This window comes from Bubalus kerabau, chromosome 4 (assembly GCF_029407905.1).
Source record: "Bubalus kerabau isolate K-KA32 ecotype Philippines breed swamp buffalo chromosome 4, PCC_UOA_SB_1v2, whole genome shotgun sequence".
Taxonomy (NCBI): Eukaryota; Metazoa; Chordata; class Mammalia; order Artiodactyla; family Bovidae; genus Bubalus; species Bubalus kerabau.
Window position 1 is genome coordinate 38,598,218 of NC_073627.1, and position 143,130 is coordinate 38,741,347.

Genomic DNA, 143,130 nt, shown 5'->3' on the forward strand with positions numbered 1-143,130 from the left:
CCAGACTCCACTAATCCTTTCGCACAGAGTCAGCTGAACAAAAACTATACCTCCTTCATTGTAGGAGGAATGATAAATAACCAACCAACCAACCAAACAAACAAACAAAAACCCCAGCCTCTGTGCAAAGGAACTTTGGGAATAAAAAAAGCAAGGATGATAATAATCAAGAGATGGATGAAGAACTTCAGAAAGATAATGCTTTGAAGCAGGTAAAAATGATGAGTCAGGTGTTCTCCACATGAAAAAATCAAGGAAAAGAGGTAGAGGATAAAAGTGAGTTGAACAAATATAAATGATAGGGGAAAAAACTCAAGTCAGTAGGGAGGAATGGGAAAAGAGAATAAGTAGAAGAGAATATAAAGGCATGTGCCTGAGCTCATGCCCTGTCTTTGCTACTCACTAGTTGTGTGACCTTTATCAAGTGACTTGCTCTATCTGTACCTCAGTTCAGTTCAGTTCGACTCTTTGTGACCCCATGGACTGCAGCACGCCAGGCCTCCCTGTCCATCACCAACTCCTGGAGTTCCCTCAAACTCATGTCCATTGAGTCAGTGATGCCATCCAACCATCTCATCCTCTGTTGTCCCCTTTTCCCCCCACCTTCAATCTTTCCTAGCATCAGGGTCTTTTCAAATGAGTCAGCTCTTCACATCAGGTGGCCAAAGTATTGGAGTTTCAGTTTCAACATCAGTCCTTCCAATGAATATTCAGGACTGATTTCCTTTAGGATGGACCGGTTGGATCTCCTTGCAGTCCAAGGGACTCTCAAGAGTCTTCTCCAACACCACAGTTCAAAAGCATCGATTCTTCTGCACTCAGCTTTCTTTATAGTCCAACTCTCACGTCCATACATGACCACTGGAAAAACCATAGCCTTAACTAGATGGACCTTTGTTGGCAAAGTAATGTCTCTGCTTTTTAATATGCTGTCTAGGTTGGTCATAACTTTCCTTCCAAGGAAAATTTTTTAATTTCATGGCTGCAATCACCATGGGCAGTCTTACTGTTTCCATTGCTTCCCCATCTATTTGCCATGAAGTCATGGGACCAGATGCCATGATCTTAGTTTCCTGAAAGTTGAGTTTTAAGCCAGCTTTTTCACTGTCCTCTTTCACTTTCATCAAGAGGCTCTTTAGTTCCTCTTTGCTTTCTGCAATAAAGGTGGTGTCATCTGCATATCTGAGGTTACTGATATTTCTCCCAGCAATTTTGATTACAGTTTGTGCTTCATCCAGCCCAGCATTTCTCATAATGTACTCTGAATATAAGTTATATGCAGGGTGACAATATACAGCCTTGACGTACTCCTTTCCTGATTTGGACCCAGTCTTTTGTTCCATGTCCAGTTCTATCTGTTGCTTCCTGACCTGCATACAGATTTCTCAGGAGGCAGGTCAGGTGGTCTGGTATTCCCATCTCTTTCAGAATTTTCCACAGTTCATTGTGATCCACACAGTCAAAGGCTTTGGCGTAGTCAATAAAGCAGAAGTAGATGCTTTTCTGGAACTCTCTTGCTTTTTCAATGATTCAGTGGATGTTGGCGATTTGATCTCTGGCTTCTCTGCCTTTTCTAAATCCAGCTTGAACATCTGGAAGTTCACGGTTCATGTACTGTTGAAGCCTGGGTTGGTGAATTTTGAGCATTACTTTGCTAGAGTGTGAGATGAGTGTAATTGTGTGGTAGTTTGAGCATTGCCTTTCTTTGGGATTGGAATGAAAACTGACCTTTTCAGTCCTGTGGCCACTGATGAGTTTTCCAAATTTGCTGGCATATTGAGGGCAGCACTTTCACAGCATCATCTTTTAGGATTTGAAATAGCTCAGCTGGAACCTCTGTACCTCAGATAAGGATAATAATAGCACCATGTCATAAAATAGATGCCAGGATAAATGTAATAAATAAATATTTGTAGAAGCATTTAGAATAGTTCCTGGTAAACAGTGAAAGTTGCTCAGTTGTTTCAACTCTTTTCGACCCTATGGACTGTAGCCTGCTAGTCTCCTCTGTCCATGGAATTCTTCGGGCAAGAATACTGGAGTGGGTACACAGTGAGTGTTATATAATTGTTGCTATCATTATAATTATCTTCATTATAACAAGAAACAAGTCAAATTAGAATCAGCAATAAGAAGGAGAAAAATTGCGGAAAACATAGACTTAAAGTTTTTTGGAGAAAATCAAATGCAATTAAATGAAAGAAAAGTATTTAAAAGGATTAGAGACAAGCATTAACTATAGAAGACCAAAGAGCGCAAAAAAAATTGAATAGGGACCTTTGCAGGTATATATAAAAGGATTTGAGGATATATACCTTTTATCATCACTACACTTATTTTTCATTTCAATTTGTTCTTTTTTCCTGCTTCAGTGACATCAATAATGGAAATATCATCCATATCTATGGAAAAAAACTTGCTTAAAATAAAAACTTGAATAGACAAATTGAAAGGACATATTCTGCCCTGAAACAAATAAAGATTAAAATACTGAGTTGGCCAAAAAATTCACTCGGGGTTTTCTGGAAGACTTTATAGAAAAACCCAAACAAACATTTTGCGTTTTGGCCAACCTAGTACCTAAAATGAAGATGCATCATAGTGACGTTTCTGGACTTCAAAGATAAAAAAAATTATGATGGATATTCAAGCCAAAAATACAAAACACCCAATAAAGAAGAAAATCAGACTGCCCTTAGAGTTTGCACAGCATATTCAGGGCTTGAAAGCAATGGACAATGAAACTACAAAGCCCTTAGGAAAAGAAATCAGGGAGATGGGGTGGGGGTGGTGGGGGTGAAACTTCCCACCTACTGTGAGGCATTGCCTGCCACCTGGCAGGGGGCAAGGATGTGTAGCCCTCTTATAGAGAGAGCCACTGATATTTAGCAACCGATGCTGATAAAATTTCCCCAGTGTCACCTATGAAGAATTTTATTCCCTGCTAAGCTGTCACTCCGGAAAAGAGTTAAGACATGATTATCATTAAACGTGTAATAATTACCATAAGGTCTTCTTGGAAGGGAGTACCTTTTGGTACTTGGTACTTTGGTGCTTGGAAGAGAGTAAATAGATGACATTTTACTACCAGTAAATCATGATAAAAGGACAAATACTCAGCGATGTTGTTAGCTCAAGTATGTGTGCCCAACACACAGTGAGGCCAGACTAACTGAAACATCGGAGTTTGGAGCAGAGAAAGGTTTACTGCAGGGCCATGCCAGGAGAAGAGGTATTTCTTGCCCTGAAAAGTCTCAGCTAGCTCAAGGTTTTGACAAAGCACTTTTAAAAGCCAGGTGAGGGATGAGGGTAGCAGGGTAAGTAATCAGCTCATGCACAGTTCTCTGACTGGCTGACGGCGAGGTAGCGGGGTGCTGTCACAGGTGGGAACATGATCAATCCTTAGGCTCCAGGAGAATAGTCATCAAGTAGTTTTTCCATTTGGTGAGGATTTTCAAACAACAACTCAGGAAATGTGTATCAAATATTATTAGCTAGGTACTTCAGAGAGGAACTAAAGCACAGGATAAGGGGAAGGGTCTGTCTTAGGGAGGCCCCATGAGTTCCTGCTCGATTACAGTGTTTCTATTAAAATGTGGAGCTGATAATAAGAGAGAATTAAGGTGAACAATGTGCAATGTGTTATAAGCTAATGCAATAATAATGTAATAATTTTGACACATGTTGGAAAGCAAAGTGAGAGGGAAAGCAGCAGATTTCCTTGTTTTTCAAAGAAGCTGGGGCTAAATGATGTGGCTCAGAGAAAGGAAGCAATTGATGGGTATATAAATATGCTTTGAAAGGTATAAAGATGAGTATGGAAAGTATTCAACAAGAATATGGTCATCAAAACTGGGAAATGAGATTAGACGGGAGAAAGCGGGGACATGAACCAGATTTAAGCTCCCATCACTCACACAGAGTCAAGATGATAACTCCAGTTTTAAATACTGTCTTGATCCAGCCTCCCAGGAAGCACAACCTTTGGCAAAGTCTTGGAGAATATAATGTATCAGGGACGTCAATCGTAGGAAGTAGAGGTGAAGGACAAAAAGGATGACACAGGAAGAAGGAAAGCCTGTAAGATTTTTTTAAATGAGATACCATTTTTAAAATTTATTTATTATTTATTTTTGCTGTGTCTGGGTCTTAGTTGCGGCTCATGGGATCTATTGCTGTGGTGTGAAGGCTCTCTAATTGTGGAGCATGGGCTCAGTTGACCCTTGGCATGTGTGGGATCTTAGTTCCTTGTCTAGGGATCAACATTGAGTCCTCTGCTTTGAAAGGTGGATTCTTCACTAATCGACCACTGAGGAAGCTCCAAATCCATAGCATTAAAATCCAGCTGGCTGCCACTGGGTGCAAATGATTCTTTTGTCTCCTGGAACAAGGCTCAGGGAAGTCATAGAAAACTGTATGTTATGCACTGAACTGTCTCCCAACCCCTCTGAATTCATATGTTGACATCCTGACCCCTGGTACCTCAGAATATGACTGTATTTGGAGATAGGACCTTTACAGGCAATTAATTTATTTTTTTCTTTCTATTTATTTATTTATTTTTGTGGGCTAATTACTCTACAATATTGTATTGGTTTTGCCATACATTGACATGAATCTGCCATGGGTGTACATGCGTTCCCCATCCCGAACCCCCCTCCCACCTCCCTCCCCATACCATCCCTCTGGGTCATCCCAGTGCACCAGTCCCGAGCACCCTGTATCATACATCGAACCTGGACTGGTGATCCATTTCACATAGGATAATATGCTTGTTTCAATGCCATTCTCCCAAACCATCCCACCCTCACCGTCTCCCACAGAATCCAAAAGACTGTTCTATACATCTGTGTCTCTTTTGCTGTCTCGCATACAGGGTTATTATTACCATCTTTCTAAATTCCATATATATGCATTAGTATACTGTATTGGTGTTTTTCTTTCTGGCTTACTTCACTCTGTATAATAGGCTCCAATTTCATCCACCTCATTAGAACTGATTCAAATGTATTCTTTTTAATGGCTGAGTAATATTCCATTGTGTATATGTACCACAGCTTTCTTATACATTTGTCTGCTGATGGACATCTAGGTTGCTTCCATGTCCTGGTTATTATAAACAGTGCTGCAATGAACACTGGGGTACACGTGTCTCTTTCAATTCTGTACAGATAATTAAGTTATATGGGTGGTCCCTGATCCATTATAGGGGCTTCCAAGGAGGTGCAATGGTAAAGAATCTGCCTGCAATAAGGGAGACTTGGGTTGGATCTCTGGGTCAGGAAGATGCCCTGGAGAAGGAAATGGCAACCCACTCCAGTATTCTTGCCTGGATGGAGCCTAGCAGGCTATAGCCCATGGTGTTGCAAAGTGTCGGACATGACTGAGCACAATATTCCATGATCCACTATGAATGGCATTCTTACAGGAAGAGAGCGTTAGGACACAGACAGACAGAGGAATGACCAGGTGAGAGCATAGCAAGAACACAGTTCTATGCAAGCCAAGGAGAGAGCCTCTGAAGGAACCTTGAACTTGGACTTCCAGCCTCCGGAACTGGGGAAAGAGATATTTCTGTTGTTTAAGTCCCCTAGTCTGAGATATTTGTTATGGCAGCTTGAGTAAACTCATGAACTGTGTTTTAGGATGGTCTGTCCAGCGAGAGAAAGTGGGAAGAATTTACAAGCTCTCATTTCCTACTGGTTAATGGCTTATTCCATGAGGTATAAACAGGGCTTCCCTGATGGCTCAGATGGTAAAGAATCCGCCTGCAATGCAGGAGACCTGGGTTAGATCCCTGGGTCAGGAAGATCCCCTGGAGAAGGGAATGGCTACCCACTCCAGTATTCTTGTCTGGAGAATTTCATGGACAGAGGAGCCTGTTGGCTCACAGTCAGTGGGGTCGCAAACAGTTGGACAGGACTGAACGACTAACACTTTCACTTTCCCCGTGAGGTGTAAATACCTCTGCACTTGTGTGTGGCACGTGTGTGATCTCCTGACGTCCCTTGGCTCCATCAGGTTGTGCCTGCTTGAAGCTGGTAGATGCAGTGATGTGCAGAACAAGAGACGGGTGAGTCCAAGAGGACCCAAGTGGTGCGTTGGAGATGACTGACAAAATTACAGCTTACAAAGTGAAATACCGGCATCATTAAGAGAAACACTCACACAAGAACTAAACCTTTCCAATTTACCAGCAGGAAAACCTTTGAGAGAAAAAAAGAAAGAAAACAGCCCTGTCATCTTTTTTATTTTTAATGCTTCTTTCTGTTTATTTTTAAAATGTTTGTTATACAGCCTGAGAACAAACAAGCATGTCTTATTTGTAATTGCAAATGAGATAAACTCTCCTGTTAAAGAAAAAGCTCTCAGATGTCTTGTAAAAACAAAGGCAAATTATATGCTGTAGACAAACGCGTCTAAAACCAAGGCCCAAAGACAGATGAAAAAATAAAGGATGGTTTAGCCCCCTACCTGGCAAATGCAGCAGAGGAAAACAGGAATCTAAGTCTCAGTATAAGATAAGGTTGAATTTAAAGGCAGGAGATAAGTCACGATCTTAAATACGTTTTCATTTAAGAAAGGAAAATAAATTAGGGGCTCAGTTCCAAAAGTTAGGAAGAACAAGAACAAAACAAGCTTTAAGAAAAGCAATAGAAGGACCTGCCAAAGATAAAGACAGAGATTAATGAATTAAAAACAGTAGCACTAATAAATATAAGAGCTGGAACTTCATGGAGAAAAATGCAATAAAGGAAATAAACCACTAGCTAACCTAATTAAGAAAATTTTTAAAAAATAGAAAAAGAAAATGAGACTATGTTAAATTAGAAACAAAAGTAGGAGAAATCTCCAAAGATAGAGTGAGGATACGGGAATAGCCATGAATATAGAGAAAATTAAAATGACTAATTTCCTTGACTGATTCTCTTACAACTACAGTTCCTCCCCCCACCCCCAACTCCGCCTCAATCGCATTCAAACTCCCACATTCATGGATCGCTATTGTCATCTCTGACCCTGAAAGCTGTTTCAAGTGCTTCGGTTCTGAGCTGCATGGGTATCTCCAATTGGAGATGATCCACTTGTTGACTATTAGTATACACCCCTCTCCTCTCCTGACTCTACTTCCTTCCCCTCCCCGCTTAGACACAGTCAGAACAACATCTCCTCCTGGCCTTGCTTCCTTGTCCTCTTGTCTATGGAAGCCTGAATCCCCCTTGACCCAGCACCCATCTCTGAGATGCCTCCTCTGGAGTGGGTAGCCGTTCCATTCTCTAGGGGCTCTTCCGGACTTAGGGGTCAAACCTGGGTCTCCTGCATTGCAGGCAGATTCTCTGCCATCTGAGCCACCAAGGAAGCCTGAGGTGCCTCCATCCAGGCAGCTAATCAGCAAATGTTTCTCAAAAGCATCATTCAAGAATGGCTGAGGAAGGCACCATCATTATCTCTTTAAGGAGTGTGTGTATGTGTGTGTGTGTAAGCAGGCCTGTGCACATGCACACCTTTGGAACTCCTGTGGCTTCTCAAATGTGCCCGAACAGATGGCAGAAGTCACACATGATTTAGGGAAAAACATGTTGTTTGGGGATGTGATAGCCAACTCCAAGAAGGCGCCCATGGTCCCTGCCTCGTGGTATTCATGCCATCGTGTTCACGCCCCTTCCTATGTAGCACAAGAATTAGACTGTATGGCCAAGAGACTATTTCGGAGGTAATGATGGTCTGTCACTTCTAAATTCAGATTATAAAAGGATCCATAAGACAACTATGGCTTCCCTCCTGAGCCCCCTCTCTCTCCTGGGTTACTCGTGCTGGGAGGAACCAGTTGCCCAGTTGTCAGTGTCCTGATACAGGAGTCTGCGTGAAGAGGAACCGAAGCTTCCTTCCTACAGTCACAAGAGTAAGTTGGAAGTGAATCCTCCAGCCTCAGGGGAGCTCCAGACAACTTCAGCACCAGCTGATACAGTTGCTACAGCCTGTGAGACACTGAGTCAGGAACAGCTAAGCAGCCGCCAGATTCCTGACTCACAGAAACTGTGAAGAGACAAATATCTGTTGTTTTAAGCTACCGAGTTCTGGCGTAAGCGGTTTTGTCACAGTAAAGAACTAATAAAGAGGAATATCATACAGGGTTGAGGGATCATTGGCATTCCCTGCGCTACAATATAGCTCTGAATCTGACGCTCACTTGGGAACATGCAGAAGGTTGAGTCCAGAAACAAAACACAGTAGCCATTGGCCGTGACACTGCATGTCCACATCTGGGCAGGTGTGGGGAGAGGAGGAGTCCCCTGTACGTGCTCTGAGGCTGACACCTGCGCCTCAGGTGTTAATGGGTATCACCTGTCTTGCTCTGTCAAGCCCATCCTTGGGGCTAAGCCATGCTGTACCTATGCGATGTGGAAGATAAAGTCTGGACTCAGAAATCCCACAGATCTGAGACCACGAATCTGTCATCATCATTTATCAGTTGGCAAGTCTTTATTGAAGCTCTCTGAGCCTGTCACCTCATTTGTAAGTTGGGAGTGTTCCTACTGATCTCATGGGATTGATGGGGAAGATTAAATGGGAAAACCTGGACCACAGGAGGTATTTGATGCTAGTTCCAGCCTTGCGTGAAGAGGAATACTCGTCCTTCAGAAGATGCACATATACCATCCCCAGTGGGATTGATGACTTCTGCAGGTGGTACTGTTTGGAGTGATGCAGAATAGATGGTCCAAGCTGGACATCGAAGAACATGGTAGTGGAGGGGGCAGTTAGAGGCATGGAGGGTAGTGAATCAGGAATATAGACAATGTGGATGATGGCACATTGTGAGGGCAACCAGGGGGAGGAGGGGACTAGAAAGCTAATTCCAGGTGAAACAGCAGAAGCTGAAGGCTTGCCAGGAGCAGAGCTGTGTGCGGGCAGCAGGGTCACAGTCTCTGTCTACCCATTTCTGATGAGTTCTCCTGGGGAGAAAGGATTCAGTTATATCCTGAAACTGCCAAAGGCAATGCTGACACTGGATAGTAGAAGCTTCAGGAAGATTTCTGCTTCTTAGATAGTACTGACCACACGGGAAAGAGGCTATCTTGGAAAGTAGTGAGCAGCCCATCAGTAGGAATATGCAAGAAGGAACTTGCCTCTGTTTGGTTTTGGCAGGGGGGGAACTATTACAGAGACAATACTAGTATGACATGGGTATTATTAGGATTTAATGATTTGTAAACTCCAACCCTTGGGCTTCCCAGGTGGAGCAGTGGTAAAGAATCTGCCTGCCAATGCAGGAGATGCAAGAGATGCAGATTCTATCCCTGGGTCAGGAAGATCCCCTGGAGGAGGAAACAGCAACCCACTCCAGTATACTTGCCTGAAAAATTCTATGGACAGAGGAACCTGGCAGGCTACAGTCCATGGGGTTGCAAACAGTTGGACATGACTGAGCACGCACATAACAGCCTTTGCCACTGCGGAAGTACATTTTCTTTTTGTAATTAATAAGTAACTGTGGAAGGATACCCAGACACTGCATGAATATCCTATTCCCCAATATCATTTCACCCAATGGTTTTGGCATCCATTAAAGATTCTTGCCTGTTATCAATTGTTACATGGTTGGTTGCAAAGTAGTGATTTCGGCATGCAAATTTTGAGAGATGTGAGATGAACGAGGAGGCTAAGGTTCAGAGGGCTTAAGCTAAGACCCAAGCTTGGGTTTTATGATTCAAGGCCCAGATTCCTGTCCCTTCTCTCAGCTGCATGCAAGTCTGCTCCTAAAGCCGTTTACCTGTGAGTGAAGAGGCATGGCAGGGACCTTGCAGGTCCAGATGCCAAGGACACCTGTATCTTCAGTATCTTCCCCATCTGGGACAGGGATGTGAAGATACCCTGAGAGATAAGACTCTCAGAGACTTAGCCGCCTGCAAAGAGACAGGAGAGTGGGTGGAGAAGTGACGGGGGGCAGACAGCCGGTGAGTGATGTTCATGACTCACTAGTGCTGATGGCCATGGACCCTACAGTCTGGAGACTACAGACATGAAGTCTCCATCTGGGTTGGTGAGTCAGAACTCCTGGCCATGGCCAGTACCTTTGGTGTCTTCTAACATCTCTGCTGCCACCAGTCCCCACACGGGTGTTCTTTCACCCCAGAGGATTTGTTTCAGACCTGATAGTCCTCAAGGAAATAGCTCAATACACTAGCATGCACATGTGTTTTGTTGCTGGTAGTTTGTAACTAATAATAAATGACTGACATTTGCAAATGATTTCTTCTTTAAAAAAATTGGAGAGAATTCTAGGCTATCCTCGTCATAGTATTACTCGCTTGCAAGAAAGATGTGCTTTCTTGCATGGAAAGTGGTGGAACTGGGGCTATGAAATGGAAATTACACACGAGAATATATTTGTCTCAAGTGTCAAGGGGGAAACATGACAGGGGCGGGCATCTTATGGTATGGTACCTGGATGCTGAAGATCATGGTCAAAAAACCCAAGGTACTGACTGCTCAGAGATTCCAAGAGAACTCTGGTAACAAAGAACCCCCAGTCTGCCCAATATCAGGACAGACTGATCAAGAAGCAGGCAACTTGGCTGGTAGAGTTTCAGCCTTATAGGGTGGAAAGATCAAGGAGTATGGCCTCAGTGTGAAAGCTGGGGAATATTCACGAGCGCGTGCTAAGTCACTTCAGTCTTGTGTCCAACTCTTTTCGACCCTATGGACTATAGCCTGCCAGGCTCCTCTGTTCATGGGATTTTTCCAGATGTGAATACTAGAGTGGATTGCCATGTCATCCTCCAGGGGATCTTCCTGGCTCAGGGATAAAACCCATGTCTCCCATGGCTCCTGCATTGCAGGTGGATTCTTTACTGCTGAGCCATCGGGAAAGTCCAGAACACCCATGATTCTCAAAATAGATCTTTACTCCTCACCTGTCTGGGATCAGGCATTACTCCCATGATGGACTCTTTGGATCTCTTTGGTCCACCAGGCTGCTCAGCTTCGTGGAAGCCAAGTTAGAAGTTAGGGTGACCAACCGTCTCAATTTGCCTGGGAGTGTCCTTGCTTTAGCACTGAAAGTCCCTCATCCAGGGAAAACCTTTGGTTCTAGGGCAAACCAGATGGTTGATCAATCTAGCTGGCACACAATCCTGTCCATATCTGATAAATCTACTTTTCCCTACCTGGAAAATATATTTCATTTAGTCAACCTGTGCCAACCTCTGACTTCGTTAAGGGGCAGTCTGGCAGTCATAGTGAGACAGAGGGAGAGGTTCAGAACCTCTGAAATCCAGCCCACACTTCACCTACATGATATCTGGAACATCTCTGTGCCTGTGTGTTCACAAGCATGCATACCCCTGTAGTGCACAACAGTGCCCTGCAGTCTAAGTTTGGACTCTTTTTCTCAAAAAAAAAAAAAAAAAAAATAGCTTTTTACTGGGTTTACAGATGTTACATTGATTTCCAAATCTATGACCTCTTCTCTGTCACCCTCTCATATCATTCATCAGTCACATAGGAAACCCAAAGGGATGAATCTGTGGATCAATGATTATAATTCATAAGTGAATTTTGCAAGGTTGCTGGATTCAAGACCAACTGAAATCAATTGTATTTCTACGTGTGTGTGTGTGTGTATGTGTGTGTGTGTGTTAGTTGCTCAGCCATGTCCACCTCTTTGTGAAACCATGGACTGTAGCTTACCAGGCTCCTCTGTCCATGGAATTCTCCAGGCAAGAATATTGGAGTGAGTTGCCATTCCCTTCTCCAGGGGAATCTTCCCAAACCAGGGATCAAACCTGGATCTCCCGCATTGCAGGAGCAATTCTTTAGTGCCTGGGCCACCAGAGAAGCTCCGGTATTTCCATATACCAGCAACAAGTAACCAGAAAAATAAATTTAAAAATAACATTTATCATAGCATCAAAACCTACCAAATGCCAGGAAAATACCTAGAAATAAATCTAATTAAAGACATGTAAGAAGATGACCTCTAACACCAGAGATTCTTAAACTTTAACAGGCATCAAAATTACCTGGAGAGTTTATTAAAACACTGATTGGGCCTCAAGGCCAGAGTTTCTGATTCAGTAGTTCTGGGGTGGGGCTGGGAAATTTGCGTATCTAAGGTGATGCTGAGACTGTTGGCCTATGGACCACATTTTCATTATCCCTGTCTTGCTGGTTTCCTTATTCTCTATCTGTCACTAAGATTTGGAGCCCCTGAGAGCTCTGTGGCCAAATACTGAACTCATTTTCATCTTCCTGAACCTGCTCCTCCCCTTAGCATCTGTTTTTTCCCCCAAAGATCAACTTCTTCATCCATCTGGTCATCCAGACAAGAAACTGGGCCACCAGTCCTGACACCTCCTCTTCCCCAGTTCCTACCTCACTTCTAGAGGAATCGAGTGGGTGGCTATATGTTGGCACTGCCACTTGCCCCCAGGTTGATACTGAGGGTGACAATTAACAACAACTCTGAAAACAGACCCAAGAAGCCATATAAGGATCGATATATAATATCAACTGTATAATCAACAGAGGAGGAATGATGAACTCATCTTGGTCCAAGCTCAACATATGACACATGAGTTTTTATTTTCTCCTGAATTTCATTTACCCACCTAGTGAGGGCAGGAATACCTAGAGAATCTGAGCCTCCCCTGGGTGACTGACTCTTTAGTGGAGTGGGAGCGGGGGAAGAAGCCCTGCCCTGGAGCCTAATATGTGGAGGAAGCAGCTGGAGGCAAAAACAGTCTATGAGAAAGACTGGGCAATGCTTGGCCTGTGGTCTTTCATCTCATCTCTCCAATATGATAAGGCTTTCCTCTTTCTGGAGAAAGAGTGGCATGTGTGTGTGTGTGTGTCCATGCACGCTCAGTCATGTCCAGCTCTTTGCAACCTTATGAACTGTAGCCTGACAGGCTCCTCTGTTCATGAAGTTTTCCAAGCCAGGATACTGGAGTGATGAGAAATATTCCTCCAATCCTGCCCCATCCTGACCAGTGTAATGGAAGCTTCCTTTCACTATGGAAACTTGAGGAAAGGATGATAAGCATCTCATTCCACAAAAGCCTCATGGATCCTTGAAGGAGCTACTGTCCTGCTCTGAGCCTCAGTTTCCCCATTTGCAAATAGAGGCCTTTGGAACAAAGGCTATGAAGTTCTTCCAAGCGTTCAGATTTGATTAAATCCTATGAATATGGAAAGGCCGTGCTCCTATAGGTTTTCCAGCTGAAAGCCTGCAGGTAATTTGTCATTTAATTACTTCATGAGCAGTTGGCAGCCCAGCCCTCTCTGGGGGCCCAGAGGATGCTCCTGCAAAGATCAGTGTGGCTTGCATCCTACACAGATGAAAAATAAAAGGGGTCAGAGCACAATACCATGCAGTGGCTGACAAAGAGGAAGACTCGAGTCTCACTTATTTCCCATGTATATATCGGACATCTACGAAGGATCCGTTATTAGCAGATGAGGTGGCTGGAATCCACACAACTCTGGCTGCTAGCAAGGTCTTAATAGAGCAAGGGAATTAAAGCATGGATACAACAGCTGTTAGTAAAACTACAAAGAGTGTTCAAAACCAGAAGAAAGATAGGAGGAAAAGCCTCCAAACTACAGGGTCAATGCTGGAAGGACAGTGTAACTGCCACTAGGTAGGGGGAGAGCAGGGAATACTTCCTGGAGGAGGGGGATCTTTTTAAAAAATAAAAAAACTTTTTTTAATTAAAAAAAATGGGTCTTCACTGTGGCGCATGGGCTTTCTTTAGTTGAGGTGTGCAAGAACTTCTTTAGTTGTGATATGTGGGCTCAGGAGTTGCACCTCATGGGCTTAGTCATCCCTTGGCATGAGTTCAATCTAGTCACTCATTCCTATACAACTCTTTGCCATCCAAGATGCCATGTGATCTGTGATGCCATCCAACCATCTCATCTTCTGTCGTCCCCTTCTCCTCCTGCCTTCAGCCTTTCCCAGCATCAGGATCTTTTCCAATGAGTCAGTTCTTTGCATCAGGTAGCCAAAGTATTGGAGCTTCAGCTTCAGCATCAATCCTTCCAGTGAATATTCAGGACTGATTTCCATTAAGATTGACTGGTTTGATTTCCTTGCAGTCCAAGGGACTCTCAAGAGTCTTCTTCAACTCCACAGTTCAAAAGCATCAGTTCTTTGGTGCTCAGCTTTCTTTATGGCCCAAATATCACATCCATACATGACTATTGGAAAAACCATAACTTTGACTAGACAGACCTTTGTCGGTAAAGTAATGTCTCTGCTTTTCAATATGCTGTCTAGTTTGGTCATAGCTTTTCTTCCAAGGAGCAAGTGTCTTAATTTCAAGGCTACAACCACCATCTGCAGTGATTTTGGAGCCCAAGAAAATAAAATCTTTCACTGTTTCCATTGTTTCCCTGTCTATTTGCCATGAAGTGATGGGACCAGATGCCATGAGCTTCGTTTTTTGATGAGTTTTAAGCCAGCTTTTTCATTCTCTTCTTTCATTTTCATCAAGATGCTTTTTAGTTCCTCTTCGCTTTCTGCCATAAGGATGGTGTCATCTGCATATCTGAAGTTATTGATATTTCTCCCAGCAATCTTGATTCCAGGCTGTGATTCATCCAGCCTGCCATTTAGCATGATGTATTCTACATGTAAGTTAAATAAGCAGGATGACAATATACAGCCTTGACATGCTCCTTTCCCAATTTGGAACCAGTCTATTGTTCCATATCCAGTTCTAACTGGAGCTTCTTGCCCTGCATACAGATTTCTCAGGAGGCAGGTCAGGTGGTCTGGTATTCCCATCTCTTTCAGAATTTTCCACAGTTTGTGGTGATCCACACAGTCAAAGGCTTTAGTGTAGTCAATGAAGCAGAAGTTTTTCTAGAATTGTCTTGCTTTTTCTATGATCTAACGGGTGTTGGCAATTTCATCTCTGGTTCCTCTGCCTTTTCTAAATCCAGTTTGTACATCTGGAAGTTCTCTGTTCATGTACTGTTGAAGCCTAGTTTGGAGAATATTCAGCATTACTTTGCTAGCATGTGAGCTGAGTGAAATTGTGCAGTAGTTTGAACATTCTTTGGCATTGTCTTTCTTTGGGATTGGAATGAAAACTGCATATGGGATCTTACTTCCCTGACTGAAGATTGAACTCATGCCCACTGCATTGGGAAGTAGATTCTTAACCACTGGACCACCAAAGAAATCCTGAGAAGGGGAGATTTTAACTAGGTCCTGGAGGATAGAAAGTATCTGTACCTGCACACAATGGCTGAGGACAGGATTTCCAGGAAGAGGGAATATGGCATGAGCCCAAAACACAAGACTGAATGCATGGAGACAGGAAACCAATCTGTTTGACTTCAATATGAGGCATGGAGGGGAAGAGATGTGATGGGCCCAGGACAGGACATTTTCATCACTATGGAAACTTCCCTGTGTCCACTCCCTGTCAATTCCCCCACTAGAGAGCAACATCTGGTCTGATTTTTTTTTTTTTTTTTTGCCACACTGTGCAGCTTACAGGATCTCATTTCCCTGACCGGGGATTGAACTCGAGTCTTGGCAGTAAAAGCACCGAGTCCTAACTGCTAGACCACCTGGTAAAACCCTGATCTGATTTTGATCACCATAGGAGAGTTTGCCTGGGGCTTCCCAGGTGGCGCTAGTGGTGAAGAACCCACCTGCCAATGCAGGACATGCGAGAGACGCGTGTTCTATTCCTAGGTCGGGAAGATCCTCTGGAGGAGGGCATGGCAACCCACTCCAGTGTTCTTGCCTGGTGACTCCCATGGACAGAGGAGCCTGGCGGGCTACAGTACATGGGGTCACAAGGAGTTGGACATGACTGAAGCGACTTAGCATGCACACACAGGTGAGTTTCCCTATCCCAGAATATTGTATAAATGGAATCATACTATATGTATTCTTCATATTTGGCTTCTTTCATTTACCATATTATTATTTTTTGAAGCTTTTCCATGTCACAGCATATCTCAATAGATTTTTAAAACTTATTGCTGAGTAGTATTCCATTGTGCAACTCCACCACAATTTATCTGTTCTCTTGATAATGGATATCTGAGCTGTTTCTGGTTTTTTACTATCATGAAAAAAGCTATGAACATTCTTATGCAAGGATTTTTGTGGACATTGGTTTTCATTTCTCTCGGATAAATATCTAGAAGTGAAATATCAGATCCATAAGGTAAATGGACAAGGGAGCCTGGAGGGCTGCAGTCCATGGGGTCTCAGAGTCGGACACGACTGAGCCACTGAACAACAACAAACTTAAATGTATGTTTAGATATTAAAGAAACTGTTTCCTGGGACTTCCCTGCAAGTCCAGTGGTTAAAACTTCGCCTTCCAATGCGGGGGCGGGGGCACAGTTGATACTTCGTTGGGGAGCTGGGGTCCCACATGCTTCATGGCCAAAGAAAAAAACCCCAGAAACATAGAACAGAAGCAATACTGCACAAATTCAATGAAGACCTTAAAAATGGTCCACATACAAAATTTTTTTTTAAAAAGAAAATAAAATTTTCTAAAGTGACTCCTGGCCCTTTCTATCTAGGAAGTTTTTTGTGCTTCCAAAGTAACTGGACAGACACACATTTTTTTGTTTTATTTATTTTTGGCTGTGTTGGGTCTTGGTGGCCACGTGGGGGCTCGTCCTTGTGGCATGCAGACTCCCTTTAGTTGTGGCACGCCAGCTTAGTTGCCTGGCACCATGTGGGTTCCTGGTTCCCAGATCAGGGATTAAACCTGCATCCATCTCCATTGCAAGGTGGATTCTTAACCGCTAGACCACCAGGGAAGTTCCCAGACATGCACTCCCTATTTCTGGGCTTCTCTGATCCCAGGCACCAATGACTAAACCCTAGAAAAATGTTAAAACAACTCTAAAATTAGGTCTCATTGCAACCTGCAAGTCCAGCTGCTGTGCTTAGCACCAAACCTCCCCCTCCCAAATGGATTCTCTCCATGCATATTAAAAATAACTTGTGTTACATCTTTGAAGACTGTCACAGTCCAAGCTTCAGTCCTCCAAAGAGACCTGTCAGGGTGTGAGTTATAGATGGAGTAGTTCAAGTACAGACAGTTAGTTCTGTCAGGGCTGAAGCCTGAAGCTCCAGTGAATTGGCTGGATTGGAGGAGGCTTTTTCTGCCAGCCTGAATTTTCTACAGATCTGATTTTATAACCACATGCTTATTGGGTTCTTCCCGAGTCTCAGAGACAGAAGTGTCTCAGAGATCATTGCTAGTTTCCAAAGGGAGATTTGCAAGTAGAGGAAATGAATGTTCCACTCTGGACTTGTGCCTTTCCAGAGGCTGGTGTCCAGCTTGGGACCACTTCCCAGGAAAGGAGCATCTCTCAAGGGTCTCACTCACTCCTTTCACCTCTGTCCTGCTTCTTTCACCCATCAGGATGGCAGTCAGATGGTGATCATGTAGAAGGTGGGATCTTCCTTTCACCGTTGGTGTTGTCTTGTCTCCTTCATTCAAGAACTCTGTTCTAGGTCAGTGACTCCCTCGATAACCTTGGGCAAGCTCCAGCCTTGCTCTCAGCCCCCAGCTCCACATGATTCCATGTGATTCAATGGGCTGTGAGAGGTTTCACTGAAGCCAAATGAATGACAGATGAAACTTCCAACTTTGGGAAGGATGCTTATTGGAGGAAATGGTGGCCAGAAAGCTCAGTGGTTAACGTATGGCATGGATGTCTCCAAGGCCATAGATTGCAGTCATGGAAGGGCCAATTCAATTAAGGATCATCACATGCTATTATCAGAAAGTGCATCCTGACTCTGGCCACACTGAACTTCCACCCTGGCCCTCGCTGAACCCTGGCCCAGGCCATGGAACCAGCAGCTGCAAGTCACAGGGAGGCTGTGCTTTGTCATCAGTGCCAGGGACTCATCTGAGCTCTCTCTGATCTGACCAGACCTGAAGGTCCCTGCAGACCAAGTCGTATCTGTGACTTCCCAGTGTCAGCCTCCCAAGGTAATTTTATTTCATCAGTGAAACCTTGTCATGCATTAGAGTCAGGAAATTATACCCTTCGCTGAGCAACCTCTGCACTGAAAGGAAGTCAGGTAATGTGATGAACTGGGGCCAAGAGCAGCATTAACGTAACTGTCATGAAAGTCACACGAATGCTGGAGCCTGCCATCCAAGCTTATCCCTGGAGCTTCCATGGGTACCTCAGACCCCAAGAGGGCTCTCCGTCAGCCAGAGGGCTGGTTCAGAGAGGGTACATTCCAAATTCTGGCTTCTCTGTCTCCTGGGGTAGAGTGGAGGATTGTAAGAGACATCTAGCAAAGGTGGGTGCTTGAGCTAGACAACCGTGGGTGCTGGACACTTCAGTGACCTCAGGGGTCCGGCAGCCCTTCCTGAGCTAGACGACACTTAGATTTGGGGTTACTCCTCTAGGGTGCTGTGCACTTTCTGGCCATTGACATTGCCAAAGAAATTGCAAATCTCGATGGGCAATGGTTAGTTTAGTGGGGTGGGGGGAGGGGGTTCTTTTCGAGCTCTAGGACTTGTCCCTATAGCATGTGATACATGAGTTATAGATGAGGAGTGAATGAGGGAGCGAGTGAATGAAGCAGAAGAGTGGCTTCAGGAGCAGGAAGATGACTTTGGCAGCCCACGCAGGTATTGGTGGAGAAGGGGAGGAGCAGACCTTTCAGAGTTCAGACTGACCTGTTCTGCATCGCTTTCCATGCATATAGAAACTCCTGACAGTGCATAGAGGATGGACCTAAAACCATGAGGCCCCAATGGGGCCCACGCTGATTCTTTGTGCCCCAAAGTTCAAATTACTGAATCCTTAACAGGATCAACAGACTTTCATCATGGCCTTTTTTTGGTCCTGTGCCCACCTGTTTGCTTCCAAAGAGGCAGGAGGACTCAGAGAACCAGCATCTAGGGCTGAGTAAGGGGAGGGACCAGAGAGATTATCTTGTAAATTGAGGCCAACAACATGGCACTTAGCAAAAGGATGTCCAAAGAGGATGCTGGATGGGACTTCCCTGGTGGTCCAGTGGTTAGACTTTGAGCTTCCACTGCCAGGGACACAGGATGGATCTCTGGTCTGGGAATGAAAATCCCCCAGGCAGCTCAATGCAGCCAAGGGGAAAAAAAAGAAAGTGAATACAGGAAATACTGGGAAGAGTATGGGCTTTAAGGCAGGAAGCCTCCCTGTGTGTGTGTGTGTGTGTGTGTGTGTGTGTGTGTGCATGCACACGCATGCGTGCATATGTTTTGCTATAATGTGGAGAAAGACCTAGCATTTAAACTCCTAGGCAGATGGGACAAAGGTGGAGGTGGGGAAGAAAGTATCCCCAAATCTATACGCACTCAGTGATTTGTTTCATTTTCCAGATTCCAATTCTAGAAATTATTTCTTGATAGAAAGTCATAAGATCATACTCAATAAACTCAAGTCCTCTATTGATTTTCCTCCTCTCCAACAAGGGCTGTGTTTGGACCACAGTGTGATGAAGCAGAAAAGAAGAAACAATCTCCTCAACTCCCAAGGCAAGAAAATCATCATCAATTCACTGGGATGCACACGTTTATTCTCAGCAAAGAACAAGTTATTAAGGATCTATGGTGAGTACCCACTGGGTAAGAGCCTGGCTGACAATTTCCTCGCCTTGATTTTAAAGGAGAAGTTAGGAGAAACTATAGTCTTTTCCCACCATCTTTTCCTTCCAGGCCCACCAGGAGGACTCCTGGCCTGACAGGTGTGTTTTGCCTCAACCCCATGGTGAATCTAAGACTGTCATCTTTCTACTTCTTGCCTGTTTACCTTGCCTCCAGATCAAAATTAAGCATATTATTTTTAATATATTTATTTATTTAAAAATACTCTTATAAAATATATATACACCATCTTATTGGAATATAATATATGTCCTGAAAAGTAAGCAGATTAGAGATTGACAGTTAAAATTTCTCATAGTGGCCACATCCATATAAGCTCTATCCAGATCAAGAGATGGTCTTCTCTGGTGGCTCAGATGATAAAGAATCTGCCTGCAGTGCAGAAGACCTGGGTTCAATCCCTGAGTTGGGAAGATCCCCTCGAGGAGGGCATGGCAACCCACTCCAGTATTCTTGCCTGGAGAATCCCATGAACAGAGGAGCCTGGAGGGCTACAGTCCATGGAGTCGCAAAGAGTCATACGTAACTGAGCAACTAAGCACAGATCAAGAGATAAAATGTTATCAGCAACCTAGAATCTCATTTGTGTCTCCCTCTTATCAATCTTCCCCCATGGAAGTCATTATCCTATCTTCCAGGACCTTGGGTTAATTTTGCCTAATTTAGGATTTAAGATAAATGGGACTATAGGGTATGCGTTTTTCTGTGTCTGGCTTTTTGTTCAACACTGTGAGATTCATCCATGCTATTGTGACTCTCAGTTGCTTGGTTATTTTCATTGTTGTTTAATATCTCATGCTATGAATTTACTGCAATTTATTTGCTCATCCTGCCTTAATGGATATTGGAGGTGTTTCCAATTTTTGCCTATCACAGGTAACATTGCTATGGATACTCTTTTACAGGTCTTTTTTAAAAAGACTTTTTTTTTTTTAATGTGGGCCATTTTTAAAGTCTTTATTGAATTTGTAATAATATTGTTTCTGCTTTATGTTTTGTTTTTTTTTTTTTGGTCGTGAGGCATGTGAGATCGTAGCTCCTTGACCAGGGATCAAACCCTTTTCATTGGAACCACCACAGGACCACCAGGAAAGTCCCCACTCTTATACATTACAGACATAGATGTATATTCTGTTGGTCCGATGTCCAATACTGGATTGCTGGTTACAGGGTATGTATCTTTTCACCTTTGATAGATGTTGCCACTCTTTTCTAAAATGGTTGTGCAAAATTATCTTCCCACAAGCAGTATAAGAGGACTGCAGTTATTCCACATTTTTGTCAATACTTAAAGTCTTATTTTAGACTTTGTCTTGACAGTGGTTTTAAAATGCATTTCCCTGATAACCAAAGATTTTTTTTTAAAACACAATTTCAGTTTATTTGTTGTTTAAATATCCTCTTTTGTAAAGCACCTCTTCAAATAATTAGCCTGGTTTTCTATTATCTTTTTCTTTTATTTATTTGTAGGTGTTCTAAATATATTCTCTATTAGTCCTTTTTTGGTTATATGTGTTGAAAATATATTTTCCTACATTGGCTTGTCTTTTTACTCTCTTAATGGGTCTCTTGATGAATGAAGTTTAATGTAGTCCAACCTGTCATTACAAGGTTCGCGTAGTCGAAGCTATGGCTTTTCCAGTAGTCACGTATGGATGTGAGAGTTGGACCATAAAAAAGGCTGAGCATCGAAAAACTGATGCTTTGAACTGTGGTGTTGGAGAAGACTCTTGAGAGTCTCTTGCACTGCAAGGAGATCAAACCAGTCAATCTTAAAGGAAATAAAGCTTGAATATTCGTCGGAAGAACTGATGCTGAAGCTGAAGCTCCAATATTTTGGCCACCTGATGCCAAGAGCTGACTCACTGGAAAAGTCCCTGATGCTGGGAAAGATTGAGGCCAGGAAGAGAAGGGGACGACAGAGGGTAAGATGGTTGGATGGCATCACCGACTCAATGGACATGAGTTTGAGCAAACTCTGGGAGATAGTGAAGGACAGGGAAGCCAGGAGTGCTGCAGTCCATGGGGTCGCAAAGAACTGGACATGACTGAGCGAATGAACAGCAAAACCTGTCAGTCTTTTCACTTAAGGGTATTGCCTTGATGTCCTGTTTGAGAAACCTTGCCGACTCCAAGGTTTTGAAGATGATTTCCTTTATTGTGTCCTAGTAGCTTCATTGGTTTAGTTTTCTATTTGAATCTATGCTCCATCTGGAATTAATTTTTACGTATGTTGTGGGGCAGGTGTCAACATTCATTTTCGCATACAGATATTCAGTACTTGAGCTACCAGGATTTAACGACATGACTGTCTTCCCCTCACTGCTGTGCAGTTCTACCGTTGTCATAATCAATTGTGTGTGTATTGATCATGACATGCTCATGTATGTCATACTCATCCATACTCATCCATGTATGACATGCTCATCCACACTCATCCATACTCATCCATGTATGACATGCTCATCCATACATGTAGGTGGGCCATTTTGTGTGATCTCTATTTACTTATTTTTGTGCCATACTAAACTACTGTCCCTTTATTTAAAACTATCTTGATATCTAATGGTCTTGAAAGTTCTTAGCCCTTTAAATTTTGCATACATTTTAGGATTGTCTCAATTTCTACAGTCACAACAAATGTATAAGGACATGTACCTGCCATTATAGTGTCATTCAGAGAGTATTTTCACCTCCCTGAAAATCCTCTGTGTTCTGCCTATTCATCACTCCCCACTCCAAGCCCTGGAATCATGACTTTATCTTTTTGAACGTGTCATCTATCTCTTTAGGATAGACTCCCAGATATGAAATCTGCTGACTCCAAGTATGACTTTCTGGAAAGTCTCAATTTTCTCTAACCAACAGTTTATGGAAGCAAGATTCCAGAACATTCTACTAATAGGACTCCAGAGAACTCTGTCCCTAGGTGGAAGAGTAGGAATTTAGGCCTTAGGAAAATGCTAATTTGCATTGCTTAGAGTCTCAGGGATAAGCAGGCCCACTACTTGGGTCAGCATGGTAGAGGGTTAAACAACAGCAGAATGCAAAGTGCCCCCTCCTTCCTTTCATCACAAGGTCCCAAAGTCTAGCTAAGGTACTGAAAACAGAATAAATTCATTTATAGAATAATCAGTTGTCAAATCCAGTTTTGGTGTTTCTGACAGGGCAATTTTTTCTAACTGTATCAGCTTATTTATTTATTTTAGATGGCTGCCTGGACACAAACATTTAAACTTATGTTTATGAATAATTTAAAAGGAAAATCCAGCTTGGAGAGCAGTAATCAGCACCTCATCAGATTAGCTAATGACGTCCTCCTTTCTCATGCCCTTCCCAGACTCAAGAGAGGTCATCTGCCTTTGGACTTTGGCCTCAGCAAGTGATGAGAAACTGAAATTCTCATTGACTTACGGAGGTAAAATGGGGCCATCTCAGCTGACCTTTTCTGCTGATGACTTTCCGTTAGAATCCCTGAGAGCCCAGGATTGACTCAGTGGGACCCCCATACGGTTCTATGAATGTCTCCTAGCCTCACGCTAACCTGGTCTTTGTTGATGGAACGATCTCTGCCCAGAAGGTCAGGCTGTAGGGTCGCCGTAGGCATAGCTCCAAAGGGCACCATTTATACATATAATACAACAGAGTTGTGCAACCTGATATAAGACCCCAGAGCATGAGGCCTTGACCAAGCTGCTGGGAACTTCTTGTGGGAATACTAAGTCTGTGGTGGGAGGGATGCAGAGAGGTCTACCACAGAGGGGTGGGTCTGAACACGTCACCTTCCTGTGCTCCTCTTCTTCTGCCTCCTGAGCATCCCATCTCTTCCAATGTCCCGCCCAGCTCTCTCTGGCTCAGATACTTGCCTGACAGAATCCTGCACTGCTCCCCATGTCTGCCCCCTTCCCCAGCTCCCTGCCACCACAGCTCCCCCTCTGAAATGCATCTCACCCTCTGAAATGACCACATTTAAGCCAGGTTTTGAAGGAAGAGTAGGAGTTTTCCAAGTCAGAAAGGAGGGAAGGGCATCTTCAGATGTATGTTCCAGAAAGGTACTGTAAGGGTGCACTGGAGTGGGAGCCTGAAGGAGCACGGACCCTGGCAAGGGAGCTGATGTGATGGTCCAAGCTGGAGGTGCAATGGGAGATGGGCAGTGAAAAGCACCTGGAAACGGCCGGCAGCCTGGAGCTCCTGAGAAAGGAAGCCTCTGGGAGTCAAGCAAAGGCTGAGCAAACCCTACCTGAAGGCTGTGCAGGCAGCCAGAACTTGAAGCTGAGCCAGAGGCCTGCAGCTCCCGCTCTGAACCCCAGTGTGGCGGGTGGGGATATTTAGGCATCGGAAGGAATCTCAGCTGGCGGGAGGGTATTTTGAACGTGATCGTAAGAGATGAAGCGCACCCTTTATTAAGAGCGATGGGGACACCTCTGCCCCTTGCTGTGAGCTTGTTTATCTGAATCTCCTCTCCTCCCTCAAATGGAACATAACACAGAACTGCAATTATTTCTAAAATCCTAAATTGGCAGCTTTTCTCCAGGAAAATGGTCCTTGATACAATTAATTCCTATTCTAAACAAGTAGTTAGACATCTGATTGGAAGAGGAGTTAAGGGAAAGATAGCAACTCCCCTTGATCCTTTTGCCATAATCCAGTTAAACCCACATTTATCTAGTACCCATCATGGGCATAGCTTTGGGCAGGGAGCTGCAGACTCCCTGGTGTGGGAACCCCCTACTCTGTGCCCTGCCAGAGCTCACAATCTAATGGGAAGCAGAAGTAAAGTGACTAACAAATAGCTTCAGTACTAGGCCAGCTGAGCTGAGTGCTGGGTAAATGTCAGGAAGTGCAGACCCAACATGGGAGGGAGGCCCTCCAAGCAGAGAAAAGGGCATGATTAACGGTGTAAGATTGAGAAAGAAGAAGCAAGGTTCAGGAAAGAGTGGGTAGATTGGTGTTACGTGGCATAATTACCAATACCCAAGAATCTACTTTTTGTGAGCATTTTCATCAATCTATAGTATTCTTGTCTGGAGAATTCCATGGACAGAGGAGCCTGGTGGGCTATAGTCCATGGGTTGCAAAAGAGTTAGACATGACTGAGCAATTAACACACACACACAAACACACACACTGGCATTTAATCCTTAGACATCACTGGCTTCATGATACGGATGGAGAGATGGAGACTCAGAGACTCAAGTGGTAGAAATCACAGCTGTCATTTGTCAAGCACCAAGTATATGTCGTGTATTCTGTTTGCATATTTGTATTGGATTTAATTCCTAAAGGAATCTTATGCATTGGGCATATTAGACCCATTTTTCAGATGGGAAAACCGAGACTCAAAGAGGTGAGTCCATAGCAGAGCCAGGGCTCTGACTCAGATCCTTTGGCTCCAAAGTCTGTGTCCCTTTCATAAGCCCATGTTAGGAGAGCCCAGTCTGGAAGGCAGGTCAAGGCAAATGACCAGGGACTTCTGATGCAACTGGGATGTTTAGATTTTGTTCAGCCTATACGTGACCGAGAGCCTCTTTGAAAAGGTATGAACCATGGTCAGAGGTAACCGGATCGCAATGTGACTTCCAGATAATTGAACTCCTGCTTCAAGGTGACATCGCTAATGGAAGTACTCACCTCCCATCTCTGCTCTGCCCAGCACCAGGGCTTTTCTAGACTGTGGTCCCAGGTCCCACTTCTCCTTTCCTTGTCTTCTGCCTGCATCCTATGTGGTTTCAATGGCCAAGGGGACAAAGCCTCAGAAGGTAGAGACTCTCCCTTCCTGGATCTACTCCAACCACCTCTCCCTCCCTGCCTGATCATTCTTTAGAAGGGCTCCCCTTTAGGAATATCAAACACCAGGGGGCTCACAATTCCTGACCACAAATTAATTTCTCCTATCTTTCCACCAGAGCCTTCTTTCTCCCTGCCTATCAGCTCCAAGTGGTTAATAAATTGAAATCAAATCCCACTCTCATGCAGTTTACATTTTAGTGGTGCAAACAGGCAATTCTCCAGGTAAGTCAAATATCATGGATGCTAAACAGTGGCATTAACTTGTCTTTAAAAGAAAAATTAGAATAAACAACAAGATCCTACTGTATGGGGCTTCCCCAGTGGCTCAGTGGTAAAGAACTCACCTGCCAATGCACGAGATGCTGATTTGATCCCTGAGTCAAGAAGATCCCCTGGAGAAGGAAATGGCAACCCACTCCAGTATTCTTGCCTTGGAAATCCTATGGACAGAAGATCCTGGTGGGCTACAGTCCATAGGGTCACAGTAGAATCAGACACAACTTGGGGACTAAACAAGAGCAATCCTGCTGTAAAGCACAGGGAACTATATTCAAAGTCCTGTGATAAATCGTAATGGAAAAGAATACGAAAAAGAATGTGTATTATATATATATATATATATAAAAACTCAGTCACTTTGCTGTATAGCAGTAATTAACACAACATTGTAATTCAATTTTACTTCAATGAAAAATAAATTAAAAATAAATAAAATAAAAGTTAAATTATAGAAACGGGATCTGAAATATGGTGGGGGAGGTGGGTTGGAGTTTTAGGGAGAGTGTGGCCTTGGGAAGAAGGTGACTTGAGTGGGTCCCTGCAGGAAGTGAGGAGGTGGGTCAGGCAGATGCCAGGAAGGGGAGCAGCCAATGCAGGGACTTAGAGGTGACAGATGGGAGTTTGAAGGAATAGCTGGTGGCTGGTGGGGGCAGAGGGGATAAGAAAAAGGGTGAGAAGGAGAGACGCAGGGTGCCATGGATTTGTCGCCTTGGAGGCTCTCTTGTCGTTGTAAGCCCTGGTCTTTTCCTCCAATTCACTCTGATGGGAGCCCTCGGAGGGTTTTGAGCACAAGGGTGACATGATCTGATTTGCTTTTATAAAGAGGCACTCTGACCACCGTGGAAGATAGACTATTCAGGCAAGGACAAGTTCAGAGCCTATGGCAATAATCCAAGGGTAAAATAAGGGGGCAGGAGCAGAGGGGGACGTGAGTGAGCAGATTCTAGATGTGGTCTGAATGTAGCCTGGAGTGAATTTGCTGACGGGCCAGATAGAAGATGGAAGAGAAAGAGAGGAGTCAAGCGCGACACCCAGAGGCCTGGGCTGAGCACCTGGAGAAGGGGACGGCCCCTAGCAGGAGCTGCCTCCGGGGACACAGGAGGGGCTCAGTTCAGGACGTGTTCAGTGTGAGAAAACTATTACTCACACAGGGTGCCCTCAATCCATTCCTATCACTTCTTCCAATACCCAGGACAGAACTGCGTTTTACTCAGTGGACCAAAGGCCCCCATATGCTGCTCCTTCTGCATATGGATTCCTGCATATGAATTTCTGCATACGGATTCAAAATTCCGTCCTGTTTGCCCTCCAGCAGCCAGCTCCCCTGCTAGGTCCTCAGCAAGGCAGGGAATCCTTCCCAATTGCCCCAGCCAGTTAAAGGCACCGCCTCTGGCAGCACTTGGCTCATTCCGCGTTGCGCCCACCTCATTGTTCGCTAAATGTTCTCTGTGCAGGTTTGTCTCCCCTAAGACACTGAGCTCCCGGAGGGAGTCATGCCTCATCCATCTCTGGCGGCTCAGCAAGATGTTAAAGTCAAGAATGAGGACAATAGAGGCAGACGAATCTGAGTTGGAGCCCCAGATCTGCACCTTCGTAGCCGTGGCCCTGAAGTAATGCACTCACGGCTCTAAGCCTCAGAGTCCCCATCTGTAAAATGGGGATGATAGTAGCTTTGCTCCAGGGTTGTTCTCAGGTATAAGTGAATTAATGTACGTAAAGTGCTTGGTCCTAGGCTTGAAGTGAAATGATCGCTCAGTCATGTCCGACTCTGCGACCCCGTGAACTATACAGTCTATGGAATTCTCAGGCCAGAATACTGGAGTGGTTAGCCATTCCCTTCAACCCAGGGATCAAAGCCAGGTCTCTCATGTTACAGGCAGATTCTTTACCAGCTGAGCCACCAGTGAAGCCCTGGGCTTGGCAGATACTAATCCTTTAGTCAATGCTAAACTAATGATGAGGAGGAGGATAATGTTTGTTCTTTAGGCAGCTTCTCTAGAGGCCAGTGTAGGAGTGGATGGAGGGCCTGGGAGCTCAGTGAGAAAGGATGCTGAATGATCCTCCAAGTGAAAATGGTGAGGCCAGAGCTAGGGCTGGGTAGATGGCACAGGGGAGCTGTCCTTGGAATGAGGAGGACGAGGTGACGTTGGTCTTAAGTGGTTGAGGAAGGGAGCAATCTTAGATGATCCAGCCCTGAGCTCTTTCCAGACCAGCTTCACAGTTTTAAACAGCTGTGCTTTCTCACTTGGTCAAAGTCACTCAGTGTTGAGATTTCCCTGCCGCGGGCTGCGGGAGGCCTGACCTTTCAGCAGTATTTACAGTATCGACCAGCTAATTTTAGACACTCACATCAGCGGGACAACAGGGGGAACGGCATCCTTGCCAGAGTCACTGCAATGAAGCCTCCTCAAGACGGCATCGCTCACGGATGAAGCCAGTGTTCATTGGGTGCCTGCTTTGGTCCGGCCAGGGTACTGATAGTGTGGGTATAAATAGCCTGTCCTTGGAGGTCAGCAGAGAAAGCTCCCCTTCAAAGGCAGTGGCCCTCAGGATTCTCGTTCAGGCTTTCTTCTCGGTGGACATCACCTCCAGGTGACCTTCCCTACTCCCCTGCCCTCAGGATTTTCTGTCTCCCAGGTAGCCCCACTCTCCCTTCGGCAGATCCTTCCTTCAGGCTCTGCTAAGGCTAGGCTCTGGGCTTAGCAGGGGCTTTCTGGAGGTAGAGAGAGCCAGATATGGGACCACAACTTCCCCAGGATGCAGCCACCAGCTGGGGCCAGGTGGAGTAAGTATGAGAGAAACTGATGCTAAGGTCCAGGAGCTGGCTCCTTCCTTTGTTGGGTCTCATCTGTTAAATGTCCCAACCATCTCCACTGGGCAGGATTTATATTAGGGAGAGGGCTTGCAGAGCCTGGGGCTTCCCTGGTGTCTTGGATGGTAAAGAGTTCTCCTGCAATCCAGGAGACCCAGGTTCGATCCCTGGGTCGGGAAGATCCCCTGGAGAAGGAACTGACAACCTACTCCAGTATTCTTGCCTGGGGAATCCCATGGACAGAGGAGCCTGGTAGGCTACAGTCCACAGGGTCACAGAGTCAGACATGACTGAGCAACTAAGCACATACACGGAGCCTAGCTTAGCAGCTGGAACCTGCTAGGCACTTGGCAAGTGCTTGTTCTATTTTTTTTCTAGCCATCCTCACTCACTCTTCGTCCCTGCTCTCCAGGCAGCCTCCCGGTCAAGTCCTGGGCACCAGAAAATGCCATGGAATGGGCTCAGCTTTGCCAGACCACATGCTGGGCTGTGGAATGGGGGCCATTCAGTGTCTGTGCAGGCTCTAAGCTCGAGGGGGTGAAGGGCAGCATGGCCATTTCCTGGGAACAGTTTATATCACTGAATGACCCCCAGGATTTTCTTTCTCCCTTGACAGCAACAAGATGGAGTGAGTTCTGACATTGTGACTTTGGCATTCACATTCCCTTCTTCACCCTTCCGGGAAAGAGGAGGCTTTCTGTCTGAAGCCTGACCAGAGGACTCAAACGGATTCACCTGGAAAGTCAGAGTGGAACCAAACTGTGGGGTCTTCACTGTCAAGATCATGCACTTTTCTCCATAAGGAGTAAAGGTTTTTTTGTTTTTGTTTTTGTTTTTGACCATGCAGCATGTGGAATCTTAGTTGCCAGATCAGGGATAGAACCCATGACCCTTGCATTGGAAGCATGGAGCCTTAACCACTGGGCTGCCAGGGAAGTCCCAGAGGAGTGAAGACTTACGAGACAGGGCATGAAGAAGCCAACCTGAGCTGAGCAGGATGGGCAGGAGGTGGTTCAGCAGACTGAGTGGGTAGGGTGTTTTAATTATTAACCACAATAACTGCAATCCATGTACTTAAGAGCACTTCACAGCTTATAATGAACTTCCATAATCATTCCTTCATTTGAGCCTTGCAAGAGACACAGCAAGGAATTAATTAGTTAGATGGTTCATTCATTCATTCATTCGTCCATCCATCCATCCATCCATTCAGTTATAGAGCACTTATTAGATGCCAGACAATAGCTGGGCTGGTAGCTTGGTATCATGGAGGCCCTTTACAATGAGGAACCTGGAACCTATGAGGTGAAGAGTCTCACCTACAGTCCCACTGCTGGAACATTGAACTTTTCCATCATTTATCCCAGCTTGGCGCCCAGGAGCTCAGCCACAGACCTGAATCCACAGGGTCCCTGCCCTGAGGATCCCAGTCTCTGCCTTCTTCTGATGGATGGAGCAGCTTAAAGGAGACCTGGAGAAATAAAACTGGTCATCAACAAGACTGCCAGATCATCTTGCCCGGATTATCACATTCACTGGGGGTAAAAATAGACACTGGTTGTGAGCAACTTGGGGGGAAAAAGTTGTCACTGGAACCGATTTCTAGCCTTTTTCCTGTCAACTTGAATTACTTGATTGGGGAAGAGTTTCTGCCACAAAAACATTTAGCTCCAAGAGATAATAAAACCACACTTAAAAATTCAGTGAACTTCAGAGTATCCCAAAGCTGATGGAAAAGAGAACTTTTTGAGAAAGTAACAGTAATCCTACACAGAAGGCAGTTGCCATGGTTACCCCCAAAGTCTCTGGAGCTGGGTTTTTTTTTTTTTTTTTTTTTTTTTTCATTTTGGCAAGAGGTGTTTGTCCAGGGCGAGCTTGGCTGACCAAAAATAGAGTGAGCTCTGGGTCCGAATACCCTTGTGGCAGCCAGAGCTACCACCCAAGGATGGGCCAAGGTGGGGAGGGTCTGAGACTCAAAAGAGGGAGCTAGTCTGCTCCTCAGTGGAAAGGGCACAGCAAACTGAGCCTCACAGGCTGACAATAATTGTACAGAGCCCACAAGGCCGGCAGTCACAGTCAGTTCCACTTTCTGGGCACTGGGTGGGTACTACACTGAACTGTTTGCATCATTGAATGCATACATCAGCGTCAGGAAGGAAGTATTCTTCCCATGTTACAGATGAGGAAACTGAGGCTCAAGGAATCTAAGGCACTTGCCAGATCTCACAGCAAATGATGGGGCTGGAATTCCAGCCCAGGTTGCCTGGACCCCAAAGTCCAGGGAGGGCATGTGGGCTGCATTTTCCAACTAAAGGGCCCTGGAACTTTGAGGGCAGCCCGTTCCTCTGCCTCCTTCCTTCCCAGGACCATCCTGCTAGTGCCTTCCTCTTAAAGGGATGCTCAGTATTATTCTCTAGCCAGTGATGTCTCCTTCCCTTACCTGCGCCACTTGGGCGCCTCAAGATGCTCTGCCAGATGTCTAGGGGGGATCTTGCTGCTCCAAACCTGATGTTCCCAGCCAGTGAGCTGCCACTTGGGAAAGGTGTAATCTCTTTGGTTGGCAGCAGAGAAGGGGATATAAACTCAGCTGCAGCTGCCCTGCAGGCTCTCCTGGCTGGTGGACCACTGGGTCTGGCTGTGGGATGAGTGGGGGACCAAGATGAGAGTTCTGTCTGGCTCACTGCTCACCTGCTTCATCTCACTGGGCCTGGGCATTCCTCACATACTCCCTGGGGAGCAGGGACCATGTATTTTCTGGTCTGTATCTTCTGCATCCTAGGTCTCTATCACATTAATGCTTTCAATCATCTGTTTATTCAGCAGATAGCAAGTATTTACTGGGTACTGAACCCTGTGATGGCCCTGCCTTCAACATGCCCAAAGTCTGGAGGGGAAATTCACAGGCCATTAAAAAAACCCCTATGGCTTCTTCTATGATACAAGGAAGCCATTGAGACCCAGAGACCCTGAACTAGCTTTACCCGGGAGACAAGAAAGGATTTACAAAGAATGTGACCTTTGATCTGGGAAAAGAAATCTGTAGCAAAGAAGGAACACAGAGAAGTTGCTGCTCTTCAGAAGAGTTTGCTTGCAAGGCTGGTCCTTGGCTGGTGTCAGGGAACCTGGCTCTTGAAATATTCCTTAACTGATAAAGCTGCTTGGTTGTGACTAAACTCTGCAAACAACGTGTTTTAGGTGGAGCCCTTGCTTTCCTTCTGGGAGTCTGATGATTTGGTAGTTTCTTGACTAAGAATGCCCAGGTGATCAGCTCCTAATAAAAACACTGAAATTGGAGTCTCAAACAGGCTTCCCTGGGCAGAAACATTACACACGTGTGGCTGCATTTATGCTGCTGGAGAAGGAGCCTGTTCAGTGTGGCCCCTCGTGGGAGGGAGAGCAGAGGAAGCCAGACCATTTGATATCTTTCTCTTTCATTGTTCCTGTGCATCTTTTCCTGACAATAAACAAAAATAAATAGTCAGGAGAACGACAATACTCTGAGTCCCAAGAGTTCTTTCAGTGAATCAGTGAGCAGGTAGATCGTCTTGGGGATCGCTGACACAGGAAAGATGGAGAGACAGAGAGAGGACACGGAGACAGGGACCAGCAGACGCTAACTCACAGAAGTGTGAAAGGGCACCACTTGGGCAGAGACCAGTGTGGCCCATGGGAAATTCGGAGGTAGTGTGATATCAACCTGAAAAAGTTCAGGGGAAACAGGCCAAGAGGGATCTGGGTGCCAGGCCCAAGTGTCTTGACTTTAAGAGCAGTGAGAAATTACTCTTTGCACTTAAAAAAGGGAAATAACATTCAAGGCTTTTTCTGTACACCCATCACTCCAGCAGTCAGCAGGTAGGGTTGATCATGGGAGAGGGAGCAGGAGGCTGGGAGGCCATGCAGGAGACATCAGCAGTGATGCAGATGCAACTTGTGTGACCCAGGTGATCCTTATGGCCTCCTTGCCAACTCTCTCCATCTCTTTCCATCCTTCCTACTGTCCAAGAACTCTGAACACTTGTCCAGTCCATGCTGATGGGGCCAGCTGTGTTCTCTGCTCTTCTATCTCAGCCTGAAGGAAGCTGGTCCAGCCCAGTTATGTCTTTGTGCCCCTCCCCGACCCCTTAGGCAATGCCCAGGATGGTCTGCATGATCTGGGCCAGTGGGTCTCAACTGGGGACAGTTTTTTCACCACCACCACTCCTCAAGTACCAGTGTCTGGAGATAATTTGGTTGCCACCCAGCGGGTGGGTTTCTTTAGCATTTAGACAGTGGAGGCCAGAGATGCTGCTAAACATCCCACAGTGCATGAGATGACAGCCCCCTACAACCAAGAGTGATCCATCAGCCTGAGTGTCAGTAATGATGATGCTGAAAACTCCTTCTGCAAATTAGCTCCATCCGAGGGAAATTTTTGGCTTCTTTACCCAGGTGGTAAAGAATCTTTCTGCATTGCAGGATACCTGGGTTCGATTCCTGGGTTGGGAAGATACCCTGGAAAGGGAATGGCAACCCACTCTAGTATTCTTGCCTTGAGAATTCCATGGACAGAGACTGTTGGGCTACAGACCATGGGGTCACAAAGAGTCGGACACGACTGAGCGACTAACACTTTCTTTTCTTTCTTTCTTCAAGGGAACTTAAAAAAAAGTATTTATTTATTTGGCTGTGCCGGGTCTCAGTTGCAGCACATTCGCTTTTCATTGCGGCATGCAAACCCTTAGTTGTGACATGGAAACCCTTAGTTGCAACATGTGGAATCTAATTCCCCAACCAGGAATCAAACCCAGGTCCTCTGCATTGGGAGCATAGAGCCTTAGCCTCTGGACCACCAGGGAAGTCCCTGAGGGAATTTTTTTGCAGTCATGGAGACAGTCTACAATTCTGCACTAGCTAATGTAACTGCTAACCACATGTGGCAACCCAGCCCTTGAAATGTGGCTACATACGACTGAGGAATCAGATTCAATTTTATTTCCATTTAATTAATTTAATTTTAATCTTCAATCACCACATGGAGCTAGTGGTCACTGTATTGAACAGAGCAGGTCTACATTCTCTGCAGGCTGCGGCGATTCTTCCTTGGTTTCTGAGGATTACCTTCCTAGTTTTCACTCTCTGGCTCCAAGATTTCCCCCAGAGCACATCCTCTGGGAAGAGGGGCTTCAAGTCATGGCCACCATCCGGGTCAGACAGACCCACGGCTCTGAGGTTAAGCCCAGCTCACGGCTTTCCCTCGAAGTGACCTCTGAAGCTTTGATGTCTTTTTCTGCTTGCAGACTGAATCAGGACCCTCTCAGACTGTATCATTGAACTTCAGACGTGAGGAAGAAGTCGGGCTCTTGAAATATTTCCCCCAAGAAGCCCCTGATGTACCCACCTTCCTCCCAGTCACCAGTTCTGGAATACTGGGAGGTACAGCCTTGGTCAAACTTCAGAAAAGACCCCTTTGTTCTGTTCTTGGATCATTTGCACCATACTGGCCCTTATTCCATGACTAAGGGGGCCTCCTGCAGGGATCCTTCCCAGGGAAGAGAAAATCTGCTCCAAGATGACTTAATGTCCTATCACAGAGAAATTGACAAAATCAAACAGCAGCTTCTCTGCCTTTTAAAACTAATAATTTCTGCCTAACCAAGCACAACCCGTAGACCGGGCAGAGCTACCGAGATCTGAATGTAAACCATGGCAGTAGCAAGGCACAGATGCCTGTGATGGGTATTCATAATTGACAGCGGAATGAGTAAGGGAGGGAAAACCTCCTGACGAAAGCATTATTCCCATTTTAGAGATGAGGAAAGTGAAGCCCAGAGAGGTTGAGTGACTTGTGCAAAGGAACAAAGCAAGTACATGATAGAATCAAGATTTGGAGCCAAACCCCAAACTATCAGGCTCCACTCTCACCTTTAAAAAAAAATACATGTATTTTGTTTTGGCTGCGTTGAGTCTTCATTGCTTTGTGTGGCTTTCTCTTGTTGCAGTGAGCAGGGCTACTCTTCATCGTGATGTGTGGGCTTCCTACTCTTGTTGTGGACCACAGGCTGTAGGCTCACAGACTTCTTAGCTGGGGAGCATGGGATCAGTAGTTGTGACTTGTGGGCTTTAGAGCTCTGGCTCAGTAGTTGGGGAGTACTGGTTTGGTTGCCACAAGGCATGTGGGATCTTCCCCGCCCAGGGATTGAACCATGTCTGCCTCATTGGCAGGCGGATCCTCAACCACTGGACCACCAGGGAAGCCCCTCCACTCCCACTTTTTATACGCTGTGGCACTTATAGAAAGGTGTGTGCCCAGTGGACGGGCAGGGATGTCACAGACTCCTCAAGTCCCTTGTCCAAGGAAGGCGCTCAGATTTTCTGGAGGCCTGGATAAGACCGGGATGGGGGAACAGAGCATCCCCCCCAACATCCAAGAAGGGAATGAGCAGAGGTGCTTCCCCAGTTCTGCATGGGGAGGTAGCCATGCCTCTAATTGGCTAAGGGAATAAAGATGTAGGCTGAGCATGGAGACAGGCTATTTACCGCACAGTGGGAAACATCCATTTCTATTTGCATGATCAAAACCCAGTCTGGTGCTCAGGGGAAACCGTGGCTGGCAGGGAACTGGGGAGCTGGCAGGGACAGCCACTGGGCTGGGCTGGCCAGGGAACTGCTTGGCTTTGAAGTGTTTGCAGAACCTCCTAATTAAAGGACAGGCCCACAAGAAAACAAGAATGAGTGATGTTTAGGAATTGGAATCTGGACTGCTTCAAATCTTCATGTTGAAAATTAATCCCTTTTCTGGCTCTAAGACGATGTATTTTGGTATTTTCTTTGATGAATGTGGCTTTTCCACTATTATCCACTTGGGCTCTCCAAAGTCAAAATGCACATCTTGGAGCAAGGATGGCATAGATACGGCAAATGTCTGCCAGCTACTGTCCCGTACCCAGGACAGACATCACTCATCAATCAAAACACCATTTCCACAGAAACTAACCAAAGCTTTATAATAGAACAGCGCTCCAGGCAGCCACTACCAATTGAATCAAACTGAAACATAAAATAAAATCTACTTGCCATTTTTACACTTAATATCAGGTGTGTGCTATAAGCCTCTTAGATGTAGCTTAGAGGACAGGTAGATAACCTTTGAAGTAAGCTTGCTAGACCAAAACCACTGTCTCAAACCCATTACGATATTGGGCTCAAAATAAGAATGGGTAAACCCACAGCCAGAAAACTAGAGACTCTAATTCAGTCTGTCCTTCCAGCTCTTTTGTGTAGTCTCTCTTGGCTTAACCAAGTGAGTGACCATGTCTCTACTCGACTACCTCCAGTGATGGGGAGCTCACTATCCGACAAGACTCCTTACACTTTTTTGTGGGGGTGGGAGTCTACTCTAAGCAGTGTAGGATATGGAATCAGCTGGTCCTGAGTTTGCATACTGGTTTGTTCTGTTACAACTGTGTGACTTTGAGCTCTTCGCCACATGGTCTCTTGTGTCTGAGTGTGAGGAAACCACACCTGGTTTAGGAAGATGTGAAATGCAACTGAACACAGGCTAAACAACTTGCAGATGCCTTGTACGTGATTGGTGCACAAAGCATGTAGGTTCTTTTCATTTTTAAATTGTTCCAAAATCTGCCTTATTAAAGCTTCCTCCACTGGTTCCTTGGGGATCCCAGAGTGTGTCTGCCTCCTCCTCCCATGACAGCCTGGCAGATGTTTAAAGACATTTGAAGACAGACTGTCACATCTCCAATTCCTTCAGCATTTCCAGAAATCTAATGCTCCCTTCCTCTGGACTCACTGTTAGTGTGTGGCCCTAACTTTTGAGTTAGCACTGACCACTGCTGGACAGGTGGGACCCTAACCTCCCTCACTGCGCACCATAGATATCTATTCATTCATTCATTCACTCATTTATGCCTTCATTAATTCACATATTTGTTCACTTAGATACTTTACTGAGTCCCTGCCAGGTATCAGGCACTTGGCTGGGAACAAAGGACACAGTGATGAGTCTAATAATACATATTGTCACCCTTCACTGATTCATTCATGTATTGCTTTGTTAATTCATTGATTCAACAAATCTTTGTGTCAGTCTCCCTGCCCAAAGTTTCAGATGCAACAGAAAAGAAGATGAATGTGGTCCCTACCTTTCATTCATTCGCTCACATAATGATTATTCATTAATTTATTGAAGATCTAATATGTGCAAGGCAGACAGGAAGACAGATAAAAGGAAGAATTATTGGGATAAATGCTATCAAGAAAAGCACATTTCCCTGAGCACATGCAACCTTTCTCTATCTTTTCACACACTAACTCATCTGGTGGGTGAACTGAAGAGTAACTAGGCAATCGGCTTGGCTTTAAACTTTCTCTCGGGGTCAAGTGGGACTTGCAAAAGCTCTCCTCTGATTATAATGGCCCAAATTCGTAACACATATGATACCAAATACTAGCGAGGATGTGGAACAATAGAAACTGTCATTCATTGCTGGAAGGAATGCAAAATGGTGCAGCCCACCTTGAAAGACAGTTTGATGGTTTCTTACAAAAACTAGGCATACTCTTAACATATGAACTAACATTGTGCTCCTTGGTATTTACCCAAAGGAGCTGAAAACTTACACCCACACAAAAACCTGTGCATGGATGTTTATAGCAACTTTATTCTAATTGCCCAAACTTAGAAGCAACCAAGATGTCCTTCAGTAGGTGAATGGATAAATCAACTATTGTACATCCGTACAGTGGAAAATTATTGAGGGCCAAAAAAGAAATGTAACATACAGCACAGTCACTACAGTTCTTTATGTGTGTGAGTGCGTGCTCAGTTGTGTCTGAGTCTTTGTGACCCCATGGACTATAATCTGCCAGGATCCTCTGTCCATGGGATTTCCCAGGCAAGAATATTGGAGTGGGTTGCCATTTCCTTCTCCAGGGGATCTTCCTTTCTCCAGGCGGTCTCCTGCATTGCAGGCAGATTCTTTACCACTGAGCTACCAGGCAATAATAGTGTATTGCATATTAAAAAGTAGCTAAGGGAGTAGATCTTAAAAGCTCTCATAACCAGAAAAAATAGTTGTAACTATGTATTCTATGTGTGTGCAGTGAAGAATGTCAACTAGACTTATTGTAGTAGTCATTTTATAATACATACAATTAAACAATATACAAATATATAATTACCAAATCAGTATGTTACATACCTGAAACGAATATAATTTTTTTAAAGATTTTTTTGATGTGGACCATTTTTTAAAGTCTTTATTGAATTTGTTACAATATTGCTTCTGTTTTATGATTTGGTTTTTGGCTGGGAAGCATATGGGATGTTAGCTCCCCTACCAGGAATCAAACCCACACCGCTTGCATTGGAAGGCTAAGTCTTTAGCACTGGACCACCAGGGAAGTCCCTGATATAATGTCATATGCTGATCAGATACATTTAAAAAGCAGTTTACACAGACAGAAAAAAAAAAAAGAAAAGAAATGAGCTATCAAGCCATGAAAAGACATAGAGGAAACTTAAATGAAAGTGACTAAGTGAAAGAAGCCGATCTGCAAAGGCTACATTCTGTATGATTTCAACTATCTGGCATTCTGAAAGGAGCTTGTTTACTATGGAGGCAGTAAGAAAAGATCAGCAGCTGCCAGGGGATAGGGGAAAGGAGAGAGTAAGTGAAACACAAGGTCTTTTAGGGCAGTGAAACTACTCTTGTGATACTATAATGTTGGGAGCATGTCATTACACATTTGTCCAAACCCACAGAATGTCCAACGCCAAGAGTGAACCCCAATGTGAACTATGGACTCCGGGAGAGGGTGGTGTGTTGGTGCAGGTTTCTGGACTGTAAGGAATGATCCACTCTGACAGGGCATGGCGATAGTGGGGGAGGCCTTGCGCATGGAGAGGGCAGCGGGTATACGGAAACTCCCTGTGCCTTCTGTGCAATTATGCTGTGAACCTGACTCCTCTAAAAATGCAAGTCTATTTTTAAAAATGGTTTTATTCATGTATTTATTTTTGAGTGTGCTGTGTCTTCGTTGCTTTGTGCAGGCTCTCTCTAGTTGTGGTGAGCAGAGGCCACTCTCTAGTTGCGACAAGCAGGCTTCTCACGGCTTCTTTTGTGGAGCACTGGCTCTAGGACACGCGGGCTTCAGCAGTTGCGGCTCCTGGGCTCTAGAGCACAGGTTCAGCAGTTGCGGCTCCTGGGCTTAGCTGCTCCATGGCATGTGGGCTCGTCCTGTATCAGGAGGGGAACTCATGTCTCCTACACTGGCAGGCGGACTCTACCACTGAGTCCCCAGGGAAGCCCTAAAGTCTATTTTTTTCTTTCTTTTTTTTTTTTTTTTTTAAAAAAAAAGCTCTTCTCTGCTCCTCGAAGACCTGAGCCTCGCTCGAGTGGGACACTCTGTGTGTGGGAAGCCGGCACTAGTCTGACATGCCCTAGTCTGAGTGAACACAGCTGCCAGATTTGGGAATTTAGTACCAGCAAGCCTCTTGCATAATGTGCCTAAAGCCACATTTTCCATTTCATCTTTAGCAATAGTAAACCTGATATTTTGGCTCTCTGTCTTTTTTTTAACATGATTTTTTTTTTATGTGGATCATTTTTAAAGTCTTTATTGAATTTGTTACAACGTTGCCTGTTGTTTTATGTTCTGGTTTTTGACCTTGACTCATGTGGAATTTTAGCTCCCCATCCAGGGATTGAACCCACACCCTTTGCAATGGAAGGGGAAGTCTTAACCACTGAACTGCCAGAGAAGTCCCTGGCTCTGTCTCTCCTTTTTTTCCCCTCAACTTGCTCAAAATGTGGGAGGGTACCATTTATCAGAGGTCCTTTCAAAGATCCTCAACCTTTGATGCAGTGGGGAATTATTTTTTAAAAGACTGGAATTTAGGCACTTTCCTGGTGGCACTTTTCCAGTGGCTAAGACTCTGCATTCCCAATGCAGGGAACCTGGGTTTAATCCCTGGTCAGGGCACTGAAATCACACATGCAGCAACTAAGAATTCTCATGTTGCAACTAAAGATCTCACATGCTACAACTAAGGCCCAAAGCAGCCAAATTAAAAAATATATATATTAAAAAAGACTGGAATTCAGAAAGCTAAATACACACATAGAATGGATCTGGGGCAGTCAGAACCTGTTATCACCTCGGACTTTTGCATATGTGCAAGGGAGCGACTGAACTGAACTGAACTGAACTGAAGGGCATTTTGACCTTGGTGATTTCTAGAAGCTTAGATCAGGCCAAATGGGTTTGTCTGTTCATTTGTTTGCTTTTACAGTTGTGTGTCATCTCTTAACAGTTCTGGGGTGGGCAGAAAGGTTGTGCCCCAGGCCAAGTGGTTTATTGACTTCCGAGGGTGACCTGATGCACGCAACAAACACTGGAGACTCCAGCCCCCTGTAAGAATTGGTACCACCATTCCCCATCTGGGTTTTGAACAAGGTGAGCCAATAACAAATAAAGATGGAGGCCCACAAGTCTTCTGTCTCTCCTCTATCAACCAGGCTGAAGGCTGTGACTTCCGGTCTGCTGGCTGGACTGAGGCAAGCCATCCCCCTGCAGGGGGGAGAGAAGTGCAGTCCTACCCCCAGGGGCGAGCTCATTCCCAAAAGGATGAAGAGACAGAGACAGACCAGTTGGGAGTTCTGGAAAAGCCTTCCATGAGGAAACCAGTCCAGGGAAGAAGGCATTCCCTTCTGATACTGTTCTTTGTGACGGGGATCCAGGAAGGGGAGCGTGAAGCTGGATTCAGATAGAACGTACGTTTTATTCTCTGAAAGCCGTGAATTCACCCGTCAGTGTGTTGCATTTGCTCAGTCTGGGGTATCCTGCTCAGGCACCCATCTTTTCTTTCCTCTGCATCCTCACCAGGCAGGGAGGGGTCAGTAAGAGTCAGGAAGCACCAGGTCCAGAGACACCTTAGGTATGGAAATTTGCTGACCACCATGCCTTGAGCTCATGGACTCACTGGCGTGAAGCAGATTCTCTGTTATTTGCTTTAATAGTAGGACCCAAGTAAATAATTCAGCAGCATTTCTGCTCTTCCAGCATGTCCGACTGCGACAATTAGTGTAGGTTCTGCTGGGATTGCCTTGTTTCCCACGTTCCTGACCTCTGACCCCTGTGAATTTAATTCTGCTCCTTTAATAATTTCCGAGCATATAGAATCTGTTGAGCGGGCAGGTTCCCTCCTGCAGAAATCAACTTAAATCCTGAAGTTGCACACTGCATATTCAAGAAGGCCGAGCCCTGCTTTGTTTCAGGTGCAAAGGAGAGAAGTTGCTCTGGATGCAGGCTGGGGAGCCAGGCAAGCCGGCCTGGGTGTCTGGGGCTGGGAGGGGGCAGCCTTTCCAGCACCCCTCGGATGAATAGCCTGCCTGGGATGCTTTTGGTTCCAGGACAGGCTCACTTGCTAAGTCCCCTGCAAGGGACAGAACAATTGTGAGAGTGCATGGTGGTGTTGATGCCAAAAGCTCAGCTTCTCTGTACCCTGGTGCTGAATTGAATCTCGGAGACAGAGTTTTGGGTGAAGCAGAAGAGGATCGTTTTATTACTTTGCCAGGCAGAGGGGACCACAGTGGGCTGATGCCCTCAAAACCATGTGCCGTGAGAAATTTTACAGTAATTGTTCAAAGAGGGTGTGATCAGCTTATGGGCATTCTTCTGATGGGTTAGTGGTGAGGTCAGTAGAAGTTAGCATTAACAACCTCAGGTCCAACTGGTCTGAGGTCTATCTGCTTGTGGGCAGACCTAACATCATTAATCTTTAACTTTTCCCACCTGGAGGGGGTTTCAATCTCTGCAAAATAGCTCAAAATTTTTGTTGTGGGTGTCCATTGATGGGGAAACACGACCCTGCCCCAAGGCTGCTCTTGACTGTTTCTCCCTGGTTTCGAATCCCCTCCCTTCCCTAATTAACAACTGCTTGAATCTGCCCACTGGACCTCAGGAAAGGTCATGGAAGCTGAATGAAAGCTGTTTTCTATAATCAAAGAAATGGGGGACACAGGAAGGCTTTGTGGAGCCCCATAGGTCCATGCTCCCTATCAGTGTTTGGGTTGAAAATGCAAGCCTCTCCACTACCATTTACAACCTCCTTTCTTGTTGTTGTTCAGTCCCCAAGTCCTGTTTGACTCTTCTCCACCCCTTGGACTGCAGCACTCCAAGCTTCCCTGCCCCTCACCATCTCTCAGAGCTTGCCCAAATTTATGTCCATTGAATTGGTAATGCCATCCAACTACATCATCCTCTGATCTCTTCACACCTTCCTTTATTCAACAATTTAGGCTCCAGGCGCTAGAATGGAGGAGGCAAAGCTGAGAAGCATGTGGCCTTTAGGGATCCTCTGTGGCCCTTTAGGGAAAGATAGACATGTGTGGTAGACAGGTGTGGAGAGATTAAGCCACCCCGGAGTGTAAAATCATCTTGTAGTTTGGGCTCCATTGATGAGCTTGACCCTGGAGAGGCCATTTGGTGCTCTGTCCGCAGAACTGCTAAACTGAACCAGTAATGGTCCAGCTTTCAGGTGGCTAGAACCATACAGACAATTTAGATGCTGTCAGGTAATACTTTTATACCTTGTGGCTAAATTAAGGAAGATGCCGGTTTGTAGAGAGATGGAGAGACAGAGAGGGACAGAGAGAGAGAAAGAGGCCATTCCTGAGATAAAAGCAAAAGTTAAATGGGAAAAGTGGGTACTTGCGTTTTCAAGTTTATATTCCAGGTCTTCCTGAGGCTCAGCTGTATTCTTGTCCCTCATATACTTACAACTAGCCCGTCTTTTTGCCTAAGTTAGTTTGAGTGAGTTCCTGATGCTTGCAAACAAAAGTGTTTGTAACCATACTGACAAATGGCGATCTAGTGGCCTGCTGGTCCTACAGAAGAGAGGAAGCTACAGGAGCTGGGACAGGGGATGTCTCACTCTAGGTGAAGCAGTCAGGCCAGCCAAGGAGGGCTTCATGAGAGGATCAAAATTTAATCACACTCATAAAGGGACTGGTAACAGTGGTGAATACTGTGGCAGACACTCTTCTAAATGCTCCATGATTAGCTCAAAATTAGTTCTCATAGCAACCTAGGAAGTTGGGACAATGGTAATTCCATTCTTTCAGAAGGGAAAACTCAGACTCAGAGAAGCTAAGTTGCTTGCCAAAGATCATGTAACCCAGAAGTGGTGGAGCTGAGATTGGCATTCTGGTCTCTGGCTTCATTCAGCTACTAGGCTGTGCTGTCTCCGCTATCCAAGGCACTTCCTCAGGGTTAATTTCATGGACAAGGAGCAGGCAGGGCTGGGCTGAAGGCTGATGCCTCAGGTAGAGGAAACTGCTTATACAAGGAAATGTAGAGAGGAGTGGGAGAGGGTGATGAATCTGGGCATGATCCTATACACAATTTGCAGAGCCCAGTACAAAATGAGAATAGGGCACTCCTTGATCAAAAATTATGAAGAATTTCAAGACAGGACTTCCCTGGAGGTCCAGTGGGTGAGAGTCTGCTTGCCGATGCAGGGGACATGGATTCGGTTCCTGGTCTGGGAGGACCCCAATTTCTCATGGCAACTAAGCTCGTGCCCTACAACTACTGAGCCTGTGCTCTAGAGCCCGGGCTCTGAAACAAGAGAAAACACCGCAGTGAGAAGCCCACACACCAACTAGAGAGTAGCCCCCCACTTGCTGCACCACGTGGGCGGCAATGAAGACCTGGCACAGCCAAAAAGAAATAAAATTATATACATATATAAATCTTTCTTTAAAAAAATGGAATTTCAAGACGGCCACAGCAGAGCCTTAAAACAGACACAGCCCTTCTGAATGTCAGGTTCTGCATGCCAGCCCAGGCCATGCACTCACCTAGAATTTTCTGCCTGGGGTTCAAAGAGAGCCAGGTGGGTATTGTGGTATCAGATGAGGGTAGGATGGGCCTTTTGTACAAGATCAGAGGCTTTGGGTTTAATTCTAATTCTATATGGGTTGGGTCACCAGTGAAAGACTGAGAAACCAGTGATTCCATTCTAAGTTTGGGCTTACACCTAGAAGATCACTGTTGGCCCTACAGTTGAAAAAGGAAAATTATCCTTTCTATAGGTAATTCTGATAGGGGTTTTTCTGAATACAGCTTGCTTGGGATCTCTTGACTGTTGGAGAAGATGTGGCCAAGGAAGTTCAGAGGCCGAGGTGGGAAAATACTTATTTAGGGGATGTCAAATCCATTAACACAGTGCTTTTTTTAAGTCTCAGCTGGAGGGAAATATTTAAATAGAAGTCATTAGTGAGCATATTTCTGAAGCCAACAGCGCCTAATAAGTCAAAATTGCTTTCCCTAAAAATGCAACCTATTGAAGGTTTTTCAACACCCTCCCTTTCTGAAGTGCTCAATTAGGGTGAAAAAAAAATCCATAGCTCTCCCTGGATTGAAACTGCTGAAAGGCCGGAGTGCTTTCTGGTTAAGCATTGTCCAACCACAGTGATACAAATCAGCCCTTTAAGATAATTTATACCTCGGAGAGGACTTCGGAAATGGGCCTGCTTGGAGCTAAAAGCATCGTAAATAAGCTAGGTTGGGTGGCTGCGTCGACCATGCTGGCTGCAGTGGGAATTCTGGACGGGTCTCCTAGCTCCCCGCCCCCCTCAAGCCTACCTGGTCCACATGGGCCCCTCCCAACATCCTTGCAGGGGACAAAGCCTCAGGAAGGGGGGGGGACCCATTCACCCGCAGAAGGTCCCAGGCTGTACCTCTGGACCATCTAGTGTGTTCAACCGTGTCTCACTGGGTGCTGCACTCTACTGCCCCAGGGCCAGGAACTGACAGTGAGGAGGGAGGGTCCAGTACCAAAGGCCCAAAGACACCGTGGAAAGAACCAAGTGGCTTCCTTGGGCTCAGAGGTGAAGAATCTGCCTGCACACAAAACCCAGGTTTTGTGGAAACCCAGGTTTGATTCCTGGGTGGGGAAGATCCCCTGGAGAAGGAAATGATCTCCAGTAGTCTTGCCTGGAGAATTCCATGGTCAGAGGAGCCTGTTGGGGTCACAAAAAGTCAGAAACGACTGACTAACACTTTCACTTCACTTCATCAGTATTAAGGTAAAAGCAAATACACACACAAAAGCACCTACGTGTGTGTGTGTGTGTGCACGTCCAGCTGTGTGTGGGCATGTGCTCTCACATGCGTGTGTTGCAGTGCACTTTCGTGTTCATGCGTGCACGTGTGCACTGCTTGCACGCGCATATATCTATGTTTGCACACACATGCGTGTGTAATCAACCCTGAGTATTCATTGGAAGGACTGATGTTGAAGCTGAAGCTCCAATAGTTTGGCCACCTGGTGTGAAGAGCTGACTCAGTGGAAAAGGCCCTGATGCTGGGAAAGACTGAGGACAGGAGGAGAAGGGGACAATGGGGGATGCGATGGGGTATGGCATCACTGACTCAATGGACATGAGTTTGAGCAAACTCCGGGAGATGGTAAAGGGTAGCGAAGCCTGGCGTGCCGTAGTTCATGGGGTCGCAAAGAGTCAGGGACAACTTAGTGACTGAGCAACAGCCACACCTGGGGGAGTCAGAAAACTTGATTCAGGGACCGAGTGTCATGTTTGGAGCAAAAGCTGGCAAAATGTGGGTGGCGCTTTTGGCTGGGTCAGTACTGGGGTTGGTGAAGGGGTTCCTGCCTGAATCTTGTAGAGCCTAGAAGGATCCTAAGGACGAGAGTGGCTTGACCACATTTGCGTTTTAGAGACTGTAAATGCCTGCATGTAAGATGTAATTATTTTTCTCCAGTATTTCCCTCGAAAAAGATTCCTTCCAAAGTCCGTTGTGTAACAAACAGGGCACTGTAGAGATTGTTTCAAAAAGCCGAGTTGTCTGGGGAAAGACCTGGTAGCCAGAAACCCCTCAATCTGTTGGTAAAAATAAAAAAAGATCAAGGCATTGAACACAGATAGAGTAATTAATCATTCCTGGGAATAATTATTATTTTTAGGCAAAAATTAGATAAAAATTATTATTTTACCTAATTATAATAACAGGTAATAATTATTATTACCATCCCCAGAATTGTGGGATGGTATCATAAGCGAACTTTTCAAAGGTTATCTTTATTTTATTTTTGCCCATGCCAGGTGGATTTGCAAGATCTCAGTTTCCTGACCAGGGAACGGAGAAGCCCAGGCCAAGGCAGCAAAAGCCCAGACTTCTAACCACTAGGCTCCCAGGGAACTCCCACAGAGGCTGTCTTTCAAAGGCACAGAGGAGAGTCCTTTCTTTTGAGGAGGCGGTCCTAGTGAGGGGTAAAGTTACACCCACAGCTTGCAGCTGATGGGAAGAACTGACTCATTGGAAAAGACCCAGATGCTCGGAAAGATTGAAGGTGGGAGGAGAAGGGGAGGACAGAGGATGAGATGGTTTGATGGCATCCCAGACATGCTGCTGCTGCTAAGTCACTTCATTCGTGTGACCCCATAGACGGCAGGCCACCAGCCTCCTCTGTCCCCGGGATTCTCCAGGCAAGAACACTGGAGTGGGTTGCCATTTCCTTCTCCAATGCATGAAAGTGAAAAGTGAAAGTGAAGTCGCTCAGTCGTGTCCGACCCTTCGAGACCCCAGGGACTGTAGCCTACCAGGCTCCTCCATCCATGGGATTTTCCAGGCATGAGTTTGAGTCAACTCCTGGAGTTGGTGATGTACTGGGATGCCTGTCGTGCCAGAGTCCATGGGGTCACAGAGTCGGACACGACTGAGCGACTGAACTGAACTTGCGGCTGGGTATGGAGGAGTCAGATGTGTGTCTACCGGGCGGGACTGCGGCTGCAGATGGAAGCAAGGTCCAGGATCGGCGGTTGAGTTGGGGGGCGGCCGGGGGCGGGCAGGTGGGGCTGGGGGAGAGGCAGGTTGGCAGGGGTCGGGGCTAGGCCCCAGCTTGGCTCTGGTGGCTCCTGCAGGGACAGGGGTGTCTCTGAAGTGCCACGTTCGCTCAGCACCAGCTCCTGTCTTGGAAATCGAGGTGACAGAGACTTAGTGACTCCTGGCATTGGCTGTCACTTCCCATTTCCCTGCTCCTCAGAGCGTGGTCAGGAAGGGGTGGAAGCTGGTCAGATGCACACCTGAGCCCTGTCATCCCTCAGGTGAACAGGGAAGGGGACCAGGAGAGTCCCAGGGGTCAGGAACCAGGCCTTTGCTTTCTGGGAGTGCTGAGTTGGCTTTCTCACCTGGGGTCTCTCAGGGAAGCGGGTGGATCCACTGTTTGTCTGAGACTCAGCTTGAGATGATCGAGGTCGAACTCATACATATAGAAACAGATCTCTCTCCACGCTCCCCCTGCCATTGGTTTCCACGGTAACAGGCAGGCCTGGGGATGACAGTCAGGATGGTCAGGACCCCACTGTTCTCTACCCCTTCCCCATATCGCTGATTCTACCTGCCGGTGAAAAATTTCCCTGGCTCTTCAGCACCTAGCTCCAGGATAAAGGCCAAATCTCTCGGGTTCCCCTAACACACTCCCTGCCCCCATCCGCTTGCCAACCACAGAGAATTTCTCCCCTTCCCTTCAGCACTCCAGGTGTGCTGTCCTAGTCTCAGCTAACTTGCACCAGCCCCTCCGCATCCTAAAGTATCCTTTCCCCTCCATCCACTTCCCCTCCATCCATCACCATTTCTTCTTTGAAGTCTTCTCAGTCTCAACACCTGTTCTTCGAAAATATTCTTGCTCTCTTGAGCTGCTCCAACTGGTGAAAGCAGGGTCGGCAGGGACAATCTGAATTAGACACTCTCAGGGTCCTCAGGTCCCCACCAGCATCCAGACCTTACCCACCATCCTCCAGCTCTCTGCCCTTCCAGGCACCGGTGCACACCCCAGCCTTAGGTACAATTCCCTAAGGCCTGGATGAAGCAAGAAGTAAGAGGGCGCTCCAAGCATCATTCACTGCTCTCATCTTTCCCTGGCCCATGGCAGGTGCTGTCCTAGGTCCAGGGAAAGCAGCCTTCATGAACTTTAGAACGACCTCTGCCTTTGGATTTCAAAGTCTAGTCTCGGAAGTGGAAGTGGAAGTGTTTTTTGCTCAGCTGTGTCCACCTCTTTGTGACCCCATGGACTGTAGCCTCTGTCCCTGGGATTCTCTAGGCAAGAATACTGGAGTGTGTAGCCATGCCTTTCTCCAGGGGATCTTCCAAACCCAGGGATTGAACCCAGGTCTTTTGCATTACAGGTGGATTCTTTACACCCCCGCCCCCCCAAAAATATGACTAAAAATTGTGAGAACACATCCAAAGGGAAAGAAATAAGTAACTTGGTGCATGTAAGGTGGGAAGCACAGGACCAACTCCCCCCTCCCCAAACATACATGTTATCTCCTCGCATTCTTATTATCTCCATTTTACAGATGGGAAAACTGAGGCTCTGAGAGGTGAAGAACATTGCTCAGGGACACACACCACATGATTAGTGAACGGGAGAATCTGTCTGCTCTTCCAGAGACTGGTGAATTTCTTGCTCCAGTGCATCTCTGTTCCTTCTTAGCACTTCTGTCCCTTGGTTCCCCTATCCCCCAGCTGCCCTTGGGGAACACACATAAAAGGAAGCAGAAGGAACTAGACAAAACATGGGGGAACACTTTATTTATCCAGCCGAATTTGCTCCACTCCCGTGTGTGTCCTGTTATAGGATAGTTTCCTCCTGTGGGTGAGCTCACACATCTGGGGTGTCTGGCACCAGGGTGCATGCAGGGCAGGGCTGGGAATTCCATTCCTCAGCAGCTCTTTTCTCTCCGTCTCCCTAGAGGATTCCTGGATCCCACTCAACGATCTTTAGGAGAGTAGCTGCTCTCCCTCCCTCCTTCTATCCCTCCCCCCTTCCTCCCCTTCCCATGATCCCCTGAGCTCTAGCCATGATGTTGACTATGTCCTCTTTTAGTAACAACTCAGCAGCACCCTTTCCAGAGAATTCCTCCATGATCTGAGATGGAGGACAAGCACATGTGTGTTGGCCTTGGGATGATCGAGCAGGGACAGGAGGCTGTCCCTGTGTGTCCCCTGGGTGGGTTGGGAGGATGGACAGGTGGGTGGACATGAGTGACCAAGTTAGAGCCCATGGGGGTGAGGCCCTTTGAGGCCAACCAAATCTGAACTCCAACCCAGCTTTTCTGCTTTCTGGGTATGTGATTTTGGCTCAGTCACTTAATTCCTCTGAGCCTTAGTCTTCTCATCTGTAAAATGGGGCTAAAACAGTACATATTTAATAGAGTTGTGAAGAGGATTACATAATCAACATATGTAAAATGCCTAGCATAGGACCCAGCAAGCCATGATTCTTCCTAAGTGACACCATCTTCCCCTGTCACGTTCACCTAGGGCAGACAGGTGGTAACATAGATATTTCCTCTGTCAGTAAATCTCTGAATGGCTCTACATGCCTCCCCCCACCCTGCCACACACACACACACACACATGCACATACACCTTCTCCTCCTACTTGGCTTCTGTGTTTCTCCATCCTGGCTTTTATCCCAAGCACAAAGCTGTGGAAACACTGATGGGGGGTGGGGGTGAGAGATTAAATTTGGATGTGCAATCTGGGAAGACTTCAAGGAGGAGGGAGAGTTTGTTCCAGGCCCTGAAAGAGCAACAGATTGCAAGGAGAGGGGCATTCCAGGCAAAGGAGATAGGGTGAGTGAACTCCAGAGATGGGATGGCAAAGGCTGATGGGGGGAGATGACAAAGAGCTTGGGAAAACCTCAAGGTGGGGGGCCAGAGGAGGATGGAGAGGGGTGGATGGTGACCTGGGCAAGATGGGGGCGGGGCTGCCACATGAAGGGGCTTTGAGTAGGTAAGGCTATTCAGGGCAGAGGACAGGAGGGTGCTGGGGTGACAGCCGTGAACTTGAAGACAAATGAGCTCCCTGTGGTCACGGAGCTCAACATCTATACAATCCAACCTTTCTGCTTACCCTCCGCCTCCTGTCTGCCTGCTTCTCCTTATGTCCATCTGCACGGCCCTAGCCCTTCCACTCACTTTCCACTCATCCACCTGCTTGTACACCAAAACTTCCAGAAGGGAGAAACTCAAAATATGCAAGATCTTTAGATTTCTACTCACTTGGTTCGCAAACTTAGTTATTAGGACTTTGCTGTTCCTATGCTGAATATTGGTGGCTCACAATTTGAAGGATAAAAGCACATAGGAGATCAGGGTATATTTCTATACAAATAGATCTTATTTTTCTAACAAGTGTCCACAGGGAAGGGGGTCATCCATTGGTTCACACCTGGGTCTCTTCTGTCTTTGTGCTCTGCCCCACATAGAGGATTGGCTTGTCATCTCATGGCCTTGAAGTGGCCACTCCACTTTTTGGCATAGCAGCACAGCTGTGTTTAAGGTTTTGTAATAGAAATTCCTACAAAGGGGAGGGAGAGAAAGGGATTGGAAAGAACCAAACATGTTTCTCTTTCTTTTATTAAGCTTTTTATTTGGTATTGGGGTATAGCCAATTAACAATGTTGTGATAATTTCAGGTGAACAGTGAAGGGACTAGGCTATAGGTACACATGTATCCATTCTCCTCCAAACTCCCCCCCATCCAGGTGGTCACATAACATTGAGCAAATTTCCATGTGCTATACAGTAGGTCCTTGTTGGTTATCCATTTAAATATAGCAGTGTGTACACGTCCATCCTAAACTCCCTGTCTCTCCCATTCTTTCCCCTGGCAACCATAGCTTATTCTGTTAAGTCTGTGTGTTTCTTGTTCTTAAAAATATTTCCAAACGAAGGTTTAATTTCCCTTGATGAAGATGTTTATGGAGACTTTACTGTGCCTATTACCATTGATGTGCTGTTTTCAATCAGGTTGAGGTGAGGGGAGATGGCCAACTGTGTAAGCGGATGAATATGGGCCCCATGCGAGTCGGGGGATGGAAGGGCAGGGCTGAAGTGGGAGTTTCAGGGCAGCAGCTCTCCTTCCCCAGTGACATGCCCTGTGCGGCCAGGACACTCAGATTGAGGAGAAACATGGGAAATGAGCAGAACCTGCATATCAGGTACAGGAACTGGCTAGTATTACATTTGGAACTTCTGTTGTATTTCCTCCAGCCACTAGCCATCTGCCAGCCCCTATCCTGTTGAAATTTCTTCCATTGTGGCCTCTCCTCGTCTTCTTTCCCTAGGATGCTGACCAGGTCTCTTATAATGGACCATAATAGGCTCACGCATAGAGATGGTATCAATAGTCACATGAGGGACTTCCCTGGTGGTCCAGTGGTTGAGACTTCACCTTCCAATGCAGGGCATGTGGGTTCAGTCCCTGGTAGGGGAATTAAGATCTCACATGCATCATGGCCAATAAACCAAAACATAAAACAGAGGCAATATTGTAGCAAGTTCAATGTAGATTAAAAAAAATAAATAGCCACTTAATGCCACCAGGTTCAAAAATCCTTCTAGTCTGAGATGTCCCGTTTGAATTGAGCCCTCTGGACATTTCACAGGGTACCTGGCCAGTATTTCTCAGGACTGTCAAGGTCATGAAAGTCAAGGAGAATGAGAAACTGTCACAGAACAGAAGAGACTAGGGAGAGGGATAACAACACAATGTGGTACCCTGGACCCTGAATAGAATCTGAAACAGAAAGAGGACATGAATGAGGAAAGAGGAAACACAAATCAAGTCTGGAGTCTAGTCAATAGCAAGCAGCATGCCAAGCTGAAATTCTCAGCTTTGAGCAAGGTGCCCTGGTCACATAAGATATTGTGTTAAGTCACTTTAGTCGTGTCCGACTCGGCAATCCCATGAACTATAGCCTGCCAGGCTCCTCTGTCCGTGGGATTTTCCAGGCAAGAATACTGGAGTGGGGTGCCATTTCCTGTTCCAGGGAATCTTCTCAACCCAGGGGTTGAACCCACGTCTCCGGTGTCTCCTGCATTGCAGGTGGATTCTTTACCAGCTGAGCCGTAGGGAAAGCCCTATAAGACATTAACGATAGGGAAAACTAAGTGAGGGGCACACAAGAATGCTCTGCTATCTTTGCAACTTTTCTGGAAATCTAAAATTATTCCCAAATAAGAAGTTCATTAACATGAACCCATCTCCTCTTGAATCACTGCCATCTGCTTGAGGTGCTCCAGCAGCTTTTCTTAAATGACAGCTTCCAAGTTCAAGGCCTTTGATGAATGACTTACAGAGAAGTTCATAAAAATGGAGCAAAGATAGGGTGCTTCCTCTGCTCAGCACGCACGTGCACACCAGGCAGGAGGAGCAGAGTGGGGGTCCACTCTGCCACCCTCTCCACCAGAGCCGACTTCCTGCCCCAGCACCCTTACACCCTCTGGCTGATAACTGAGCCCATGAGCCCTGCGTCTAACCTGACAGACCTCTGCCCTTGGCTGGTGATCCTTCAGTGCTTTCTGTTCCCCAGCCCCAACCCGTTGCAGACAGGAAGGGTCGCAGGGTCAGGCAGTTCTAAACTGAATCCAACACACTCTTGGCCAGCACCTGCAACATTAGACCCCACACCACACCACAGCCAGGAAGAATTGTCATCATACCACCAGTTGGAGGAATCATTCATGTCATCACTTACTGAATATATTGCCCTGTGCCAGGAACTCTGCACTAGAAAGCGGACTCTTTGCCCATTTTGCAGATTAAAAAACTACATTCGGGCAAAACGATTCCATTTGCCCAACCAGAGAAGTGCTCTTGTTTCGTTCCCCTGCCTCTCTCAAAGCAAGGCCCTTCACTTATGAATTAGACGACCGCCCATTTTACAGAAGGAGAAGGCAATGGCAATCCACTCCAGTATTCTTGCCTGGCAAATCCCATGGATGGAGGAGCCTGGTAGGCTGCAGTCCACGGGGTCACAAAGAGTCGGACACGACTGAGCGACTTCACTTTGACTTTTCCCTTTCATGCGTTGGAGAAGGAAATGGCAACCCACTCCAGTGTTCTTGCCTGGAGAATCCCAGGGACGGGGGAGCCTAGTGGGCTGCCATCTATGGGGTCGCACAGAGTCGGACACGACTGAAGCGACTTAGCAGCAGCAGCAGCAACAACAGCATTTTACAGAAAGGCAAACCAGGACAAAAGAAGGTAAGTTCGGCATGAGGTCACACAGCTTATTCTAGTCTAGTCAGAAAAGGAACTTGGGGGACTACCCTAGTAGTCCAGAGGCTAAGACTCGTGCAGGGGGCCCGGTTTCAATCCCTAGTTGGGGAACTAGATCCCACATGCTGCAGCTAAAAGATACTGCATGCCACAGCTAAGACCTGGCACATTTCTTTATTTATAAAAAAAAGAAAGAAAGAACAAATATTTTTTTAAAAAAGAAAAAAATGCGACTCAGGCTTCCTCCTCATTCTGATCCCAGTTGCCTCTGGATTCCTGAAACTTTCAGGGCACCTCTGGCCCCTACCTAGGAAGTCCAGCTGCTCCCAGACCAGACCTGTCCTCCCTTGCCAGGCGGCGGGTACAGATCCCCACCCTTCCCCACCTCACACTCTGATAGCTGCAGACACAGCTCAGCAGGGGGTACAATTACCATCTGTGTGGCTGGCGTCTTCACAGAGGCATATTTAAGCCTCTGCAGCGTGCTCATGGGAGAGAGCAGGTAAATAGGCAGAGTAGCAAAGTGGTGAAGTCAGTTTCAGGTCTGAGTGCACAGAGGGAGCACCAGTCATAGCACCACGGGGGAATAAAAGCAAAGGAGGAGAGAAGAAACTGCATCCTCGTCTTTTCAGATGTTGCCAAAGGTTTCCTGGGTCTCTGAATGATGCTTTTCCCAATGATGCAGGGCTCCGCCAGGAGCGTAAGGCAACCTTCACAGGCTACTCTGGGATGGTCAAGGCTGTGTCACCTGCCAGGGTCCTGATGGAGCAGTAGCCAAGAACTATATAGTTGAAGGAGGAGGGTGTTCAGATGCAGATGCTGGCAGGTACTGGAGGGGCACCTGCTTCCATAACCCACCTTAGGCCCCTGGCAGGGGGATGAAAGGCCATGTGTCATCCAGGCACTCAATCTTGGTCTCCCTACTGGCCAGTAGCACCCAATGGACCATTATAAAGTGGTTGGACACAAACGTGGATCTGTCTATAACTTGAACAGGAATAAGCAGTCTCTGAGTTCTTGGGAAGACACATGGAGACTATTGGGAAACTGTTTGGGTTCCTTAAAAATACGTCATGCTAGGCATATTGCATTTTTAAAAACCAGTTAATTATTTATCTAGTAAATACGTGGTGGGCATGCCTATGTGCCAAGAATTAAGCTAGATACTAAGGATATAATTCTGAATGAGATGAGAATTTTCCTGGCTTTGTGGGGGCTGAAATTCTAGCTGTGGGGGCTGGGAAGGTCTGGGAGAAGACAGACAATAAGCAAGTAAATCCACAAGGTGAGGACGGAGTATGCTTTATGCAGCCTGGGATGTCTGGGCAGGCCTCTGGGGAGGTGACATTTGGAGGATGAGAAGGTACTGTAAGCCTGTGGATCAAGAGACCGCTGCACAGGTGGCATTTCTGGATCGTAGCAAAGCCTTGGGAGAAAGCTCTTCATATCATGTTTACTAAAAGGCATTACGCGTGTATCCTGTGGCAGACAGTGCTACAAGTTCACCAAGCATTTCCCTTGATCCTCACAAAAGCCCAAGAATGGGTGCATTTTCTCTAATTTGCAGATGAAGATGGTGAAGGCATGCAGCACTTATTTTGAGTTCTAAGGGGGGGCCAAGGGCATGAAAGAATTAGGGCCAGCTCCACTGGCATGAGCCTCGTGCAGGGCATGGGGCCTGAGCTCAGAAGGGCTCTATGCTGGGTTTCACACATCTGTTCTCCTTTCCTGAAGTTCTTACCCATTCTTAAACAAAGGCCCACATTTTCATTTTGCACTGGGTCCCACAAATGATGTAGCTGTCCTGGAGAGGGCTTCGAAAATCAAAACACAATGCAAAAAATGTACAGTGGATTATTGTTTTTGGTAATAATAGCAACAATGGACATGAACTTGAGCCAACTCTGGGAAATAGCGAAGGACAGGGAAGCTTGGCATGCTGCAGTCCATGGGGTCGCAAATAGTCCCACAAGACTGAGTGACTGAACAGCAACAATAATAGCAACACACACATTCACACTTCAAAGAGATGTGTATGGGGGCTTTCCTGCAAGCATCATCCCTCACTTCCTGTTCCCTCCTCCAGGTCCTCCCCGGCCCCAGCTCTCCCCTCCTTCGTCCCAGGGAGGGGGGCTGACTCTCCGAATGCCTGCACTTGGCCTGACTAGCCGGGCTAACCTAAGCGCCTCCCTTTCCCCTTTGGGTGCCACTTGACTGACCTACATAAAGCTTCGACTGGTCCCCAGGCTAATCCTCTCCCCGCCTGCCCTCCACCTGTTGAAAACGGCTCCTCCCAGCCTTGCCAAGCAGTGCTGCCCCTAGTGGGAGTCGGAGGTATGCAACTCCCTTTCAGGAAGACCCGCTTAGAGCCATGCCAGCGCCACCTGTTCCCGCAGCCTCTGCTGGTCCCCAGTTTTCGGAGCATCTCAGCAGCCAGACCCAGGTGAGACAAGGGCCAAGGATGTGCCTGGCAGGGCAGGGGCAGCACGGTGGCTTTGGGGACTTCTGAGGAGCAGGAGTGGGGCGTGGAGGGAGAATCCTGAAGGTTGGATCCAGTCGTTATTTTAAAAAGGGGATGGGTGTGTAGCAGTGTAGTTGTATACCTGTGTGTCTGTATCAGCGCCTATCCACCTCAGGGGGTGTGTGGGCCAATGGCCAGTATGACTCTCTACCAGCAATGTGTGTGTCAGTGGGCTCTGGTGTGTGGATCACCACACCTCGGTGTGGGTCTGTCACTGTGGGTCTGTGTGGGGCAGTGCAGTGGTTGGTGGTAGAGCCCTGAGTGTGTGGGCATGGGAGATGTTGTCGGTGTATTTGTCTGAGGGGTAGCGATCTGTGGGTGTCTGTCTCAGAGTGCGTGTGTGAGTGTGTGTGTGTGCGTGTGTGTGCATAAGGATGTGAGTGTTAGTGTCTAGCTCTGCATGGGACAGTGAGCCAACGTGTGTCTGTCTGCCTCTGTGGGTTGGTATCAGAGTGCTGCAAACTGGGTAGCTGTCAGTGTCCCAGGACAGAGCCCTGTGTGTGTGCGTGTGTTGTGTGTGTGAGTGTGGGTGTCAGAGTGTCTGTGAAGCAGTGGTTCAGTGTGTTTGCATCACTGTGTGTCCCCGTGTGTTTGGGCGAGTGTGGGAGCCTGTTCCTCTGTGTGGCAGTGTCCAGTGTGTTTGTGTAGACGTGTGTTGGTGTGAGCGCTACTGCATTAGCCTGGTGTGTATTACAGCAAGGGAGGTTCTTTGTGTGTGTATGGGAGTGTGTGTATGGAAGTGGGTGCCGGCTACTCTGCTTCCCAGCAGCGAGTGTGGCTGCGCCGAGTGGGCTGGTCCCCAGGACCGGGGCGACCCCTCCCACGGGCGGCGGGAGGACGGTCGCCTCTAGGACCCGGCGGCGGCCGGCCGCTGTCCCCGGGCCGCGCGAGTGAGCATGTGCAGAGCCGGGCGCCCGCTCGCCCGCTCGCCCCGCTGCCCGTTCGGCGCCCGCTCGCTCTGCCGCCACGGTTCAGCCCGGACGTCCGCAGCCCAGGGAGCCAGGCGGCGGCGCCCTGTGCCCGGGGCGCATTGGGCCGCTCCTCGCCGCGGGCCACCCGGGGGCGTGCGGGCGCCGGGGGCGCCTAGGCTCCGGGCACTGCGGGGCTGCGGGCTCAGCGCCCCGGGGAGGCGGGGAGCGGGCGCCCCAGCTGGCCGCGATCGCGTGGGTGAGTGCGGTCTCCGGGTGCTCCAGCCGGGACCCCTGCGCGGGCAGCGGGTAGGGTTCCCCCAGCCGCGGGCCAACAAGTTTGTGTAGACGCGGCCGGGAGCGCGGCGGGGCTGCACCTGCTCCGGCTCGGGGCGCGCTGGCGGGGGGTGCCTCTCGCGGGGCCGGGGCGGCTTCGCCCGGGAGTGTGTGCGCTTGGGTGGAGGGAGGTTTCGGACGAGCGGGATGGGGCGGGGGTGCTCAAGGCAGTTTCCCAAGCCGCATACCCGCCTTGGAACCCTCAGAGACTGTCCGTTTTCCGGGATGGAGCCTTGGATCCGGGCCCGGGGAAGGGGTGAGGACAGGTTTTGGGGTGCGCACTGCCTTTTCTTAGAGGAGACGTTTACCTAGCGGCAGCTCCCTCTCGTTCGGCTAGCACGCCAGGTTTCCGGTCAGCGGAGGTTTTTCTCCGTCTCTTGGTGAACTTGAACGGAGGCATGGGCAAAGGCGAAACGTACGTATTTTGTCCGGAAAATTACCCTAAGTAGAGCTTTTGCATCTTCCTAAGTGTAGAAGGAGATTCATGACTGGAGGCTGCTAATTGCGGTTTTTCATTTCTCAGGAGAAGCCTCGGGGGGTCCTCTGCTCCGGATAACCTCCCGGGTGTCTGTTTTCCCTGAGCATCTGTGCCGACGAATGATGCCGGCTTGGTGCCGGCTTGCCCAGTGGGGAGGCAGGAGCGGGGAGGGAGACCTCTGACCCTTCTCTGAGCACTGGGAAGGCTGGACGTGAGGGTTCCAGTCTCACAGCCCTGCCCTGGGATCCCGCTGCTGCCCACACTCGCCTGGTCCCCAGCAGCACCCAATATGGACAGACTCGGAACTCCACTGCACTTTTCTAACAACATTAGACGCTGTCGTCTCTCTTTTCGCTGGAAGGGCAGGCTTCAGTTTATGGAGTATTTGGCTTATCCCATGTCAGAACGCCATGGTTGGGATCAGGAGATGGGGAGAGGGAGTGATTTTTTCTTTTTCTCCTCTGAATCGCCTAGGTTTTCAGGCACAGGAAGTGAGGGCTGGTAGAGAGGGGAATACAGGCAGCAGAGGGCTGGCTTGCTGCGCTCTGCCTGCAGCAACCTCGACCTGGCGGTTGCAAGTGCTGGAGAAAAGGCAAGGTCGGGGGAGGTTCTTTCCAGTATTTCCCTCACCGCCCTCACCCTCCCCATACACTTAGCTCTGGCCTCACAAGTCCCTTGGAGATGATGCCCCGGTGGGCCCACTGGTTTCCCCCAGAGCCCAGTGGTTCCATGGGGGAAGAGCAGCTGTGTTCATCTCCTGTGCACACTCGCTAAAGGAAGCTTGGCCGACAGCTGGGCTGGTGGGGTTAGCCTGGCAGCCCTCATCTTCCTCGAGGAGAAGCCCCCTGGCCCTTCCCTGCTGCAGCATCTTCCAGTCTTCACCAGGACTATTTCCACAGCTCCTCTGGAAGCATGCTTTATTTTAGGGTGAGGGGTTCCCTTATTTCACTTGGAGCCCTGTGGGGTGCTGTCCTGTGTCCTGTGTGTCTGGCTGGAAGTGAAGAGACGCCTGGATTAAGCAGATGGCTGGCCCCCTCCCCTTCCCTCCTGTCTGCCTAGTCAGGCAGAAGCAGATATTGTGGGCCACCAGTTGGCTGCTAAAGCCTGAGCCCTCGGAGCACTGGGGAGTGAGTTGCAGAGCTGCTTTCCTGTAGAGTCTGCCTCAACAGGCAGCCCCAAGCCTCCAGGCTGGGACTGAACTGTGTCTGAGCAGTGCTTCTTGGGAAGGTATGTTTCTCTATAGACACACCTGGCTTGTGCTTCCATCCGGCTCAGACCCCAGTCAGCCTTGGCGAGGCCAGTCCCCTGGATTCTCCATCTGGAGCTTCACTGAGGCCAGGGCAAAGGACTCTGGAGCAGTTCTGTGTTTATCTTTTAATTTTTCAATCATTTTTTTTTGGAGTGTGGTTGCTTTACAATATCATGTTAGTTCTGCTATACAGCAAAGTGAATCAGCTATAAATGTAGCTCCCCTCTTTTTTGGATTTCCTTCCCATTTCGGTCACCACAGAGCACTGAGTAGAGTTCCCTGAGCTCTATGGTAGGTTCTCATCAGTTATCTGTTGTATACGTAATATCAGACATGTCTACATGTCCATCCCAATCTCCCAAGTCATCTCACCTCGCTTCCCCACTTGGTGTCCATAAGTTTGTTCTCTGTGTCTATGCTGCTGCTGCTGCTAAGTTGCTTCAGTCGTGTTCGACTCTGTGCAACCCCATAGACGGCAGCCCACAAGGCTCCCCTGTCCCTGGGATTCTCCAGGCAAGAACACTGGAGTGGGTTGCCATTTCCTTCTCCAATGCATGAAAGTGAAGGGTGAAAGTGAAGTCACTCAGTCGTGTCCGACTCTTCGCAACCCCATGGACTGCAGCCTACCAGGCTCCTCCATCCATGGGATTTTCCAGACAAGAGTACTGGAGTGGGGTGCCATTGCCTTCTGTGTCTATAGATGATCTTATTTGCAAAGCAGAAATACAGCTCAGTGTTTAGACCTTTATCCATAGGATGTGAGTAATGATCAGACCCACCAGTGGGGGCAGAACTGGGATGGAGGCAGGCCCCGCTCATCTGGGGAGTGAGCGCTGGAACGTGGCCTTGGACTATCTTCTCCCTGGGCTTCTTTTCACTCTGCTGTTTTAAATCTCTCCTCCTCTTGGCTTTAGTAATCAGCATGTGGACATATCAGGTGGTGAAGTGGTAAAGAACCTGCCTGCCAATGCAGGAGACACTAGAGACACTGGATCGGATTCCTGGGTCAGGAAGATCTCTTGGAGTTGGAAATGGCAAACCACTCCAGTATTCTTGCCTGGAAAATTTCATTGACAGAAAAACCTGGCGGGCTGCAGTCTTTGGGGTCACAAAGAGTCGGACGTGACTGAACACAACACACGTGTTGACATGTCACCTGGGAAGTTGTTCGAAGGGTGGCTCTTTTGGAGAACATAGTCAGGGAGGAACTATATTTCCTAGGGTGGATGTGAGAGTGGTTGGAAGAATGGGCTGGGTTAACCATATGTGGCTTCAAATACTGCGAGCCTCATGGTAGCCATTAAAGCTTTCCTCCTCCATTTCGATTCTCTGTCTCTTACTGCTGAAAACTCATGAGGGGGCCAGGAGGGTTCTGAGGACAGGAGGGTCCAAGGTGTTCCCCACCCCCCAGCATAAGTACCCCATCCCATGACTTCAGACACAGAGCCAGACGAGGTTGAGGCTAACTTTGGCTGGATGCTCTACCCACTTGCGCAGATTTATCCAAATCACTCAGTGAGGTCTGGACAACCCTCAAGAGTTTGCCACTCAGTGGAAGAAACATCCAAGCACATGAACAAAATAGGGTTCTACCAAAGAGGTGGCCCAGAGATAGCCTAAAAGAGTCTGTAATTGGCTCTTGCAAGAGTGCGTTGGGCTCCAGACCAACCAACTAAAAAGGGGAGATGCCACCCCCATGGAGGTGTTCTTTCTTGGCAGCTCTGGCCCCTAGCTGAGTGTCTGGAGGAATGGATGGAGTTGAATGGATGGAGGAAGGCCACGTGATATGGTAGATGATATCACAAACCTGGAATCTGAAAACTTGAGTTCAGTCTAGCAAAAACTGTTTGTCTTTGGTCAAGTTAATTTGGCCTGTCTCTCAAATTCTGCCTGTCCATGATGGAGATGGTAACGATTTTGACTTCACAAGTTTATGGGAAGATCACTCATTCATTTGATGATCTGTTGAATCTTTCAGCACACTTGAGAGTGTGTGAAAGCAGTCTTGCAGTCTCTAAGGTGGTACATATGGATTTGGTCTTTTTTATCTGAACCCTTCCCTTCTCCAGGGGGTCTTCCCAATCCAGAGCACTGAGTTTACTGGAAGAATTCCCCCTCCTACTACCTCCTTTGCTTTGACTGGAGTTTTGACCTTAGTATTACGTTTTATATCTTTTAAGCACCACTTTTTAATTTTGAACTTTTCCCTTAAGTTCTGAAGTTCAGAAGATCAAAAGATTTGCCTCTTCAAAGGCAGGGACCCCACTGCATTCCCATTTCCCAAACCTTGTCCCATCCCAGGGCCCAGCAGATCTCTGTTTAGTGGGTCCTTTGTTCTCTTTCTGAGCTTCCAAGACCCAGAGCCTTGGGACCTGGGGGTGAGGGCAGTGTGGCCCTGAGCACTGGAGGGAGGGTGACCCATGGGCACAGATTTATGGGGCCTGCCCTGTACCCAACAGGCACTGCCTGTGTCTATGAGGGGCCCATAGGCTGGGAGGAGAAGTGGACAGTGTACCTGGGACTCAAGGCAGGACATGCCACCTGAGCATCCAGCCTCCCCATTGAGCAAGGCTTCACGGAGGAGGTGGCATTGGAGCTGAGGTTGGTGGCCACAAAGCATTTCTGAGCCACAAGACAGGGCACCCATTAGCATTCCTGGCCAACAGAAGAGTATGTGTAAGGGGGCTTGAAGCATCACATGCTGGCCAGTGGGGTATCAAGTTCTGGAAGGAATGTTGAAAGGAGTTTGCTGGGAGACCGACCCAGGAAGGGCCAGTGAATACCAGGCTGAGGGGCTTGAACTTGGTTATCTGAGTCCTGGAGAGCCATTGGAGCCTGGAGCTTTGCTCTTTCTTGGTGTTAGAAAGATCTCTTGTGAGGCTGCTGGGAGAGGGCAGCCTCTGGGAGAGGGGACAGTGTCCAGATGACAGGCATTGAGACTGGGCAGGGCAGTGGCAGGGGTTGAGGGTGGGAAGAAATGGGGAGGGGTGCTAATTCATAGCGCTGAGCCCAGCTGGAGGCTCTCAGTGGGGCTTTGCTGAAGTTTAGAGGCTGAGACAGCCTCCTACCAATTATGGAGGCTGGGGCTCTGAGCTGCTGGACCATGAATGCCCATCTCCTTGTCTGCGGGAGCAACACGTGGGTCCCTGTTTCTTGTGTTTGGGGCTCACCCAGCTAAGAGCACACGGCTCTGGATCCGCAGATGGTCACAGCCCACATGGCAGTGGCCGCGGCGTTCCTAAGGCTGCTGGTGTTCTTTGCTTCCCTGTCTGTCCTCTCTGGTGGGGGCAGGGGTGGTGTGGTAGAGTCGTGTGACTGAACCTCAGTGGCTACTGGTCAGGCCTGGGCCCTCTCTGAGCTCTTTCTCCAGCCCTCGGGCCCCAGTGGCTGCCTTCTGTCCTCTCCTGGCTGTCACCACAGCTCCTTTCTTCAGTCCCGCGGAAATCTCAGCCTGGTGCCCTCTGCCCAACGCACCCCCCACCCCCTGCCCCGCTTCAGACTGAGCCACAGGTGCCACCTGGGTCCAGATGACAACAAAGTAACAGCTCAAGTTGTCTGTGTCCCCACCTGTGCTAGGCTCCTGCTCCCTCCCAGAGACCCCCCAGAAGCCTCCCTGTCCCAATGTTCTCTTCTCATTCCTTGGAAGAAGCTGAGGGTCTCCCTCCCCTGGGCCCTGGTGTCCTCTAGGGTGGCTTTTGGGCCTCTGGCAGACCAGGCAGGACATCTGGTGTCCACCTTGTCCAGCCTGAGGCTCTGTGCCTCCTTGGTGCCCCTTCCCTCCTGAGAAGCCTGGAGTCTCAGGCAGGGCTGGGGGTCCTCTGCCCCCCACCCCCATCATTCTTCTGAAGCACTTTGCATGGTTCCCAGATGGGAGGTGTCACATGGGACGCGTGCCTTGGGGGAGAATGGCCCAGACCTGCGGAGGAGGGGAGGGGCCAGGAGGCTGGGGCTGTCCCCACATGGCAGCGTTGGGGGGTCTGGCTGGGGGGGTGCTCTGTGTGTGGCGCCATGCCTGGGAGCTTCATCCTGGCATGTTTTCAAAGAGATCTGATAGAGGCATACCAACCCCCTTTCAGGATTTCATCTTGCCTCCTTTGAAGCTGGGGTGGGGAGAGAGGCAGGCCGCTGAGTGGACACAGGGTGGGCTCTGGGACCAGGGAGCTGGGGTCTGAATCCTGGCCCTGGTTTGTCTGGCCTTGACCAACTGAGTTTTAGAGACCCAGGCTCTTAAATGGGGGTGATCAGGTTATCCCCCTCAACGGGAGATACGGAGTAAATGAGATGGTGCAGGTGAAACATACAACCCAGTGTAGCCTAATTACTAAATGCTGCAAAAGAAGAGGGATGGAAGTGTTAATCGCTCAGTTGTGTCTGATTCTTTGCGATCCCATGGACTGAACTGCCAGGCTCATCTGTTCATGGGATTCTCCAGGCAAGAATACTGGAGTGGGTTGCCATTTCCTTCTCCAGGGGATCTTCCCGACCCAGAGATCAAACCCAGGTCTCCTGCATTGCAGGCAGATTCTTCAGCATTGAAAAAGCAAGCATGGGCTTCTCTGGCAGTCCAATGGTTAAGACTCCACACTTCCAGTACAAGGAGCACAGGTTCAATCTCTTAGTGGCGAGCTAAGACCCCATGTGCCTCTTGGTGCGGCAAGTAAATAAATATTCAAAAAGAAAGAAATAGCAGGCAGTTCGCTAACACCTATCTTAGCATGGAGGCAGCTGCAGGTAAGAGTGGGATACTGGTCCCACCCCAGGGAGTTGGAGGCTAACTGGAGGTGAGGGTGGCTGATGTCCCCCACAGCTCACAGCTGCAGGCCTCTCCTCCAAGGAGTTTCCAAGTTTGCTTCCTTTGCCACTGGCTGTAGATAAGAGGTTTCCTCTCTCATTCAGTTCCATGACAATGCTGATTAACCCCCATTTCACAGATGGGAAGCCTGAGGTGCCACCCGTTCGGTGACTTGCTCAAGGTGGATTTGCTCTCATGGAGGGCCTCCTGGCTTTGGGCTGCAGTGGGCACAGCTGACAGGTAGTGGTTAGATATACCCCCCTCCCCAGGTGTTGGCTGCTTCTGTTCTTCAGCTGCCTGTGGCTTGGCTCTGAGTCCTTATGCAGATCCTGCACTTGACTCAGCACTCCCTCCCCCCACCCTCCAGGCTTTTTCCCATAAAGTCACTCAACAGACATTTACAGGCACTGCAGGCTGCGTGCTAGGATCTGGGGATGTGATAATAAATCAGGTGTTGTCTGTGCCCTGGGGGAGAGGTGAGTGTGGCAGAGAGTGGGGGACGATTGCAGAGCAGAAGCCTGGGCCAGGCGACAGGTTGCTAATACTGTGGGTTTACATGGACCCACTCCCCACCCCCATCCAGGCAGTGGCAGGTATTCTGGGCTAGGAATCAGCTTTGCAATGTGAAAAGTTCAGAGTGGCAGTCTGTCTTATCAGAAGCAGGGGTCGTGGAGCTCTGGCCTGAAAGCAGCTGTCCCCTCCCCCTTGCCCAGTGTCCACCTCCCCAGACTAGGGGAGGGTCCCAGTGGGAAGGGGTGGCCCCAGAAAGAACTTGGTGGAAGGCGGGGGGGGGGGGGGCGTGCCTTGGCAAACCCAGGTGTGATCACTCAATTCCGGAATGATCAGCGCTGACCACACCTCACCCTGCTGCACCCTTTGTAGCATGTTCGCAGCTCCTCTGTACAATGTATATGGAATTCAGGCTGCATCTTGCCTTCAAAATTGTGAACTGTTGATCCATTGCCCACCTTTTGGCTCCATCTCATCAGAACCTTTCTTCCCACAGCAGGGGTCCACACTCCCCTTTTATTTTAGTTTTATAGGATTTTTCACTGACAGAATCTCAATCTTGTAACCAGAAGCCTTTTGCAAGCAGATTTGGAAGCCCCTTTTCCTAAAATGACAACACAGGAAAGATCAAATATAAAGCTCAGCACCTGTGTTAACTTCCATGTATCTCTAAGGCCTGAACTGGTGAAGCTGTGTCCTTCGTGCTCATGTATTGCTTTGTCTCCCATCTATCTAGGGAGGCCCCCACAGCTCTGGATAAGCGGAATTTGAGATTTCATTGCCCTAAGATCCCCCACTGTGGTGCTGGAGAAGACTCTTGAGAATCCCTTGGACAGCAAGGAGATTAAACCAGTCAGTCCTAAATCAACGCTGAATATTCATTGGAAGGACTGATGCTGGAGCTAAAGCTCCAATACTTTGACCACCTGATGAGAAGAGCCAACATTGGAAAAGACCCTGATGCTGGGAAAGATTGAGGGCAGGAGAAGAAGGGGGAGACAGGATGAGGTGGTTGGATGGCATCACTGACTCAATGGACATGAGTTTGAGCAAACACTGGGAGATGGTGAAGGACAGGGAAGCCTGGAGTGCTGTAGTCCATGGGGTCACAAAGAGTCAGACACAACTTTGTGACCGAACAAGAAGACCCCCACAGAAGCAGGTTTCTGATATCAGGATCCACCTATCAGTGTATCTTCTCATCCATTTAAAAAACATATTCAGACACAGAGAGGGCTGAGCATCTATTTTGCTGGGACTCATGTTGTGAGCTGGGGTTACCAAAATGTGTACATAGCGTATGACCTCTAGCCTGGAGTCAGTCGCAGTCCTGCAAGGATGGTTGACAAGTACGAGGACAATTAAAATCATCCTAGGATGGCAAATGCTGGGATGAGGGTCAGCATGGGGAGACAGAGAAATCTATACCAGTGGGTGGGTGGTGGTCAGGGAGAGCTTCTTGGAGGAAGTGACACCTGGGCTGAGTCTTGGAGATACAGAGGGATTCACCAGGCAAAGAGGGAGGAAAAGACATCAAGTGAAGTATGTGCAAAGGCACCAGGGCAGACATGCTGTGGTTGTTTTGCTGGACCATGGGGTGTGTGTGTGTGTGTGTTTACACACACATGTGCATGCCATGAGGAAGCAGAAGGGAAGGGTCCAGCAAGAGACAAGCTGGTTGGACTAGATCAGGAAGGGGGCCTTGTATGTCATGCTAAGGAGCTTGGAGTTTATCCCAAAGCCGCAGGGAGCTATTGAAAGGGGTTTTAAGCAGGGGAGCGCCGTGATCAGATTTGCGTGTTAGGAGGATCACCTTGGCAGCCTTGCAGAGGATGGATTGGAGGGGCCAAAGCTGGAGGCAGGGGATCAGTCTGGATTTCTTGGGATTTTCTCTGTGGTTTTATAAATCTGACGAGGCTGGCCGGGGTGGGCCTGGCACACACCAGCTTAGAGAGAAAATAAAAGCTCTGGAGACCCATCTGAAATGGCTCCCAGACTCAGCATTTAATTCCACCTTCATTTGCTCACTCCCTACCCTGCCACCCCTGCCCCAGCCTAAAGGACCCACTGGACCCCCTAATTCTCAGATCCTGCCCTCCCCAGAAGCATCAGAACCTGGTGGCACTCAGCATTGAATCAGAAAGGGTCGTGCTGGTCTGACACCACCCCCTTCCAGACCCTGGAATGCCAGGCCACAAGAGCCCAAACGTTGTCTTTCCTCTCACACCCGGCCTCTGTCCCCAGGGCACAGAGCAGCCATTGAGGGGCCGCAGGGTCCTGGCGGGGGTCCCGGGCCTTGTTAGTTACAGGCAGCGGCTTAGTCACGCTCCTCGGAGCCTTTCACCCCGGGACAAGCCTGTCCTTGTGTTCCAGGCTGTCCTTATCCAGCAGCCCAGCTCGCAGCAGCTGCGGGCCCCTTCGCCAACCCCCGACAATGCACTTCAGAGGCGCCGTCAAAGGAAACCAAAGCCCAGTGTGAGAGCTGAGTCCTGGGGAGCAGAGGGGCACCCCGGGAAGGCTTCTCTGAGAGCCTTCCCCGCTTCCCTACACCAGAAGCCCAGCCTCTGCTGATAGGTGCACGGCCCCGGGGCCTCTCCTGCTCTGGTGTCCTCCCTTCAGGAAGCAGGGAAGACTGTGCAAGCCCACTCCCTCCTCTGTGCCCTCTCCTGGGTTAAAACCAACCCACCTCTGCAGAAGCATTTCCAAAAGACAGTATGCAACCCCAGTACACACATGCATCGAGCACCTGCTGTATACTCATGCGCTGGCCTGAGTGCACATATAGGTAGTGGGGTTCATTACAGGCTGGACCACATGGGGGTTCACAGTCCAGGCTCTGAATTCGGGCTGTTCCAACCCTTAGCTCCTCTTCTCCCCAGTTGCGTGACTTTGGGAAGTTTACTTTGTCTCCCTTTGCCACAGTTTCCTCATCTGTAAAATGGGGGTAATGCTGTATATATCACTTTGGGGTGAGGATTAAATGAGATGATACATAAAGCTTCTAGCTCAGAGCCTGGCACATAGTTTAAGGATTCATACAAGGTCACTGCTGCTGTTTTTCCTCCTTCCTGTTATCATTAGTGGATTGTCCTATGGCTCCAGGGTAGAGCATTAGTTCCATTTTACAGATGAGTAGACTGAGGCCCCATGAGGTGAAATAGCCCACCTGCTGTCACATAGTCATCCAGTGGCAGAGCTGGGATTGGAACCAGGCTCTCTGTCCCTCACTTCTGCAGCATAGCCAGCCCCTTTGGCAGACAGAGCACAGAGGTGTGGGGCTCCTGACCCTGGGGCAGTGGGAGAGGTGGACCCTCCTATTGCCTCTAAGTGCCCTTTCTCTTTTCCAGGTTTCGGAGCTGGGACATGAAGGTCGCTAGAACCCAAGGATGGCAAAGTTCCTGACGCTTGGGCAGAAGCTACAGCTGTAGGGCCCGGGACTGGGGCTCAGTGATGGTGCTATCTGAGCACCTGCTGGAAACAGGGCAGGAGGAACAGAAACCCCAGGAGAGAACAGGCCAGTGCCGGCATGCAGGGATGACACCTCCGGAGGCTCCGGCCTCCTTCCCACCTGGGTGCTAGGAGCCGTCCCCGGGCTCCAGCTGGGAGCCCTGCCGCCCAGGGGCATGGCCAAACCTTTCTTCCGACTCCAGAAGTTTCTCCGCCGGACGCAGTTCCTGCTCTTCTTCCTCACGGCCGCCTACCTGATGACCGGCAGCCTGCTGCTGCTGCAGCGGGCCCGCGTGGGCCTCCCGCCTGGCCCCCGGGCTCCTGGCCCGCTGCAGGCCCTGCCTGTGGCTGCCGTGGCGCTGGGCGTGGGCCTACTGGACAGCCGAGCCCTGCACGATGGCCGGGTCAGCCCGGAGCTGCTGCTCGGCGTGGATGTGCTGCAGGGTCCCCTGGCCCGGCCCCGGCCCGGCCCCCACTGGCTCCGCAGCCGCAACTCGGAGCTGCGCCAGCTGCGGCGTCGCTGGTTCCACCACTTCATGGGGGACCCCCCAGGGCCACCTGCGCTGAGCCCCGAGGCCCCCCAGCCAGCCACCAGCAGCCGAGGTAGGTGCTTAGCCTGGGTCCCCTTACACATATGTGAGCTATTCCTGGGAGCCCCATTTGGGGGCACAGAACTGGTGTCCCCTCTCCCTGGCCCTGGCTGCAGCCTGAGAAGTAGGAACCGAGGGCCCGTGGCCTTCCCACACCCTGCTTCCCCCAGCCCCACCATAGACAGGAGGGGCCTGGGAGGGGAAGCCTTTGGGAGTTTTGCTTATCCCTAGCTGGACTGTATGTGGCTGGGGGTTGAGATGTGTAAGCATTTTAGAGCTGAGAAGACCTGAGCTTAAATCCTGGCTCATTCCCCAAACTTATTGGGTGACCACGTCTCTTAATTTCTCTGCGTCCCTTGGAAGTGGAGGTCGAGATACCTGCCCCAGGGTTGTGGTGAGGATTGAATGTGATAATGTAGAGCAGCAGTTCAGTAAGTGGGATCCCATGCTGGCAACCCCAGCCCCACCCAGGAGCTTGTTGCAAATGCAGGTTCTCAGGTTCTCTCAGACTCCCTAAATCTCGAACTCTGGGGCGAGGGCTGCAGTCTGGAGCAGCGTGGTCTCCAGGTGGTTTGCATGTGCACTGAGGCTGAGGACCACTGGACTAGGGGGCCTATTGTATGCACTGGCAGTCAGGAATTATTATTATTTAATAACAATAGCTCACTCGTGTAGCAGTGACCACACACCTGGAAGTGTTGTATTTACAGGTGCTATTATTATTGTTATGAGCTTCCAAGGTGGTTGCTAGTAGGAAAGAAGCTACCTGCCAATGCAGGAGATATAAGAGACATAGGTTTAATCCCTGGGTTGGGAAGATCCCCTGGAGGAGGCCATGGCAATCCACGCCAATATTTTTGCTTGAAGAATCCCATGGACAGAGGAGCCTAGCAGGCTATGGGCCATGGGGTCTCAAAGAGTCGGACACGACTGAAGCGACTTAGCATGCACGCACTATTATTATAACTCAGTTTTGCAGGTAAAGAGGCGTGGAAATTGTTAAGTAAATTCTCCAAGATCATTCTCTTAGTTTTGGTTCCTTGGAAGCAAACCCTGAAACTAGGATTCACATGGACGTGGTTTGTTTTGGGTGTGACCCCAGGAACACGGGTAGTTTTGGTTCCTTGGAAGCAAACCCTGAAACTAGGATTCACATGGACGTGGTTTGTTTTGGGTGTGACCCCAGGAACACGGGTAGGGAGTGGGACGTGAGACAGGGGAGGAGGTGGCCAGTACAGGGTATGTTATGGAGCAGATGGGGACTTGGAATGAGGGTAGAACCTGCATCTTAGGGTGCAGCCTGGAGACAGCAAGGCCTGGCGGACGCAGGCAGGGCACTGACCAGAACTGCTGGAGTCACGCCACTGGGACTCCATCATGGGGTCAGCCTGGCTCCAGCTCGGAGCTCTTAACACTGCGTTATCCAGACTGTGCAGGGCCTAGAAACTGAGCCTGTGTGAAGTGAGCACCCAGGGAGCGTCAGAGCCATTGACGGGAGGTGACTGATCTCAGTCCGTGTCTCAGCATCTGTCACCACCTTATTTGATCCTGTACCACAAATCGCAGGAAAACTGCTCTCTGAGTGTAAGAAGTATGGTTGGAGCTTAGAATCCTCAGTGGAAGGATATAGAAGAAGATGGTGGCCCGATACAATGAAGACTGCAGAACTAAGCCTTCTATAGAAGAAACTTCCACAGAAGGAAGTTTCATCTGAAATCCTCTAGGTCATGGCCCTTGTGTGGGATTCCTCAGCAAGGCTTCCATGTAAGAATGAGGGAGAATCAAGGAACCACTTCTGTAGCTCATTTCATGTAGTTGTAATTTCTATAAACTCCTCCCAACACATCAAGAAGCCAAGTCTCTATCAGGGCGATGCCAGTGTAGCTCATTTATACTGAAGTATAACTGCTACTGCTGCTGCTGCTAAGTCGCTTCAGTCGTGTTCGACAGTGCGACCCCATAGACGGCAGCCCAGCAGGCTCCCCCGTCCCTGGGATTCTCCAGGCAAGAACACTGGAGTGGGTTGCCATTTCCTTCTCCAATGCATGAAAGTGAAAAGTGAAAATTGAAAGTAAAGTCGCTCAGTCATGTCCGACCCTCAGCGACCCCATGGACCGCAACCTTCCAGGCTCCTCTGTCCATGGGATTTTCCAGGCAGGAGTACTGGAGTGGGGTGCCATTGCCTTCTCCGACTAAAGTATAAAGGACTGACCAAAGTCACCGTGGATTTCTTAAAAAGAAGCCATGGAAAGAGCATAGATTTTGAAAACAGATCTGGATTTGTCTTTGGTGTTGCCAGTTATTGATGCTATGGCCTTGGCAGATTAGCCATGATTCCTCTTTTTATTTTTCTCAGTCCACACTTAGCACATGTGAGTCTCCATGAGTGCTATTCACTGTACACTTGAGGAGCTCCGTCTGTGGTGGTGGAATCAGATATGCATCTAAATGATTACCACCTAGCATGACTGATAAGAGAGGTACTTGCAAAAGGCTTAGGGCTCGTTACACAGAAGTGACAAATTCTTAGTAACCTGGCTTCCGAGTGACTGGCCAGAAGACAGGAGGACTCGGGGTGACTTGCTTACAGCCCTGTGTGTAGAATATCTACATCCAGGAGAACCAGCAGGCACTCTTTAAGTCATCTTTTAAAGAGGCGATGGAAGAGGCTGTAGTAAAAGCTGAAGAGATTGTGGTGAGATCCAGACAGGACAGACCGTCACCAGGGTTTCTGCCCCGAGTCTCTGAGTACCTTCTTCACTCTGATTGACCCTCCCTGGGGACCCCCAAACCTGGCAACGGAAGGGTTAATGCCTAGTTCAGCAGGAACAGTCAGGCTCTGGTGTTGAATGGTGACAATTCAGCCCAGTACATGCCTCCCATCAGTTATTCAATATTTTGAATATCCCCCAGGATTGGAGAAAGAATTCACCCTGGGAGAGGTGGTGGAGTCACGCAGTTAAAGATCTTCAGAGAAAGTGGGGAGAGGCGGGCACTGGCCCTAGAACCCTCTGGGAGCCCCCTTCCTCTCTTGGGGCTCCGTGGGGCCCTGCATAGCCAGGCTGGCCTCCCTGGTGGAGGCCCGCCCTCGGGACAGCTGCTGGAGCTGCAGACAAAGAGGGCGTCTCTTCGCGGCCCCGGGCAGCCCGCCATCCTCCTGTAAGGGGATCCGGCAAGCCTTGGAAGCCGCAGGAGGCCCCATCAATCACTGAGCATTTCATTATACCTTGGACAACATCCATAATGGAATAAAATGTCAGTAAGTTTACTAGGGGAAAAATAGTAACTTCTCCATAGCCAGTTTGTTTTTTATTGATAGTAATTTCCAAAGACATTCCAATATCTCCGAAGCCATCGTTAATAGCCTCACGGCATGTCCATTTTGATGTGCAAATGAACAGATGCAGAGTCACAGACAATAATGCATCGCCTCCGTTTCAGCCGAAAGTAATAAATCCGCCTCAGAATGTGTCCCAGTGCATCCCTGGGAAGTCCTTTCTTTCTACACATTCTCGCCTCTGTCAGGGAGTTAGAAAAGCCATTCATTATTTTTCCAGGAAAAAAGGCTCACCTCCTCCTCACGAATGAGGGGAGGTATCTGGGTCTTGCTACAAACAGAGACGGGGCCAGCCGGGCGTGGGTGTTCCTCCAGACTGGTCAGTTCCACCCACCAGCCAGCTGGAAGCTGGCTAGCCTCTCCTTGTTTTTGAGGAACCCAACCCTGACTGCTCAAAACCCTTTCTTTCTCTTTTATTAATGTGCACTGCTAATATTTACAGAGCCATCGGCACACCCGGCCCCAGGTTACAGTGTAGGATGAGAATAATAATAGCTGTAGCTTATCCAAGCATCTGTTGTGTGCCAACCATTGTTCTGCCTAGATGGACATCTGTTATCTCATTTAATTTAATCTTCAAACAGCCTTATGATGTCAGCCGTGCTATCACCATTTTAATGATGAAGGGTTTGCATTTCGGGGAAGTAAAGTAATCTAAAAGTGTTTATTATTAATAATGACACATTACAACAGGAACAGTCACCCCTGAGCTCACGCTACATGCCACGTCTGCATTAGATAACTTTCCATGTTATCTCGTGGAATTCTCACAACCACCCCATGGATTCTGTGGGACCATATGTGCATTTTATAGACGGGGAAGTAGAGGCTGCACATGCCAGGTCACACAGCCAGATAGAGCAGAGCCTGGATTTGAATCTAAGGCAGCCCATTCCCAAGAGATGTTTCTTCCCACCTCACCCCCATGCCCCGCCCCGCAAGTGTGTATGTGCCAATCTCAGCCTCCAGGGGTCTTGAGCCCAGTCACCTCTTGGTGACCAGAACCTTCTGGTTAATTTCCCATCAGTGGTGATAAATGTTTAACAACCCCCGAGCTTGTGTTTTGGATGTTTACTTGAAAGCTGTAATAGAATTTCTTCTTTGCTGAGCAACACATGTCAGAAATCTCTCAAATATTAGTTTTCTTTTACTAAGTAGGCAGGCTAAGGAGAACGATTGATTCTCGCTGACCGGGGTGAAAGCTTTTTGGTCTCGGTAGTCCTGAGATTTATATGAAGACAGAGAAGCTTGCAGGGCCTGGGTGTCTGGAGCATGAGTAGAGGAGCAGAGCTTGTATCCATGGATGGACACTGGGTGTGGCCATGTGTGTGCTGGCAGGCATCCCGGTGAAGGTGGCCTCAAGAGGATCATAGCCTGGAAGGGAGCAAGACCCTGTGCAGACACTGAAGGTCTTTGCTTTCGCTGCAGCCCAGTGTTCTCTAATCTGAGGTTTCTGGATCTTCAACCATTTCTGGCGTGACAGAGAGTCCTGTCTCCTACCATCTTGACCATCTTCCCCTGCCTGGCCTTTTTTAACCAGGGGCCCTGGGAATTGCACTTTGGTATAGCCAGTGGGACCAGCCCCTCCTTGCATTTGGGCTCCCTGCTTTCCCTCTTGCACCCTCACAGGATGTCAGTGTGGGTTTTAGGAGCTCTGACCCACTATTGGCATCGTGTCTGACCTTGGCAGCAAGTCACCAGCTAAGGGGAAGTTGTGGTCCCTGCCCTCAACGAGCCTTAGGTCATGGTACAGAGACGAGACACACAGGTGTACACAATTTTTAACAATAGTTAATGATCAGGATTTGTGTGACAGCAAGCTTTTCAGACACTCAATGTGACAGTGCAGGGAAAGGAGAGGCTGCAAAAGATTAGAGTCGTCAGAGCTGTAAGCCATACCATCAAGGATGAGTAGAAAGCAGAGTGGATGTGCAGGAAGGAGCAGGGACATGACCATGTGGGCAGGAGAAACGAGCAAGGGGAGGGGGAGGGGTGCATTTATCCATTTGACAGTTAAGGAAACTGAGGCATAGAATGTTGAAATTATTTAGTCAAGGTCAGAGACAGATTTAAGCATGCTGTTCATACCCAGGAAATTCACTCCCTGATTCACGTTCCCAGGAATGTGGGCTGGCAGACTCATTCCTTCAAACCATTCAGCTCGTGGCCCTGAGCTTCTGTTTTGGGCCAGCTTCTTGGCAGGAGTAATCAGCACCAGTCTCGCCTGATCTGGGAGATCCAGGACTGGTGGACGAGATGGTCACTCCTCCCTGCAAAGCTGTTTGGGAGTTGGCCGGCTGTGAGGAGGCCTTGGGCACAATGCTTCCCGGAAACGCCCAACTTCCAGAGGCTACAGTGTGCTGCTCAAACGCCACTTGAGACATCCTGGAGCTGAGTGCCAACGTTTCCCCGGAGACGGGCAGCATCTTCATCATGGGTGCCCGATCCAGAGCTTGGCGCAACTCTTGTGGGTGTGCGTTCACAGCTCGGACGGTGTGATGGCGTGTTTGCAAACTCCTAATGCATAGTTCCTTCAATGCGCTGTGGTGCGTGTGACATTTACACACTGAATGCACTTGTTAGCGTTCAGGTTCTCCAGGCTTCGCTGTGCATTTCTGGGAGGCAGCTCCCTGTCTTGGGGTGTGGCAGGGCAGGACTATTTCCCACTGACATGTGCTCCATTGGGTCACTGCTTTGTGCAGTCTTGCCCCTCAGCGTCATCCCCTTCCGAGGATGTGCTGGAGGTGCCTGACCTGGCGAGGCTCAGGGTCCCGTGGTCCTAAGGATCCCACACAGAACAGCCCTCTTATATGTTAATAGATACCACTTACACACCTCCAGTGATGGGGGCTTCTGCCCTCCTGCGATGGCTGCTATTTTCTTTTCTTTTTTCATGTGAACCATTTTTACAGTCTTGATTGAATTTGTTAACAATATTTCTTTGGTTTATTTATTTATTTATTGGCCGCATAACGTGTGGGATCTTAGCTCCCGACCAGGGATCAAACCCACACCCCCTGCATTGGAAGGCGAAGTCTTAACCCCTGGACCGCAAGGGATGTCCCAGCAGATTTGTTTTTTCTCTTGGACTAGCTCTCCCTGTTTGCAAAATCTCTATGTTGGCTAAGATCAGACTTTGCGTAACTCATTTCTTCCTTCTGGATCACGAGGAGGCAACAGAGTCTGCCTATCAGTTCGTTCATGGAGGCAGACAGGCCTCTTCCGGCCTAGGAAGGGTAGGGATGAAAAGGAGAGGGGTCCAGGTGAAGCAACTAAACCAGCCAGACTTAATTAAACCAGGTGAGGGCTGGTGGAAGAAAGTTGTGTTCTGGCTGATGCCAGGCTCCTGGCAGGGTGTCTACGGGACGGTTGGCCATTAACTAAGAAAGAGGGCAGGAAGGGAATAAGTTGGAAGTGTCCAGAAGCACTGTGGGGAAGGTTGGACCACAACCTTGTCCCCTGGGCTTCTCTGAGAAGTGTCATAACCAGGAAGGGCAATGCCAAGGGTGGGTTCAGGAATTAGGACCCTCCCGCTCTCCAGGGTGTCTGAGTCTCTGCTGTGGTTCTTCCTCACCCCCTGCAGGCACCTATGTGGGATGCTTCAGTGACGACGGCCAGGAGCGGACTCTGAAGGGGGCTGTGTTTTTTGACTTGAGAAAGATGACTGTCTCCCACTGCCAGGACGCATGTGCTGAGCGGTAAGTGGGGGGCCCTAACGGTCAGCTCCACTGGAAATAAGGCTAATAGGCAATCCCAGAGAGTGGGAATGGTGTCCCTGAGGAGGTGCTTCTGCTGCCAGTTGGCTTTTGGAGTGCGATTGGAGCTCAACCGATCAGATGCAGTTGTCCAAAACAAAGAAGGTTTACTGACGAGACGGCAGGGGATTGTGGAAAGAACTCTGGGCTCAGTGTCAGGAGACCCGGGGTTCCTGTCCTGAGATTCCAGGACTGACCCTTATCCTGACCCCAGACCCAGTGGCCATTCCTGGATCCAGACCTCAGTGCCCTGGGCCAGGCTTGGGGCTCACCCCAGGCCCCGCTCTGCCTGCAGGTCCTACATCTACGCTGGCTTGGAGGCCGGGGCCGAGTGCTACTGTGGGAACCGACTCCCAGCGATGAGCGTCGGGCCGGAGGAGTGTAACCACGAGTGCAAAGGGGAGAAGAGCTCCGTGTGCGGAGGTGTGGGCCGGCTCTCCGTGTACCGCGTGGAGGAGCTGCAGCCCGGCTCCAGGAAGCGTGAGTGCGCCAGCCTCTCCGTCAGCTCTGTCTGCCCCTGCTCTCTGCCACCTCTGCATCCACAGCCCTTCATCTAAATTCTGTGGGACGGAAACTGTGCTCTGCCTTCCCTACCACCTTCCCTGGACAGGCTTGTGGCAGGGGGCGAGGTGTTAGGGTCTGCCAAAGATCGCTTGAGTTCATGACCAAACCACATCTTTCCTTGTCCTCTGCAGGAGAGAAAAACCAATCAGGAGGCTCAGAGCCTTGGTCTAGGTGTTTCTCAGACATGCTGTGTGGCCTCCCATCTTTGGGTTCCAGTCTATTTTGTCAAATGCAGAGGCAGACTTTGATTACCGGGGGCGGACCAGATAGTAGGAATGTTTCCTAGCTATACAACACCCTGAAGCGCTGGTGAAAGTTGCTCTGTCATGTCTGACTCTTTGCAACCCCATGGACTACACAGTCCCTCGAATTCTCCAGACCAGAATACTGGAGTGGGTAGCCTTTCCCTTCTCCAGGGGATCTTTCCAATCCAGGGATCAAACCCAGGTCTCCCACATTGCAGGTGGATTCTTTACCAACTGAGCTATCAGGGAAGCCCATGAAAGTGCTGGGTAAAACTGAACAAGTGTTGTTGTAAATGCAAAGCTGAACTATCAAGAAAGTAAGGAAATCCCTGGCTCCAGTGGGAACTAGGAATCATGGTGGTGAGATGAAGACAGTCGACGATGCGGTGCAGCACTGGGTCTTCATGGGGGAAGCTGCTGGTCTTGGTGGCCACACGGCTTAGGTTTTAGTGTCCACGGAGGACAGAAAAGGAGGTTTTGAGTCCACCAAAGTAGGGACCTGGATTGAAACTTCTTTGTGAAGTTGGATTCAATTTCACTGAAGTATGTACATCAGTGAAATTTTAGATTAAAACAAACAAACAAATAAACACCTGCCAGAGACAGAAAAACTTGTCTGTTTGACCTGAGCTTCAGGTTGCGATCAGAGGAAGGGGCAGAGTAGGTCATCTGTGGCTCCATCTTGGAGGTGCCCTCCTGCCCTAAGTGGTCTGGGACTCTCACCTGGGGAGCGGGGGAGAAAGGTGTGAAATGGGAGTGACAGCCTGTGCCACACCTGAAGTCTAGAGGCAGCTGAGGTTCTGCCAGCAGCATCTTACATCACTGACTTCTCACAGCTCATGCTGCATCCTTACCTCTCAGCATGTATAGGGCACCTGCTGTATGTCAGGGTCAGGACTGGGTGTGGGGTGCAAAAGGGTGACCCAGATGCCGCCTCCCCCCAGGCTGCAGGGAGGTACTCACAGTGGAGCATGGGTTCAATCCCTAATCAGGGAACTAGGATCCCACATGCTGCACAGCATGGTGAAAAAGAAAAAAAAAAAAAAATCAACAGATTTGTGGAAGGAAGGGAGAAAGGGAAGAAAGGAGGGAGGGGGGAAGGATAGACACTGTCCCCCGAGGGCTGGCGGGAGTAGCAGGTCATGAGTTCAGCAGCTTCAGCCAAGTGGTCCCTTGTCAGTGACCCTGGTAAGCAAGGTTCTGGGGTCTGGTTTCTCTCAGGAGCTTGGCTTGACCACAGCCTGTCTGGGTAGTTTACCCTCTGCAATTTGGAATCTGCTCCTCCCGAGTGCAATTCCACCTATTTCAGGATCTGAAGCTGCCATTTCCCCCAGGTCAGGCCCCAAGAAGGGCAGGCACTGCTTCTCACCAGATCCCCATTTCCTTCCCCGCAGGGAGGACCGTCACTTACCGGGGCTGCTTCCGACTGCCAGAGAACATCACGCATGCCTTTCCCGACTCCCTGGTACAGGCCAACGTGACCGTGGAGACGTGCTCTGGGTTCTGCTCCCAGAAAGTAAGAGGAATTATGACTTCACAGCTCTGTCCTTTAACCATCCAGCCAGAGTGGTGGTCTCAGGGAGGGGCAGGTGCCCGTGGGGGACTGCAGCTCTCTGTCCTCCTTGGAGCCCGGGTGGGAGCTGAGGAGGGAGGGAGGCAGGCTTTGCAGCAGAGTCGCTGAGGATGCCAGCAGGGAGCCGGCTGATGCTGAGATCCGAGCCTGGGTGGGGGATTGTCAGTGAAGGTTGTAAAACTGAAAGGATTGTGCTTTTCCCGACGTGAGCTCTTGGCATAAGTGTCAGATGTTAAATTGACTTGGTTTAGAAGCCGGAAGATGCTGGCTTGGGACTTGGGGAGTGCTGATGGGTTTTCTGTTATTGGCACTGACAGTGTTGGGCCAAGAATCTGACTTCAGGGGCTGTAGTCGCTCAAGTCCCTTTGGTCCCTCAGCCAGGGCTGAGGCGTGGAGTGTGACTCTGTGCAAGTGCTGGACTGGGTACCACAGGCCATGCGCATGCACCGCATGTTGGCTCTGGGGTGGGAGACATCAATCAAGGCCAGATAGGGTTTGCACATGGCATTATTGGGGTGGGGTGTGAAGCAGGGCTGGTGAGACCTGCAGGCTGCCCAAAGAGCTTTGAGATCTGAGGCTGGAGTACCCAGATCTCCAGACTGGGCCAGATGCTGTGGCCCTGGAAATGGCCCTGAGTGGCAGTAGGCTAGGACTTGGGGCTGCTCCAAATTCTGGAGTCCACTGGCTTTGATGGGACTGTAACATGTGGCAGTGTAACCAAGTGGGGCTAGGAGACAGGCGGGTCCTGGCTGTGATGGGGATGATGATGGTTATCAACAGTCCTAACGGGTATTCCTCATTTATTTCATACCAGTTTCTGTTCCAACTTCACATGGGTTAACCCATTTAATCCTCTTGACAACCAAATGGGATAGGTGTTCTGAGTAACTGCATCTTGCAGGTGAGGAAACAGAAAGCTTAAGCATTCTGCCTGAAGTCACACAGCCAGGAAGGGGGAGAGCCAGGAATTGAACTCTGCCTAGTTCCGTAGCCTTCTGGTGCTTTGAAGGGTGCAAGGCGTAGACTTCAGTGAAAGCACGTGGAGTTGGACACAAAGACATGCCCTCCATGGGCCGCCACTCACCAGGAGCCGCCCCCCCTCTGCTCTGTGCTCTCAGCCCCCTTGAGATGCTTCCCTTGGAGATGGGGGGAGACAAAGCCTTTTTCCTACATGCTTTCCTCTCGCACAAGCACAGCCTTTGAAGTGGCTCTCTTCCATCTCCAGCATTTCCAAAGCCACTGCCAAGGGTGTCTTGGTGTCAGGGCTCATGAGACACAATACTGGGATCCGAGAAGACCATTTTGTTGATTCACAGACACCTAGACTGGGGCCCCCTTCTCCCCTTCTCCCGCTGGTGGGACCAGAGCCAGTAGAGGTGGCAAGGACACCTGCTCGCACAGCAAGGAAGCAAACCTCCCACTCTGGGCTTCCTTCCCACCTGCAGTTCAAAGCGGCTCCCTGCAAAGACCCCCACTGTAATCAGAGGAACTCAACTGGTCCAGACCTGCTGGCCTCCCAGGTCAACAGATGTACAGGCATCTTCCTGTGTGCTGGGCGCTGGGTTGCAGCCTTTCCCCTGCTGGTCAGCTCTGATCCTCCCAGCACTCTGTGAAGGAGGATCGTCTGACCCCTGCTTGCTGCAGAGCCAGTGCAGGTCTGCAGGAGTGAGAGTCCTCACACACAAGCATGGGGGGGCTGGCTTTACATCCCACTCTTATCTGTCTTTTAGTCGCTCAGTCATGCCTGACTCTTTGCAACCCCATGGACTGCAGCACCACCCCGCCCCCCATAGGCTCCTCGGTCCATGGGATGTTCCAGGCAAGAATACAGGAGTGGTTTGCCATTTCCTTCTCGTGTATATATATATATATATATACACACAATTTAATTAATTAATTTATTTCTCTTTGGCTCATGGGGTCTTCACTGCTGTGTGCAGGCATTCCCTAGTTGTGATGAGCAGGGGGTGATTCAAGGCCTCCTCGTTGCGGTGGCTTCTCTTGTTGCAGAGCACAGGCTCTAGGCATGCAGGCTCAGTGGTTGTGGCATACGGGATTAGTCGCTCCACGGCATGTGGGATCTTCCTGGACCCACGTCTCCTGCATTGGCAGGTGAATTCTTAACCACTGGACCACAGGGATGTCCCCCTACATCCCACTCTTGACCCCATGCCCCATGCTTTTCATGCTGCTGCCTCTCAGTGTGACATCGGTGGAGGAAGGGGACAGGTGGGTGGGCTGTCGAGGAGGAGACAGGAAAAGAAACAAGAGGAAGGGAGCCGGCAGCCTCACAGCTGTGCGTCTTTGGTGCTTTAAATTATTTTCCATAGATAAGATGCTCGCGTGGAACACGGTGAAAGGACACCCAAGGGTGTCCAGGGGAAAGTCTTCCTCTCACCCCTCTGTGTTGTCCACTCTGTCCTTCCTTGGATGCAGGTGATGGGCCTAACCTCTCCCTTCCCCTCTCAGAGAAATTCTGTGAACGTTCAGGCAGTTGTTCCTTTACAGAGTCAGGATGTCGTTACAAACCCCACAGATGGTGACGAGCCATACGCACTACCCTGCCCGGCTCTCCTTCCCTATGTCTTTACAGATTGCTCCAAATTGGCACAGGAAGCGCTTCCTCACTCTTCTATGCCATTACATGGATGTCCTATAATTTATTTAACAAACACACCACTGTTAAGCATTTAGGTTGTTTCCAATCTTTTGCTTTTACAAACAAGGTTGCGATGACTATCCTTATAGGGGGGTAGTTCTGTGTTGGTAGTGGATCTGCCGGATACATTTCGTAGGAGGGGCTAGGTCCTTGTTCTGTGAGTAAACTTTGCTGTGCTGCCCTGGTCAAAAGCTGTGTTCATTTTATGCACCCCTCCCCGCCCCAGCTCTGTGTGAGAGAGAAGCAAGGCACCCCTGAGAGTCTGCTGTTGGGGAGGATGGTTTCAAAGCCACATCCCAGGTGGATGCCCTGGTGTATGGGGGCACCTTCCCTGGGGCAGCCTGTGAGGGGCCCAGACACAGAACTCGAAGCTTTTAAACTCTTCAACGCCTATTTCCAGCCTTTCTTCAGATGTACTGACACAAATCCAGGTCGCTGCAGTCTCTCTCTGGAGCATGTGCCAAAAGAGACCTGCAGGCTCTTGGTACCTTATGCCATTTTGCACCTTAACGCTTCATACTTCTCCCCTTGAGATGCATTTCGTGCATGGGTTACCTGCTCAGCTCTGGGCAGCGATGCTGCGAATTGTTCAGATAGAACAAGGATGAAGGGGCACCCAGGGTTCTCATAAATGGCCTTTGCCCTCCAGGCGTCAGGATCTGTGCTAATGGCTTGGCTCCTATCCTCGCCTTCCCTGTATCGTTGGATGGGGGGTGGGGGCTGTTTTCTTGGGTCCCATTGTTTAGATCCACAGAATGTTGCAGCTGTGAGGAGTAGTCACTATTTCCAGCTTTCATGTTGAAAGCAGGTCTTGGCAGGACACATTTAGTGGGACAGGGGCCAAATGCATACGCTGACACTGGGTGGGGGTGCCAGTCCCCCCGAAGAGAGGCTAAGACAGGAAGCAGGGACTCTGGCATACATCAGAGTAAGGTCTGTGCCTGATGAAGATATAGGAGACTGGGAGGAAGGCTCAGGAAAGAGGACTGCAGCTTTTTAGAAGGGTTGTTAGTTGCTCAGTCTTGTCCGACTCTTTGTGACCCTATGGACTGTAGTTTGTCAGGCTTCTCTGTCCATGGGATTTCTCAGGCAAGGATACTGGAGTGGGTATCTCCAGGGGACCTTTCCAACCCAGGGACTGAACCCAGGTCTCCTACATTGCAGGCAGATTCTTTACTGTCTGAGCCACTGATGCTGGGCGGTGTCAAAGGGCAAACGAGGGGTGTGAGGAATGCACATAACTGGGCAGGGGTGAGGGGGTTGGGAAAGCAGCCAGCCTGCCCACCCAGTGTGCAGGGCTCCATGGCACCATGTGAAAGGTAGGGCGGGGACAGATTGCAATGGGCCTCAGAGGCCTGCCTCTCAGTCCAGATGTTTTTCAGTTGGTAAGAGAGAGCTGTGGACGGTGTGGGGAGAGGGCGGTGTAACTGGTGTGGGCTTCATAGCTGTGGGTGGGATGCTGGGATCCCTCTGGGAGGCAGTGGTCCTCGGGGCCACCCCCGGAGATGCCTTGGCAATACTGTGACCCAAGTTTGCCTGTGACCTGGCTCTGGAATTAGGGATTCCAGGTAGGGCGAGGATGATGCTACAGAAGTGCTCGCAGGTAAAGCCACCATCTATCTGAGAGAGTGAGCCTTTGGTCCCCAGAATGTCTGTTCCTCCCTTCTCCCTCGTCCTGCCCTGTGGTTGTGAGTGTGACTTGGACTCAGGCCTTCTGGATGGTCCCTATCAGCTCTCAGTGGGAGCTGGACTAGGACCCCGATCTCACTCTACATCAGGGTTGCTCATCCTTGCAACTGTTATCAGTTGGGTCAGCTAATTTGTGTGGGGATCTGTCTGTACATTGTAGGATATTTAGCATCCCTCTACGCTGCTACAGACCAATAGCACCTCCATGCTTAGATGTGACAACCCAGACTGTCTCCAGACATAGCCAGGGGTCCCCTGTGGCACCCCCATTGAGAACCACTGTCCAGCGGGCCACCTGGAACCTATTGGCTCAGCCATGCCAAGACCTAGCTCACATTTGCCATGCATCTGAATCCTAGCGATGGATTATCTTCAACAATTATTTAGGGAGGATGAAGGAGCAAATTCCACCTCCAGCCCTGAGGTCTGGTGGATGGAGGATCAGTCAGAAGTTGAGGCCTACAGAGGTCACAGTTCTATTTGCCGGAAGGGTTTTCTTTGTCCTCTCCTAGATGTGGAGGGTGAGGGAGAGAGGTGAATTGGGGGATTTCTGGCTGTGCTTTCCTGCCTGGAGTGCCAAGCACTTCCTCTCCAGAAAGGCCAGCAGCAACCAAGGCTGCAGAGACATCCCAGTTGCAGCTTCATCTCATCCTAATTTGGCTTCTAGACAAGCTTGGATATACTGCAATGTGGGAATGGTTACGTGATGCCATGGCCATACAGTGGACTATAATACAGCCATTGAAAATGTTTTCAAAGTCTTTTATGATGGAAATGCTCACAGCAGAATGTTAAATGGGGCACAGCTAAATCAGGGAGTGGGGGCTACAGGCTTAATTAGGGTTGACTGGGCAGGGGCGCCAGGAGCAGCAGATGCCAGAGGTGGGGCACAAAAGCAGGAAAAGAGGGGGTGCTTTTCTTGTGCCATGCCCCAGTTTTGAGCACCATCTGAGGTTTATTTGTGGCTCCCGATAAAAATCTCTGCTTTTTTTTTTTCTTTGCTAGTTAGTTACAATGGATTTGGGGAGCTCCCAGAATGTAGTTTGACAAGGAAAGAACATTTTGGGCCACATCAGCATCTTAATGATCTGACTGTCTGCCAACAAGAGCAACTTGACCTATGTAAATGTGTTTTTAAACACAGTAAAATGATCTTGTCTAATTTTCTGCGATCATGTTGGAGCTGGAAGAAAACCTGCTCATTCTCAGTCCTCCGGATCCTGTCACCCCCTTCATTTGGACAGAAGGTGAGAATGAGCTTAGCTGTTTGCAGTGCTGACCATTCGGGTGAGGGGTCATTAATTTTGAAGCCCCGTATTGGTGCACAAGTAGACAGGCCCTTTATGGGAGCGTGTGTTCCACGGCAGGGCTGATGTGTGAAATCCAGCACCATCTGTAAATAGGTTACTAACGTGTGAGGCTTCAGCTATTAAGCCTTGTGATCTGAGGCTTGTTCTCTCAGCAACCGCTAGTAGTTCTACCGAGAAAGGCAGGGAGAGGTGTTATCCTTTCCGACTGCCCCCTTTTAGCCTCTTTTGGGGTGTGTGAGCTCTGCATACAGAATAGTAACAACCTGGATGTTTTCCCATCGATGTATCTTCTGAGGTTTTTTCCCTTTGTCCATTTAATGGAGGTGCTAACCCAGCCGCCTGTGTGGTGGAAAGGCACAGATTAACTCTGAGCCTGCTTGTTCTCTGCTGGGCGGTGGCCTGACCAAATCCCCCTTGGATCTTGATAGATGCAGTCCATCCTGCGTGGCTCCATTCCCTCCACTGGGCATGAAATTTCACGTCTCTGCCAAGGATTGGGTCTGTAAGGGTCTGGGTTTTGTGAATTAGTACCTCTGTCTGCTATCTGGGGCTCCAGTCTGTGGAGAGCCATCGCCCAAGGGGACAGTCCCTAGGGGACAGTCTGACATTTGCCCCAAGCTATCTTGAGGTGGCACCTTTGAGGCTGGAGACCTGGAAGGGGACTAGTGAGTCGGTGCTTCCAGTGGAGAAGAGTGGATACAGGGAGATGGCCCAGCACCCCCACCGCCACCCCATGTGTTAGTCTCCCCCAGACTCAGACCAACCAATCTGCTGAGAATCTACTCTCTGAAAGACACCTTAATAGTATGGTTGTCCCTTGAAGAACACGGTTTGAACTGCACTTGTCCACTGATACATAGATTTTTTTCAATGAAAAGGTACCACCGTTTACATCATCAGCCACTGGTTGAATCCGCAGACGTAGAACCACAGACTTGAGGAGCCGAGGATTTTGTTATCAGCAGTGGGTTCTGGAACCCATTCCCTGCAGATATCAAGAGATGACTGTATTTCATTCCATCCACAAATCTCCTTATAGCTGGAGAAGTCAAGACTCCATCTGTCTGAATTTAAACTCATACCAGAACCCTTAATCATTAAGCTATGCCCCCCTTTTACAGATGATAAAATCAAGGCTCACACTGCCCAATAGTTTGTTGACAGTCATGTAAATGGGATTCAAAACCTGGGATTCCTGGGGCTTCCAATTGGCGATAGTGGTAAAGAACCTGCCTGCCAATGCAGGAGATATAAGAGACATGGGTTCTATCCCTGGGTCTAGAAGATCCCCTGGAGGAGGGCATGGCAAAGCCCGGGATTCCTTATGACAAGCCTTGAACTGGGTCCACTTCCCATAATTGCCTTTCCAAACCACACAGCTCCACACCTGCACTCAGGTCAGAGGGAAACATGCTCTCAGTTCCAGGATTAGTAGGTTTACATTCAATCTGACATTTGCCTGAAAACAAGAGTCAACCCCTTCACCCCCCATCCTCCTCCATGGGCATTTCCTCTCCTTTTTGTGTCTTGAATGTTACCCAGTTCTGCCTCCAGAGGCGAGAGACTGGTCAAAGCCAACCTCCGTGCTGGTTCACAGATTTCATCACAAATCTACTGCCTTCACGTGTGTGCCTCCCAGGGGTCAAGTGTGGTGTATGGCAAAGCCCCGGACTAGGAGTCTGGAAGGCTGGCCTCTGCTCCCACTCACATACCCTGACTGTCTGAGGTTGTCATGGGCTTCCTTCCACCTGCCTCCAAGCCTCAGTTTCCCCTTCTGAAACCTGAAGCTCCCGTCTCTGAAGTTTGGGGTGATGCTGTGTTATCCTAGAGATCCTGAGAAAGATGCCTAGAGAAGAGCAAGGATGGAGGAGAGGAGATCCCAGAGGGGTTGCTGCTCAGGGCCTCACTCCTTGCCTGGTGGAAATGTCCACTCCTTGACCCCTTGGCCACGGCCAAGCCTTTGCATATGGATCCCCACCCCACCCAGGGATTCCCAGGTGGCGCAGTGGTAAAGAATCCACCAGCCAACGCAAGAGACACAAGAGACACGGGTTCGATCCCTGGGTGCAGAAGATCCCCCGGAGGAGGAAATGGCAACTCCAATATTCTTGTCTGGAGAATCCCATGGACAGAGGAGCCTGGCGGGCTACAGTCTATAGAGTTGCAAAGAGTCAGACAGGACTGAGCACACATGCATGTACATGCCCCACCACTTGGAGAGCCCAGCCCTGGCCATGTCATGACCTGGCTCTAGGCTGAATGTCCACCCACACCACAGCCCCATCCCGCACCCGAGCTCCCATCCTGGGCACCCAGCCTCAAGCTGTAGAGGAAGTACCGGGATGAGAATGTATATCCCTCCTGCCCTTGGACACAGGCTGAGCCGGCTCCCTTTCGAACCCCTCATCTGTTTGAAACAGTGCCACGTCTGTGCTCCCATTTTTCTGCCTTGCTTTCTTGGTTCATTTTCTCCTTTTCATTCTCTCTGCACATACATTCTCTCTGTCTCTCTTTCTCTCTCTGGAGTTTGGGGTGGAGGTACAGGAAACAAGGAGGTCGGCAGCGAGATAAGATTTATCAATATTTAATTTTTATGGAAATCCTGTCTTAGAAATCCCCAAGGGGCTGAAAACTGTTCTGTGTTTTCAGGATCCAGTGATGTTGCTGAAGAGGTTATGTTGTAAATAAAACCACATTACTGTCTGCAGCTCTCCCGTTGCTCTGCAAACACCCGGAAACTTGACAGTTTAATCCACTCAAGGAAGCAAAAAGGTTCAGGTCACTGGTGGGGGCAGCCCAGGGATACAGGCTCCTGAGGCCTCAACATCAGCCACTACCATCAGGGAGGGAGACAGAGCCAGCCCAAGAGCAGACTTTTTCTTTTTTTTTTTTTAACCATGTGGCTGAGATTCTTGTCTGAACAGAAGTCTCAGGATGGCAGAGCCCCCTGGGGTTCCTGTTGTCAGAGAGGGTTTGCTTAGATGGAGCAGACTTTCTTCTCTTTACTCATGCCTGGGGCACAAGTGACCCACAGAAGGCTCATGTCCAAGTGTATTGCCAACAACTTTGGGGGGAGTTGAGATCTGGAAAGGACATTCATTCATTCATTCCTTGGTTCCTCCATCCAACATTCATTAAGCACCCACCATGTTGTCAATACTGTTCTGGGTACTGAGAATGCAGCAAAGCACGCCAGGCACTCAAAAATCTCAGCTTACATTCTCATGGGTAAAGGCAGACAGTGTGTGTGTGTGTGTGTCTTAGTCATTCAACTGTGTCTGACTCTTTGTGATCCCATGGACTGTAGCCTGCCAGCCTCCTCTGTCCATGGAATTCTCCAGGCAAGAATACTGGAGTGGGTAGCCATTCCCTTCTCCAGGGGATCTTCCTGACCCAGGAATTGAACCTGGGTCTCCCACATTGCAGGCAGAGTCTTCACCATCTGAGCCACCAGGGAAACCCCAAAGACAGATAGTAAACCAGGAAAAATAAGTGAAATAGTGTACTGAATGATGACAAGCGCTGTGGAGAAGAAGAAAGCGGAAACCTTACATCCTTATGGTATTTTCCCGTGGGAAATGAAGATGTGTATCCACTGAAATTCTTGTCCAGGAATGTTTATAGCAGCAAGATTCATAATAGGTAAAACTGGAAGCAGCCCAGGGGTCCATCAAGTGAATGAATCCACAAACTGTTATGTGCACACACGGAATAATACTCAGCGATATAAAGGAGCAATCTACTGCCAGATAAAACAACATGCGTGGACTTAAAACTATTTTTTTTCTGAAAAGAACCAGACTCACAAACATATGCGCTGAGGGATTCTATTTATAGGCCATTCTAGAATAGACAAAACTCATCCGTGGTGATGGGAATCAGACTAGGAGGAGGGAGGGAGAGATGAGGGGGAAGGGGCCGAGGAAACTGGTGGGAGGGAGGTGCTGTGCGTCCTGATAACCATTCACCAAACAGGCTGGGTGGTACATCAAGGTCAGAGCATTCTTTTTTTTTTTTTTTTTTTCATTAAAAAACTTTTATTTTTAATATTTACCGTCTGATTTTTTTTCAATTGGAGTATAATTGCCTTACAGTGCTGTGTTAATTTCTGCTGTACAACAACATGAATCAGCTATATGGATACATATATCCCCTCCCTCTTGAACCTCCCTCCCACCCCGCTCCCATTCCACCACTCTAGGCCATCGCAGAGCACAGAGCTGAGCCCCTGTGCTACACAGCGGCTTCCCACTAAATGGTAGTGTATATATGTCAAATCATGATGGACCTACTTACAGGGCAGGAATAGAGACACAGATGCAGAGAAAGGACTTGTGGACATGCTGCGGGGTGGGAGAAGGAGAGGGCAGGATGGACTGAGAGAAGGCCAGAGCATTCTGCTGAGGCAAGTTACATGCATGAAACAAAAGCAGACAACACAGTGAGGGGTTATGGCGTGTCTCGGTGATGGCAGGAGGGACTTGCAACTTGAAATGGGGTGGCCCTGGAAGGCCTCACGGAAGAGGTCTTACAGAAAGCGAGGGAGAAAACCATGAGGGTGTCTGGGAAAGGACAGTCCAGGCAGAGGGCACAGGAAGTGACCTGCTCGGCTGCCATAACTGAGTTCCACAGACTGCCAAGTGGCTTAAACAACGGAAATTTATTTTCTCTGAGTTCTGAAGGCTAGAAGTCCGAGATCAAGGTGTTGGCAGAGTTGACTTCTTCCGAGGCCTGTCTCTCTGGCTCGCCGATCGCCTTCATTTCCCTGTGTCATCACTCCGTCTGTGTGTGTCTGGGTCTTAATCCCTTCTTATAATGACACCAGTCAGACTGGATGGGGGCTCATCCTAATGGCCCCATTTTAACTTCATTGCCTCTTGAAAGGCCCTGTCTCCACATCCAGTCATATTCTGAAGTATTGGGGGTGAGATTGTCAATATGGGAAGTTTAGAGGACACGATCCAGCCAGTGTCTGCAGAAGAGCAGGAACACAGATGCAGAGCGCGGTGTGCACTCTATTGCCGGGCGGTACCCGGGCTGCTGGTTTCCGACGCTTGCTGTGATGAAGGTGTCAGTCTGGGACGAGGTGGGATGAGGGCTTTGCAGGAGAGGATGGATGGCAGTGAGAGAGGCCGGAGGTCGCAGTTCTTGTGATGGCTTTTCACTAATTCACAGCAGCAGGAGAGCTGGCTTCCAGAAAGCCAGCGGCCTTCTGATTGAGGGTCAGGACACAGATTCGCTTTCTGTAGAGAAATGACACGGGGTCCTTGGGGCGGGTGGAGTCTAGTCACAGATACTGATGGGGCTTGTCATGCTATTGAACACTCTGGGCAAGCCCAGCAGCCCCAGGTGCCGGGGCTGGATGTCACTGCAGCTATGACAGCAACGGCAGCTGTGGCCAAGGGGGTCCTGGTTCCGGGGTTAGGGCCCTGTTGGGGCCACTGAGTCCTCAAAGCGGTTCTTTTCTTTATGTGAGTGATCAAGAGAAATGGGACAGATGAACCTATTTGCAGGGCAGGAATAGAGACACAGACAGACGCAGAGAACGGACTTGCGGACTCGGTGGGGGAAGATGGGGGTGGGACGAATTGGGAGATGGGGATTGACATATACAGTACCATGTGTAAAACAGATAGCTAGTGGGAGCCTGTTAGAAAGCGCAGGAAGCTCGGCTTGGTGCTCTGTGATGACCTAGATGGGTGGGATGGAGCGTGCGGGGTCGGGGGCGGGCGGTGGAGGGAGGTCCAAAGTGGGGGGTCCGTGTATACTTGTAGCAGGTTCGCTTTGTTGTACAGCAGAAACTAACGCAGCATTGTAAAGCAATCACACTCGCCCCCCCAAAAAATGACAAAGGACCACAAGTGCTATTTGAGAGAGGGGCTTCCAACCTTTGCTTGATCCTGAGCTTTTGAGGCCGTGGAGGGGGAGCCAAAGTGGGAGTTTTAGGAACCAGACTCGCACATGCTCTGAGTGTCCGGAGGGTGGTCTGCGGCCTACCTCTATGATGAAAGGTCTTAAGAGCTAGGAGTAGGCGAGCTCCTACTATATGCTGGATCCTTTTTATACATCATCTTCCCTCCGTCTCCTTACACTCTATGGCATTAATATTATTGCCCTCCGATGACCCATGAGGCAACTGAGACTTGAATGGGCCCGGTTACTGGCCCAAGGTCACATAGATACTCAACTGTTGCCCTGGGATTCGAGTCCAGGTCTGTTGGATTGCAAACATGGTGTTTTCTCTCCTACCCGGTGCTTCCTCGATGGTGCCCCTGGACATGAACTCGTGGACACCCAGAGTGACTGCTTGCCCCCAGCCTCCCATCCAGGAAAAAATCGTCAACTCACGCCTCATCCAGAAAAAGCATGGGGGGATAGGTGTCCCAGTCACATTGGTCCTTGTGGTGGATCAGAGGGAGAGAAATAAGATCCTCTGACTCTTCCAGGCAGGATAACTCAAGGGATGTGTCCATTTTACAGATGGAGAAGCTAAGGTTTCAAAAAGGGAGGTGACTTGCTTACGATCTCATAGAATGTTCAAGAGCTTTTCTAGTGCAAGAGGAAGCACTGAACTCTGAAAGCAGACTGTGTGAGTGTGTGTGTGTGTGTGTGTGTGCAGGGGTGTGTAAGAATAGTGAAAGCCTCCTGTCTCCTGTCCCCATGTGGCAGGAATCCTAAGAAGGAGATGTGGGCCTGGCCCCCCGGTGAAATTCTGGGCACATTCTCACAGAGGCAGAGCCTCCCCTGAGGCTCGACAGAGGAGGTGGGAGGTGGGGAGGAGCCTTCATGGGGCTGCAAGGCACCTGAGGGAAAAACCCCCCTGTGTCCAGAAGAACACCCTCCACTGGGGGCAACCTCCCCTCCCCCTTCCTCCTAAGGGACTGCCCCACCCCCAGGCTCTGCATCACCCTCCCTGGCTGGGACACCATCCATTGTCTTTTCTGAGTGTCGAGATCCTTGGCTCTGCCAAGCCACGCTCAGAAAACGCTATTGATTTTCCTTTATTTATTTATTTATGAAATTTTTGCTGTGGGCAAAAAATAAAAAGGTTTGTTCAGCGTTTCCCCAAGCAGTGAGAAGTTTTCTCCGCCCACTGCCTTCTTTGCAAATACTCAATAGACTCCTCTCATCTCTCTGCCTGGGGGAGGGGTGGAGACTCGAATTGCTCATTGTTTGCAAGAGCCACTGGAGAAGCAGAGTGGAAATGAGGCTGAGTGTCCTGGAACGTGGTGCCCTGTACACAGTAGGTGTTCAAGTAATAGGTGTGGGAGAGATGGGTGGAAGAATTGTTGAGCAAGCCTTGGCTGATGCCCACAGGGTGGGAGGAAGGAGGCAGAGGATGGCCCATTCCTCTGTGAGAATACCTACTGCGTGCAAGGCCCAATGTTGGGCAATTTGGACCTTTCTCATCTAGTTTTCCGGAGAAGGCAATGGCACCCCACTCCAGTACTCTTGCCTGGAAAATCCCACAGACGGAGGAGCCTGGTGGGCTGCAGACCATGGGGTCGCTAAGAGTCGGGCACGACTGAGCGACTTCACTTTCACTTTTCTCTTTCATGCATTGGAGAATGAAATGACAACCCACTCCAGTGTTCTTGCCTGGAGAATCCCAGGGACAGAGGAACCTAGTGGGCTGCCGTCTATGGGGTCACACAGAGTTGGACATGACTGAAGCGACAGCAGCAGCAGCATCTAGTTTTCGGGCTTCCCAGGTGGCTCAGTGGGTAAAGAATCTGCCTGCAATGCAAGAGACGCAGGAGACTCAGGTTCAATCCCTGGGTTGGGAAAATCCCCTGGAATGGGGAATGGCAACCCACTCCAGTATTCTTGCCTGGAGAAATCCCATGGACAGAGGACCCTGGCAGGCTACAGTCCATAGCGTTGCAGAGGCGGACACGACTGAGCACACACGCACATCTAGTTTTCACAACGGATGTGCAAGGTGGGTTTTATTACCTTTGCTCAATGGTGACATTCAGAGAGGTTCAAAGTTACCCAGCCTGTGAACCTGAATTCACATTCAGGCTTTCTGGAGACCAGCGCCCCAGCTCTCACCACTGTGTGGTGGGTGCAGCCTCCTGCCCAGAGGGAACCAAGAAAATGTATGTAAAAGACTTCCAGGTGGGACTTCCCTGGTGGTCCAGTGGCTAAGACTCCGTGCTCCCAATGAAGGAGGCCCAGGTTCGATCCCTGGTCAGGGAACTAGATCCCACATGCTGCAACTAAAGATCCCACATGTGGCAACTAAGACCCAGTGCAGCCAAATATATAAATATTAAAAAATAAATAAAGGCTGCGAGGAGTGACTTGTCCTTCTCCTAACTCTGGCAGATTTCAGGAAGTCCCCACTGAGTGGATCAGCTCAGAGCAATCAAGGCCTGCCCTTGTCCACCCCTCCCGTCCTGAAGAGATGCTGTGTGGGAAACTGTCATCCACCCTGCCCACCACCCCAAAGCAGGACTGCAGAAACAGGGGTTGGGTCATCTCTCTCCAGGGAAGGCTGGCAGGAATTCCACAGTCTGTTGGTTAAAGATGCTGAGCACCTCACTAAGCTGCCTTTGGATGGGCTTCTCTGTCCCATTCTCACCCCCGCACACGTGCGTTCATGTGACTCCCTGACCTGGAGTGCTGTTCCCTCCCCAGCACTCCTGACATCTCCAAGATCTCAGATCCAGTCCCCCCGCTGGAGTTACCCCTCCTAGAAGTACCATTTGCACTCTGGTGTTAACTATAGGCTTGTCACTGGCCAGCAGTGAGCTGCTGGAGGGCAGAGTCCCATCTTGTTGAGCTTTGTCTCCCCGGGTTTGGCCTCAGTGCCTGGCCCTGAAAGGATGGACAGACACCCATGTTGATTCCAAGCAGCTGGCAGGACATCCGCAGAGATCGCCCCAGTGCCTGAGCAGTGGGGGCGTGGCCCTTGCTTTCACCATTCAGTGGAGACACATCTCTTTTTCTCCTCCCCGGCAGGAGTTCCCCTTGGCCATCCTCCGGGGCTGGGAGTGCTACTGTGCTTACTCCACCCCCCAGTTCAACCTGCGGGATGCCGTGGACAGCTCACTGTGTGGCCAGGAGTCTGAGGCCCAGAGGCTGGCGGAGTACTGCGAGGTCTACCAGACCCCCGTGCAGGGTGAGTTCCACCCCAGAGGTGAACTGGCATGCAGGGCTCTCCTTCTGTACTTGGTCTGGGAGTCTGGACTGAGTATATGGTCCCGGGATGGGGAAGGCATCTTGGTGGGTGGTCCTATCTTGGGATAATATGAACGGAGAGGCCTCTGCCATCCCTGGAGGCTGGACAGAGGATGCAGGGATCCATGTGAAGAGCACCTGACTTTTATCTGACTCTGGGGATGAAGGTGGTTTGAGGAAGAGCAGAGAGGCAGGGTCCAGAGGGATAACATGGCAAGGTGGTGGGGCTGGGTGATGGGGGAGCCCAGTGACTGTTGGGACATCCCTGAGCCAGCCCATACCTGGGGACCAGTGAGTCACTCAGACTGTGCCAAGACCCCGCATCTTCCTTGTCTGAGAAGCAGGTCTGCCCCAGCTGAACTTAGGGGCTGATAAGAGGAAGAGCAGGTGGGGAAGGTCATTGTCACCTTTAGCAAACACCTGTGGTGACCCGGCACAGCCCTGGGGTCTTGGGAGACTTTCACCTGAGGGTTCCATGTGCCCCTGACACAGCCCTGGAGAGCCTCCCAGAAAGAGGGGGCACAGAGACTAACACCGGAAGTTCTGAATCCTGATTCCTTGCTGCTCTACCTGATGTGTGACATTGTTTTGCCTGGCCACGACCCCAACCCACTTCCCCTGTAGAGTCTGGGATTACCTGAGCTGGGCCAGGAGGGTTTGGCTGTGACCACTTGAAAGATGAGGTGGGGCACCCACAGGGCACTGATTCCCACTAGACTCGTCCAGTGGGAGGTCTCGTCATCACTGGGGCTCTCTCTGGCCAGCCACAGACCCATGCAGCCAAGGTCCAGGTGGCAAACCCCTTCCCCCCTTTGAGCCTCAGTTTTCCCATTCCATTAAATGGGGGGCTTGGGTCTGCATTTCCCGCCAAGAGGAGTCGGGCTGTGAGTCTGGGAGTCACAGTGGAAATGGGGAACCCTGAGATGACTTCTGGACTTTCAGACACTCGATGCACAGACCGGAGGTTCCTGCCCACCAAATCCAAGGTGTTCGTGGCTCTGTCGAGCTTCCCCGGAGCGGGGAACACATGGGCGCGGCACCTCATCGAGCATGCCACCGGCTTCTATACAGGGAGCTACTACTTCGACGGAACTCTCTACAACAAAGGTGAGCGAGGGCTGCCGGGAAGGGAGGAGGCAGCTCTCAGGCCCAGACCGCAGCCTCTGCAGCCCAGGTCCTCCTTGGAACACCAGAGCTGTGCTTCTCACTCTTGAATCTGTGTCAACATCGCCTTCTGTGTGCATGCTCAGTTGCTAAGTCATATCCGACTCTTTGAGACCTCAGGGACTGTTGCCCGCCAGGCTCCTCTGTCCATGGAACTTTCCAGGCAAGAATACTGGAGTGGGTAGCCGTTTCCTCCTCCAGGGGATCTTCCCAACCCAGGGATGGAACTGGCGTCTCCTATATCTCCTCATTGGCAGGCAGATTCTGTACCACTGAGCCACCTGGGAAGCCCTAAGCAATACCTTGAGGGCTTATTAATTCCACATAGATTCCTGGTTTGTACCCACCCCGCCACCAAGAGAGTATGACTTGATTAATCTGAGATGGGGCCTAGGAACTGGCATTTCTAACAAGCTCCTGTGTGATGCTGAAGCAGTCGGCTCTAGGACCACACTTTGAGAGGAAATTCACAAGATCTGATCTGGATTCAAAGGGAAAGCCTAGTCACTTAGATTCCCTCTCAATAAACATTTTTAAAATTTTCCTTAATTTTTACAGCCCTCAATAATTAGGGGAAACTGACTTCATCTGTTCATTTTTTTTTTTCCCCCAAGGTAAATGTAGCTTATCAAAATACTGTTTCTTAACACTAGGTCCAAAAACCTTCAAGAGTTTAATGATTTCTAATATTTCTCTTGTAGAAAGAAGAGGCCTCATTATGTCAAGTAAATGAACTTTAAAATGGCTCAAATCTGTGCGCTGTTTAAGACTAAGAACCTCAGATAAGCCAAGTGGGATACATATTTGGTGAAATAGATTTTTCTGTTGTCAGGTGTTAGAACAGTTTCTCTGGGATTCTTAGCTCAGAGTTTGGTTTAGGGAAAGAGGATCCTATTAGTAACCTCCTAGAAAAAATACAAAGTTCCTAAGGTTCTGTGACTACCCACAGCAGTCTTGTTCTGGTTGGTAAAAAAGCCAAGGGTATCCATATAACCCAGTCTCATCGTAGTTGGGAGTCTTTAAAAAATTTTTTGAACTCATGTTTATTTATTAGTATTATGTAGCACAAAGCTTGATGGGTGGTTTTCTTTTTATGTATTTGTTTATTTTTGGTCATACTGGGTCTTTGTTGCTGCACACTTTTCTCTAGTGGCGAGCAGGGGCTACTCTCTAGTTTTGGTGCAAGGACTTCTCATCGCAGTGGCTTCTCTGGTTGCAGGGCACAGGCTCTAGGGCACTCGGGCTCAGTGGTTGTGGCTCACGGGCTTAGTTGCTCTGCGGCACTTGGAATCTTCCTGAACTGGGGATCAAACCTGTGTCTCCTGCACTGGCAGGCGGATTCTTTACCACTGAGCCACCAGGGAAGCTCATCCTTGGGAGCCTTGAGTGTTACAACACCTATAGGCAAAGTAGCCAAATGAAGACTGTGGTCCTGCTCACTCTGGTCTAGTCCCCTGGGAACCACCTACTGTGTACAGGCTGTAGCTGCCCACCATATTCATCCAGAAGGCCTTTACCTTATTCAAACAGCTGGCTGTCTTGGTCGACACATGGCTAAGTGACCCAGTGGCTCGACAGCCAAGTATCAAGGGTCGCAGCAACACTGTCTCTGAATGGCTCTAGAGCTACCTGGGTGCATCTCTGAGCCTTACGGGACTGGTTAGGTACAGCCGCAGGTCACAGAGCACCGTCAGAGCAATGAACACACACATGCTTGTGCACACACACATGCACACATGAAATTCTCAAGGCAACTCCAGTGCCAAACACCAAACCTGTCATGGGTGAGCCTGGTCTGAGTTATAAGGAAGAGTGGTCACTGCTGAATTAGGCTAAGATAGTACAAAAGACACCCTGGGTCTCAGGGTGTCAAAGACCAGATCACATGCTTCCTCGGCCCATGGATCAACTCGTTCTTTCCTGGAACTTCCCAGCTGTTTGACAGAATGAATCAAAGCAAAGACTTTTGGTGTTTGGCCCATGGCAGAGATGAGTTTGAAAACATATGTTGAGTTTCAGCTGGTGACCCCAGACTTTCAGATTCAAAAGAGACTTGAGTTTTCCAGGCATCAAAGACTCCCTCGCTGCTGGCTGTAGATATAGATGCTTCCCAGCCATTCATGGGGTGGGGGTGGGATTCCTTTATGTTTCCAAGAGCTGAAGACCAACTCATGTACATTTATGGAGCGTGTCCCCAGAGCTGATGGCATGGGCTACATTGGGATGTGGCCAGATTAGCTTCAGGGGACACCTTTGCAGGAAGCCTTCTATCACCTCCCACCACACTCCCAAACTGGTCCCCGTACTCTTTGTCCCCATAAGCCCTTATCCTCTGTATTACATACACTTGGGCTGTCCCCCAAATAGCTGTTGTTGTTATTTTTTCTCTAAGTTGTGTCCAGCTCTTTACAACCCCATGGACTGTAGTCTGCCAGGCTCCACTGCCCATGGGATTCTCCAGGCAAGAATACTGGAGCAGGTTGCCATTTCCTTCTCCGGGGGATCTTCCCATCCCAGGGGTCAAACCCGAGTCTCCTACATTGGAGGTAGATTCTTTACCACTGAACCCCCTGCCCTCCCCCCAATAGACTATAAGCTTAAAGACAGGCTCTGAGTCTTACCCCTTTATCCATGACATCAAGTTCAGCATGGCATGGGCACACGATGATCTTTGTTGATAAATGCATGAAGCTGTGTAGGGCTGGGGAGAGTCTCCGTGGATGCAAGTCTGGAGCTCAGTTACAGGACATAAGGTCAGAGGGTGGGGCTACAGTTGCTGACTGCCCTTGAGCCTGTTGATGGGGATCCTGCCCACTCCATGGGAAGGTGGGTAAATGGCAAAGGCCTCCCAGGGACACACAAAGCCACATGGAGAGCACCCTGGCTCTGATGCTGTGGTGCTGTGTGATCTTGAGCAAGTCACATACCCACTCTGAGCCTGCAACTATGGTTCATTCATCAGGCTCTCTGCAATGCTCATGTGAAATAGCTATGAAGGTGCCCAAAGGATGCATCATCAGGCCTCTGCCTCCTGACTTCCAGGACCCAGAGGAGGTGCCTGATCTGCTTTCTCTTGCAGATGCCATCTTTTCCCACTTAGATGCCTCCCTCGCTCACTGTCTCTTGGGCAGGCTCAGGCCTTGTGGTTAGAGGCCGCCCCAGTGGCCCCTCAGTGCCCACCAGTGTCGGCTCTCCCTGGGGGCACAGGTTAAGGTTCACACCTGTCTGCCACTGTGGCAGTGGGGTCTCCATAATGCCTTTCTCATGGGCAGGGTTCAAGGGCGAGAAGGACCACTGGCGCAGCCGGCGTACCATCTGCGTGAAGACCCACGAGAGCGGCAGGAGGGAGATTGAGATGTTCGACTCAGCTATCCTGCTCATCCGGAACCCATACAGGTCCCTGGTGGCTGAGTTCAACAGAAAATGCGCCGGGCACCTGGGCTACGCAGCTGACCGCAACTGGAAGAGCAAAGGTGAGCCGAAGGGGCCAGCAGGGCAGGGGACGGGCTGCCTCTTTATTCCTGGAGTCATCTGCTGACACATACTTACCGAAGTCCTACTGTGTGCCAGGTGCTGAGCGAGGCACCAGGGGTTGGCTAAAGGGGTCACGATTGCCACCCTCAAGGCAGGCACACAGTCTAACCTTTGGGTAATGGATTAGAGACACAAGTCAGGGCGGTGAGTGATACAAAACGAAGCTGTCAGAAATACAGCTGTGTCCAGCAGATTGGGTGGCATGATGAGAAACGAGGCTGGGCAGGCTCCTGCTTCTGTCCCTGTGTGGTCAGCTGAGGCTGGTGGGTGTTCTCCCCATTCCCTGACACACTCCCTCTAGGCCACTCCCCTCTCCAGCCATTCCTGCCTCCCTCTGATTCCCCTTGAGCCAGAAGGCAGGCTGAGCTCTGATCCCTCCTGGGCCTCTTACCAGCCCAGTGACCCCAGGCAAGCTGCAGACCCTGTCTTCTGAGCCTTGCTTTTCTCACCTTAAAACCCTATGGCCCCTACCTCTTAGGGTCGTTAAGAAGATCAGAGAAAGCAAATGCTTCCCACAGCATCGCAGAGTGGCGCTAATGGTAAAGAATCCACCTGCCAATGCAGGAGACACAAGAGACGAGGGTTCAATCCCTGGGTAGGGAAGATCCCCTGGAGGAGGAAATGGCAACCCATTCCAGTATTCTTGGCTGGAAAATTCTATGGACAGAGGAGCCTAGTGGGCTACAGTCCATGGAGTCATAAGGGTCAAATATGGCTGAGTGACTGAGCACAGTGCAATAACCCAGTTATGGAAGCTTATTTTGTTGGGGGTGATTCTTGATATTGGCACCCTTCTCTTCACTGAGGCAGGGAGGGGGTGGGGGCACTGACTTTCTAAATTTGCTGGAAAAAAAAATGTCATGGACCAGATCATCTGTCCAAGATTGCAGCTCCAACCCTTGCCTTGTTGTACATCACTGGTTAAACTGGCGATCACGCCCATGTGTCAATAAGCATCAATTATGCACCCCGTGTAGCTGCATAGGAGCACCTGGGACAGGAAACCCAGCCTGCACAGCATCTTTATGTCCTTGGGAAGCCCAGCATCTGCCCTCACACACTGCTCAGCCCCCATCACCCAGACTGGATGATGTGCACAGTTGCCGAGGCAACATCAAGGTGAACTGAGGGTCATCTCAACAGAGATGCCCAGCCTTGCTTGTCTAACTCCGCTGTGTCCCATAGGCCTGAGACCCTGGGCTCTTCCTGTCCAGGGATGGTTCCAAAGGTCAAGGTCCATCAGAGGGAGAACCAGTTCTTGGAACATTCAGACCCCATGTGTCTTGGTGTGTTTCTATGGAAACTGCTAGGGGAAGGCGGACCCAAGGTCACATCTTCCAGGCAGGCTTGGGGCTCTTCAGAGCCCAGCCTCATAGTAACTGGCCCCTTCACGAGGTCACCCCTCACGAGATCCTTCCTTGGTGGGGGCAGGTTGGTCCCAGGCAGAGGGGGATGGAGCATCCTGGCCCCCAGAAGGGGAGGCCCCAGGCCCGCCGGGCGGGGCTCTGACATGGCACCCCTTCTTTTCTCCACAGAGTGGCCGGACTTTGTCAACAGCTATGCGTCATGGTGGTCCTCGCATGTGCTGGACTGGCTTAAGTATGGCAAGCGACTGCTGGTGGTTCACTACGAGGAGCTGAGGCGCAGCTTGGTGCCCACGCTGAGGGAGATGGTAGCCTTCCTCAACGTGTCCGTGAGTGAGGAGCGCCTGCTGTGCGTAGAGAACAACAAGGAAGGCAGCTTTCGGAGGCGCGGCCGGCGCCCACACGACCCCGAGCCCTTCACCCCGGAGATGAAGGACTTGATCAACGGCTACATCCGGACGGTGGATCAGGCCCTGCGCGACCACAACTGGGCCGGGCTGCCCCGGGAGTACGTGCCCAGATGATAGGCTCCAGGCCCGCTCTGCCCGCCCCACCGGGAGCCGGCCGCCTCTACGGGGCTGCGCACGTGATAGCTGGGACGCTCGCCTGCCGCTGCCTCCCTGGGATGCTCAGGGGAGGGGCCTGTGCCATCTGTACGGAGGCCCGCCCTGGGGCTGCGTCCCTGCCGCACAGGGACACCTGGGCCTGACTCCCCGCCAGCAGACCCGATGTCGCAGGACAGATGCAAAGAGACACGCACTCCTTGCCAGACCCGCTTAGACCTGCCACTTTCTGCTCATGGTGTCCCGTTAATGCACCTAAACCACCACCCTGGGCGTGCCTGACACTCTCAGACTTGCAAACACGAACGTCAGTGCAGGCCCGCAGACGCCAGGTTATGTGTTCCCAGGGGCTGCCTTTCTGTCTCTCCAACACCCTGACACACACGTGCACCCCGAGTTCTCAGGGACCCGGGGTTTCCTGTCGCCAGCCCAGTGCAGGCTTGCTGGTCAGGGGCTTTGACTGTGGGATGCTGGGCTGGGTGGGCTTAGTGCCCCGAGGAGCCTGGACCCTGGCCTGGAAACTGGCTCACAGTCTATGGCCGCCGAGCCAGGCAGCCCTGAGCGCACATCTGCATCCCCCAGTGTGCGTGGTGTTATGACCGGCTCTGTAGCCTGGCCTCTCCCTTCTCCTTGGATGGGCTGGTGGCGATACAGGCAGAGCAGAGCCGCCCACAGACACCCCCACCTCAGGACCGGCTGTAAGCTCTGTGCACCCCCCACCGCCCCATCCAATATCAGCACTCCTTGAATTGGCGCCTCCTTGCCTGGCTTCTTTCTCCGACTCTCGCCATAAAGCTGGGGACACACGCCTTATCCCAGAAGCAGGGTGTAGGGGTGAGGAGACCAGGGGTGGGGGTGGCGGGTTGGGTGGGAGGGGGCAGGGCCTCCAGGAGAGGGCCTGTATCCCAGCAGTGCCAGTGGAGGGGGCCGCTTGGGCTGGGCAGACCCAGGAGAGATGAGTCTTGGGGGCCACTGGGCTGGTTGCTCCACCCATCTTGACAGCTCTTCGCAGGATCCCCCCACTCCTGGTCATGAGGAAGTGGGGGGCGGCATGGCCCATCAAGACCCTGGGGGGAGAGGCCACGGCTGCAGCTTCTGCCTGACCCCTACCCGCCAGCCCTCTCGGTTGTTATTCACCCTGCACTTCCTGTCACTGGGTCTCTTTGTCACACCTCTGTCTCTGTGACACTGACATCTTTCCCACTCGGGGATATGGGAAGCTGGCGCTACCGGCTCTGCTGTGGATGAGCTTACAGGGCTCCTGAGAAGATGGCCTCCTCTTCGCTGCTCAGGGCCTAGAGGGGCTGGGGGAGGGAGTGAGAAATCCAGCAAGAGACAAGTGTGTGTGCGGGGTGTGGAGGTCAGAGAATGCATTGCAGCGGCTCTGCACTGGTCCTGAGGAGTCTGTAGACATTATTCCAATGGAACGAAGGGGAAGGGGAATTGAAGCAGGGGGAACAGCACGCACGAAGGCTCAGAGGCTTGGAAAAACCCTTGTGTGTTTTGAGAGCAGGTGAGTGGGTGTGGGTGCGTGCCTCTGAGTCTGTGCAGGAAGAAGGTGGGAGTGGGTGGGTGAGGACAGAGGAGGGGACAGAGAAAAGGAGTCTCCTCATTGCCAGCCAGTGCTCAGCCTGGGAGGGGGAGGGGTGCTGATGCTAATTACCTTCTTGGGTCACCCTTCACTACACATCTTGGGCTCAGAAATGGGGCTGCAGAGACCAGGGGTCTGAAGTCTAGAGGGTGAGGTGAAACTGGGAGCACAGCCCAGGACAAGTGGGACCCAGGGAGGGCTGTTGAGAGCTCGGTCACACACTGACCCCTGTGAGGGAGAAAGGTGGATGGGCTTGAACTTGGGCAGCCCCTGAGTCCCTCTGCAGCTTCTCCAGGCCTGGGCTGGGCCTGCTGGTCTGACCTCTGCATCAGCAGGAGAAAGCAGCGTGAGGGGTTTGGGAAAGCCGGGCATGGGAATGTAGGACCGTCTGCTCCCTGGCTGGAGATCAGGAACTGACAGCACCCCATTGGGGGCAGGCAGAGCTGAGGGCCCTCGAGGAAAGGCCCTTCCTCAGAGGGAAGCCTCCCTAGCCTTCAATTTTTAATGAATGGCCTTGAGCATCCATTTCCGGTGGCCTCCAAGTTCTTTTTGAGTCTCCCCCAAACCCACACCGATGCTGAGGCCATTTTAGATCCTTCTAAAGCATTGCTGGGGCTCAGTTCAAGGCTGGAAACTTCAGGGTCTTGATAAGCAATTATTGATACAGCATGGCTCGAGGATCAAGTATGCAACGAGCCCTGATGAGGCTGATTCTCCTGAGTAGCAGGAGCAGTTGAAATCCACCAGGAGTTTTCACCCTGCCTTGGAAGGGGGTCCAGGGAATACCTGCATCCCAGAGTGAACCTAAAATCTCAAAGGAGACTGCAGCCCTGGGTGATGGAGGAGAGGGAAGCCAGTCCAGAGACTGGCTCCCTGGCAGTGACCCTCACTCTTCTGGCCACCCAGACAGTCTTTGGGGAGAAGACTCAAATGTCAAGGAGTCTGCAAAGGGCAGTGGAGTGGCTAGAGGACCGATTAGGACTGCAGCCAGGGCATGGCCCCCTGGGCTTCCCCCATCACCCCAGGGCTCAGGAGAACAGCAGTCCCAGCCTGTTCTTCCTGATAGATGATGAGACTGTTCCCTGCTGCCAGGTACCCAGAGACCCTCACTCCTTCAGGTGGGGGGCCACTTGCTCAGATGGCCTTGGAGTTTACTGTGCACCTTAGCCAGGCATACAGATAAGTGAAATGATGGGATTGGGGTGCATTGTGTTGAGTCAGTCCACCTGGCAAGACACCTGAACCTCAGCACCTGATCCTGGACGTTGGGTGGGTAAGATGTTAAGGCCCCTTGTGCTAATGGTTCTCAGCAGTCACCCCCCCAGCTCCTGAGAAGCACGGGAAGGGGATTTGTCTGTTCTTTTGGGAAAGTCTGTTTGTCCTTCTTCAAGTTAGGTCTCATCTCTAGTTCTCAGCTTCTCCATAAAGAAGATGCTGTCCCAGCCAGCCAAGGAGTAAAACAGGCTTGAATTTAGGAGAGAAGCATGGCAGATGTAGCTAATCAGACCAGAACAGAGAAATCCTGTTTACAGATTCCAATTTTAATAGCAAGGCTGTGGAGTTGCACAAACCTGTGTTAAAACATGTAATTTTCATGGATTTCATCTCCCGTTGTGGATCAATTTGGAAAAACCAAAATATATAATTTGAAAAAACTGAAACTCATTCTTGATAATCCCAGTGATGTGTTAATGAGAGAGAAGAATAGACAGGCTTCCAAACCCTGGGAAGAAAACTGCTTAATTATGTGAGCGTCTTATAATGAAGTCTCGTGCAGCTAAAATTAGATTTGGAGTGCATGAATATGCGAGAATGTTTGCACACCAGAATGCATTTTTTCCCCTTAAAAGTAACAGGAGCCACTTGGTTCTTAGGGGGCCCCAAGAGGGGAGATGGAAGTGCTGGGGTTGATCTTTGTGGCTGCAAGAATTCCTGGGACTGAGGTTTGTTTTCTTTTGGCTGAAAATTTGTTGGAGGTGTTTAAAATGTGATGCTTCCAAAGTAGTTCATTAAGGTTTTGGGAGAAATTGATTGATCTGAACCCACCTTGATGACCGCTCAATATTTCCTGAGTTGGCCTGAACAAGGTCGAATTAGAGTAGAGTGGAAATAGGATCAAGTCTGCAGATTAAAGGGGTGGGTCATGGTCCAGCTCTTCTCTGCTGTGATCTTAGAACAAGCCTTTTCTCTCTCTGGCCTCAGTTCCCCATGTGTAAAATGAGAGATGAGTTGGAGGCTGTTGGTTGCATCCCTGGTGTTCATTTCCCCATTTCCTTTCCCGGCAGCCCCTGATGTCTCTTGGCAGCGTCGGGTTATGTTCTGCTGGAGCTGTCTCTGTCATCATTTCTGGGGTGGGATGCATGACCTGGACTAAGTCCACACCTCATCCCATCTCTCTGGCTACAGTGATGGTCATGTTTCCTAAGGCAACGGAGCCAGAGGGAATTTCAAGACTTCTGGAAATGTTGAGTAAAGGCTCTTTTTATTCACCTTGCTAGATGTCAACAAAGAAGTAGGTAACCTTGGGTCTTGACAGGGGCTGTCTTGGGAATCCTGGAGGGGACCCCTCCCAGCACGAAGCTGACAACAGAAGGGAGAGTCAGGAGGCAGAAGGAAACCAGATCCTTGGTGATGCTGTTAAGCATAGGATCTATCTTTGCCTGTGACTGGCCCTGCCTGTGGATGGTTTTGTTACATGAGCCAATAAATTCCCTTTATTGTTTATGTTGGGTTGAGTTTGGTTTTTGTTACTTACAGCCCAGAGGGTTTTTTACAAAGGGCTTGGATTGAGAGACCCTGGGATTCTGATATTCTCTATCTCTGTGGCAGAACTAGATGAAGACAGAGATAAGAACAACAATGAGCTGTCGGATTAAGAAGTTGCTTTTTGCAGGAATGGGGGTGGATGTGAGATGCTCAGTAGGAAGCTATGCTCTGTCAGCCAGGACAAGTAGCATTTTTAAGTTGGTACATAATGAGGTCACCTGGGTTTCCTTGGAAAAATCAATCCTCTTGATTGACCAACCCAAACCATAAATTGTCTCATTCAATCCTTGCCAAATTTAGTTTCTGAGACTGAGTTGCCCGAAGTTCAAATCCTTTATTTTGCAGATAAGAAAAATGAGATTGGGAATGGGGGTGGGTTTCCTATGAAGCTTTGAGGTGTGGGGGTGGCTAGGGCCAGAATATGGGCTCCTTCCCTGAAACCACCTGATTGCTCCTGTATTGCATCCCTATAATTCTTCCAGAAGTTTCTAGAATTGAGGCAATTGTGCACATTCAGCTTGTTTGGAAGTGACCCCATTCATTTCACTGCTAATTCTTTGCCAAGATATTTTTGGTGGGCACCTGAGTTCAATGTTAAGGGCCTTCCTCAGAGGGAGGAGGGCTTTTCAAAGGTCTGAGGTTAGAGATGGGGACCATAATTGCCCCTTGGAAGGAAAGCTATGATAAACCTAGACAGCATATTAAAGAGCAGAGTCATTACTTTGCTGACAAAGGTCCATATAGTCAAAGCTATGGGGCTTCCCTGGTGGCTCAGCTGGTAAAAAATGTGCCTGCAATGCGGAAGACCTGGCTTCAATCCCTGGGTTGGGAAGATCCCCTGGAGAAAGGAAAGGCTATCCACTCCAGTATTCTGGCCTGGAGAATCCCATGGACTCAAAGAGCTGGACATGACTGAGCGACTTTCACTTCACTTCACTTCATGGTTTTTCCAGTATATATGTGAGAGTTGGACCATAAAGAAGGCTGAGTGCCAAAGAACTAATGCTTTTGAACTGTGGTGCTGGAGTAGACTCTTGAGAGTCCCTTGGACTGCAAGGAGATCAAACCAGTTAATCCTAAAGGAAATCAACCCTGAATATTCATTGGAAGGGCCGATGCTGAAGCTGAAGCTCCAGTACTTTGGCCACCTGATGGGAAGAGCCAATTCATTGGGAAATACCTTGATGCTGGGAAAGATTGAAGGCAGGAGGAGAAGGGGGTGGCAGAGGATGAAGTGGTTAGATAGCATCACTGACTCAATGGATGTGAATTTAAGCAAACTATGGGAAATAGTGAAGGGCAGGGAAGCCTGGTGTGTTGCCGTCCATGGAGTTGCAGAGTTGGATATGATTTAGTGACTGAACAGTCAATTAAATCAGGAACTCAGAGTTTTCATTCCTTAGTCATAAGCATTCCAGGCAACAGAAAGGCCCTGCTCCTCCAAAATATTATTAGATAAGCATCTTTGGTGGACCTGAGCCCAGCAGTCTGTGTGTTTCCGTGTACATGCAGGTGTGGGCTCCAGCTGCTGAAGACAGCTGTCCCTTTAAATCACATGCCAGCCATCCTGACCACTGCAAGTGACAAGAGTCTGGATATTGAAAAAGCCAGTCTTTGTCAGGTCTCCTCCAGAATGGATAGTGCCCTAGGAGAAGTAAAATCCTCTTAACATAAAAATGATTTTGTTTATTTCTTCTCTTCTTCCTTTTCTTTTTTTAAATTCGATAATCAATTCAATGGGCTTCCCTGGTGGCTCAGACTGTAAAGAATCTGCCTGCAATGCAGGACACCTGGGTTTGATCCCTGGATGTGGGGAAGATCCCCTGGAGAAGGAAATGACTACCCACTCCAGTATTCTTGCCTGTAGAATACCACGGACAGAGGAGCCTGGTGGGCTACAGTCCATGGGGTTTCAAAGAGTTGGGCATGACTGAGCGACTAACACGGCAGCAATCAATTCAACAACATTTTCCATTCACTTGAAAAGCTATATTTACTTATTTGTTTCACTGGCTTTGAAACCAGTGAAGACAGGAACAGTGTTGTATTTTTTTATATATATTTTACTTATTTATTGGGCTGAGCTGGGTCCTAGTTGCGGCACACGGGATCTTTGATCTTCTTTGCAGCAGGCAGGATCTTTAGCTTCAGCTTTTGAACTCTTAGCTGTGGCACGCCGGATCTAGTTCTCTGACCAGAGATTGAACCCAGGGCCCTGAATTGGGAACACCGAGTCTTAGACACTGGACCACCAGGGAAGTTTCATCAGGCATCGCTTCTTGATACCAAGGAGGACTGTCCTGGTTCCCTCCATTCAGCCTGGCAGGGAACCAGCAAGGCAGGAAAACTCTGGCCCTGGCCCGACATCCTACCAGGATGGTCCACTCCCCGGGGTTACCATTGAAACCAGCTCTTAGCATAATCCATTATTTCCTGTTATACTCAGGCTTCCCCTGTTCCATAGCCACATTAACCTCCATCAGATAATTAAGGGTTTGGCTGTCCATGAGAGACCTTAAATGTCACCTCTCTGCCACCCGATACGTCTTTGAATGGCACAGGCTCTAATGAGATGTTCAAATATAGAAAACTGAGTGACTCCTTGCTTTGGTCGTGACATTTATTCAGCCGGAGTGATCTGACTACACCACTACATTACTTATAATTTCCACCTGACCTTGGATGGTGGAGTGTAATCTTTAAGGAAACTATCCATTTAATCTCCTTCGCCTTATTAGCATTTAATTACTATGACAAATTTTCAGATGTACAGAAGATGTTAGGATTATAATTCAATTTTCCCTTCAAACGGCCCAGTAGCCAAGGACAGTGGGACCATCTCTGACACCAGTGAGTTCTGACTGAGGAAGCATCCTGGGCCTGACTTGGTCTCCTGCCCCTTGGAGCAGCAAGTAGAGCTTATCCCAACCATAGCTGCCCTGTCTGGGGATCCTGTGCCCAAACCTCTCTCTCTCTCTTTCTCATCACCGGACTGAGCTTTGTTTTGCTGCTCAGGGTAAGGCCAAGTCATGGGACTGGAAAGAGGACATGAGATGCAAAGGATGTCAGCTCAGATCTGACGGCTGTGCTGGACAGTGGAGCCCGTAAGTGAATTGTTTTTTAAGCTTTTACTGATTTCCTTATTTTATATTTGGCTGCACTGGGTCCTCGTTGCTTCTCGAGGGCTCTCTCTAGTGTCGGCGAGCAGGGGTTACTCTCTAGTTGCAGTGCATGGGCTTCGCGCTGCTGGGGCCGCTCATGTTGAGGAGCACAGGCTCTAGGCACACGGGCTTCAGTACGTGCAGCCCTGGGGCTCAGCAGTTGTGGCGCACGGGCCTGTTCTCCATGGCAGATGGAATCTGCACTGCAGGAGACCCAGTTTCTATCCTTGGGTTGGGAAGCTCCCCTAGAGGAGGAAATGGTAACCCACTCTAGTATTCTTGCCTGGAAAATTCCATGCACATAAGAGTCTGGTGGGCTACAGTCCACGGGGTTGTAAAGATTCCGACTGAGCAACTTTCAGTTTCATGTTAGGAATATTTTTCCATTTTGCTATAGTCTTTTTAAAGATCTTCCCCCTTTCCCCAATTTCCTTTCTTTTCTAACTTTCCTGTCCTGCCCTCAATAGAGTCCCAATAGTGACAGCTTGGTATAATCCATTCATACTGCTCTCTATAGTCTTATGAATATGTAAAACCATGTGTGTGTGAGTGTGACTATATCTATATCCATGAATGATAGTGCATCAGTTAGTGGAAGATAAAAAGGCATAACAATCTACATTGTACAGTCACACTTTTGCAAAATCATATGATGGTCCCCAATATTTGATTTCACTCCTTTAGGAAGGTAGCATGATTTTCTCTAGTAGCATGATATTCTCCAAAACAGGGAGCCTGCACCCCGCTGGCACAAAGAAAAAATATTCAAAGTTCTATCTCTTTATTTTTAATCTCACTCTTTAAAATTTCTATTTTGTATTTGTTTGCTGCTGCTAAGTCGCTTCAGTCATGTCCGACTCTGTGTGACCCCATAGACGGCAGCCCAGCAGGCTCCCCCGTCCCTGGGATTCTCCAGGCAAGAACACTGGAGTGGGTTGCCATTTCCTTCTCCAGTGCATGAAAGTGAAAAGTGAAAGTGAAGTCACTCAGTCATGTCTGAGTCTTAGCGACCCCATGGACTGCAGCCTACCAGGCTCCTCCGTCTGTGGGATTTTCCAGGCAAGAGTACTGGAGTGGGGTGCCATTGCCTTCTCCATTGTATTTGTTTACGCTACACTTAAGATATTCACACATGCAAATAAATATCCGTGTTCTGGAAGTACATGCTATCATTAAATGAGCAATGAATAATACTTAGAGACCACCAGTCTACAGATTCAGGGACTGCTTTATTCACACAGTTCCCTTTTGGTGAATATCTAGGCAGTTTCTAGCTAGGGCCCCTACAAACTAGGCTGTAAAAAGCATCACTCTACATATGCATTTCTGCACGAATGCTTTTAGATCTGTAGGACAGATTCCCAAAAGTGAAATTACTGATTCAAAGGGTATGTGTACTTACAATTTTTAAAAATTTTCTTGACTTTTGGCCGTGTTGGGTCTTGGCTGTCGTGCGTGGGCTTTCTCTGGTTGTAGTGGACAGGGTCTACTCTCCAGTTGTGGGATGTTGGTTTCTCATTGCAGTGGCTTCTCTTACTCCGGAGCACAGGCTCTAGGGCACAGGGGCTTCGGTAGTTGGGGTGCAGGGGCTTCGCTGCCCCGAGGCCTGTGGAATCTTCCCAGACCAGAGATGGAAGCCATGTCCCCTGCATTGGCTGGTGGATTCTTAACCACTGGACCACCAGGGAAGTCCTGTACTTACAACTTTAATCAACACTGATGGCCCGCTCTCAAAAAAGTTTGCAATGATTCATAATTCTCATTACCAATGTATACAATGTTTATCTCCCTGCATCTTTACAGGCTTTAGGAATTATCACTCTTTTCCAGGTTTACCAATCCAGCGGGTGAGTTGAGAAATGGTATCCAGTCTTTAAGGGCACCATCATGTCATGGACTTCCTGGTGGCTCAGATGGTAAAGGGTCTGCCTACAATGCAGGAGACCCGAGTTCAATCCCTGGGACGGGAAGATCTCCTGGAGAAAGAAATGGCAACCCACTTGTATCCTTGCCTGGAGAATCCCATGGACGGAGAAGCCTGATAGGCTATAGTCCATGGGGTTGCAAAGAGTCGGACATGACTGAGCGACTTCACTTTTCTTTCATGTCATGTACAGGTGAGGGCATTGGACAAGATGACCTCGACGATCCTTCCACTTCAGACCCATGCTTTTCTAGTTAGCTGTTTTCAGAGCTCACCTGCTCCAGGTGTGCCTCTAGTCTCCATTCACTAGTCATGTCTGAATCCCGGAGGTATCTATGGAACAGTTGCCAGAAACCAACAAACCGAGGACTGGAAAGGAAGCAAGCTGAATGCCATCCAGAGGATCATCTTGCCAGTACTGCTCAGCTTGTAAAAACCATCTTGGCCAAATCCCTGCGATTTCATCCAGAACAAATAATAAAAAGCAGTGTGCAATATTTCTAGGATGAGCATATTCATAGTAAATATTTTAAGATCAATGGCTGCACAAAATGCATTTTCCTTGGAGTTTCACTTTTCAAATGGCTTTGTATTAAAAGTGCAATTTCAATAAATATTCATGGAGAAATTCATTGATGTGTTTTACCATTTACAGCTAAAATTTGTAAGGTTCTGGGGGGAAAAAAAGATGCACGATGCGTATTTTACCCTCTTAGGAGAAAAGTGGTGAAAAATGTATGATACGCTTTTGTTTTTTCTGACAATAAACCCTCTGAGGCGGGGAGCTATCTTTGTACTCCTGCTCTTCTCCAGCCAGTTCCAGGGCTGTTGGCAGTGTGGGCAGAGCGCAACTGCAAGAAGATCTGACAGAGGAAGGTGTGGGAGGTGAGGAAGGTCTGTGTGCAGAGCCTTTTGAAGTCCCCAGAGCCCCTTTTATTTTATTCTTTTAATTAATTAATTAATCTTTGGCTGTGCTGGGACTTTGTTGCTGCATCTGGGCTTTCTCTAGTTGTGGCGAGCAGGGGCTACTCTAATCGCAGTGCTCAGGCTTCTCATTGCAGTGCCTTCTCTTGCCTCAGAACATAGGCCCCAGTTGTGGCACACAGGCTTAGTTGCCCAGTGGCATGTGGGATCTTAGTTCCCAGACCAGGGGTCGAACCCATGTCCTCTGCATTAGCAGGCAGATTCTTAACCACTGGGACACCAGGGGAGTCCCAAAGTCCCTTTTAACATCCCTTGTGGCTCAGTTGGTGAAGAATCCACCTGCAATGTGGGAGACATGGGTTCGATCCCTGGGTTTGGAAGATCCCCTGGAGAAGGGAAAGGCTACCTACTCTAGTATCCTGGCCTGGAGAATTCCAGGGACTGTATAGTCCATGGGGTTGCAAAGAGTCAGACACAACTGAGCGACTAAAAAAAATCATCCATATCACCTGCTCTAACATGAGCACTTACTGCATATCTGGTGTTATGCTTAAAACTTCCTGTACCTTCTCCCACTGAGAAGATACAGGAAGAAACAGTCACTATTATTCCCATTTTACAGATGAGGACACTGAGCCTTGGAAAGGTTAAACAATTGGTCCTCATGGTCACCCAGCTAATTAAGTGGCAGAATGAGGATTCAGACTCGGATGCATCTGGCTCTAATGTGCTTTGTTACCGGTCCCACCAGACCTCGGCGTCCCATCTATAATTTCCCCAGATTGCCAGGAGTCGGCTGGAGCCGCAGGGATTGGAGGAAGTGAGCCGCTGTGCTAAATGCCTTCCTGTTTACTTCCTCAGCCTCACAGTGCCTGCTAGGCGCAATTTGGCCACCTGCTCTGCACACGAGGCATCCCACGGCCCCCGTGACATCATTCTTCTTGGCCCCTTTGCCTGTGGCAAGAAGCTAACTCACATAGGCAAAGCACTGAAAATCTGGCTGCTTATTCCTGCCAATTTCCTCAGAGTCTCGGGTGAATGTATTTATTTTTATAATGGCAGGTTGTACCCTTGGCAACAATCAGATCCTATTGTTCCCTTGCTGAAGGTGCTGGAAGCACTGCCCAAGGCCAATAGAATAAAACCCAAATGCCCCCTCCCGCCCCGCCTTGGCTTGGCATTCAAAGCCCTCTGTAATCTGGCCACACGAACATCCTCTTCCTTGTTGTCATCTTCATGTGATGCTCAGCTACTATAGATGGTTAGCTGTCCTTTGCCCAAGTTCATGGTCTTCTATTTCCCTGGAATGTCATTCTTTCCCATCTCTGACTATTAGCATCTTAAATACCATTCAAGACCCACTTGAATGGACCTAACTCCTCTGAGGAGCCTTCTCTGTTCCCCCAGGTGCGGTTCACAGGTCTCTCCTCTGTAATCCCCACAGTCCATTTCCACGGTTCTGCCGCTAACCCTCAGTGACCCTTGTCTTATCTGTATCTGCCTTTGCAGTTGGACTGTGAGCTTTCTTAGGGCAGGGGCCATGCTATTTATCTCTGCTTCCCCAGCATCCCCCCAGACACTTGGCTAAAAGTAATAGCAACAACCTTAGATAGGCAGATGACACTACCCTTATGGCAGAAAGCAAAGAAGAACTAAAGAGCCTCTTGATGAAAGTGAAAGAGGACAGTGAAAAAGTTGGCTTAAAACTCAACATTCAGAAAACTAAGATCATGGCATCTGGTCCCATCACTTCATGGGAAATAGATGGGGAAGCAATGGAAACAGTGAGACTTTATTTTTTGGGGCCCCAAAATCACTGCAGATGGTGACTGCAGCCACAAAATTAAAAGACGCTTGCTCCTTGGAAGAAAAGTTATGACCAACCTAGATAGCATATTAAAAAGCAGAGACATTACTTTGCCAATAAAGGTGCATCTAGTCAAGGCTATGGTTTTTCCAGTGGTCATGTATGGATGTGAGAGTTGGGCTATAAAGAAAGCTGAGCGCTGAAGAATTGATGCTTTTGAACTGTGGTGTTGGAGAAGACTCCTGAGAGTCCCTTGGACTGCAAGGAGATCCAACTGGTCCATCCTAAAGGAAATCAGTCCTGAATATTCATTGGAAGGACTGATGTTGAGGCTGAAACTCCAATACTTTGGCCACCTGATGCAAAGAACTGACTCATTGGAAAAGACCCTGATGCTGGGAAAGATTGAAGGCAGGAGGAGAAGGGGACGACAGAGGATGAGATGGTTGGATGGCATCACCAACTCAATGGACATGAGGTTGAGTAAACTCCGGGAGTCGGTGATGGACAGGGAGGCCTGGCATGCTGCAGCCCATGGGGTCGCAGAGTTGGACACGACTGAGTGAACTGAACTAAACTGAACAATGACAGCATCAGCGGCAGTAATAGTAGTGGACTTTTATGGAGGATTTAAAAGGTGATTTTACTGAATCCCTCAGAACAATAAAATGACACAGATACTATATCTAATTGTATTTCACAGATGAGGAACTGGGGGCTTGAAAAAACTGTGTGGAAATGAGGGAGCTGAGAATTGAACCTGGGTGCCCAGCTGCCAGCTAACTGCTCTTACCCAGTGGTTCCATTCAGTGCTTGTGAAATGTTTGTTGAGTGAATAATCAAACACATCAATGAGCAAATGAGTAATGGGGGGAAAATCACACAAATATAGAAAAATTATCCACTCCATTGACTAAAGCAAGGCGTTTCCTAGAATCTAAGTAATGATCATAAACATTTTCCTCCATCATCCAACGGTGGACCCCTCACAACTCAGGAAAATTCCATGGACACGCTTATTACAGAAGCCACACCAGTGGGTGTCATTCCAGATATGTTCCTAAGGGATACAGAGAAACATGTCTCATCCTTTCGGGTCCAGGACAATCCTCTGATGACCCTCAGGAAGACAGGAACTTAGTGCTGCAGCCAGGCTAGCAGCGATGGGTGTTTCTGGCTCATTTTCTCAGCCCCTTCCATGATCCTCCAGGGATAAATACTGATTTGAAAGCTGCTATACAGTGTTAGAGAGCAGTGCAGGCAGGAGATGTCTGGAGAGCCCAAGGAAGCCAAATGGAAGTGAAGAGAAGGGCAGATGGAGAGCCACCATGGCAGAGCGGGTGCCAGGCTGCAGCTGGGCTTTGCTTGTAGGGAACCACAGGTACTGACAAAATGGTCACTGGTGCAGGAATGTGGGGAGAGTAACCTGTGTCTCAGTCCCAGAGACACCTAGCGTACTGGATAAGCACTTGCCAGGCAAGCTTAGCTCAGGGAGGGGCCATATTTACCTGCAGTTCAGCCAGGAGCAAACATACAGTCTGCGGCCTGGTCCACTGGCTTACTGGCAGCCATCCAGTCCTGCCTGATGCTCAGAAGGAGGGGAGCAAGTCCTAGAGTGTTCTCCATCCTTCCTTCTCCCACCTTCCCCCTCACAGGGAGAATTCTAGAAACATGGGCTCATACAGACTTTCACTCGCACATGCACACACACACCCGTGCTGAGAAATTTGGTCAGGCTTCCAGCATTTCAAAGCACGAGTCAATTGGTGGATCTTGTTTCTGGAGAGAAACCAAAATGTCCTGAAGGCTGCTGAGCTGGGTTCCAGCCTGTAAGAGGCTGCCAATTGACTCTTCAATCTTCATGGTCAGCCTTGGTACTTTTCTGGCCTTGCACATGGTAAGAAAGTGAACCTAGATGCCAAGGGTCTGACAGGGGCCACAGAACAAAGTTGCACAGCCAAATAGAACAAGAAGGAAAAGAAAACACAATTCACAGGGAGGGTTGAATTTCTACTTAGGAAGATTGAAATAATTTCCTAAGGTGTTTTTGGAAACACATGAAAGTGTTTTCCTTTCTGAACTTGAGAGGCAGGTCCAGAGATTGTAACTAGCTCCCTGGGAGCTCAAGAATCTGCTTGTCCTTCCTTAAGAGCTAGGAACCAATGGCAGTGAGATAAACAGTCTCTGCCAGAACCACAAGAAATAGGATATGGGAAATCCCATCCAATTCAACAGAATCCATCCATCCGTCCCTCCACACTTCTATCTGTCCATCTATCCAGCCAGCCAGCCAGCTCTCCATCTGCCCATCCAACTAACATTCATTCATCCAGCCAGCCAGCCGAGGGTCATTCACGCATACAGTTAACATTTATTATCACCTGTCTCAGGTCCAATGCAGGAGACATGGGTTTGATCCCTGGGTCAGAAAGCTTCCCTGGAGAAGGAAATGGCAACCCACTCCATTATACTTGCCTGGGGAATCCCACAGACAGAGGAGCCTGGCGGGTTACAGTCCATGGGGTCCAAAAGAGTCAAACACGATTCAGCAACGAAACAACAAAAGCAAGCCTTGGGTTTACCTTTGGCCTGGCTGGAGTACATGTACCCTGAATGGACCAGGAGCCCCCTCTTGATTATCTATGGAAAGCCAGGAGTGCTCGTCATAAGGACTCATCCAGTTCTAATTCAAATGCAAAACAGAAGATAAACCCTCTCAGGTGTGATAAGTCTCTTGGCTTGAGGACAAGGCAGCAGTTTGCCTGGGGCCTGGCCTAGGCCACATTCTGGGGAAAGACCTGCTGAATCAGGATAACTTGTACCACCATTGTTTAATCCCCTCGCTGAACTCCACACTTTCCGTCTTTGAAAATCTTTCATTAAGGTTTCGTGATGGAAGGAGGCTGAATGATTATGTAAGAGTCTTTTTTTTTTTTTTTTTGGTAACAGTTTTACAGAGATATTTTGAAGGAAGCAAACATATGCCTATTAAGCAGGGGGAGAATTATCAGTGAATGTTTTTAAATGACCAATAAAAAGGAAATGATCATTGCTCATTGTTTTTTATGGATCATAATGTGGCTTTTTTTTTTCTGATGGAAATATCCACCAAACTCCCCTCCTTAGACGCTGGCCGCTAATTACACAGTTAACACACAGTAATGCAGGCAAGTGGGTTCTCGCCTGTCGTAATTCATCTTCATAAACGTAATTGGCCCAATGAATGAAACCACAAAATAATTCTGCAAACAGGAGACAGATTCAATAAAAACTGATTTTACTCTTCTCTCTGCCCAACCTACAGGCTTGAGAAGGGAGTTTTTAACAGCATATCAGATTTCTCCCCAGATGGCCGCTCCCACCTGCATTTGCTTATTACTGACCAATTTATTGAGGACCTTCTCTATTCACATCATTAGCTAAATACTAGGGAAAAGCACAACTTGAAACAAATTTCCCATGACAAGGAACTGGCCATCAGGTAAGGAAATATGTAAGCAGCAGACAAAAGAAACAGTGACACAAGGTGGAAAGTTAAAAAAAAAAGGATGCTCCAGAAGAAATGCAGAGAGAGGGCTATGGGAGTTCAGAGGCAAAGCAGGTGTTTCCTGAGGGAAAAGCAGTGAAGGCTTTGTGGAAGAAGTGGCATTTGAACGGAACTGTGAATGAAGAGGACTTCTCAGGTGGCACTAGTGGTAAAGAAACTGCCAGCCAATGCAGGAGACGCTGGAGATGCAGGTTTGATCCCTGAGTGGGGATCCCCTGGAGGAGGGCATAGCAACCCACTCCAGTGTTCTTACCTGGAGAATCCCATGGACAGAGGAGCCTGGCAAGCTACAGTTCATAGAATTGCAAAGAGTCGGACACAACTGAAGCTACTTAGCATGCACATACATGAATGAAGAAAGGGTAGGAGAGAGTGGGGAGGTGAATGGTGACTCAGACGGACTACTGAAAGTGCAAGCTGCTCAGTCAAGTCCAATTCTTTGCAACTCCATGGACTGTAGCTGGCCAGGCTCCTTTGTCCATGGAATTCTCCAGGCAAGAATACTGGAGTAGGTTGCCATGCCCTACTCCAGGGGATCTTCCCCACCTAGGGGTCGAACCTGGGTCCCCTGCATTGCAGGCAGATTCTTTACCATCTGAGCCACCAGGAAACATAATGAAGCACAAATGGGTGAAGGGTGGAGAGATGGAATGGGAAGATGGGTTAAAAGTGGTTGTGAAGCGGGAGAAGCAGATTTCTAGCTTTTTAACTCAGGGCTGTGCCGCTTCTGCTCTGCATGCATGATACATGCTAACTTGATACCATCAATAGAGCACGCCTACTGTGTGCCAGACCCCATCCTAGGGCTGTGTGGGAGACTCAGATGGTTCAGCTTCAAAATCTCCCTCCAGAAACTCAGAAAGGAGTTATAAATGTTGATGTGGCCAATACTGGCTGTATTTATTACTGGAAGCAGTAGGAGGTTGGGGGCGGGGCGGTGGGGGTCACTGTTCAAACAGGCAGTATAACTCCCAGATGAGCTCACTATCCATCCAATTCCACATCACAGCAGGCATTGTTAGCATCAGGCTCTAGCTGTTTCCAAGGCAAAAGATTTTTGGACCATTTACTGCCATCTACTTCTCTTCCCTATCTCCGTTGCCAACATTTCCCTCCTTGGAAATTCAAAAGAGCCAGGGAAAAAAAAAGACAGTGAGAAAAAATTGTTCAGGGAGATAGGAGGGTGCTGCAAATGGAAATCACAAAGAAGAATCCCAGGGAATGGGAATTTCAAGATGGGAGTTGTCGACAGTGTTCCACGGTAGAGAGAATTAAAAGGAGAGGTGGCAGGTGTCCATTGGATTTAGCATGGAGAAAATGACGGATGAGCTGGTGCGAGTCATGTCAGAAGAGTGGGGCCCAGAGGGGAGCAGAAGCCATGGGGCAGGTAGGTGAGAGGGGAGTTGATCGGCTGGGGAAGGAGTCCCACAGGTGATACTGGGTGGGTTAGCTACATGCCCACCATCTTACCTCCAACTTTGCTTTTTGTTCTCTATTCTCATCAATAGACTTAAGACCTCTTAGGAAATTACAATATTACAGAATAAGTTTTATGCCACGATAACATCATTACGTTGGAAGGCCTTTGAGATGCCTTAGGAAGTGTCCTGAGTTCAGGAATTTCCAGCCTACAGTAGTGCTTCTTATCTTTTCAGGGGACTAAAGTCTTGGTTTGGTAACCTAGATGTATCTTAGATTTCCGCTGCCTCTTCCCACTTACATCCCATCTGCCCCCACCTTCTATTTATTCTTTCTGTCTATCATCCCGTTTATCTGTTCTCCTCTATACTCCTGTGACTTCCTTCATGGTAGTCTGCATTTTTGGTTCTAAAGCTTCACTGCTTCCTAATAAATTTTACTTGCCCACCCTTTCTATGGCCTCATGTTATTCCTCACTCCTTGACTTTTGGGTGGACCATATGACTTGTCAATAAGATGTTAGTATTTGTGAAGCAATCAGAGGCTTGAAGTTTTCTTGTGCAATGAGTTTGGTTCTTTTATACTTCAGTGATCCACTTGAGAAGATTGTGTACCAGGCAGATGCTGCCACTTATGACTGGGCCCCAGAAAAAAAAACAAGTGGAAAAAGACCTGAGTCTATCCTGTAGGTTGGAGCTGAGCCCACCTAGATTAAACCATACTATAATCAACTTGCAGATCCAAGACTGTGAAAACAATCACTAATAGTTTAAGCCACTGAGTTTGAGGGGGTGGTTTGTTATGCAGAATGACTATAGCAATAACTGACTGATACAACCTTGCTAGTTCAAGTCCTCTACTCTCATTCCCTAAGTCCAACTGCCATACAAGCTGTTAGACCACTTCAATCACTACAAGCAAGAAATGCTTCCCTATTAAAGTTTTTAGTTTTTCTTCCAGGTTTATTCCTTTATGCATTTTGTTCATACATTCAATAAATGAAGACTTGTGCTAAGCCTTAGCAAGGGCAATGGGGGGCAAGTAAGGGTGGCCATAAATTGGAATGAGGTGCTTTCTATTAATACTTCTTGAATTGAGAGAGAAAGATGTGAAAGCAAATAATTACATCCCAAGGTGTTAGCCATATTTCTTAAAGCAAACCAAGTGGAGATAAAATAATCATTCTTGCAAATGCCCTTGTTTATACTTAAAAGCAATTATCTGTGGGCATTTTAAAAAGTAAAATCTATAGTAATTATGAATTTGCCTTTTTCTTTTTCACATATCACATGAGCCAGTCTTACCATATGTCAATAGCATACATTTTCCTTTAAAGTTTGTTTTGCACATCCTTCTGGGAGACAGGGAGAGAGATGTACTTGTAAACAGACAGAAATGATTCACAGGATCATGACTGCTTTCCATCAGCTGCATCAATTATATACAGCAATGGTACTTGGTGAAATACACTTACAACTTGTTAAAAACACTCCTTGAAACAATTCAGATCTTGTTAAGTCCTGGTGTGCTCAGCTAAGCATGGGCTGGCAGTCGGCATACCTTACTCTTCACAATCAAATCCAAGATGACCTTGGCCTTGAGGAAGGCAGGCCAGGTTAGAGTTTCCTTCTGATCTTGCTTTCTGTTGTCATGAAACAGAAAACAGGGAAGCCAGCTAAGAAATGAGTAGAGACTTCTATCAGGTTGTCTGTAAAGCATCCAGTCAGTCTTTAAGCCAATTAATACTCTGTCAAGTGATGGAGATATAGCAATGCAAGTTAAAGAATAAATACATGGTCACACCCTCAGGTTACTTATGGTCTCATACAGATTTGCATGCACACTCAGTCACTCAGTCTTGTCGGACTCTGCAACCCCATGGACTGTAGACCGCCAGGCTCTTCTGTCCATAGGATTCCTCCAGCCAAGAACACTGCCACTTACTTCTTCAAGGGATCTTCCAACTCCGGGGACCAAGCCCAAGTCTCCTGCATATCCTTGTGTTTGCAGGTGCATTCTTTACCACTGAGCCACCTGTGAAACTCCCTCCAAGGAGATCACAGATAGTTAAACATGCCATTTCCAGCTCCTCCATCTTTTAAAAAATTCACCTAACTTCCCAGTCCCTCAATTTATTCATCCATAAAACTTCAAAACTAATAGCATTCATAATCAAAAACAATAAAATTACAAAAATTGCATCATGGAATTGTGAGAATTAAGTTAGTATATGTTACAGCAGACACAACCAGTTGCCTACTCAATATCCATTATCCTCCCCCTGTTTTTTTTTACCAAGAGAACCCTAATTTTGTTGGAATGGCAATGTATCCTGCCAAAATATTCAGCCTCCCTTGCAGCTATGGTGGCAGTTGCTTCAGTTCTGGCCCGTGACAAATAGATAGAAGTCTTGTCGAGGGCAAGACCCAATAAAAGGACAACATTTCACGGGATATACTTTTCATTCATCTTCTTGTCAGAAACACACATGTGGAACATCCAACCACTACCTTGAGACCATGAAGATGAAACCACACACTTGGGATGGTGGAACAGAAAACTGGAAGGAATTTGACTTTCAAATGATTTCTTTGGACACCCGCGTCAACTCTATTCTATATACTTACTTCCAGACTCACCGTGGGAGGAATAGTTCTCGCTTAAGGCACTTGCTTGCTTAAGCCACTCTTTGAGGGGGGTGGTGTCTGTTCTACACAGGTGAATAAATTCCTAACTGAAAACAACATGCCTGGCATATGGGAAGCATTCGGTAAATGCCATTAGTCTTATTAATGTTATGACCACACCGTGTGACGGTGGCGTGGTGCTGTCAGACCACTTGTCAGCTTTTCCCTGGGGGTCCAGGGGTTAAGACTTCATGATCCCAATGCCGTGGGTGTGGGTTTAATCCCAGGTGGGGGAGCTAAAGATCCCCCATGCCACACGTGCACACAGCCAAAAAAAAAAATCTGGGTCACTCAGAGAACACAGGGAGCTGTCAGACCACTTAGGAGGGCCTCTAATCCAGACTGGATGTTAAAATTCCTGGAGAAAGAGACATCCCAGCCAGAACTGAAAACTTTGGTAAGAGTGCTGTCAACTGTAAGTCTGAAAGGTCTTTTCAAGTAGACCCCTCTTCTCATCCCCACTGTCCTTGCGTTCAAGAAGCCTCTACTTAGGGCATCCCAACAGGCTCTCAACAGGATCCCTGCTTTCAGTCTTGCCCAGACCACCTTCCACAGCAGTTTCCAGAGAAATCTTTCTAAATGGGTTTGGTTATATCACACCCCAGATGAAAACCTCTTGAGAGCAACCCCTCACCTACACAGAGCTTCTCAAAGTCTCAATCAAAGGGCGCTGAAACAGGCTGTAACCTCCCTGGAGACTTTGGCAAGACCTGAAAAGCTAGAAAATTTATTTGAACTTTTCTAATTCAATCCTTAAAAAAATCATATAGTTTTTGCATTTTCATTTTGTAATATATTCTTGTTGGCTTTAATATGAAAATGTTGCCATGCCCTCCTCCAGGGGATCTTCCCAACCCAGGGATCAAACCTGTGTCTCTTGTGTCTCCTGAATTGGCAGGCAGATTTTCTACCACTGAGCCACCTTGGAAGCCCCCCTCCTTCCTGACTGCCTGGCAAATCCCAATGTGTACAGCTGTGTTAAAGCACCTACCATGCCATAGTTGGGACAGTGATTACAGAGTCTCCAATCTCTAATAAACTTGTGAATCTGTCAAGCATGAGGGCTGAATTTCATTCATCCTTGAAAGTTTTCCATTGACTATGTTATAAATATTCCCAAACCTAGAGGCTCACAAAAATCATTTTATTTTACTCACAATTTTGTGGGTCAAAAATTCCAGAAGGGCTCAGCTGGGAAGTTTTTGCTTGGAGTCTCTCAGGCAGTTTGCAGTCAGGTAACAGCTGGAGCTACAGTCCTGTGAAGGCGTGACTAAACTGGAAAGTCCAAGATGGTCCCCTCCCATGGTGGGCGGTTCATACCGGCTGTGGTCTGGGGGCTCAGATGGTGCTGTTGACTGGAGGGTCTGTATGTCACTCTCCAAGGTGGCTGGTTTCCCCCGGGGAGAGTATCCTAAGAGACCAGGAGGAAGATGCATGCTGCTATGCTTAGTCGCTCAGTCATATCCAACTCTTTGAGACCCCACAGACTGTAGCCTGCCAGGTTCCTCTGTCCATGGGGATTCTCCAGGCAAGAATACTGGGGTGGGTTTCCATGCCCTCCTCCAGGGGATCTTGCCAACCCAGGGAGCAAACCTGGGTCTCCCACATTGCAGGCAGATTCTTTACCATCTGAGCCACCAGGGAAGCCCACATATGGCCTCACAAATCATGCAACATCATGGCCAACCACATCCTAGTTGTTACAAGTGAGTCGTATGCCAGTAGATATTCAACGAGTAGGGAATTAGGCTACAGCTCTTGATGAGGCCTCATTACAGAAGCCATTGGTACAGTCATCTTTGGAAAATACTGTCTGGCATAATAAGCATCTCACCTTTGAGCCCAATTTATGGTGAATGAATGAATGAATGGAATAGGGATCTAAGTGTTCTGAGAACTGCCAACATTCCCAGGGTAAGATTTTGATATGGAAGAGAAGGGAAATCTCTCTCTACTTTCCTGTTCAAAACCTTCTTTTGTCTAGGACACCCTCTGCCTCTCCCTACCTGAGGATGAGCACTGAGGCCAGGAGATGTAGAAAGAGCAACAGAGGGAGGGAGAGAGAGACAGAGTTGGGGGGAGCAGAAAAGAAGGGAAGGAAGGAAGAGGATGTAAGATTTCCAACTCTTGGGAAGGTGAGAAATAAATCCCCCTCCCTTGATATTTCCTACTCAAACCAGCTTCCATTTTTCCAGCTTTCCCCAAATAAGAAATGGAACAGTTGGGATTCACTTTGAACCCGGATCATGGTCTTCCTTGGTGGCTCAGACAGTAAAGTGTCTGTCTGCAATGTGGGAGACCTGGGTTCGATCCCTGGGTTGGGAAGATCCCCTGAAGAAGGAAATAGCAACCCACTCCATTACTCTTGCCTGGAAAATCCCATGGACAGAGGAGCCTGGTAGGCTACAGTCTATGGGGTTGCAAAGAGTCAAGCAGGACTGAGTGACTTCACTTCACTTTGAACCTAGATCAATGATTGAGAAGAACTTGACTATAAATCAAGCTTGATAGTCCATGTGTCCCCGTAGGAATTGTTTCTGCCCTCCTGGCTCCCGGCCTCAGCTTCCCTGTCTTCCAGTTAGAACAAAGAGGGCTTTGTGCCAGCTTATCTCCTAGAAACCCTCCTGCTTAAGCCCTGTGATTCCATACCAGCCACCCCCAACCGTCCTAGCAGGGCATCAACCTCCCAGGGAGAGGCAGCCTGTCATTCAGAGAACTCTCCTTCTCCAAAATCTAATATCCCCTCATCTCCCATTACGAGTTCAGTTATGGGAGCCTTCATAGCAGCATAGCAGGTGTCATTAAATAGACATTAAGACCCAACAGGGCATGTTTTACAGGACCATTACCATATGCCTGATGTTTGCTGTGACAAATGGAGATCCAGCCAACCACGCCATGTGATAATGGGCGGGAAACACCCCCTGGGGTGAGGTAATGTGACTAGGAGATGAGGCACTATTGTTTAATGCCATACATCCCCTCGGAAACAGGCTGCTTCCTCATGGCTGCTCTGTCTGAAAGTCAGGCTTCATCTTCATCTTCCTGGGTCCATCAGGCACTCAGGCCAGGAGAGGTGGGGGCCACCATCAGGCCAGGCCAAGCATGTTCCAAGGAGGTCTGCCTCCTGATTTAAAAACAGTGGGTTGCCCTGGTGATCAGTGGTTAAGAATCTGCCTGCCAATGCAGGGGACTTGGTTTGATTCCTGGTCCAGGAAGATCACACATGCCACGGGGCAACTAAGTTCATGCACCACAACTCCTGGAGCCGCGCCTGAAGCCTATGCTCTGAAACAAGAGAAGTCAACACAACGAGAAGCCTGTGCGCTGCAACTAGAGAGTAGTCCCTGCTCGCTGCAACTACAGAAAGCCTGCATCCAACAATGAAGACTCAGTGCAGCCAAAAAGAAACAAAATAGAACAAAACCCTACACTTAAAAAAAAAAAAAAAAAGTAAAGACAAAGGACTATGCTGTCTCTCTTTCCTCCAAGCCGATTGGTCCTTGGAAACCAGAGGCTCAAAGGTAAAAGTGAGATGAGCTCATTTATCATATGTTCATCTGAGTAGGAAGTCAAACTTGTCCAGGCATGGAGAACTCACCTTTATTTAAACATCACTTCATTACAGGTCACTAGGCATTGCTGACATGCTCTCTTAGCTGGAGCCTCTGTGACCCAGAGGCAGTGCAGTGTGGGGAGTGAGCCTGAGCTTTAGGTTCTGACTTCCTTGGGCATGAACCCAGCTGTGCTGTTTGGTCGCTCACAGACTCACCTTTCCCTTCTCCTGGGCAGAAAGGCAATGAGAATAATTTGGGAGGACTCATCTGAAGTATTCAGCTTAGTTTTCCTAACCCTCCATTTCTTTTCACTCTGGGTCTCCCACCCTCAGTCTTTCAGAGAATTCAGAGGCTGGGATCCTGGAGTCTAAGACCTGCTTGTGTCTGCTGCTTCCTGGGGACTGGGGATACCCAAAGCCTGACACTCTCAGTCGATTACTCTGAGAACCTCATTCCCTACACTGTGCAGACTCTTGACGGTCTGTCTCCTCTGGACCACACCTCAGTGACACAGCTTTGCTGGGGACAGTCCTCAAACTACCAGGCCACTGGCTGATCAGACCTCTCACTGCCCCACTAACATGTCCACCTCCCAGCCACGGCCTGGCAATGTTCTTAGAGATGACCTTCCTGACCCCAAAGCCCTTGACACTTTGATAGGTATTGTTTGATATCCCCATGCCCACAGTGTGTCTAGCCCCTTCCTTGGCACTTCCTTGGCCCCCTGCCCTCCTGCCTGCTCTACTATCTTCTCCCCTCATTATCCTCACTCTACTCCCACCCCTACGCTAGCCCTCACCCTGGCGGCCTCCTCCCAGCGGCCATCACACTCAGATTCCCTCCATCCCAAAGGGAGCGTTTATGACCCACCTGCCATACCATCCTGCAGAATCTCTACCCTCACTGCCAACACTTCCTCTCACAGCATTTCCTCAACTCCTTGAAACCTTAGTTCCAACCCCACCTCTGCACTAAGATGACTGTCTCCATCTTGTTCCCAACGTCTCCTAGCAAGCCTAGGTATCTTTTTTCCACCCTCATGCACCCTCATGCCTCTATTGCTTTTGGATTCTGGGTCACTGATGACTGGTCCCCTTCCTGGGTCTCTTCATGAGTTGCCTGTTTTCTCCACCAGCTCCTTTTTCTCCCCAGGCACCCTAAGCCTAATCACTCACCAAACTGCTATTTCAGAGCTTTTTGCTCCTTTCTCTAAACTCTTTCTCTTCTCCGTTGCCTCCATTCCACAGCCTCACCATCATTCTAGGCTGCTGACTTCTCCACTCTCATGCCATCCTTGACTTCATTTTCTAAGTCCAGTCTCACATTCCAGTGGTCTAGGGGACCAAGTGTCCCCCAGGATGTCCCTCTGGATGTCCCACACTAAGGTCATCTCATTTCTTCTCCAAATCTTTTCCTTCTCCTGGACCTCATGGGACAGATGATGCCTCCTGTCCCATCAAGAGGGAGATGCCAAGATGGCTGCTTTTCTTCCCCATCTCATTCTTCCCCCTTATTCTTCCACTGAGACCCCTATTATAAAGGTCTCTCTCCACGGGGCCCCATCCTAAGCGTCTCCATGTGGTGATGATGGTACAGGGGAACCAGTTCCTTCCAGGAGGATGGACTCAGGTGCTCTGAGTTGCCTTCAGGCAGGTGAGGTGACTCTGAACTCAGGGGAGTTCGTGTGCCTCCTCTGGGGTCCTGGAACCACTCACAGGATTGGGAGGAGCTGGCCTGGGGCAGACGTGAGTAGGTAGAAGGCCGGGCCAAGGCAAAGATGAAAAAACCACAGTTCTAACCTCAGACACTCAGCCTGATGCAACAGACCACAAACAGAATGAAATAACCAGGGCCCAAAGCAATGAATACATCAGGAGGAATTCTGCCACTTCCACAGGACAGAGCATAGCTGTACCATTCCTGCAATTTCTTCCACAGATACTCACCAAGTCCTGAGCACACATCAAGTCCCTGGCCTCCTAGAGTCATCTAAGATTCACTATCTCCAGGGCTTGGTGCTTTAACATTTATATTCCCTTTTGATGATGTAAGCATCAGATCTGTAGCGGGTTGAATAGTGACCCTAAAAAGATGTGTCTGTGTCCTGACCTCCAGAACCTGTGACTGTAACCTTGTGTGCGTGCTCAGCTGTTTCAGTCATGTCTGACTGTTTGCGACCCCATGGACTGTAGCCCGCCAGACTCCTCTGTCCATGGGATTCTCTAGGCAAGAATACTGGAGTGCCCTCCTCAAGGGAATCAAACCCTAGACTCCTGCATTGAAGGTGGATTCTTTACTGCTGAGCCATCGGGGAAGCCCCGAATGTAAACTTACTGGAGGGGAAAAGGGGTCCTGGCAGATGTAATTAAATTAAGGATCTCAACATGAGATCATCCTGGATTATCCCTAAATCCAGTGGTAAGTGTTCTTACAAGAGACAGAAGAGGAGACACAGATACACAGAGGGTGAGTTCATGGAAAACAGCAGCAGACATTGGAGTGATGCAGCCACAATCAAGGAACACCTAGAGACACCTGAAGCTGAAAGAGACAAATAGGTATGCTAAAATAACCGTTTCCGGGGCTTCCCTGCTGGCTCAGTGGAAAAGAACTTGCCTGCTAATGCAGGAGGCATGGGTTTGACCCCTGATGCTGGAAGATCCTACATGCCCTGAAGAAATGAAGCCTGTGTGCCACAACTACCGAGCCGGTGTTCTAGAGCCTCCGAGCTGAAACTGTTGCGCCCACGTGCGGAAGCCCGTGTGCCTCGAGTCTGCAGCTAGAGAAGCCACTGCAATGAGAAGCCTGTGCCCTGCAACTAGGGAGCAGCCCCTGCTCACTGCAAGTAGAGAAAAGCCCAGGCAGCAGCAAAGACCCAGCACAGCCACAAATAAATAAAAATTTAAACAACTTTCCTCTCAGAGTTGCTTTGAAAGTGAAAGGAGTGGGCGAATGGACCTATGAAAAGTACTCAGAGCCCTGCCTAGAACACAGGGAGCACCAGGAAACTCCTGTTAAAACTGTCTGCAGACCATTTGGTTGCCCCTGTTTCCCTAATCACAGACTCTGTCTCCATGCCTGCCCCAGGCCAGGGCTCCCCAAGTGCAGGACTACTGACATTGGGGAATCCACGAATGTTGTCAGGGCTGTCCTTTGCACTGCAGGGTTTGAGCAGCTTCCTTGGCCTCATCCCACCAGAGTGCCATAGCATGCCCTTGCCCCAAGTCGTAAAAGCAAAAATTGTCTCCTTGCCAGGTCTGGGAGGCAAAATCACCTTTGGCTGAGAACAACTGCCTTTCCAACTTGTGTCTCTTGAGGAGCACCCAATGCCTGCAGCTGGGTTTTGGATACAGGTCTGGTCTTAAGGCCTGAGATTGCTGCGGGGCTATCAGGCAGGTGACCCTCAGCGAAGGGCTCCGAGACTCCCAGGCCCCAGAGAAAGAGAGGCAGTACATTAAGCAAATGGACCTTTGGTGATGGCGAGCCCACCCTGGAACTCTGGCTCTATCACTGAACTCTTCTGAGCTTTTATTTCCACACCTATAAAATGGGGATAATAATAATATCAGCCTCACATAGTGATTATAGGCATGGAATGAAATACTTGATATAAAAAGATTAGTAGAATGCTGGGCACAGAGTCAGCATTTGGTCAATTTCAGTTATTACTATTTGCACTATTATTATTATTATCCCAGTCTGGGAGCTGACCCACAAAGGGATACGAGAGGAAAACATCTATGCCTAATGTCTGCAAAGGCCCCTGATCAGATCAGAGCATCTGGGGGCCTCTGTCAAATAAAACATACGCGCTCAGGCTGAAGGGGGAAGCCGGTGTGTAACGTAATTTAAAGCAACGTCTTTCCAGGGCAGAAGGAAACTGTGAGAGATTTACATTGATGTGACAAAGGCTCCCAAAAGCAGCAGTTCTCCCACGGCCTGAAATGATGATATTTGCTGCTGGCAGACGTAGCTGAATTGGAAAAAGAGAGACTGCACCCGCCGATTGTCACTTCATTTTAGTCTCCCGTGGCTGTCGTCCAAAGGCTGAAGTGGGAACCCCTCCATGAGGGTGGTTCCCAGGATCCTTCCCTTTATAAATTGTGATTTACAAGAAATATATATATTTGGTCATTTCGATGACCGAAGTGCATTTCTCATATGTATTCGGTCTTCATCCACATTTCCTGGCTCAGAGCCCCAGAACTCTGCTTGGAGTTTCCTAAGTGAGGCGAGTGATCAAGGTTTCTTTTGTTATGTTAATGGAGTGGCTTTTGGAACTCACCTAAGGATGCAGGCTGGTTGCCAAGGCAACCAACCATCTATTTAGAGTCTCACCTGCTGACCTCCTGGGAGGGGAGAGAGGGTGGAGGTTGAATCAATCACCAATGGCCAATGATTTAATCAATTGTGCCTCTGTAAAAACCCAAAAGGAAAAATTCTGGAGCTTCTAGGTTGATGGACATTGCGGCATCCTGGGGAGAGCGATGCCCAGAGAGGGCATTGACGCTCCACTCCACATCCTTTCCCACACATTGCCCAGTCCTCTCTTCTGTCTGGTGTTCCTGAGTTATAGCCTTTTATCATAAGCCGGTGCTCTAGTAAGTAAAATGTTTCTTCGAGTTCTGTGAGCCGCTCTAGCAAATCAATCAAACCCGAGGTTAGTAGGTCATGGGAATCTTGGATTTATAGCCAGTTAGTCAGAAGCACAGATAACAGTCTGGACTTGTGTGTCTGAAGCTGGCAGAGGGGTGAGGATGGGGACTGGCAGTCCTGTAGAAATAAGCTCTTAACATGCTGAGCCCTTAACCTATGGGATGTGATTCAACCTCCATTTCCATAGTGTGTGAATTGAGTTGAATTCTCAGACACCAGTAGGGTCTTGTTGGTGTGGAGGAGCCACCTGCCACATTGGAAATTGGATCTCAGAAAACCAAAAGACCTCCTCTTCTATATAAAAGCCTAATAAAGATGTAGAGAAAAGGGTCGGGCCTTGGACTCAAGAGGTCTGAGTTTGAGCTCATCTCAGGCTAATCCCTCAACTCTGCCCCCAAAGTGCTTTCACTCCAGACTCAATACCAACCCCTCTCCCATGCTGAGCCTAGATGTGATCCAATGGTCTCCCAACCTAATCCAGCCCATAAATGTACATTTCTTGATTTAAATAGGGAACCTGGCAGAGAAAGTAAATGGTGTGGACCAGGCCCCTGCACTTCAGGAGTTCAGCTTCCAATGTCGTGTGCTAGTGGGTCAGCTTATCAAGAGCATCGGGATCACAATAGAAAGACCACCTCCTTGGGTCTGAGTTCAAGCTTCGTCACCAGCTAGGTAAAGTTCTAGGAGGCAATTTTCCAGTCTCCATTTCCTTTTATCATCACAAAGGAATATTGAAGGGGCTCTGCACCCTAGTGCCTCGGTGTCTTTTGGAAATTGTGGAACAGAGGGCTTTGCACTTTCTTTGTCCCAGATTCAGGAATTTTCCAAAACTGATCCTCACACTCCTCCCCAGCCAGAAAGGGCTTCCCAGGTGGCGCTAGTGATAAAGAACATGTCTGCCAATGCAGATATAAGAGACTCAGGTTTGATCCCTGGGTCTGGAAGACCCCCTAGGGAAGGAAATTACAACCCACTCCAGCATTCTTGCCTGGAGAATCCCATGGACAGAGGAACCAGGTGGGCTACAGTCCATGGGATTGCAAAGAGTTGGACACGACTGAAGCAACTGATCACTGTCTGGAAAGACTGGTCAGTCCTTCTCCTACCAGGGCAAGCAGGCACCCTGGGCCTTCCACCAACCCTGGACCTGCTGACAGTATGTTTAAACAAGGCTCCTACAAGCTCTGGCCTTGCTGCCAGCAGCCGACCTAGTTTCATTTCGGCTCCCTTAGAAGAAAGCCTTATCCCAGCTCGCCCTGTGTAGTCTGACAAATGTGTCTCTTTATTAGGGTGAAGCTGGCCCTCGGAGGCAGAGAAGCAGGTCACGTGCTGGCAAGGTTGCCATGGAAATTATTCACTTTTATTGAATTATTCATTTGTACAGTCCACCCCGAACGTCCACCTGGGATCACAGATGTGACAGACAGACACTTGGACAGAGAGGTAGGTCCCCTCGAGCCCCTCCAGGTATCGCACTGCCCGAGATCCGCCTAATGACAGGACAAAGCAGAGAACTGGGGTCTGAGACCTTGGCTCCTCTCCCTCCACTCAGTTCTAGGGGACAGCCATCCCCCAGTGACTTTCTGTGCAAACTCTCCCTCCAGACTGCCAGGATTTAGGTTCCTTTTCTCTTGCTTTCCCAGTTTTTGCAACTTAAAAAAAATGGGAATAAAAATATCCCTACCTCCCAGGGTTGTTATTACATTCTAGACTTAAAATATATATAAAACACTAAGTATAACTTTAGCTTTTATTATTTTCTTGAAAATGGCATGATTATGGGCCTCAGTTTTCCCATCTGTAAAATGAAGACAGATTGAATAATCTCTAAGGAGGCTTCCCTCTCTGGTATTCCCCGCAATTGACAATGGAAACAAACAGTGATTTCTTGCCTGAATTGATTAGATTCTCAGGGACACAAAATCCATTTCCCTCAGTAGACTTTGTCCTCTTCTCAGCAGTAGCCACAGGTCAGAGTTGTGAAGTGAGAGTGTGCTGAAGACCCAGATGAGCCCAGTTCCAATGTCAAAGGCAGGGGGAGGGGGACTTCCCTGGTGGTCCAGTGGCTAAGACTCTGCACTCCCAATGCAGAGGGCCTGGGTTCAATCCCTGGTCAAGAAACTAGATCCCATGTGCTGCAACTAAGACCCGGTGCAGCCAAATAAATAAAGCTTAAAAAAAAAAAAGTCAGGGAAATGACTGTTCTGCATTCCTTTGACTCTTCTGGGGTAAGAAGCGTTGTCTCTGAGAGGCTGTTGTACCATCACCAGCTTAATGAACCAGGTCATTTACTAACATCAACCACCACCTTCTGCAACCTGCAGAGATCATCTGGGTTCACCAGTAAGGCCTTCAAATAACTGATTCTTAGTAAAATGGAAAAAAATCAACAATAGGATATGTTTTTTGGTATTTTAACCTGAGACCATTTTTTTCAAGTAGCCACTGCAATGGATGTGTAAAGATGTAAATTGAGGAGTGTTATCACAGAAGTATTGGAAATCACCTAAATGCCGATCAATAAGGGGGTGGCTACACATGCTGCTAGTTTCTCTCCAATAATTTACCCTCTGGACATTCCAAAGAATGAGTTATATACTTATTGACAAGCCATGATGCATAAGACACAGGACTGAGTTTGAAAAGACGCAAAACAGCAAGTGCAAAAATAATCCCATTTAAAGAAAACCTATAAACATAAATATATATCCCAGATGTCTAGGGCCAGCCTACAGCTTCACATCTAGAGAAAGTTGGCTGGAACACCCAGCCACAGACTGGAGAAGCCCTGATGCCAGTATGTCTGTGAATTTGTGAAGGATGTGTGTTCATATGGTCACACAGGGATTCTCCATCACTCCCTCCCCACTCCTACCTCATTCTTCTGCTGAATTAGCTCAAGGCTGGGATTGTCTTATTGTCCCATGTCCCAGTTTTGGTTCCAAAGCATGAGAACTCAGATGTGGATTGAACCCCCTTCTGAATGTCCCCCCTCCCCTCCAATCAATCTCATGAGAACCATGTATGTAGCTAAGACTCATAGAAGCTCCTAGAAGGCTTTTCATAGCAACAAAGCCAGCAACTGAAATTCAGTTATAAGGTGTCCCTGTTTTTCAAAAGCACCTTGGCTACTCCCAGACTCAGGGCTCGCTCCAGCCTCCTGCTGGGTTGGGCTTTGCTCCTTTATTTTTCTATTTTCAGCTCCATCGCTCTCTCTAGCTCTTGATGGGTCCTGGGAGCGCCAAGCTCTCCTCACTTTAGGAAGCAGAGCAGTTCGGTCTTTACTGCCCCCACCCTCAAATTCATATCTAGGCCACCCTTGCAAGTATCCAAACCCATTAAGAGGCAGCTCAGAATGAGCCTTTCACTAAACAAAACCCACTGCCCTTAGAAAGCAGTTGGGGCTGTAGATAGCAAAGTTTCACACAAACACACGAATAAAGAAAGGTTAGCCTGGAACCATATCCACCCAAATGTTAACTGTGGTCATTTAGGGGTAACTTTTACTGGCCTGTTTTTCTATACATATTTTTTATATTATTTTAACTTCCTAAAATGAGCATATATGAGTTTCATAGTCTGAGCAGGGAACAGGAAATGCAATTTTCCTTCAGGGGTAAACCATGTCCTCTGGGACACAGAAGGTCTGTCCCCCAGTCCCCCACACCTTCATTTAGCATCCCACCTCCCAAATCCCTGGGCTAATTATCCAGCCACTACGTAGACCTCTTCCCTGACCCCTGATCAGGCTCCTCTCAGCCCCCTCTGACCTGTCTCGGCCTGTGGCCTTATGGCCAAAGCCAATCCCAGACCTGCCAGGAGGCCAAGAGTTCTGTCAGCACTGACTCCCACCCCAGAAGCTTTCTAGGAACCCCCAGCATGGAAGCATTCCAAGAACAACCAAGGGCCCCAGTGCACCAGTGAGAGCACCACAGAAGCTCTTGAACTGAGCTGCACACAGAACAACTGAATTTCCCAGGAGCAGGGCTCATTGTGGGACATCTCAGGAGCAGAGCCCCAACTCCTGGCAAAGCAGTAAGGATCTAGAGGGATGCCCCAGCAGGAAAGGGAGAGGGGCATTCCGGAGATCTGGAGACCACACTGGGTCTGTGATACGATGATACATGTGGAATTCCTGCTGTTACTAGGGTCTTATGGAGCAGAGGTCCCCAATCCCCAGGTTATGGACTGGTCTGTGGATGGTTATAAACCAGGTCGCACAGCAGGAAGTGAGTGACTGGCAAGCAAAAGAAGCTTCATCTGTATTTACAGCCTCTCTCCATCTCTTGCATCACCTGTCATATCAGCCGTGACATTAGATTCTCCTAAGAGCTTGAACCCTACTGTGAATTGTGCATGTGAGGGATCTAGGTTACACGCTCCTTAGGAGAATCTAATGCCTGCTGATCTGATTCTGCATTATGATGAGTTGTATAATTATTTCATATACATCACAATGTAATAATAATAGAAATAAAGTGGACAATAAATGCAATGTGCTTTGTTGTTCAGTCCCCTGGTCGTGCCTGACTCTTTGTGACCCTATGGACTGCAGCATGCCAGGCTTCCTTGTCCTTCACTATCTCCTGGAGTTTGCTCAAACTCATGTCCATTGAGTCGGTGATGTCATCTAGCCATCTCATCCTCTGTCACCCCCTCCTCCTCCTCCTCAAACCGTCCCCTCCCCAGGTCCATAGAAAAGTTGTCTTCCACAAAACCAGTCCCTGATGCCAAAAAGGTCAGGAACCGCTGTATAGATGAAATGTCACAACTGCTCTCTAGCTGAAGCCACAGGAAGTTGGGAAAGTTGCCAAGATACTCATAAAAGAAAAAGTCAACCAGCGGTCAAGAAGGCAAGATGTAGCTTTAATGATTAGGTGTGAAGTTTGAGATCTACAGGAGATTTCAGACTCCTCTTGGCCCCATCCCTAACCTGGCTGAAGATCCATCAAAGACTAGGTGAGTCATGTAAGAAAAACAGGACTTCAAATCCATCCCCCATGGTGCCCAGCCCCCATGGAGCCATCAGCAGTGGGCACTTGATACCCTTTGGTTGAACCAAGCTCTTATAGAATGACCCTGCCCTCTTTTTAAAATCACTGTTTATCCAGACCCTTCTAAGGATCAGGCACTATGCTCTATGCTTTATCCATGTCATAGCCCAGTAAAACACCACACAGGGCAAGTGTTTGCCCATTTTTTTTTAATAGCGGAGGAAACTGCATCCCACAGAGATTATAAACATAAGTAACCAGCCAAAGGTCCCATAGCCCATTAGTCAACTATTGTGACAATCATGCTATGAAACAAATAACCCCAAAACTCAATCAACAAGCATTTTCTTCTCTGACAGCTGCGGCTCTGCTGGGCTTGGCTCCAGGTTGTGGGTTGGTCTGTTTTCAGAATCTCCTCATTCTCCCAGGATCTGTGGTCACCCACAGTACACACCCCTCATGGCAATGGTAGCAAAGCAACATGCCGAGACAAGACATGCAAAGACACAACAACCTGTTGAGAAAACAAAGCATCCTGGCCAAGCCCCACATCATGGGAAAAGGAAATCTGTTCCACCTCTTCTACTGGGAGCTTGCTCAAGGTTTCATTGCAAAGGGCATGGATGCATAGTTTTAGTGGCAGGAATAGAGGAATTGAAACAATGATAGAATGACGCAGACATAGAGAGCAGTCTTGTGGATATAGCAGGGGGAGAAGAGGGTGGGATGAACTGTTAATTGCTCAGTTGTGTCAGACTCTTTGTGAACCCATACTGTAGCTCACCAGGCTCCTCTATCCATTGGATTTTCCAGGCAAGAATACTGGAGTGGGTAGCTAGTTCCTTCTCCAGCAGATCTTCCTGACCCAGGAATCAAACCTGGGTCTCCTGCATTGCAGGCAGATTCTCTACTGTCTGAGCCACAAATTGAGAGAGTAGCATTGAAACATCGACTGCTGCTGCTAAGTCGCTTCAGTCGTGTCCGACTCTGTGCGACCCCATAGACGGCAGCCCACTAGGCTCCTCTGTCCCTGGGATTCTCCAGGCAAGAACACTGGAAGGGGTTGCCATTTCCTTCTCCAATGCATGAAAGTGAAAAGTGAAAGTAAAGTCGCTCAGTCGTGCCCGACTCTTAGCGACCCCATGGACTGCAGCCAACCAGGCTCCTCTGTCCATGGGATTTTCCAGGCAAGAATACTGGAGTGGGGTGCCATTGCCTTCTCCAGAAACAGGTTGTGACAGAGCTCCCTGTGTCTTACAGCAACTTCCCATTAGCTATCTATTTTATATATGGAAGGGACACAAGGAGCTCTGTGACAACCGAGAGGGATAGGATGGGGTGGGGAATGCGTGGGAGGTTTAAGAAGGAGGGGACATATATGTATACTTAAGGCTGATTCCCTGGTGGCTCAGAAGTTAAAGCATCTGCCCGCAATGCAGGAGACCAGGGTTCAATCCCTGGGTCGGGAAGATCCTCTGGAGAAGGAAATGGCAACCCACTCCAGTATTCTTGCCTGGAGAATCCAATGGACAGAGGAGCCTGGTAGGCTACAGTCCATGGGGTTGCAAAGAGTCGGACATGACTGAGAGACTTCATATACATACATCACACAAGGCTGATTCACGCTGTTGTATGGCAGAAACCAACAAAACATTGTCAAGTAATTATCCCCCATTTAAAAATAAATTAAAAAAAATCTACCTACAGGATTAACTCAGAGGTTTAGCCAGGATCAAACCCAGATCCTTCTGATGCAAAAACCCATTGTCACCCCTCTTCTTTCCTTGGTCCCCTCCATGGATGTGTGGTATGGAGGCTGAAGCATGAAAGAGTGAGCAGCCCTCAGGAAGAACGTGGGCAGGGTGCCTGGTTCATCTCGCTGTGCAATTGGTTGCCATGGGTGAAGAGGGCAGTAGACCATGGACTTGATCTGGCGGGGAGCCAGGGAGTGGGAAACAATGTCTCCCAGCCAGAGTCAGGTTCGGCAGCAGCACTTGCTCCCTGCCCACCATGGAGCCACTGAAACTGATCATCACTCAGCACCAGCCTCTGGGTAAGAGTGTGTCCCCACATCTAAGGCAGTGCTCCTTCTATATTTGGAGGCAACGTCCCTCATGATATTTCATGCAATATTCCAATATCTGGAGCATTACTGGGGGGAACAATACCACCCCAGAACTCCTGAACCAGAATCTGCATATAACAAGATCCCCAGGTGATTTGTGAGCACATTACAGCTTGAGAAACACCCATGAGGCAGAGCCCAGACCTGCTCTTATCTGCTCAGGTCCCTGTATCAGTTTTCACACTCACTGGCTCCTCCAGTGCCTGCATCCCATCAGCCCACACCTGTCTCTGCTGGAGGGCTGCCCTCGGGGATGCTCCAGGCCCCTTTGCCTGCGGCCCAGAGAGCCAAAAGGGCCTGGAAATTTACATCCTCCCTGGAGCAGCCCCTTAACCCAGAGGTTCTGCACAGTTCATGGAGCCCTTGATGTCTCAGTAATTTTTTTTCACAGCACTTACTCCAAGGCCAGAAGATCGACCTAACAGTTCTGTGAGATCCAGACAACAAGTATTTATATCCTAACGATTTAGCAGCTGTTTAAAGATACAATGTAAAATGGATAGCTGGTGAGAAGTTGCTATGTAGCAGAGGGAGCCCAGTCTGGCACTCTGTGATGACCTAAAGGGGTGGGATCGGGGAGGGGAGGGAGGCTCCAGAGGAAGGAGGTATGTGTATAACTATGGCTGATTGGTGCATGGCAGAAACCAACACAACACTGTAATAACTAAAAAACAACAAAAAAATTCAATGTATACAAGTTCAAATAAAAAAATAATATTTTTGTTTCACTCATCAATAACCACCATTTCATATTAAAACGACATTCATGCTTGCTGGGTACTGTACAACTTTTCAATTGTTAGAATCAGATTGGACATGATCCTCATTTCCTTTCCCACATTAATTTTCCCATGGTACTTGCTTCTTATCGTAGTTGCCACAGATTCACCTAAGAGCCAGTTTCACAAAGATCTGACGTCATCCCAAAGAATGTAGGGCAATCTAACATTGAAATCGTGAACTAAATCAAGTGTGGTGTCTAACAGCTATAGCTCCGTTGTCTTCAAAATTAAAATATCCCAAGATACCCTGGGTTCCTTGGCACAGCTCAGGAACCATGGCCTAACCTTTGATGGTGGGTGTTGGGGTATAAATACCCCAGCTCCCTCACCTTGATTTTGAGGTGTGACCTGCAATCAGCTGCTAGACTGAGCTGACTCACCCTCTGCAGGACTTGGTCTTCTTCCCTTTCTCCTGATCTCACTTCTGCGTGACACTCTTTTTCCCCTGGGAGAACTTCCTAAGTACAACTCTTTCACATGAATCTTCACCTTTAGACCTGTAGAAGCAGCCTAAGCAAAATAGTGACCATGAAGAAGCAAGCGGGGGTGTTGTTGCTGTTTGGTTGCTAAGTCGTGTTGGACTCTGTGACCCCATGGACTATAGCCCTCCAGGCTCCTCTGTCCATGGGATTTCCCAGGCAAGAATACTGGAGTGGTTTGCCATTTTCTTCTCCAGGGGACCTGGCAAGAGGGTGGCAATTAGGAAGAGGTGTTGTCATCAAGGAGACTGAGGGCACCTCACCTTGCTCGGGGAAGTGAGATGGGGAGGTCAAGTCAAAGGAAGCTAATGTGGTGAAATTAGCAGCCTTGGTCACTGACCAGATAGGAATGGTGAGAAGGTCTTGACCACTCTGGGTTCGCCCTCACATGCTGTTAACAGCCATCTGGAGATTGAAGGTTATGGTGGGTTGGGGGCGATGCCAGAGAGTGTATTTTCCCCCATGTTTAGTTCCAACCCTGAAATCTCAATTCCAAAAAAAAAAAAAAAAGGAGAAAGTGGAACAGGCAAACTTCTCCACCCACTTTCTAAAAAGGCTCTGTTTAAATGTGCACTTGATGTGCTGTTCCCGGCTTCATTAACCCCTAATAATTATACTAATTACCGCACACTCTCTGTGTAAAGATGTGTTCAGAAGCCCCAGCTCGTGCTTGGCTTCAGACGCAGACAATGTGTTCCTCTGGTGCAGAGTGTTGCTGGTACACCCTGAACTGCTGTCGGCAAACAGAGCTGCACCTGTTGAATGTCATTGCTGGGGGCGGGGGAGAAGGCAACGCTCTTTGTTTGAATGGCTGGCAAGCGATCACAGCAGCAGAGCTCCATGTAACTGAGCCCAGACATCCAAGACCGGGTTCCTCAAAGCTTTTGTTCTCTTAGATGGCCAGCAAGGGGGTAGGAGGGTCATCTGCCGATGGCCCATTCAGAGACTGGAGCTGTGCTAGCTACCCTGCGACCTAACAACTCGTTTATTTCCAATGATCTTGAGATGTGGTCACTGTTGGCCCCGTTTTACAGACAAGAAATCGGAGGCTCAGTTACACCTTTTTATTCATTCCACACATATATCCCCAGATGGCATTGACCTCTCTGTATCATCCCTTAGTCACCTTTATAAATTCAGAACCAAACACAGAACACAGCTCCCTTAATTCTAGAAGGAAAATACCAGAGATGGCTCCTCTGCTAAGGGGCCAATAGCCCCAGATGGAAAGGGGAAAGGGGTGCCCTCCTGGTAGAGGGGGGACCCAGAGGAAGACAAAGCATACACAAGCTGTGATTCATGGGCAGGGCCAGGCCAGTGATTGGGCTGGAACTGGATCCACAGATGTGACTAAAGAAGTGTGCTCCTCTACTTAGATGTTAGGGGGCAAACTGAGAGCCTCATGGTGTGAGCTTTCTGATTCTTCCCTATATCTGGGCCAAGCCAATTTAAACAGAGCCTTGCTCCTGCCAGTCAGCTGGGGAGCCCTGGACAGGACAGGGAATCCTAATGAGCTGGTTGAAAGTGCCTGCATCTGGGTTTGGCAGGAATGCCCTGGTCTTGAAGACAGCTGTCTGAACCCCAGAACACCTTCCAGGGTGAGGGTGAGCAAATGTTCCCGGCTGAGTCAACCTAGGGCAGGCAAAGGCAGGGTGCTTTTGTCAACTGGAAAAAAGGACAGATTAGAAAAAGCTGCCCTGGGGCTTCCCTGGTGGCTTAGTGGTAAAGTGTTCACCTGGCAATGCAGGAGACAAGGGTTCAATCCCTGATCCAGTAAGATCCCACATGCTTCGGAGCAACTAAGCCCATGCACAACTACTAAGCCTGCGCTCTAGAGCCCAGGAGCCACACTGAAGTTGATGGATGCACCCTAGAGCCCATGCTTTGCAACAAGAGAAGCCACTGCAATGAGAAGCCTGAGCACCACAATCAGAGAGTAGCCCCCGCTTGCCACATCTAGAGAAAAGCCCACACAGTAACTAAGACCCAGCACAGCCAAAAATATGTAAATAAAATTATTCATTAAAAAAAGAAAAAGCTGCCCCTATGGGCAGACACAGCCTCTTAAGGGCAATATTTGCCAAGGTGCTTGAAGACAAAGAGCAGGCAGCCCTTCCTCCCTCAGACACGCAGCTCAGCTGTTGGGCAGGGTGCCTACCTGACGATAGCTTCCTCTGGCCCTCGGCAGGGCACCTCTAAGACACTGACAGTGGGACTGCTGGGGGCAGAGTTGTCTCTGCCCTCAAGGAACTGGCAACCTATGGACTGAGCTGGAAACAAAAAAGTGGCTCCGAGTATAGCGATTAGAGACAGCATCTCAGAAAAGGAGCTGAGCTAAGTCTTGGCAAATGAGGAAGAGTCTGACAAGACTATGGCAAAAGAGCACTCCTGGCCAATGCAACTGCTCGAGCCAAGGCTCAGAGGTGGGCAAGTGTGTGGCAGGTTAGGCAATTTGGATCAGCGTGTGACAGGGTCTGGGAAGGGTGGGTGGGAAACTCTTTTCAGCTCTTTAGTATGTTGCCCTCTTTCCATATTTTGGAGGGATTTCCTGGTGGCTCAGCCAGTAAAGAATCTGCCTGCAATGCAGGAGACCCAGGGTTCAATTCCTGTGTTGGGAAGATGCCCTGGAGGAGGAAATGGCAACCCTCTCCAGTATTCTTGCCCAAGAAATCCCATGGATAAAGGAGCCTAGTGGGCGACAGTCCACGGGGTCACAAAGAGTTGGACACAACCGAGCAACTAACACATATATTTTGGTTTATCTCCTTCATTAGAATTAAAGCCTCCAGGGATCAGGACCTCCTACCTCCAAAAAAAGCCAATATACTTCACCCCTCCACTGAGCTCCACCCTTACCCACCAGGAGTTAAGAAACAGGTCTGTGGCATAGGCAGGCATCCAGTCCCATCGTTTCATGGCATATAGATGGGGAAACAATGGAAATAGTGAAAGACTTTATTTCATTGGGCTCCAAAATCATTGTGGATGGTGACTGCAGCCATGAAATTAAAAGACACTTGCTCCTTGGAAGAAAAGCTATGACAAACCTAGACAGTATATTAAAAAGCAGAGACATTACTTTGCCAACAAAGGTCTGTATAGTCAAAGCTATGGTTTTTCCAGTAGTCATATATGGATGTGAAGGTTGGACCATAAAGAAGGCTGAGCGCTGAAGAATTGATGCTTTCGAACTGTGGTGCAAGAGAAGACTTTTGAGAGTCCCCGGAGATCAAACCAGTCAATCCTAAAGGAAATCAGCCCTGAATAGTCATTGGAAGGACTGATGATGGAGCTGAAGTGCCAATACTTTGGCCACTTGATTGGAAGAGCTGACTCATTGCAAAAGACCCTGAAGCTGGAAAAGATTGAGGGCAGGAGGAGAAGGGGACGACAGAGGATAAGATGGTTAGATGGTATCTCTGACTCAATGAGATGATTGGATGGCATCACCAACTCAATGGACATGAGTTTGAGTAAACTCCAGGAGTTGGTGATGGACAGGGAAGCCTGGCATGCAGCAGTCCATGGGGTCGCAAAGAGTAGGGCATGACTGAGCGACTGAACAACAACAGGCAGGCCCCTGAGTCCATTTCAGTTCCAGAGTTCACTTTCATCTCCAGTTCCCCAGGTCCCCTTTCTTCAGGAAGCCATCCAGGACCTAAACTTGAAGCTGCTGAAGAATTGTGGAAAGCCCTCGAGAAACTTCCAGCAAATTCTGGAACTGTATTCCATTCCTCAGCAGACTGCAGACCACTGGGGGTGGGGCGAGGAGTCCGGCTGGCTCCCACTCCTTCTGTGATGCCCTTGATGATGAATTCCACGCCAGAATAAATAAATAAATCAGTGGGCGTATTTTCCCTCGAGGCTCGGCAACGGCAAAATTGTAATGAATGTGAATGTTTCTGGGTTATGTGTTGGAAAATTAGCACGGGCTTGCATTAATTGAAATTCAGTCCTTTATGTATATCAATTTCTTTTTATCCTTCTGGGATTCTCAGCCGGGACAAAGATGCTGAGCAACAGATTAATCCAAGTGTTGTCAGTGACAATGATAAATGGAGGTTTAAAAGCCTACATTGAGATAAATTACTATGAAAACTCAGGCCTCCCCTCTCAGATATGTCTGCAGAAGCAAGAATTTGTGAAAATACTAGGTTGCCTCTTAGGCTTGCTCCTAGACTTTGGATGGTGGTGCCTCCATCAGCGGAGGACTTTGCTTTCAGTGTTACTATTCCTTCCAGGTCGATCTGGCTTTTTCCATATCACCTTCCACTGTTACCAGTCTTTTTTTTTTTTTCCTTTTGGCCGCGTGGCATAAGGGATCTTAGGTCCCCGACCAGGAATCAAACCCGTGCCCGCTGCAATGGTAGCACAGATTCTTAACCACTGGACAACCAGGAAAGTCCCTTGATCTGGCTTCTTAATGCTCCCTGCACTCCCCTGGGTCAGTGGATACCTTCTTCTCACAAGGCGTCAACAACTAAATCTGTCTCAACCACTTGTACACCTATGTCTGTCCTTTGAACATCTGTGCCCCAAACCCAGTTGCCCTGGGCACCTCCCAGGACCTCAGACAGCACAGCTGAGAATGACATGCTGCTTCCTCCCCGAACCTACTTCTGAGTCTGTGTTCCCCTGTCATCCACTTGGCACTGCCATCCACTCTGCTACCCAAGTCAGAGACAACATCCCAGGCTCCTTCCCCTCTTGATCCCCTGCCCAATCACTCATTCCTCCACCCTGGCCCTCTTTTCCTCATCCCAGCCCACTTTCCTGGATCAGCTCCTTAGCAGCTCACCCTTGGTGTTGTAATTGCCTGGCTGGAGTCCCCTTCCAACAACTTCCCCAACCTCCAACTTTATATTCTGCCTATAACACCTCTCTGCCTCCATTGCTCTCTGCTGCAGTCTTTCTGGGGATGCTCCCATGGTCCTCAGGGCAAAGTCTAAACTCTGAGGCTCTTCTGCGTCCAGTCACCAGTTTCAAGTCTCCTCTGGGGGTCCACCTACCATCCATCAAGATCCTTGATGTCTCAGGAACACACCTCACCGTTTCTTGTGTCCCTGGCTTCCCACTTTTTCCTAGGAGTATCTTATCCACCTATCTCTGCCAGTTGACTTCATGCTAATCCTTAAAGCCCACACTCAAATGGGATGGGGCTCTGGTTCTCACCTCTGGGCACTTGGCCTAGTTCTTCTGCAGAGCGTGTCACACTGGCTTGTGTGTTCAGCACTGCTTTCCTAATTGTCTTGCCCACCTGTGAGTCTTGGGCATCAGGGCGTATGTGCCAGAGGTGCGTGCATGGGCACACACCATGTGCCCAGTCCTGTCTGCTATTGAGGCATGAAAGCAAGGAGGGAATCAGCTTTCAGTCAGAAAGACACACAGGCAACAGAGAAGGAACACTGCCCCCCCCAGGTGCTCGGGGGCTTGCCACCTTGTGACAGCCAAAACAGCAGAGCCCCCAGACCCTCAAGCCCCACGCCCTCCTGTTTCAGCTCCAGCTGAGTTCCCAAGATCCCACTCTCTCCCTCAGAAGCCTCAGGAACTCCCCAAGCCACATCAGGAGCCTATTCTGATAGTACCTCACGGCTGCCGTGGGGAGGGCGACAACACGAAGAGGAATGAATTCATATTAGTTTATTCCCAAGATTAACATACTGAAAGCTTCCTTCATTAAAATTGCAGCACTGCAAACACATCCTGGTAAACTTGGACAGAAAAGCTCCTCTCCAGGGGATAAGAAGTTGCTTCGAGATGAAGGCGTTATCTGGCTTGTCGCATCTGATTTTTCAGGCAAAAAAAAAAAGCACCTTCATCCCTTTCCTGGTCCCTGTCTCGTTCTCCTTCCTTTTTCTTCCTCTCTCTGTCTCCCCTCATCTCCCTCTCTCCCTTCTCCTCCCTGTCTTCCACTGTGCCCCAACCCCAGCTGCAATTTCCCAGGTAACAGAAAAAAACATGGTATTGTAAGTAATCAGCTGCTGCAATTTGGGGGTGAATATCCAATTAGTTCCAGGCCAGGGATTCCTGATCAATATTGCCTTCTTGAGGCAAAACAGTATAACAAACCCTCTTATTAAGCAATTCTAAGCCCTGGTGCTGATACCCATGACTGGCAGCTAATCTGTGCTTTAATTAATACCTGCCCCCTGGTTAGCTAGAGCCAAGACTTACCCAAGAATGGTTTTCAGCCTTCCAATCCCCCTGCCATGAGGCTGGTAGGAGCATGGTTATTGTATGAAGTTGTGATCAAGTCAGAAGCACAGCCTAACCCAGCCCTTTGGTGTCCAGCCCCAGGGGCTGAGAAACAGAGCCATGGACCCTCCAGGATGGAGTGGTCCATGCAGCCCAGATTTGGGGAAGAAAACTGCCCATTCCCCTACACACTCATTCATGCACTCACATTTCACTTCTCTACCAAGTGACTGTCCATTATCTACTTGCATACCTCCAATGATGGGGAGCTCACTATCCCCACAAGTGACCCTGCTCTCTCTCTCTGGCCAGCTATGATTATGAGTCAGCTCCTCCTGAGATAGTCTCTGTCTCCATTTGTCCTGATTTTGGACTTCAAGACTGCCAGGCTCCTTCTCCCTTCAAATATGCCAGCCCACTCCCTGCCCCAGTGATTCCAGTAGCTGCTTTGGACTATGAAAGATCCTATTGTATCTGGCATTGAAAACCCTCTATAGTAAGAACAAAAACATCAACAATCATAATTTGTTGTGTAAACAAACAAATTGTACCCTCTGCCGAGTACTTTTTGTTTTTTGTTTTAATTCTTATAATAACACAGTGAGTACGATGCTGTTGCTATTCCCTGTTTCGCAGCCAGGGAAACTGAGGCAAGGTGAACTTTGGTAACTTGTTAATGACCAAGCCACAGATCTAACAGAGGTCCTAGGTAGGCCTTCTCTGACTCTGTCTAGACTGCGTGCCTATCCCCGGGCTCCTGCCACACTTCATATGTGAACTGCCTTCATCTCTGGGTGTTCACTTGTGTGCATACATCTTTTGCATATCTGGCCCGTGTATCCACTCAGGCAGGGGCTGGTTGTACCTCATTCATTTGGGAATGCTCCACACCCAGTACCGAGACCAGCTCTTAGATTGTGCTTATGTCTGTGGAAAGAATGAATGAGCTAAACTTCTATGGAGGCTACTGTGGCCCAGACCAAAATGCTCCCAACTAAGATATCAATCAAAGAGAAGCTAAATGTCCGTGGAGCTCTGCAAAGACAACCTGGATATATATATACAGAAGAAAAGGCAAAGCAGAGTGGCAGAAAGACCCCAGGCCACACGAGTCAGGAGCCTTGGGTTCTCTGCCCATTTCTGCCAGACTCTTCATGGTATATTGGCACATTCCTTCTTGTTGGGTCTGGGTTCCCCACCTGCAAAGTTTGGTTTGCTCTGATGGCTTATAGACCCTCAGCATTGTCAGCTTGAGGGTGGCACTTTGACCAGGGCTTCTCAGCTGCAGCTTGGGCAGAATCTGGTCAGCAGCTCCCCAGTTGGCCCCACTGCTATGACTCCAGACTGCTGAGCACTGCCTGCCTGCCCCGCCCCACTGCTTCCCCTTCTGGCTGAAGGATGCCCAGTGGAGGAGTTGGAGCAACAGTAATAGCAACAACGGCCACAGTTACTCCTTAGACAGCACTTACTTTCCTTGGGCATGGTTCTAAGCACTTTACAAGCCCAGCCCCCCCAAGGCAGGATGCCCTGGCTGACCTATTCGGGGTGGTCCATATGATGCTGTTGGCCTGAGGCTGGGACTCCCTTGGCCCCCCTATCTGGGTCCAGAACACACAGCCAGTCCTCTCTGTCAGCTGATGACCTTGCTTTCTGATTCACTGAGAAAATAAAAGCAACCAGACAAGACTGCATCCTCCTCCTCTCTCCCAAACCTTTTAAACAACCTGCTTTTACACCCACACTCTGAAAGCTATAAATCGGTCCATGTCCTGTGGCTGTGGTCATCAGCCATGGCGTGGCCGTGGGCGGTGATGGTGAGAATAGAAACTGGACCCTGAGGGGTGCGTGTGAGAGTTAACAAGAGACTCTCCAAACACACATACAGCCCAAGGTCTGGCCCAGAGGAGGGCTGGGTGGTGGTCTAGCGTGGTGGGAACGACACTCCAATAATAACAATCACCATGCATCCACATCTCACACTGTGCCAGGTGCTAGAGTAAGTGCTTTCTGGACACTTACCTCCCAACACCCTTTGCACATGAGGAAACAGAGCTCAGAGATGTCAAGTCAAGCAGTGGGGAGGTGACCAGTTATACACCAGAA

General features: G+C 48.8%; 1 protein-coding gene, 1 long non-coding RNA gene and 1 other non-coding gene across 6 annotated transcripts; all 3 read left to right on the forward strand.

Moving 5' to 3' along the window:
- Positions 1-55,012: 55,012 nt before the first annotated feature.
- On the forward strand, positions 55,013-99,208 carry WSCD1 (WSC domain containing 1). 3 transcript variants are annotated; one of them, XM_055576826.1, is made up of 9 exons: positions 55,013-55,082; positions 66,781-67,483; positions 74,391-74,505; positions 74,858-75,042; positions 76,766-76,887; positions 91,570-91,729; positions 92,731-92,895; positions 96,225-96,425; positions 98,022-99,208. In XM_055576826.1, exons 2-9 carry the CDS (start codon positions 67,057-67,059, stop codon positions 98,372-98,374), a joined length of 1,728 nt encoding a protein of 575 aa, XP_055432801.1. In that variant the 5' UTR covers positions 55,013-55,082; positions 66,781-67,056; the 3' UTR covers positions 98,375-99,208. The 3 variants fall into 3 exon arrangements, with proteins under 3 accessions (XP_055432801.1, XP_055432799.1, XP_055432798.1); XM_055576824.1 differs by lacking the exon at positions 55,013-55,082 and adding an exon at positions 56,080-56,377; XM_055576823.1 differs by lacking the exon at positions 55,013-55,082 and adding an exon at positions 56,080-56,327.
- A 2,077-nt stretch (positions 99,209-101,285) lies between these two features.
- LOC129649419 (uncharacterized) lies at positions 101,286-108,466 on the forward strand. Of its 2 annotated transcripts, none has more exons than XR_008713107.1 (3): positions 101,286-101,947; positions 105,786-105,874; positions 108,049-108,466. It is a non-coding gene; the product is annotated as an uncharacterized LOC129649419 (long non-coding RNA). The 2 variants fall into 2 exon arrangements; XR_008713106.1 differs by lacking the exon at positions 101,286-101,947 and adding an exon at positions 101,954-102,516.
- A 20,034-nt stretch (positions 108,467-128,500) lies between these two features.
- TRNAG-CCC (transfer RNA glycine (anticodon CCC)) lies at positions 128,501-128,573 on the forward strand. Its single transcript has one exon. It is a non-coding gene; the product is annotated as a tRNA-Gly (tRNA).
- Positions 128,574-143,130: the final 14,557 nt, after the last annotated feature.

Excerpts from the sequence above, each read along its gene's own strand:
- WSCD1 (XM_055576826.1), top strand. The coding sequence starts at position 67,057 with ATGGCCAAACCTTTCTTCCGACTCCAGAAGTTTCTCCGCCGGACGCAG. Across the intron at positions 76,888-91,569 it reads CTGGGTTCTGCTCCCAGAAA|GAGTTCCCCTTGGCCATCCT; the intron begins GTAAGAGGAATT and ends CCTCCCCGGCAG. Across the intron at positions 92,896-96,224 it reads CGGAACTCTCTACAACAAAG|GGTTCAAGGGCGAGAAGGAC; the intron begins GTGAGCGAGGGC and ends TCTCATGGGCAG.